This window comes from Cetorhinus maximus, chromosome 29, assembly GCF_964194155.1.
Source record: "Cetorhinus maximus chromosome 29, sCetMax3.hap1.1, whole genome shotgun sequence".
In the NCBI taxonomy this organism is placed as follows: domain Eukaryota; kingdom Metazoa; phylum Chordata; class Chondrichthyes; order Lamniformes; family Cetorhinidae; genus Cetorhinus; species Cetorhinus maximus.
The window spans coordinates 17,099,580-17,243,758 of NC_135907.1; the positions used below are offsets into that span (position 1 = coordinate 17,099,580).

A 144,179-nucleotide genomic window follows, 5' to 3' on the forward strand; every position below is an offset into this window, starting at 1 on the left:
GGAGCCGGAAAATCCCATCCACCGCCTTTTGGATGAGATGTTAAACCAAGTTCCCAATTGCCCCTTCTGGTGGATTTGACGATCCCATGACGCTATTTCGAAAAGTGGGGGAGTTCTCCCCACTGTTCTGGCCAATACTTAACCTTCAATCACCATTATGCAGCTTATCTGGCCATTATCGCTTTGCTACTTGTGGGATCTTGCTCTGCGCAACTTAGCTGCCGTGTTATCTACATTGCAACAGTGGTTACACTTCAAAAGTACCTCACTGAAGCTGAGGAATGTCCTGAGGTCATGAAAGATGCTGTAAAAATGCAAGAGAGAGAGACGGAGAGAGAGAGAGAGAGAGACGGAGAGGGCTAGAGAGGGTACAGAGGAGATTTACCAGAATGGGTCGGGTGAGGGGTTTTAGCTACGAGGCTAGGTTGGAGAAGCTGGGGTTGTTCTCCTTGGAGCAAAGGAAGACGAGAAGGGAGTCTGGAACTCACTGCCTGAAAGGGTGGTTGAGTCAGAAACTCTCATAACATTTAAGAAGTATTTAGATATTCACTTGCATTGCCACAGTCTCCGGGGCTATGGGCCAAGCGCTGGAAAATGAGATTAGTGTAGTCAGATCTTTGTTGCACAGACATGATGGGCCGAATGGCCTCCTTCTCTGCTGTAAACGTCTATGAGCCTATGAGATTTGATAAAGCTGTACAAGGTTATGATCAGTCTAGATAAGGTAGACAAATATGTTCCCATTAGCTCCGGATACAAGGGCCATGAGATTCCAATTTAAGGTTTTGGGTAAGAGATACAGGGGAAATGTGATGAAGAACTTTTTTTAAACAGCGAGTGCTAATGACCTGGAACTCGCTGCCCAAGAAGGTGGTGAAAGTGGAGGTGATCAATGATTTCAAAAAGAGATTGAATTTGAGGGGAATAAACACAGGCTATAGGAGTAGAGCCATAGAGTCATAGGGGTCTACAGCACAGAAAAAGGCCCTTCGGCCCATCGAGTCTGCGCCAGTCAAACAAGTACCTAACTATTCGAATCCCATTTTCCAGCACTAGGCCCATAGTCTTGTATGCCATGGCATCGCAAGTGCACATCCAAATACTTCTTAAATGTTATGAGGGTTTCTGCCTCTACCACCCTTTCAGGCAGTGAGTTCCAGATTCCTACCACTCTCTGGGTGAAAAATTTCTTCCTCACATCCCCTCTAAACCCCCTGCTCCTTACCTTAAATCTATGCCCCCTGGTTATTGATCCCTCCACCAAGGGGAAAAGTTCCTTCCTGTCTACCCTATCTATGCTGCTCATAATTTAATACACCTCAATCATGTCCCCCTCAATCTCCTCTGCTCCAGGGATAATAACCCCAGTCTATCCAATCTCTCCTCATAACTAAAACTCTCCAGCCCAGGCAACATCCTGGTAAATCTCCTCTGCACTCTCTCTAGTGCAATCACATCCTTCCTATAATGCGGATTCCAGAACTGCACTCAATACTCTAGTTGTGGCCTAACCAGCATTTTATACAGTTCCAGCATAACCTCCCTGCTCTTATTTTCTATGCCTCGGCTAATAAAGGCAAGTATCCCATATGCCTTCTTAACCACCTTATCTACCTGTCCCACTACCTTAAGGGACTGGTGGACATGTACACCAAGGTCCCTCTGATCCTTGGTACTTCCCAGGGTCCTACCATTCATCGTGTATTCCTGTGCCTTGTTTGTTCTGCCCAAGTGCATCACCTCACACTTATCCGGATTAAATTCCATTTGCCACTGATCAGCCCATCTGACCAGCCTGTCTATATCCTCCTGTAATCCAAGGCTATCCTCCTCACTATTTACCACCCCACCAATTTTCGTGTCATCTGCGAACTTACTGATCAACCCTCCTACATTCAAATCTAAATTGTTTATATATACCACAAACAGCAAGGGACCCAACACCGATCCCTGTGGAACCCCACTGGACACAGGCATCCAGTCACAAAAACACCCCTCGACCATGATCCTCTGCTTCCTGCCACTCAGCCAATTCTGGATCCAATTTACCAAATTGCCTTGGATCCCATGGGCTCTTACCTCCATTCTCAGCCTCCCATGCGGGACCTTATCTGGATTGCTCTAAGAGAGCCAGCAAGGACTCGACGGGCCGAGAGGTTTCCTTCTGTTCCATGATTTTGTGGGCCAGATTTTTGCTACCGAGGTAGGTAGTTCGAGTCGGGACTTGGCGGACCTATCTCAATTTAAAGGGCCCCATTAGACCCAATCTTCGCTACAGGGAAGTGGGGGTTGGATAGAGTCTGGCCCACTGACCCCAGAAGCAGTTTGTACGTGGGTGAATGCCAAGATGGGCTGGTTTGAAAGCCTGCATCGGATCTCTTGGACTTTGGCACTGTTGTAAAAAAGGTTGGTTGGCCCTCTAGTACTCACCACCGTCCCCCCACACCCACCACCATGACTCCCCCCATACCCCTATGCCACCTCATACCCGTATGCTGCCTCCATGGCCATTCACCCAGTATCTACAATGGGCAGACCACAGGAGCAGATGTGGAGATGAAAAGACAATTAAGCTTCTAACAATCTACTGCAGCTCTCACTCATACACACTTGACACTGAAAAAAGCTCCCATTCATGAAACCCATTCAAAGCTTTTAAATCCCTTAAAATGCTCAATCTGTTACATAAACAAAGCTATATTCATTAACCACATCAAAGACAACTAATCCTTAATAGCCTCTTAAACTGTCAATAAAAATATGACTCAGCAACCCCTGCAGAGGTGTGTTTTTTTAGCTTTTGAAATTCAGCCAAGTATTCATAATGACTCCACCAGCAGAGCTAACATGATAAATGTCAACAAAGAACTCTACTGAAGCTGCAGGAACAGATGGCAATATTTGTTTCTAACCTACACCAGTTGGCCTGTCAACCAAAGCAGTCCAGTAGAGGGCATTTTCTAACTCAAACTGACAGCTTCAGCCTGTTTGTTTTGTCATGTTTAAAGGGCTCAGGATTTTAAAAAGTTCAGATCACGACACTTAAAGGCCTTTGGTACAGCGAAAATTAGGTCTGTTTGAACTCAACACTAATTTCAAATGGCTCTATCGAGTTCAAGTTCCCTGCCTTGGTGATTCATGCCCTGCCCCCTTCCCTCTGTTGGCAAAAATGGGATCTATTGGAAATGGGAGCTGGAAATCGGATACTCCAGGATGGCTTTGATATCCCGCTTCCATGTCCCAGCTGCCATTTTAAAGTTCTCTGTAGTCAGGTTAACTCTGCAAAAATTCAGCCCTATGACTCCAGAGCTTAAGGTCTAGGCAGCTGAAGGCACAACTCTCAATGTTAGAGCAAACAAAATCAGGGATGCACAAGAGCCCAGAATAGAAGGAGCACAGAGACCTTGGAGGATGGTAATTGGCCTCAGTACCCTGCTTTAAGGAGGGGGGATATCAGCCAGTGTTCCAGCTGCTGATCACAATCCAGTCACCACTGCCATAAAGAGTGCATTTGCAAATATTGGACTTGGATCTGGTTGCGATGCCCCATAACCATTCACCTACGAGCTTCTCCTGTGAAGAATGGTTATTTGGTCAGTCAACAGACGACTGATGACATATTGTAGAGGAGCTGAGGAAGGAAAGGAATTTGAAAGTATAGGAACATAGATTGGGCCGCTTGTCCTGTTGTGTTTTTGCACCAGAAAAGAATATATAACTGTTGCAATGTATACATTCGTTCCTTAAATATTAGCTATTACCTATCCACTGTCATGCTTTTTAATGAAGTTCCCCAGTCTATCTTAGCCAACTCATGCCTCGTACCTTCGTAGTTTCCTTTGTTTAGATTTAGGATCCTAGTTTTAGATCGGACAATTTCATTTTCCATCCTACTGAGGAATTCTACCATGTTATGGTCACTGTTCCCTAAAGGACCCCACACAACAAGATTATTAACCCCTTCTCATTGAACAATACCAAATCTAGGATAGCCCATTCCCTAGTTGGACATACTGGTCTAAAAAAAACCATCTCGTACACTCCAGGAATTCATCCGCCACAGTATTATTGCCAATTTGGTTTGTTCGGTCTATATGTAGATTATCTTTCTTTTCCCACACTGTAGGCGAGGTAACCTCAGCCAAAGCTGATGATACCTTTTCACCAGGTATCCGGAGAATTGCTAAATACCCGAGGTGGGCCAGGCAAATAAACATCCACTTCCTGCGTCGCCCCCCTAGCCCCACCCCACCCCCCACCCCACCCCCACCCCACCCCCACGCCATCGGATACTCCAGGGTGGCTTTCAGTCGCTACCAAGGGGTAGAATTAGCAGAATGGGTAGAGCTGACGGGAGCGGCCTTTTCTCAGGCCTGGAATGAGGCCTATGGCCTACAAACCAAAATAAACTCACCACATGAAAAGAAAACAAATAAGAGGGGGAGAAAATAAAATCAAGTGCCCTCAAAATGTGGGATTTTTTTTTTACAATTATCAGGGATAAGGATTGAAGGGCATTTGACGGATCACAGCCAGGCTTGTCAGAGCCACTCAGGGCCCACTCAGAAAGAGAGCTGTAAATAGGTGACAGCAGACACTATTCCTCCAACCACGTTATCATCTGAAATCCATAACCTGCGGCATCACCCACAGGTCCAGCAATTAGTGCTCGCTCCCTCCGCTCCGATGGTTTGATTTGATCCGACGGATCCTGGCTTCTGACTGATGATCAGATGTGGAGAGGGGGAGGGGTGGGGGCAGGAAAGAGAATATTAGGAAACACAAACTGTATGTTAGTGGATGTCAGGCTATCTCTGGCGCATTTGTGCATATTTCTGAACATCTGTTGTTGCTTCTGAAGCAGCATCTGGGGTCCTGGGTTAGGACTGAGCCTTGAATGAGCCCTGGGTTAGACTCTCCAGTGCAGAGTTGGGCTCTGGTACATTGAGTTAGCCTCTGGGATACTGGGTGAGGTTCTGGGATATTGAGTGAGGTTCTGGGATATTGAGTGAGGTTCTGGATACTGAGTTAGGCTCTGGGATAGTGAGTGAGGTTCTGGATACTGAGTGAGGTTCTGGGATATTGAGTGAAGTTCTGGGATATTGAGTGAAGTTCTAGATATTGAGTGAGGCTCTGGGATATTGAGTGAGGCTCTGGGATATTGAGTGAAGTTCTAGGTATTGAGTGAGGCTCTGGGATATTGAGTGAGGCTCTGGGATATTGAGTGAGGTTCTGGGATATTGAGTGAGGTTCTGGATACTGAGTTAGGCTCTGGGATAGTGAGTGAGGTTCTGGATACTGAGTGAGGTTCTGGGATATTGAGTGAAGTTCTGGGATATTGAGTGAGGTTCTGGATATTGAGTGAGGCTCTGGGATATTGAGTGAGGTTCTGGATATTGAGTGAGGTTCTGGATATTGAGTGAGGTTCTGGGATATTGAGTGAGGTTCTGGAAACTGAGCGAAGTTCTAGAAATTGAGTGAGGCTCTGGGATATTGAGTGAGGTTCTGGATATTGAGTGAGGCTCCATGTTGAGGTGCCCTCAAGAGGACACTAAGAGATTTGGAGATGCCAAGGCCGGGCAGATGGGCGCCAGCAATCCGAAGGAAGAAACCCTTCAGCATCCATGATGGAACAGTGAGGGCAGCCATTGCTGCCAAAGAGGTTCCCTCTATGGGCCATGCAGCCTCTGGAAATGGATATCACCACCAACCCCGCCTCCAGGAAGCCATTGGGAGCTAGGTCACTTCGATGTAGTTGGGCCTCCCTCTTGACAACTTCAACAATTGTTATCTTACCATCCTTACCGCTTCCCATCCCATCTCCAAGGTACTGGTAAAACCCAGCTTATGGTTCTTTTATTTGATTTAATTAATTTGTGTCTATTACCTATTTCAAAGGCGAGAGCGATGGCAGCCAATTAATGCCACATCAGGGTGGTATCGGGATTGAGCGGGCAGACACTGCCAAAGGCAGGTCGTCTGAAAGCCTCTACAACTCATCTGGGTGAGCAGGAAACTAGGGACAAGGGCTCAGGCTATAATGAAGCATCAGCTAGGTACTAACCTGGCATTGAATGGAGATACAGGCTTGAGAATGGCAGGAAGCCTGATTTAGCCCAGGAGGAGGTTTGGGCCTTGATTTAGAGATGGCCGAAACAGGCATTGCTGCACAGGGGTAAGAACCATTCTAAAAAGTAAAAACTCCCCTCAAGGGAGTGCTGCATTGTCAGAGATGCTGCCTTTAGGAAGAAGACAACAATTGGAACTTATATTTATATAGCGCCTGTAACATAATGAAATGCTCCAAAGCGCTTGACTGTCATAAAACAAAGTGTGATATTGAGCCACTTCCAGAGATATTAGGTCAGATGCCCAAAAGCTTTGTCAAATAGGTAGGTTTTAAGGAGTGTCTTAAAGGAGGAAAGCGAGATGAGGAGGTGTAAGGAGGGCATTCCAGAGCTTGGGACCTAGGCCTTAAACCAAGGCTCTTACTGTAATCAAAGATTCCATGGCACTACTTCGAAGGACAGCAAGGGGGTTCACCTCAGTGTCCTGGCCAATATTTAACTTCCAACCAAAGTCAATAAAACAGATTATCCAGTCGTTATCATGTTACAATAAAAGAAAAATACTGCAGATGCTGGAGAGAAAGTGCTGGAAAAACTCAGCAGTTCTGGCAGCACCTGTGGAGGGAGAAACAATGTTAATGCTTCGAGTCCAATATGACTCTTCTTCATTTATCATATTACTTGTGGGAGCTTGCTGTGTGCAAATTGACTGCCACCTTTCCCACATTATAGCAAAGGCTGCATTACTTCTGTAAAACGTCTTGCAACTTGCTGAGGTCATGAAAGGCGCTATATAAATGCAAGTCTTTCTTTCTTACCCCGGCCCTGCCCAGTTTCGGGCCTGGGGAAGAGGCAACTTCAGTTTGCCTACGTGTGTGAGAGAGGGGGATGAAAGTGGCCATCTCTGCATCTCAGCGTTTGTGTGTGTGTGTGTGACCCGACGTGGTGTGGTAAACTATCTGCTGCTGCCTCTCGCAGTCTCTTCTGCCTCTCCCCTCCCCCAGCTGCTCCCACCACCACCCCCCCCGCCCCACAACTCACCTCATGGCAGAATGCTTTGAATCGATGTGTTTGAGTCTAACAGCTTGTGACAGCTCAGCTCCCTCTACACTGCCCGTGGTGCATGTTTCAATTCTCCTCGCCTCAACCCAGGTTCCGACTACTGCTGATTCTCTCCCCACACCCCCCCCACCCCCACCCGCCCAGAACCGAGCGATTTTTTTTTTTTATTATTTTTTATTTTTAACAAACGACCTTTTCTGTGACTCTGAAAGGCAGGCCTACGAGCGGTGACACAAAATATACTCCTCATCGCTCAACCATCCACTCTGTTGTTGTTCCAAGTCTTTTAACTCTTTGGGGACAGTGGCTGGGTCACGGGTTTCCACAGCCAAACAGCAGGTGGTGGTGAGGCGCGCAGTCTTTGGCGCATGAAAATCTTCCTCTCCGATCCCTCCAGGTTCCTCAGGTGCCCTTGGGGTACCGGCTGCCAATCCTTCACCCGTGAACCTAGACGGTTAATATCGGCAGGCTATTTGACCCAGTGCAGCACCACGTTCGAGTTTTATCTGTGAAGAATAGGAAAGTTTGTGGATGCTGTCTGGCCTTTCAGAAGGCATTTGATACGGTTCCACACAAGAGGTCAGCAAAACTGAAACTGCCGTAGGGGTGACCTTGTAGCAAGTTTTGGTAATATGGTGGGAGGGGGGTTGGGGGTAGGGGAAACAGGGTTGGGATAAAGGGAACATTCTTTGACTGTTGTGGAATGTGACATGCAGTGTCCCCCAGCGCTCTGTACTGGGACCCTTAGCTACTCACTATATATATTGTCTTGGATGAAGGAATGCATGCAAGAAAGAGGAGGCCGTGGTGTCGCGGTATTGTCACTGGACTGGTAATCCAAGAGACCCCAGGGTAATGCTCTGGGGAGTTGGGTTTGAATCCCATCATGGCAGACGGTCACCAAATACCATTGTTATAAAAACCAACCTGGCCCCTTAGGGAAGGAAATCTGCTGTCCTTACCTGGTCTGGCCTACGTGTGACTTCAGATCTATAGCAAAGTCCCGCTGAACAAGGGCAATTAGGGATGGGCTATAAATGCTGGCCTAGCCAGTGATGCCCACATCCCATGAGTGAATAAAATAAAAGTTTGTAGAGGCACCATTAAAGGCACAGTAAGCAGTGTAAATGGCAGCAGGGACAGACAGATTAACTAGGCTGAACTTAACCTGGGGGCAGGGCCCCCCTCATGAAGTAAAAGCCTATCCGTGCTTGACTGGCTCGTCACGCGGGCGTTCAGCAGCTGCTGTGTCTTTAGTTAGCTTGAGGCAGGAGTTCCACCCCCTTCCATGAGGAATCCTGCCTCTGGGAATGGTGGCCACTGCAAGGACTACCACACACCCTGTGGAAGGCCTTCGGTCATGGGGCTTGAACTGTGAGATGAGTCCTGGATCTTGCCAGGTCTAGGCTGGCAGGTCCCTGCGAAGGTCAGGGGAGGGGGTGTGTGGGGAGTGAGGGTGGGGGGGGGGTTAGGGTGAGGGACAGATGAAATGCAGAGGGGATCTTCGGGGGAGTCACACCTTCTGGGGGCGGGGAGGGGGTGATGGTGGTGGTATCTCTAATGGGCATTGGGTACTCCCTAGGGAGGTAACATCCATCCTGTCTACCTAGCCAACCGTTCCAGCTGGTGTGGACCTCTCCTGCCCTGGTGAAAATCCCAGCAATGGTGGGAAAAGGCTCTTAAGTGGCCATGAATTGACCAGCTAAGGGCCTCAATTGTCCCTCAGGCAGGCAGGCTGCCCGGATCAGGAATCCATGTGCTAAAAGCTGTTGACACTGGTATAGAAAGCAACTAAAAAGGCTAATGAGTGCTGAGCTTTATTTCAAAGGGGCTAGAATACAAAGGGGAGGAAGCTAGATGGAGAGAGGCTGGTTTCTCTGGCTGGACAGTCTAGAACGAGCAGCATATAGTCTCAGGATAAAGCAACAGCCCTTTAGGACTGAGATGAGGAGGAATTTCTTCACTCAGAGGGTTGTGAATCTTTGGAATTCTCGAGCCCAGGGAGCAGTGGATGCTCAGTTGTTGAAAAGATTCAAAATTGACATCAATAGATTTTGGGAACTTCTAAGTGAATGAAGGGAAATGGATTGGGCAGGAAAGTGGAATTGAGATCAAAGATCAGCCATGATCTTATTAAACGTTTGGGCAGGCTCGAGGGGCCATGTAATCTACTCCTGCTCCTATTTCTCATTATCTTACGCTTCAGAAGTATAGCGCCTCAGTCAGACTCCACCAGGAGTACTCAGGAGCATTCCGTTTTGAACACCATACCTCAGGAAACATAAACTATCCTTGGAGAGGCAGGGAACAGATTCACAAGAATGACATTGGGCATTAAGGGGGCAAATTATGATGATAGTTTGCATAAACTTGGTTTGAATTTCCACGAATTTAGAAAGTGGCAAGGTAATTCAATCAAAGATAAGAGGATTCACTGGGGTAGATTCAGAGGAACTATCTCCTCTGGGTGGGGGAAATGTGGGTGTACACACACCACATGGACTGCAGCGGTTCAAGAAGGCAGCTCACCACCGCCTTCTCAAGGGCAACTAGGGATGGGCAATAAATGCTGGCCCGGCCAGTGAAGCCTCACATCCCGTGAATGAATAAATAATTTTTTTTTTTAATTCAGGGCACGGGGTCAAAATCTTAAAATTGGAGCCAAGCTAAGAATGCTGGGATAATTGGAGCATGGCTAGGTAAAAATATCAAGGGGTTTGGGTCAAATGCAGGAAAGTAGAGTTGAGATGCAGATTGACCATGGTCTAACAATAGAATGGAACCAGTTCAAGGGGCTGAATGGCCTACTGAGAACCATTGCCTTTAGTTAACAAGCAATAATGGAATCATACCCAAAGCAAGTACCACCTCCTCCAGGAGAGAGAGAGAGAGAAAGAGAGAGGAAAATGAAAAACAAATCCAATAACATTACAAGAAAATAAAATGAATGTAACAAAGTCTTTCGTGTCAGGCCTTTGCCAAAGGCATGAAAGGACTAATTCAGGTCATTTACTTAACAATGTTCTTTATTACTTTGTGAAGTAAAATGCTGCCATTCCCTAATTTCCACATATCATATATTCACAGACATATATTGGTATCAAACACAAAATTGGTCAATTTATTGATTCAGAAGAGACAACACATTGATGTGTATTTGCTGTAAATATGTTTTCATGCATTACAACTAGAGGAAAAGAAATCTGTCCGGAACGTTCCATTTGTTTCGCTACGTGGGCCATATTGTTGGAAACTCTAGGTTGGTCTCCGCACGCTTGACAATCGCTGAACAGAATCGTCACAACTTAGTTGAGGTCACAGCATATGAACCCCTCACCTTCAACCCTTTTTACCTGAACCATTACTGACCATTTTATCATATCTGCTCTGGGGGCCTTCCCATCTCCATACTGCGGGGGTTTCTGTGACTGGGTCAATAGTTGATGCTCTATCTTCACTCCATTCCATTCCTGGTAAAAATTCAAGTTAGTCACCGAGCTCAGATCTGGGAAATCTCCCCCCTTCCATGTAGAGCAAATTGAATGTGACCAGCAACTGAAACTAGGATTCAGATTCCAAGCAGATGCTGTACTGCACCTTCCCCCGCCGAAGGAATCCCAGTCCGCTGCTGCCAAAGCTCCCTCACCCTATCAATGGTGGGGTCCAGTAATTGTATTGCCATGTCGTAGGCCCATCCAAAGTAATCCTGTACCTGAAACAAAAGCAGAAAATCTGGAAAGACTCAGTAGGTCTGACAGCATCTGTGGAGAGAGAAACAGGGTTGACGTTTCGAGTCCGTATGGCCCTTCTTCAGTGCGAAAGCTCTGACCCTTCTTGGGTCATACGGACTCGGAACATCAACTCCGTTTCTCCCTCCACAGATGCTGTCGGACCTGCTGAGTTTTTCCGGCATTTTCTGTTTTTGTTTCAGGCTTCCAGCATCTGCAGTATTTTGCTTTTATCTTGTAATCCAGTACCTCGCTGAGAGAGGTACCCAACCCTCCCAAAGGGAGTCCAGTAACTGTGTTACTAGAGCTAACAAACCCTCTGAGCAGATTAAGTCTACCGCTCACCCATTTTAGTTGTCAAGTCAGTATCTTACCTTTCAATGTACAGAATTATTTCCTATCCTCCTATCTTGTATATCCGATAAGTGATTATTTCCACCCAGTGAACAAATTTCAACAAACAAAAAGGACTTCCTATCTACACAAACTGTATTTGATCCTGAATGGCTGTGGCTGGTAATTCCTGTTAAGCGAATATATTTCGGTTGAAACTTTTCTTGTTAAACCACATAATTGTATGGACACAGTACTAAGGGTGTTGTGGCGTGATGGAATGAGAATATACCTGATAAACTATATTCTGATAATCAAATCATCAGCTTTCTCATATCCCCTCCAACCAGCATTCTGTATATACAGGGAAAAGTTGAATGGATTTCACTGCATCTGGGATCTGATTGTAAGGGATGAATTTTATTCCCCCCCCCACCCCACCCCACCCCACCCCACCACCCCGCTGGCGTAATTGAAGGCGGGGGCATGTAAAATAAAGCGGTGACCTGCCCGCCATCTTCTGCCACCCCCACCCTGCCCCCAATATTATGGGGGGGGGCGGGGGGAGGTGGGGTGGGGGGTGAGGCAGCTTGTCAATATCTTATCAATTACATTGTTAAAGTTGTTAATGTCAATGACATTTTTATGGTTTAGAGAAACGGGTGATGGTTATTAATTGACTTTGAGCACATATAAATGGGGATGGCTGGGACACTGGGTTGAGTGGGAGGAGAGCTGTGAGACTGAACACGTCGATAAACTCGCTGAATAGAAAAAGCTGTGCCTTGGTTTCTGCTTCACCAACTGGCTTGGATCCTTTTAACACAGGCAAGGCGTCAGACAAGCCTGCCTGACCTTAGGCTCATTGAGGCCCTTATGTGGCCAATTTATTGCCACTTAAGGGCATCAATCTGCCTCTGCTGCAATTTTTCAGTCAGTGGGAGGAAGACGAGGAAGGCAGGGGCATGGTGACCATCCCGGTAGCTTTCACTGCATGGGCTGCTGGTGGGGGTGAGGGTACCTCCTTTGGGGAGGGGACTGCCCAGTGTCCAACACCCCACACCCCTCGCTAGGGTCTGCCTGAAATCCCCAGACCTACATGAGCACCAGGATCCATGCCACTTCATCTTCAGGAGCTGCTTGTAGTCCCAGCAATGGCCATTACTCTATCCTGGCACTGCTGGGACTACATTGGCCGGCAGCTTTTTAGGGCAGGGTTTCCTGACCCTGAGGGGCGAAAGTCCCACTCCTAATAAATTAACGCTGCCCAGTTCACTATGGGGTAGCTGGATTTCTGGTTGGGGGCTAATCCGTATCCCCGTAAAATTTACCCCTAAGACTTGGTAAGGAAACAGAAAAAGGTCCCCTCTCCGGTCCAGGGGGTTCATCAAGCTTCACTTTGCAGTTGAAATCTGGTCCAGTGCACCTGCACATTCCAGTGAAGCCTCTGGTCCACTCCAGTGGATATCCCCCAGCCCCTACTGCACCCATTGTGGAACCTCTGACTCAATTCAGTCAATGAGCCTATATCAATGGTGTATTGTGCAGGGCAGCCGCACTCTCCTGTGGAACCCCCAGCCCGATTATCATAAGAAATAGGAGCAGGAGTAGGCCATTCGGCCCCTCAAGCCTGCTCCCCCATTCTATAACAACGTGGGTAATCTAATTGTGGCCTTAACTGCATTTTTTTGCCTGCCTGTTCCCTTATAACCCTTATCTTGCCTTTAGATTAAAAATCTGTCCAACTCAGCCTTGAATATATTCAATGACCCAGCCACCACTACTCTCTAGGGTAGAGAATTCCAAAAATTAATTACCCTGAGAGAAGAAATTCCTCCTCATTGTTGTCATAAGTGAGAGACCCCTTATTCTCCAATTGCGCCCACTAGTTCTAGATTACCCCACAAAGGGAAACATTCTCTCAGCATCTACCCTGTCAAGTTCCTTCAGAACCTTATGGTATAATCTCTCATTCTTCACCTCTCACTCTTCTAAACGCCAATGAGTACAGGCCGAACCTGCTCAATCTTTCCTCATAATACAACCCCTTCATCCCTGGAAGCAGCCTAGTGAACCTTCTCTGAACTGCTTCCAATGCAAGTATAACCCTCCTCAAATAAGGAGACCAAAACTGTAGGCAGTCTCTAGACCCAGTCTCACCAAAGCCCTGTACAGTTGTGGCAAGACTTCCTACTTTCATACTTTGCCCTCTTGCCTACTTATTATTTTTGTTATTTTTGATGAAGCAATGGTCATCCAACCTGAGGAAAGTGGGAAGGTGCATAAGATGACAATCTGCTTCAGGTCCTAGAGACATTGGGTTGTCCCAAACCATTCAATTCCAGATTATTCAAACATGAGGATGTGCTGGGAGCTCTGCCAGGGTTGCCAACCCTCCAGGATTAGCCCAGAGTCTCCAGGAATTGAAAATCAATCTCCAAGACACTGCTGCATGTGCAACCCTGGAGAAAAAAATCATCGGGACATTAAAAAGGATTTTTTTTTTGTCATTTTCTTTGATCATTTCTCTTTACCAGGTATAAAAATATTGAAAATGGAAATAAAAAGCTGACAGTCAAGCATCATCCAATCGGGCAAGGAGTGTTTTTGCTTTCCAACCAGCGTAGGAAGGCCGTACGTCACAAGGATGGATGTGTTGGCCGACTAATGGCTGCAACGTGGGGGCAAGTCATGTGATGAAAATCTCCAGGAGTACCTTTAATCACAGTTGGCAACCCTAAGCACTGCAGAAGTCTGGTTTGGGATATGCTACAATGTTTTCTGAAATCACCTTTCAACAGTCAATGTATCACCCCATGGCACCCTAATCCTAACACATGAAATTCCCATGGGAAATTTCAATGCAATGATCTAAAAGCGTCTGACACTTGATAATCAAAACGTGACAGCAACTTTTCAAATAGTGGATATCCACCATTGAAAACCAGCACACCAAAGCTCAAGCATTCATAACCATCAGCTGAGAGCGGAGATTAGATTAGTGTCTGAAAGTCACTGTCTGGTATCTGTTAAGGTGTTCTGTTTTGTGTTTTGGGTTGGGTTGATCTCATTAATCAAGGTTCTGTGGACTCCGAAGATGTCAACTCAAACCTAGGTGGAGGGTTAAGCCCCCAAGTGCAAACTGCAGTAGGAAGCCAGATGAGAAATCAGTGATTAAATAGGCCCGACCCCAGCTGGAATTTTACACTAAAGTGGTGGCTTTACCTGCCAGCTGAAAAGTCGGGGGAGAGCCTGACTCTGCTTGGCCAAGTCACCCCCACAGCCGCTTTTACAGCCGTCGAGTCTTTAATCGACTGAAGGCGGGGCTTACACCCTCATCCGCCTCTTGAGAGCTGCCGGCCAATCAAATGGCCGAGAGATCTCTATTTCCAGCATTGCCACTGGGAGCGGTGGCCACTGCTGGGACTACAGGCAGTCCCTGAGGGAGAGACACCATGGACCAGGACTTAAAGGCAAGCCCAGGGATTTTCTGGGCCGGGTTGACAGGCTCTGGTGAGAGAGCGGGGGGGAGCCGGATTTGTCAGGGGAGGGGTGGGGGAATTCGGAGCGGGGGGCTACCTTGGTGGGAGTGGGTGAGCCTCAGTTGAGCACAGGGTTACCCCACCCACCTCAACCCACAAAAAGGTTTCCGGGTTTCACCTAGCAGCCTGGCAATGTGGCATGGGAAAATCCCAGCAGCAACAGGACCAGGCTCTCAAGTGGCCATTAATTGGGCCCATTGGTGACTAGGCCGCCCCCACCATGGGTATAATCCCAGCGGAGGCCAGTAGACGACAGACACGGCACCACCATCATGGTGCCCCATTTTACACTCCTTCCTGCATGCCAACCCAGGTTCACTGATTGGTTGGCGGGGGGTGGGGGTGCGATTGGGGTTGGAATCCAGTTTATGTCCTAACTTGAGTAGGTTATGGGAGACTTGAGGGTGGTATGGAACTCTGTAGTGTTGAGTTATGCATTGAAGACAACTCAATGAGCCTCAGTGAATTGTAGGGTCTGCAGGAACTTAGAAGAAAGAAGAAATGTAATTTGAGAGGAGCTCAGATATGTCCTTGACTTGTATGATGGTGATCTTATTCAAATATTATAAATCACCAGCATTGTGTCCAATACTGGGCACCACACTTCGGAAGGATATCAAGGTCTTGGACAGGGTGCAGAGAAGATTCACTCAGATGGTACCAACATGATGGACTTCGGTTATGTAGGAAAACTAGAGAAGCTGGGATTATTCTCTTTGAAGCAGGACGGGTTAAGGTGTTCAAAATGATGAATAGTTTTGGTAAGAGCATACAGAGAGAAATTGTTTCTACTGGCAGGAGGATGGGTAAGCAGAGCACGCAGGTGGAAGGTGATTGGCAAAAGAACCAGAGGGGGAATTGCAGACAATATTTTTTACGCAAATGTGTTGTTACAAGCTGGAGTGCACTGCCTGATGGAGTGGTGTAATATTCAAAAAGGAACTGCATAAATACTTGGGGAAAAAGTTGCAGGCGTCAAGCAGAGGGTCCGGGACTAATTGAATAACTGTTTCAAAGAGCTGGCACAGCCAAGAGGGGCCAAACGGCTACATGATTCCATTAATTATAACATTTCCACACATAAGGGTGGGACCTTCCGGTCCTGGCTGCCAGCGAGATTTACCGGTGCCACCGACGTTGACGAGCTTTTGGCTGGCTCGCCACATCCACCGCGTTGGGACCGGAACATCCCGGCCATAGTCAGTTACTGGGAGGGCGTAGATTCAGTATACGTTGTCAGTAGGAAGTTACTTGAGGTTGGGGTCAAATATTATTTAATACCTTCCAGCACAGCGAGCCAGTAAAACTCTGAGGTGCCTCTCTTTTTAAAAGTTAAGTTGTTTGTGATAGCAGCCTCGTTCCCGGTTCCACCAAAATCTCTATTAGAATGTATGGGATTCAACCTTGGTTAATTCTACAAAGGAAATCTAACCGCACCCCACCACCCCTCCCACAACCCGCCGAAGCAAACATGGCGAGGTTTGCAGAGAGAGGAATATTCCAGGAACTCAGCCTCCCCATTAATATTGGTTTAGTCATTTATGAATCGGTGTGATTAGTGGGACATCAAGTTTTCAGGTGACTGACAACGTCACCAGTGGCCCCGGTGGTTAAAATGGAAACCGAGCTTTCTTTACTGCCCTCCGCCTTATGGTGTGGAGTTGGTTTTTAAGGGTTTCAATGAATCTTCAGCGGCATTAATGAAAACAACAGACTCAAACCATTGTCCCCTCCCTCCACCTATTCCTGTTTTCCCCAGTATGGTTTTCAGCCTGGTATAATATGAGAACCCTCTATATTTACATAACTACAAATCTGGCATCTTTACATTGGAGATTTTCTATCTGCATAGCAATGGGCTCCAATTAAATTCTTTTTTCTTTAAAAAAAAAGCAAAGCAAAAATAGTGGAATTGTTAGCACGAGTTAAATTTAACTGGCTGTCAGTCATTGCTGTTATACTCATTGAGTCCTACTTAATTCGATAGGTTGGGTTCATATTACACTGGCACCTCTGAGACACCGTAGGCAGAATCTGGCTTCATCTCAAATGCAGTGGTCACCTTCCCCTGTTCTGTTTCCCTCCCTCCCCTCCTTACTGCAGCCTGGGCCAGTACTGAGCCATGTCCTGATCACCTCCAGGAACCTGAACCGGGACCGACACTCCAGGAGAGATAAGTCCTGTGGGAAAAAAAAATACGGAAAATAAAATTAAGTAAGCTGGCAGATCTCCAGTGACATTGATGCGTGTGAGAAAAATGTATTCTAATTTCTCCCTTCCCTTTTTTCAGTGACAATCCTGAATTAACACTACCCCACCCCTTCTTTATTGACCTGTGAATACAATCCTTTACTATTCCCCTTCTCAAAGGCTTGATTTTGAAATTAGTTCTCCCCACCTAAACATTCTCCGTTCCAATGAAATCAACCTCAGTTTTTTGAGCCTCCCTTTTGTCTATGTTATTCTGAATCTTCACTGATCCCCTTACATGGCTTCACCTTTCTTATAACAATGCCCAGGATTGCTAACCAAACACCAACTGGTTCCTGAACAACATCTTCTATGCTGCCAGCCACCAGGAGATGAGTAAGAGTATCTTGTATCATGTAACTATCCTCCACTCACTGCATTTTGCTGGAGAAAGCATCCTGCTTTAGTCAGGGGATTCTTCTATAATTTCGGTCACGGGTTCTCTTTGCTGTAGATCGTGGAGACTCTTTTTAAATAGACTCTGTAGACTGCTGCAGCGTACTGTTTAAACAGACATTTAAATGTTGTATAAACAGGCTCTGTAAACCACTGTAGCATAATGTTGAAATAGACACTATAGACTGTAGTGGTATGTTGTTTAAATAGACTCTGTAGACATTTTACTATAGCGTGTCATTTAAACAGACTGTGTTTGCTGAGTAAATAGACTATTTGCTGTAAAATAGACTGTTTGCTGTGAGTTTTGCCCTACCTCTTCTTTTTTGTTTACCTTTTCCACTCCTTTATAGAAATTTATGACCTCCCTATTTCAGCATGTACAGAACCACAAAACAAAGGCTAGAATTACCAATGATGTGTTCCATAAAGACATTTATTGAGGCTTTTGCCACAGCTGAATAAGTAAACATATATCCATTCAAATCCAAGTTCGGTGCTTGACTGCATAGAAAGAAATATTTGCATTTATATAGTGCCTCTCACAACCTCAGGGTATCCCAAAGTTCTTGATACCCAATGAAGTATTTCTGAAATGTAGCCGTTGTAATGAAGGAAATGCAGTAGCCAATTTGTGTACAGCATGGTCCCACAAACAGTAACAGATAATCTGTTTTAGTGATGTTTATTAAGGGGTAAATATTGGCCAGGGCGCTGGAGAGAACATTCTTGCTCTTCTTCAGAACTGTGTCATGTGGTCATTTGAAAGGGGATGCTTGGTTTAACATCTCATTCTGCAAGTTCCTCTCTAAGCCAAATGCTATCCTGGCTTGGAACTATATAAGAACACAAGACCAAAGTGAATAATCTCACATTTCTCCACATAATACCAGTTTGTTGCCCACTCACTTAACCTGTCTATATCTCTTTGCCGCCTCTTTGTGTCCTCCTCACAGCTTGCATTCCTACCTAACTTTGTACCATCAGCAAACTTAGAAACATTACTCTCTGTCTCTTCATTTAAGTCATTAATATAGATTGTAAAAAGTTGAGGCCCCAGCACTGATCCTTCTGGCACTCCACTAGGCACAGCCTGCCAACTTGAAAGTACCCTTTTATCCCTACTCTCTGCTTCCTGTCCATTAGCCAACCCTTTATCTATGCTAATATATCACACCCAACTCCATGAGCCCTTATCTTGTATATTAACTATTTGTGTGGCACCTTTTGGAAATACAAAAATACAATATCTACTGGTTCCCCTTTATCTATCCTACTAGTTACATCCTCAAAATATTGATATATTTGTCAAATGTCCCTTTCATAAAACCATGTTGAATTGTTCTAATATTACATTATTTTTCTAAGTGCTTTGTTAAGATTTCCTTAATAATAGATTCCAACACTTTCCCAATGACTAATGTCAGGCTAACTGGCCTGTAGTTCCCTGATTTCTCTCTCCCTCCTTTCTTGAATAACAGTGTTACATTTGCTAACTTCCAATCTGCTGGAACCATTCCAGAATCTAGGGAATTTTGGAATATCACCACTCCTTCGCTGTCACTGAGTCAAAAACCTTGTTATGAAAATATAATAATTTTCATAATATTATCCTGGTTTATTGTAAAGTAGGTTTATGGGTGTGAGTGTAGATGGTGCTGTCTGTGTGATTTAATTACATTGGAGTCAGGTAGACTGTAAGCTTGAAATTATCAAAAGAAGTTAAGTGTAGAAGTGCACTTGAAATGCTAATGAGTAAACATGGATGAGGTCTTAGTATATAAGATGTGAAGGAATTTGCATTTTTAGATAAGTGAAAAAGTTGTTTGATTTTCAAAAGGAATTTAGGATGTTTACAGCTAGCCAGATAAGCAAGGCCAAGCAGTGTGTTTATTTTTCCCAAGGATTACTGACAATACTGGCAAAATGAAAGTTTTATACTATGGGAAAAGTACATTTCCAAAGACATATGGAACAATGGAATTTACAGATTAAAGAGTGAGAAACATATATAAAGGAGAATGAAAGGCTATGTTGGAGGGCCATGTAAGATCTATCAGGAGTGTATGAAACAGCCTTTGGGAAGCCTCCAGCCATTTCTGCATATGTCTGCTGTATCCAGTAACTAAATTTGGAGAAAAGCCTTTGGGAATTCCACTGTCAGGTGGATACTATGGTAACTTGCTGGCTTGCTTTTTAAATTTAAAATCTATGTTGGACTGTTGCCTTAAAGGGGACATGTAATTGGGAGTCAGGTTAATTAGGAATTTTAGGATTTGTTATTGTATTAAGTCATTGTAGTCTTATGCACTTACTTGAAATCTTTTTTTTTGTTAATAAATATTTTAAATTCATTTCTAAAATCTCTAGATGTCTTAGTGGACTCATTACTTCTGAACTCAGTGCACACATCTCATAATAAAGACAAATTTCAAAACCGCTGCGACAGCGTGGCCACGTTTCCCTTGTGGATTTGGTCCACCTGACACACATCATCTGCCACATCATAACAACCTGCAACTCCTTCCTAACAGCACTGTGGGTGGACCTACATCAGATGGCCCATTCAATAATTATGCTTCTCAAGGGCAATTAGGGATGGGCAATAAATGCTAGCCTTGCCAGCAAGGCTCACATCTCTTGAAAAAAATAAAAAATGTCTTTCCCTCAGTATTGCAGTGCAGTGTTGGATCAGACCATGTACTCAAGTATGGGGGCAAGAGCAGCCCATGTCCAAATGCAGCAAGAGCTGGACAATATCCAGGCTTGGGCTGACAACTGGCATTCGCCATGTCACCATTCACGCCACACAAGTGCCAGGCAATGACCATCTTCAACAAGAGAGAATCTAACCATCGTCCCTTGACATTCAATGGCATTGCAAGCACTGAATCCCCCACTATCAACATCCAGGGGGTTACCATGACCAGAAACTGAACTGGACTAGCCATATAAATACTGTGGCTACAAGAGCAGGTCAGAGGCTAGGAATCCTGTGGTGTGTAACTCACCTCCTGACTCTCCAAAGCCTGTCCACTATCTACAAGGCTCAAGCCTAGATGAGTGCAGCTCCAACAACTCTCAAGAAGCTGTACACCATCCAGGACAAAGCAGCCTGCTTGATTGGCACCCCATCCACAAACATTCGTTCCCTCCACCACTGACAAACAGTGGCAGTAGTGTGTACCATTTACAAGATGCACTGCAGGAATTCACCAAGACTTCAGCAACACCTTCCAAACCCATGACCACTACCATCTAGAAGGACATGGGCAGCAGACACATGAGAACACCACCACCTGGAAGTTCCCCTCCAAGCCACTCACCATCCTGACTTGGAAATATATTGCCGTTCTTTCAATGTCACTGGGTCAAAATCCAGGGGCTGAATTTTGATTCCCATCAGGGGAGTTGTACGGGGGCAGGTAGGAGCGAGTGCGAACCCGATCAGTGCCCCCAATCGAGTGCACGCCGCCATTTTACGTGGGCGGGCCTTAATTGCGCGGTGACGTCGGGATGCCTGCCCGCCGACCGGAGAATTTAGCCCCTGGAACTCCCTGCCTAACAGCACTGTAAGTGTACCTACACCACAGGGGCTTCAGCGGTTCAAGAAGGCAGCTCGCCACCACCTTCTCAAAGGGCAATTAAAGATGGGCAATAAATGCCGGCCTGGCCTGCAACGCCCACATCCGGTAAATGAATAAGAAAAAAAGACTTGAACCCACAACTTTTGAGTCAGAGATGCTGCCTACTGAGCCATGGTTGAAGCCTAATTGATCACGCTGGGCAGGGATAGTATCGCTACATGCGGCTTAATGGTCTTGGGTTCTCTTCCTAATGCTATTTATTTGCTGTATGTGAGGACAGTGATGACCAGCTCAGGGCCATATGCAAGGTCGAACAGCCCACCGACAGTTGCCATCTTGATTCACACATGAGAAAACACCATTTTGGTTAGGGACCTGCGACCATGCTGGGTAGCACAGTACTGAGCCTTGGCAAGAGACAGCGTACGCTTAACAGCTGTGTCAAATGCGAACCACTCACGTTCTGCATATGACCTATGGGTCTCACCTGTAGAAGAGCCTCCTGTTGAAGCCAAGGACTGTGAATTCATGTGCGGCTGCATGTGCGGAGGAGTGTATGTGTCATAGCTCCGCACACTGACAGCTGGGCTGGCTGGAATCATGCAGGAATACGAGGAGGTTTGGCCTGGAACTGGCTGGACAGATTGCTGAAAAGACAGAAGATAGTGAAAATTCTTTATTGAAAACCATCAACAAAAACTCATATTTATAGAATTGTTACAGCACAGAAGGAGACCATTCTGCCCATCGTGTCTGCACTGGCTCTCTGAATGAATAATGCACCGAGTGCCATTCCCCTGCCTTCTCCCTGTAACCCTACATTCTTTCTTTTCAGATAATAATCCAATTTCCTCTTTATGCCTAGATTAAACCTGCCTCCACCACGGTCTCAGACGGCGCATTCCAGATCCTAACCAGTTGCTGTGTGAAAAAATTATTCCTCGTGTCTCCATTGCTTCTTTTTCCAACTACCGTAAATCTGTGCCCTTCCATTCTTGATCCTTCCACCAGTGGGACCAGTTTCTCCCTATCTACCCTGACCAGACCTTTCATGATTTTGAATACCTCGATCAAATCTCCTCTCAACCTTCTCTTCTCTTGAAGGAAAACAGTCCCAACTTTTCCAATCTGTCGACGTAACTGAAGTTCCTCGTCCTTGGAATCATTCTTTTGAATCTTTTCTGCATGCTCTCTAATGCCTTTACATCTTTCCTAAAGTGTGGCGCCCAGAACTGGACACTATGACCGGGATTTTCTGGCCCCGTTGTGGGTGAGGAGGTGCCCCAGCCAGAAGTCCATTGACTTGCGGTGGGATTGGAAGATCCTGGCGGTGGGCAGGTGGGGAAAATCCTGCCCTATACTCCAGCTGAGGCCGAATTAGTCTGAAGGATTTTCCCCTCAGCGATTTGGGGGCGGGGTCCACTCGCCGAGGGGAAAATGACGCGGGATGACATCGGGACGAATCCCCGACATCATCCCAGTCCATTTTAATCTTCAGGAAGGCGGGTGGACAGCGAAATCAGCTGTCCGCCCGCCGACCTGTCAATGGCCAATTAAGGCCATTGACAGGCTAATTAACCTTGTTAAAGACCTGCCCGTCCAAGCTTAAGGCTGGCGGACAGGCCAGGAGCCCCAGCGGGCTCCAGATTATTCATGAAACTTCATCCGCTGGCGGGATGAAGTTTCATGTCTGTTTTTTAAAAATTTAATAAACTTTATGTGTTTCTTATTAACATGTCCCATCTCGTGTGACATTGTCACATGAGGGGGACATGTTAATAATTTTAATGTTTCTCTATTTTTTGACTTTTCTTACCTAGGGTAGGCTAGGACATTAAAGGTCACTTTAACCAAGTTTAAAAAGCTTCCTTGTAAAGATAAAGCTCAAGAGAGTGGTTATAGAAAGAAAGAATGAAAGTGAGAAAGAGAGAAAGAGAAATAAATACTTTTTGAAGTGCATTCACTGACGTAAGAATGTGACAAAAGGACTGGATGAGGGTGAGAGAGTAAAATTGGGTATTGGCCCCATCTCAAAACTGTGGAACCTCTTTGAAGGATTTAGCCTTCCTTCTGAAAAATGGTCCATTTTGGTTCATGGCCACCACCACCACCCAGGGATCTCCCAACCTTCTGCCATAACTTTGGCGGAAGATCATCAGATCCCCAGGAAGAAGCAAGGTAATTTTCTCTCATCTACATCGTTTCTCCAGGGGTTGTGGTGGTGTGTTACAGTTCATTCAAGGAGTCCAAGTTGCTGTGGCAACATGCTCTTTTTACAAGTATGTTGTCGTCTGGAGTTATGGATAGTGATGGTAACGCCCCTAACATTCTTTCCGTCACATGGGGGGTGGTGGCATAGTGGTGTTGTCACTGGTCTGGAGTTCCAGAGACCCAGGTTCAAAGCCCACCACAGCAGATGGTGAAATTTAAATTTAAATTCAATAAAAGTCTGGAATTAAGTCTGATGATGACCATGAAACCATTGCCAATTGGCGTAAAAACCCATCTGGTTCACTAATGTCCTTTATGGAAGGAAATCTGCCGTCCTTACCTGGTCTGGCCTACATTTGACTCCAGACCCACAGCAATGTGGTTGGCTCTTAAACGCCCTCTGAACAAGGGAAATTCAGAATGGGCAATAAATGCTGGCCTAGCCAGCGACGCCCACATCTCATGAATGAATAAATAAAAACATGGCTGACCGAGAATTTCTCCCACTCGCCTGCCATTGACGTGTGTTGGAAGGATTTGCAGGTTGATGCTCATGCTGTTTGGCCGCATTATGAACGCACCTTCCTTGGCCATCAGGTCCTTAGAGTGGGACTCGGCTTCTGGCTCTAGAGGCAGGGATACTGCCCACTGCGCCATGAGACCTCCAGGAGTTATGCCGACCTACAAAATTGTAACAGGAGATGGAAGGAATCCTGTGGGAACTCCAAGGAAACGCACTTGCCTTGATATAATGGTCATATCCTGATCAATAGATGGGGCATATGTCTTAATCATTGTAGAAAGCCTGGTTATGTTCTCAAGATGTTCCAAAGCACTTCACAAATAATGAGTTACTATTCAAGAGTAGTGACTAGAATATAGACAAACACATCAACCAATTTGCAGAAAAGTCTCACAAATAGCAAGATAGATGACCAAATATTCTACTTTCGATGGTGTTGTTTGAGGCAGGACATCCAGGAGAACTCCCTATTCCTCCTAAAATAGTGTTAACTGATTTTTTTATGGCCTACTTGAAGCACAGTCGGGTAAAGGGCAGAGTTTCTGACAATGAAGCATTCTCAGCAATGCACTGAGATGTCAGCCTAGATTTTTGCGCTAAATCTTGGTGTGGGTCACCTCGTTCTCACTTAAGAGTCAGCATTGCCAACAACCGAGCAAAACTGGCATTGCGCGCAATTTGGTGCAAGTGATGGCTTCGACCGTTACCATCCCATTCGGACAGATATTACCTGCAATGGAAGATTATTTGCCATGGCAAAAGCTGGCATGGGTGGAAGCCCACTGTAACTGTTTGCGAGAGAGGTCTCGTTTCTGCCCAGCATTGGTCCTAAAGAGAGAAAAAAAATAATGTCAATAATACCTCATGTTTTAACTGATTGAGCCCATTTCAGCACAGACAGGAGTTGGGGGTGGCACAAATGGCATCACCAGTGCTGAACTAGGGAGGGAAGGAGTCACTTGGGATTCCCGTGACCAACTGCTAGAAAGTGTCCATGTAAGGATGTTGGGCATGGACAAGGTAGGACTTCACTGGGATGCCCCCCCAAGGCCAAACAGCCTGACGAACTGCACGGTTCATGCTCTCATATTTGGCCATAGTTACCAGGGTCACCCAGTTCCTGTAAAGCCTGTGGCTTAAGAAGGCCTGGCAGTTTCTTTCCAATTCATTCTAGCTTGACCTAGAGGTTTAGAGGACCATTTTGTGAAACCATTTTTTCATAATTTTGCCCAAAGACACATGTTGGTGCCAGGGCCTAAACCCAGGGGCACATCATCATGTCGTCAGCGGAGGGTTAATGGCTACGGGAGTGGGGGGGGGATAAAGAAACAATCACCCAGAAGAAACAGTGATCCTAGGGTCAACAATTCATTGAGTGTGGGGCTGGGTGTGGGTGGGAACAGATTACAAACTCGCAGCTACACCATCGTGTAAAACTGATTCCCAGCAACAGTCAGTATCTTGGGCGAGAGCGATAGAAAGAAAGCCTTGAATTTATACCCTGCTTTCCGCAACCTCAAAACACCCCAAAGCTTTACAGCCAATGAAGTACTTTTGAAGTGTAGTCACTGCTGTAATGTAGGAAACAAAGCAGCCAATTTTGTGCACAGTAAGATCCCACAAACAGCAATACGATAATGGCCAGGTCAACTGCTTTTAGCGACGCTGGTTGAGGGATAAATATTGGCCAGCACACCGGGGAGAACTCTCCTGCTCTTCTCCATAATAGCGCCTTGGGATCTTTTACAGCCACCTGACAGGGCAGGCGAGGGGGTCTCGGTTTGACATCTCACTTAAAAGATGGGCCAGGGTTTTACGGCCCCTCCCGATGGCGGGATATTACGGTCCTGCCGAACTGATTGGAAAGTTAAATGGCTCGCCACATCCACCGGCGGGGAGACAGGCCGGGGCGGGGTGATAAAATCCTGGCCACGGTGAAAGTTAGTGGAGGGAACAAAAAAAAGGAGGGGCAATTAAAAAGCTGACTTTCAGGGTCATTAAGAGTGAGTTCAGTATAGACTAGGAGGGCAACCAGTACTTTATAATGACCTGAGGTGGCGGGCTGCGGAATCGATTGATAAAGTGTTGGCGAGAAGCTGCTGTTGATAGGAACGTGGCTTGGGCCGCTACATGCCTGCCTCCTTTGGTTACGGAGTTTCTCTTCCCTCCTCCACTTGGCACGTCGATTTGAAAACCAAACCTTGAGGCGAGAAAGAGAAAAAGAAATGCAATTGCCCAGAGAGGTAGAAAGGTATCAAGGGTTTTAAGAATGATGATATTGCAAAATGCTACAGAATCCAAATGCAAAGGTCGTTTGAGAAACTACACATTTCGAACGGCAGAGGAGTGGTTAGAATAGTCCCGTTACCAAGGGAGGACTGCCAGGAAAAGTCTAGTAAATCAGTCAATACAAAAACAAGAAACGCTTGCATTAATACTGAGGACATTACAAAGCACTTTAAAGTAAGTGAAATACTTTTGAAGTGTAGTCACTGTTGCAATTTACAATATGCAGTAGCTAACTTGCGCACACAAGTTCCCACAAACAGTAATGAGTTAATGATCAGATCATCTGGACTAATAATCCAGAGGCCCAGGCGAATGCACTAGGGGCCTTGGGTTCAAATCACACCACGGCAGCTGGTGGAATTTAAATTTGATTCATAAATCTGGAATTTAAAGCTAGTCTCAGTGATGGTGACCATGAAAGCATTGTCGATTGTCATAAAAACCCATCTGGTTCACTAATGCCCTTTAGGGAAGGAAATCTGCCGTCCTTACCTGGCATGGCCTACCTATGACTCCAGACCCACAGCAATGTGGTTGTCTGAAATGGCCAAGCAAACCACTCAGTTCAAGGGCAATGAGGGATGAGCATCAAATGCCGGCTTTGTCAGCAACGTCCAAATCCCATGAAAGAATTATTTTTTTTTAAATCTGTTTTTAACCATATTGGTCAAGGGATAGATTTTGGCCAGGACACTGGGTATTACTCCCCTGCTCTTCTGTGAGTTGTACCATGGAATCTTTTACATCCACCCGAAAGGGCAGATGGGGCCTTGGTTTAACATCTTATTAAAAGGGAAGCAGGCCCTCCCTGAGTGCTGCCATAGGACCATGAGACCATAAAATGTAGGATTTGGTTGACTGCTTTACTAACTTTAAATAACTTCAAATAATTACTGTTTGTGCCAGTGAATGACTTCATTTGTCAGTGTAGACATTACATATGGGCAACAAATGCTGGCTTTGCCATTGACACCCATCTGTTCTGAATTGCCACCATGTTCTGAGATTGGGATTATCTGTCTTGGACACTAGGCGTGGAACTTGGTTCTTTGACAGGCTGTAGACATACTTTAGTATCTGCTTAACACCACCTGATTTAGGACTAAGTCTGGAGTGTCATGGAAGTCTAATCATTTTTGTAATAGTTTTTCTTGTTTATTGTGAATAAATATGATTGGGTCTGTCTGTGTGTGATTTAATTATTTTTTGTAGTCAATTAGGCTGCAAGCTTTAAATCATCAAAAGAAGCTAGGTGCTTGACATGCTACTGAGTAAACATGGATGCTGGTTTAGCATGTAAGGTGTGAAGGGCATTTTCATTTTTATATAAATGAAGGGAGATTTGGATTTCAAAGCGATCTTAGTCTGGTTACAACTAGCCAGATAAACAAGACTAAGGAATGTGTTTATTTTTCCCAAAGGTTACATATATTTTGCTAATAGATAAGGGGACCAAAATTGTTCACAGTATTCTAGGTGTGGTCTAACTAGTGCCTTGTATAGTTTTAGCAAGACTTCCCTATTTTTATACTCCATTCCCTTTGAAATAAAGGCCAACATTCCACTTGCCTTCCCTATTACCTGTTGAACTTGTATGTTAGCTTTTTGGGATTCATGCACAAGGATTCCCAAATCCCTTTGTACTGCAGCTTCTGCCTCTTTCTCCAATTAAATAATATTCAGCTCTACTATTCTTCCTGCCAAAGTGCATAACCTCACATTTTCCCACATTATATTCCAGCTGCCAAGTTTTTGCCCACTCACTTAACCTGTCTATAATCCTTCTGTAGGCTCCTTGTATCATCCTCACCACTTGCCTTCCCACCTATTTTTGTGTCAGCCGCAAACTTGGCAATAGTACATTCACTTCCCTCATCTAAGTCATTAATATATATTGTAAATAATTGTGGCCCTAGCACTGATCCCTGTGGCACTCCACTAGTTACAGGTTGCCATCTCAAAAATGCCCACCTTATCCCAATTCTCTGTCTTCTATTAGTTGGCCAATCCTCTATCCATGCTAAGTAGCCTTATGTGGGGTACCTTATCGAATGCCTTTCGGAAATCCAAATATATTACATCGACTGGTTCCCTGTTATCTATCCTGCTTGTTACCTTCTCAAAGAATTCTAATAAATTTGTTAGGCATGATTTCTCCTTCATGAAGCCATGCTGACTCTGCTTGATCAGACTATGTATTTCTAAATGCTCTGCTATTACGTCCTTTATAATAGACTCCAACATTTTCCCAAAGACAAATGTTAAGCTAACTGGCCTTTGGTTACCTGTTTTTTGTCTCCCTCCCTTTCTGAATAAAGGTATTACATTGGCCATTCTCCAAACCTCTGGGACTTTTCCAGAAGCTAAGGATTCTTGGAAGATTACTACCAGTGCGTCCACTGTCTCTGTAGTTACTTCTTTTAAAATCCTAGGATGCAACCCATCAGGTCCAGGGGACTTATCAGCCTTTAGCTCCATTAGTTTCCCTCGTACTTTTTCTCTAGTGATAGTTATTGTATTTATTTCCTCCCCCCCACCTCCCCACCCCGGCTTTTGCACCTTGATTACTTAGCATTTTTGGAATGCTATTAGTATCTTCTACCGTAAAGACTGAAGCAAAGTATTTATTCATCTCCTTTGCCATTTCCTGGTTCCCCATTATTATTTCCCCAGCCTCATCCTCTAAGGGGCCTATGTTCACTTTGGCCTCTCTCTTCCTTTTTATATATTTAAAGAAACTCTTACTGTCTGTTTTTATATTACTTGCTAGTTTACCCTCAAAGTTTATTTTCTCCCTCATTATTTTTTTGGTCATCTTTTGTTGGTTTTTAAAACTTTCCCAATCCTCTGGCTTACCACTAATCTTTGTCACATTGTATGTTTTTTCTTTCAATTTGATACTGTCCTTAACTTCCTTGGTTAACCATGCTTAGTTTATCCCCTTCCTTGAATCCTTCTTCCTCACTGGGATATATCTTTGTTGAGAGTCATGAACCATTTTCTTAAAAGCCTGCCATTGTTCATCAGCTGTCTTTTCTGCTAAACTCCTTTCCCAGTCCACTCCAGCCAACTCTGCCCTCATTCCATTGTAATTACCCCTATTTCAGTTTAGCACAGTTGTTTCCAACCCAAGTTTCTCACTCTCAAACGGAATGCTAAATTCTACCATATAATGGTCACTGTTTCATATGGGATCCTTTACTCTGAGATCATTTATTAAACCTGCCTCATTACACATTACCAGATCCAAAATAGCCTGATCGCTGGTTGGATTCACAACACATTGTTCTAAGAAACTGTCCCGAATACACTCTATGAATTCTTGCTCGTGTCTACCTCTGCCAATTTGATTTTCCCAATCTACATGAAGATTATAGTCACCCATGCACTGCCTTTTTTACATGCCCTCATTATCTCCTAATTTATTCTCTGTCCTACAGTATAGCTACTGTCAGGGGGCCTATAGGCTACTCCCACCAGTGTCTTCTTCCCTTTGTTATTTCCTACCTCCACCCATATGGATTCTACATCTTCCGATCCGAGATCCTTTCTTCCATGTTGTACTAACAAAGCTACCCCACCACCCTTTCCTTCCTGCCTGTCCTTTTGATAAGTCACATACCCCTGAATATTTAGTTCCTAGCTTTGATCTCCTTGTAACCACATCTCCGTAATGGCTATAAGATCATGCCATTAACCTCTATTCGTGCCACTAATTCATTTATTTTGTTCTAAATACCACGTGCATTTAAGTAAAGGGCCATTAATTTTGCCTTTTTGCCAATTTTTCCCCCTTTGACCCTATTTGCTGCTGTTTTTTTATGTTTGTACACTCTGTCACTTCCTGTCACACTCTGGGTATCATTACCTAAATAGCTGCCCTGCAAGGCTGCCATATCCTTCTGCTTTGTAAGTCTATGTATCCCCTTTCCAGAACCCTCCTCCTGCACAGAAGTATCAGCCTAGTTTGTATGCTCAAGTCTCTAGTGTGGAGTTTGAACCTTCTAACCAAGGCAAGAGTATTTCAATAATCAAGGCTGGCAGACACAAGGCACAAGGAAATAAGGAGCCAACTCCAGGCTGATTAGTGTCGGCTCTGTGAAAAAATAAGAAAAGCTGGTGACCTTGTTATAAGCTGACCCTGGGGAGAAATGCTCAAATGGAAGGACACATGGACCTCACTTTCCTAATGACCCTCATTGTTGCCATAGCTTAAACAGAGGCCACTGGAAATCAGGGAAACACAGGTCCAGAAATTGTAACGTGGACTATTTTGGCCGATTCCAGCTGTTTGTTCCAATGTTACCAAAATGACTGTAGCCTCAGCCCCCTAAAACCGAATTTCCCACTTCCAGGCCATCCATAACGGCCTGGTGTACAATTGGTGCAGACAAACCCAGAGCAGTATTTTAGGGAGGCAATGGAGGGTCTTGCCCACTGGTTGGAGAGCTGGCGCGTGACCTGCATCACCTCTTTTCAGGAAGGCCCATCAAATTAAGTGCCACTCAGGCGCTTCAGGACCCCGGGAGCAAAGTCCTGCCCGTTAAGAGCTACTCAGAGGCCAGCATGTGTATTGAACAGCAGTGCCACCAGGGAGGTGGTGGATCCTGCAGGTATGACACCTGCCCAATGCCTAGTACAGTCGCTGGATCCCAGGCCACAGGGATGTGATGGCAGGAGGGAGGGGGTTTCAGAGTGGAGTGGTCATGGGAAGTTCTGGGGAGGAGGGAAGTTTCGACAGCAAAGGCAGAGGGGTGGTTCTCAGCGGGCCCTCCCCCCGACCCTCCCCAACCTTATGGAGGCGGGAAGGTGCAGTGACAGCCACTCAACACCAAACCTGCCATGAGGGAGGGCGTTAAATAATGCCCCCAGTTTCCAGAGACATGCCTGCTGGCCCTGGCAAGAGTGAGGACCATCCGGAGGGTCAATGCAGAAGTCAGGCCAAAGGTAAAGCAGCCGCAAAAATATAGATGTTGGGGCAGGTTAGTGCTTGGAGGATTGAAGAAACCCTTTTTGCTTGAGACACTTTGATTCCTCCTCCCACAGAGGGGCCTAGCAGCCTCTTGCCCCAGGCCCAGCCAGCCATGGTCTTCAGCAAGTTGCACCACAAATGTGCACCCGAACCACCAAAGACTTCCTCATGGAGGCCCTGTAAAATTGAGGTTCCCTTTAGGACAGTGGCAGTCAGGCAATCCCAGAATAACAGCCCCAGACTTTCCAAGTGACTTTACCTCAGCATTCAAAACGGAATTGGACTGTTATTTGAAAAGAGAGAATGTGCAGGGTTATGGGGAGAAGGTGGGAGAATGGAACTAGGTGAGTTGCTCATTCAGAGAGCCACTACAGACACCATGGGGCAAATCACCTCCTTCTGCACCGTACCAAATCTGTGATTCTGAAATGGGAGTCAACCTATATCCTTGCTTTTAAACATCCATGTTTTAAGCTTAGACCTAACAGCATCTCTTTATACTCATGAAAATGTGGCTCTCCAATCCAACAATTTCCATTAACCAAAGGCATTTACAGATACGGGGCAAAGTGGAGTATATGGAGTTAGGTTGCAAATCAGCCATGATCTCACTGGTCGGTGAATCAGGTTTGAGGGGCTAAATGGCCTCCTCCTGATCTTATGTTCCTGGCAGTCTCCAGAGGTCAAGTCACTTGTATTAATGTTAATCAGGGTTGTGATGAGGAGGTCTTGTGCAGCAGAGACCCTGCCTCTGAACCAGAAGCTCCGGGTTCAAGCCCCACCCCTGCACTTGATGGCCAAGGAAGATGTATTCATAGTATGGCCAAACATGTTGAGTATCAACCTGCAAATCCTTCCAACACATGCCAAAGGCAGAGGGTAAGAGCTGGGGAGATTCCCAGTCAGTCATGTGATGGAAAATCACTATTCATAGCTCATCACTATTCACAGCGCTATACTGCAGCGGGCATGTAGAAGTGCATGATGCCATGGCAACTTGGACTCCTTGAGGGGCCAGTTGGCTGGACAGCCGGTGTGGATCAGATTGGTACTAACAGCACAGGGTTCAATCCCCAGTCCAGTTGTTAATGTCTTGTCAATTACATTGTTGAGGTTTGTTAATGTCATGTCAATTACATTGTTAAGGTTGAGAGAAACAGGTGGCGGGTAATAATTGCCTTTGAGCACATATAAATAGGGGATGGGTGGGACACTGGGTTGAGTGGGAGGACAGCTATGAGACTGAACAAGTCAATAAACTCTCTCAGTAAAGAAAAGCTCTGTGTCCTGGTTTCGACTTCAACCGGTTTGGATCCTATTAACACTGGTTGGGATGGATTGAGGTTCTGCCGCCTTGCCCTACCCATGGTAAAGGGCACAGCTTTGGGTTGGACCTGCCATTGGGCAGAGAACTGAAAGACAACATCCTTTAACAGCTAAACATTGATCTGTACAACATTGGTCAAATGTAGAGATAATCGGCTCTCTCCACTCTAATGTTTATTAAGCCCAACCACCAGAACATACTTAGTTCCTCCTAATCAGGACCTATAGAGAGCCTCCTTTCGTTGGGCCCTAGAGTGTAGTAGAAAGCTTGAGTTACTCACGGTGTCTCATACCAACACAGATTCAACATTTTTCCAGTTACCTGTATTCTGGCTTCAGGGAGGTCGATTTTAGCTGCTAGCCTTTCTCTGGCAAAGACATCTGGATAGTGAGTGCGTTCAAATTCTTTCAAAGAAAAATATGAAAAGTAGATTTTAAAATATGCATGGCTGGAATGTTGAAACTCTTTATTATATTAAGGAAAGTGAAAAATGAGAAAAGGTCAATCAACCTAGGGAAACTCATTCCTTTACTGCCCAAGCTCTCTCATCATACCATCCCGATATGTTCTAGGAACATAGACATTGACAGGTGAAAGAAGACCAAGGTCTATTTACAAAAGCAAAGTGCTGCCAAGGCTACAAAATCGGAAATAAAAACAGAAAATGTTGGAAATTCTGGTCAGGTCCAGCAGTATCTGTGGAGAAAAAAACAGAGTTAATATTTCAGGTCAATGACCTTTCGTTAGAGCTCCAAGGGGGAGATAGTGGTGTCGAGATAATGTCACTGGACTGATAATCTGGAGGCCCAGGCAAATGCTCTGGGTGCATGGGTTCATGGGTTCATATCCCACCACGGCAGCTAATGAAACTTCAATTCAGTTAATAAATCTGTGATCTAAAATAACCATGACAGTTATCACTGATTATTATAAAAGCCCATCTGGTTCACTATTGCCCTTAGGAAAGGATCTGCCATCCTTAACCATGTGACTCCAGATGTCATTGACTCTTAACTCATTTCTGCAATGGCCTAGCGAGCCATTCAATTCAAGGGGCAGTTATAGACAGGTAACAAATGCTGGCCTTGCCAGTGATGCATCGATAAGATGCATTGCAGAAACTCACTAAGGCTCCTTAGGCAGCACCTTCCAAACCCACAACTGCTACCATCTAGAAGGGCAAGGGCAGCAGACATATGGGAACACCACCACCTGGAAGTTCCCCTCTAAGACACTCACCATCCTGACTTGGAAATATATCACCCTTCCATAAGACCATAAGACATAGGAGCAGAAATTAGGCCATTTGGCCCATCGAGTCTGCTCCGCCATTCAATCATGGCTGATAAGTTTCTCAACCCCATTCTCCCGCCTTCTCCCCGTAACCTTTGACCCCCTTACCAATCAAGAACCTATCTATCTCGGTCTTAAATACACTCAATGACCTGGCCTCCACAGCCTTCTGTGGCAATGAATTCCATAGATTCACCACTCTCTGGCTAAAGAAGTTTCTCATCATCTCTGTTCTAAAAGATCTTCCCTTTACTCTGAGGCTGAGCCCTCGGGTCCTAGTCTCTCCTACTAATCCACTCTATCCAGGCCTTTCAGTATTCTGTAAGTTTCAATCAGATCCCCCCTCATCCTTCTAAACTCTATCAAGTCTATACCCAGAGTCCTCAAACATTCCTCCTATGTTAAGCCTTTCATTCCTGGGATCGTTCTCGTGAACCTTCTCTGGACCCTCTCCAGAGCCAGCCTTCCTGAGATACGGGGCCCAAAATTGCTCACAATATTCTAAATGTGGTCTGACCAGAGCCTTATAAAGCCTCAGCAGCACATCCCTGCTTTTATATTCTAGTCCTCTCGAAATAAATGCCAACATTGCATTTGCCTTCCTAACTACTGACTCAACCTGCAAGTTAACCTTGAGAATCCTGGACTAGGACTCCCAAGTCCCTTTGCACTCCAGATTTCTGAATTCTCTTCCCATTTAGAAAATAGTCTATGCCTCTATTCTTCCTACCAAAGTGCATGACCTCACACTTCTCCACGTTGTATTCCATCTGCCACTTCTTTGCCCATTCTCCTAACCTGTCCAAATCCTTCTGCAGCCTCCCCGCCTCCTCAATACTACTTGTCCCTCCACCTATCTTTGTATCATCTGCAAACTTAGCCAGGATGCCCTCAGTTCCTTCATCTAGATCATTAATGTATAAAGTGAAAAGTTGTGGGCCCAACACTGACCCCTGCGGAACTCTACTAGTTACCGGCCGCCATCCTGAGAAGGACCCCCTTATCCCCACTCACTGCCTCCTGCCAGACAGCCAATCTTCTATCCATGCTAGTATCTTGCCTCTAACACCATGGGCTCTTATCTTACTGAGCAGCCTCCTGTGTGGCACCTTATCAAAGGCCTTCTGGAAGTCCAAGCAGATAACATCCATTGGCTCTCCTTTGTCTAACCTACCCGTTACTTCCTCAAAGAATTCTAACAGATTTGTCAGGCATGACCTCCCCTTGATGAAACCATGCTGACTTTGCCTGATTTTACCATGCACTTCCAAGTATTCTGAAATCTCATCCTTAATAATGGACTCTAAAATCTTACCATCAACCGACGTCAGGCTAATCGGCCTGTAATTTCCCATCTTTTCCCTCACTCCCTTCTTAAACAGGGGGGTTACATTAGCGATTTTCCAGTCCTCTGGGACCTTCCCTGACTCCAGTGATTCCTGAAAGATCACCACTAACGCCTCCACTATCTCTTCAGCTATCTCCTTCAGAACTCTGGGGTGTAATCCGTCTGGTCCAGGTGATTTATCCACCATCAGACCTTTCAGTTTTCCTAGCACCTTCTCCTTGGTAATGGCCACCATACTCACCTCTGCCTCCCGGTTCCCTTGAACTCGTGTCTTCCGTGAAGACTGACGCAAAGTACCTATTCAGTTCCTCCGCCATTTCTTTGTTCCCCACTACTACTTCTCCAGCGTCATTTTCCAGCGGCCCAATGTCCACTTTTGCCTCTCTCTTACCCTTTATATATCTAAAAAAACTCTTGCAATCTTCTTTTATATTACTGGCTAGTTTACCCTCATATTTAATCTTCTCCTTCCTTATTTCTTTTTTAGTTGTCCTCTGTTGGTCTCTGTAGGCTTCCCAATCCCCTGATTTACCACTGCTCTTCGCCGCATTGTATGCTTTCTCTTTAGCTTTTATGCTGTCCCTGACTTCCCTTGTCAGCCATGGTTGCCTCGTCCTCCCTTTAGTATGCTTCTTCTTCCTAGGGATGAATTTTTGCTCTGTCTCCCAAATTACTCCCAGAAACTCCTGCCATTGCTGTTCCACTGTCTTTCCTGCTAGGCTCATCTCCCAATCAATTCTGGCCAGCTCCTCCCTCATGCCTCTGTAGTTGCCGTTATTCAACTGTAATACCGTTACATCTGATTCCAGCTTTTTCCTCTCAAATTGCAGGGTAAATTCTATCATATTATGGTCACTTCCTCCTAAGGGTTCCTTCACCTTAAGCTCCCTTATCAAATCTGCCTCATTACACATCACTAAATTGCCTGTTCCCTAGTGGGCTCCACCACAGGCTGCTCCAAAAAGCCATCTCGTAGACATTCCACAAATTCCTTTTCTTGGAATCCATTACCAACCTGATTTTCCCAGTCTACCTGCATATTGAAATCCCCCATGATCACTGTAACCTTGCCTTTCTTACACGCCTTTTCTATCTCCTGGTGTATCTTGTGCCCCACATCCTGACTACTGTTCGGAGGCCTGTACATAACTCTCATTATGGTTTTTTAACCTTTGCGGTTCCTCAACTCTACCCACACAGATTCGATATCATCTGACCCTACGTCATTTCTTGCTATCGATTTAATTTCATTTCTTACTAACAAAGCAACCCCACCCCCTCTGCCAACCTTTCTATCTTTTCAATAGGATGTATATCCTTGGATATTTAGCTCCCAGTCCTGATCCCCTTGCAGCCATGTCTCCGTGATGCCCACCACATCACACCTGCCAATTCCAATCTGCGCCACAAGCTCATTTACCTTATTTCGTATACTGCGTGCATTCAGATACAATACCTTCAGTCCTGTATTTCCCATCCCCTTTCTCATTGTCGTCCCTTTATCTGATGTGCTTGAAGTTAGATTCCTAGCCCTTTCCAGCCACTCTGTCCTATTTTGTGTTCTGGAGACTTTAATAGCCTCTCCTGGGCTCTCCTTTCTTTTCAGTTTTTTCATAATTTTCCATGAAGTTGAATCCACCCCCCCACACGCTAACCTGCTGCTTTGTTTCCCATTAGTCATACTTCTTGGAGTTTTACCCTTCCCTTCCCCCCCACTTTCTAGTTTAAAGTCCTGTTGACCACCCTATTTACCCTTTTCGCTAGAACATTGGTCCCAGATCGGTTCAGGTGGAGACCCTCCCAACAGTACAGATCCCTCCTGTTCCAATACTGATGCCAGTGCCCCACGAAATGGAACCCCTCTTTCCCGCACCACTCCTTTAGCCACGTGTTTACTTCCCTTATTCTCGCGTCCCTATGCCAATTTGCACGTGGCTCGGGTAGTAATCCGGAGATTATAACCCTTGAGGGCCTGTTCTTTAATTTAGTTCCTAGTTCCTGATAAACCCCAAACAGGTCCTCTTTCCTAGTCTTACCTATGTTATTTGTCCCGACATGGACCACAACAACTGGATCCTCCCCCTCCCTCTCCAATATCGTTTCAAGCCGGTCAGAGATGTCCCTCACCCTGGCACTGGGCAGGCAACATACCATGTGGGACTCTCGATCCTGCTCACAAAGGATGCTATCAATTCCCCTAATTATAGAGTCCCCTACAACTATCACTTGTCTTTTTGCTCCCCCCTCTTGAATGGCCTCCTGTACCACAGTGCAGTGGTCATCCACACACCTCATACCTGTTGGACAAGGTTAAGAGCTGAGGCTCCTCTGTTCCTGAACACAGGATCCCTCTACCTGCCTCACTTGCAGTCACACCCTGCTGACCCTGACCACTGACCGAACTTGAGGTACTTAATCTACCGGGTATGACCGCCTCCTGAAACAAAGCGTCCAGGTAACTCTCCCCCTCCCGGATGTGCTGCAGCGTCCGGAGCTCAGACTCCAGCTCATCAATTCTGAGCCAGAGTTCCTCCAGCAACCAATATTTGCTGCAGATGTGGTCACTGCAGCTCGCAATGGGATCTGCCAGCTCCCACATCATACAGCTACAGCACATCAGCTGCCCAGCCATCTCGACTTAGATAATTAATTTATTAATTAGCTTTGCAAGTGTTTTTTTTTCAAATTTGGTGCAGATTTCCTACCAACCAATCAGGTCACAGCTTTCCTGTGATGTCACTTTTTCAGTTTTGGCTTCAGTTACTCTGTGCCCCGAGGTCACCGCTCCAGTGCTCCTCCCTCCGAGTCTGCTCCCAGGATTTACTCACCAATCAGCTGCTTTTTCTTTAAAATCAACTTTCAGAAGAGTGTCCCTCGCAGGTCTGGTGCACTCCTGAAGGCACTGCCTCTTCCTCTCGCTCTTTTTTTTCAGGTTTGAGGAGGATGGAGGGATGGAAACACTACAGCAATGTAGTGTTTGGGGCTATTCCGTTCTTTGACAGTGGGTCCTCCTCAATTGCCTCCTGAGTCATAGTGTCTGCGGTGACTTCTCCCAGAATGCTTCGGTCACTTCTCACCAGCGCCCTCTGTTGGATGCTCTTCCTCCTGTTGAGTGCATGAGTTTTTCTCCTCGATTCCCTCCTGAGTCGCGGTGGCTGCGGTGACTTCTCCCATAATGCTTCGGTCACTTCTCACCAGCGCCCTCTGTTGGATGCTCTTCCTCCTGTTGAGTGCAAGAGCCCTTCTCCTCAATTCCCTCCTGAGTCGCGGTGGCTGCGGTGACTTCTCCCAGAATGCTTCGGTCACTTCTCACCAGCGCCCTCTGTTGGATGCTCTTCCTCCTGTTGAGTGCAAGAGCCCTTCTCCTCGATTCCCTCCTGAGTCGCGGTGGCTGCGGTGACTTCTACCAGAATGCTTCAGTCACTTCTCACCAGCGCCCTCTGTTGGATCAACCTTCACTGTCGCTGGGTCAAAATCCTGGAGCTCCCTCTCTAACAGCACGGTGGGTGTACCTGCGCCACATGGACTGCAACGGTTCAAGAAGGCAGCTCACCGCCACCTTCTCAATGGCAATTAGAGATGGGCAATAAATGCCGGCCCAGCCAGCAATACCCACATCCTGTAAATGAATAAAAAATATTGCCCACATCTCGAGACAATAATGCCCCATCCCATAGAATTTGAAAAAGTTAGTTTACCTTCTGCCATTCTGCTGGTTACATGATGCAATGATAATGGAGTCATGATTAATCACATTGATCAATCTCTATCAATGAGTCCATAACAGAACCAGACATGAGGTGAGGAAAACCCCCAGTGGTGGGGAATGATAGCTCCAGAGTCACCCCTCCCCATCACGCTGCACTGACCATATGTCATGCCTCAAACTACTCAAAAACTATAATATGTGAGTTTTAAATTTTTGTGCATTTATTAGTGAAATGGTGAGATGTAAAGCAGATTGAGAGAGTGCTTCATTGATTATTGTGGCTGCAACACTACCCCTTAGTTACTGGTGGGCAATAGATGTTTGTTCAGCAGATAAACATGTGAAAAATGCTTATCTCATTGTGTGTTAGGTGCTTTCTATTAAAACTAATCCATGTGGCTAAAATAGTGATGCCATAGGCACACTCTGACCAGTCAGCGATTTCTATGAGTTAACGCTGTGCTTAAAAGCATTAGATTATACAATCCAATATTGGTTTGTTGGCGTAGGGTGAACTAGATTAGCACTAAGTGCGGAAGCGGGCAGGTAAAACGATGTTTTACGCACTGGCTGCAATGGCGGCTTTTCACGCCGTATCGTCCCAAACCCGCCGCATTAATTATGCATTGCTGGGAAATACGCCGTTTCCATGGCGGGTGGGCTCTCATTCGCCCACCTCGCCATCACCTCGCTGCTTCATCACGCCAGGTGCCATATTTAAAGTCCAGCCACACGCACACCTCTCAGCACTTCCAACCCACAACTACTGCAAAGAAGACAGGATGGCTCCGAAAGGCAAAAAGACTGCAGCCCCCAGGCTCAATGGCATGTCCCTCCAGCACCTTTTGGATGTAGTGGGGACTCGCCGTGTCGTTCTCTACCCCCACTCTGGCCACAGGATGGGCAGCAACCTCACTAATCCGGCTTGGGAGGCGGTGGTCAGCACCAATACCCTGCAAAAGAAGACAGCCATCCTGTGCTGCTACAGGATGAATGGTCTCATCTGATCCACCAGGGTAATTCAACTCTTCTCATCACTCTCAACTCACGCACTCACATACCCATCACACATCCACAGGGATCTCACACCTCAAGGGACAACACCACTATCTGACACACCTTCACATCTCCATCAGGCTCATACCCTCTCAAGCTCACATCCTCATCCTGTCCATGGCTCCATTCACCACATAAACATTCCACTCAGTGCCCTGTGTCTTGCTTGGACTCTCTCCATCTGTTTTCATGTAGGAGAAGCCTGCTCACATCAGCAGGAAGAGGTCCCAGACTGGGGGTGGAGTGGCCCACATTAGGCCCCTCACTCACTGTGAGGAGTGTGCCATCGCACTGACTGGTGAAGATGTGCCTGCGGTGACAGTGAAGTCAGTGGTGAACATCCTCGTAAGGATCCTGCACCATATCATCCCTCTCTCAATTCAAATGTGAGTGCTCTCTCTCCTGCTTTTGACTCTGCTATGCCCTACTTATCTCTTGTTTGGTTCACAGGGAGCCAAGTGACTGACACCCTCAGAATCCTCACCTCCAGCCAAGAGAACACCCCCTCCATTGAAGAGCTGGAAATAAGCAGCCTGGAAGACCCGTCACAGTGCTTACCCACACCCTGCACCGGTGACATACATCTCAGTGGAGCTCAGATCTAGAGCTCAGGTTCACAACCTGGTGGTCACAGCACAGACACATATCCACGGCAGCAGCAGGAGGCAGGTTTGTGCGAGCTCCCCAGTACCTGGAGGACTGCCGGGGATCAGGCATCTGTGAGGGCCGAGTCAGGTGACAAGCCTCTGGATTCAGCCTTCCAACTTATCCTGGAGAGTGAGCAGAAGACGTGGGAACATCACGCAGAGTTGCTGGAAGCCCTCAGCAGAATGGCACACGAGTTGAAGGGGTGTGTCTGTCTGACCTCTGATGAAATGGTGCCCACCTGTGTGTGTATGAAGGTCTCCATGGGGAGGACGGTGGGCGCAATGAAGACCCCGGTCCAGCAGAACGTGGAGATGCGTGCACTTCATCGCAGGAGCCATGGGTGAGTTCCTGCAGTGACAATGAGAGGGGGAAACGAGGCAGTGATGTCCCTTCAGGTGCTCCTTCCCCTCAAGGGGTCAGGCCGGGGCACCCGAAGGGAGGAGAAGCAGCAGCTGGACACCCCCGGGTCATCCACTCAGGAATCTGAGGCTGTCCTCTCCCTTCGAGCCCCCTTTGCCTGTGACCCCCTCAACCTCATCCTCTGTCACTACAGAGGCCAACGAGTGATTCTGGAGGGAGAAGTGTGTGTGTGTGCCAGGACCTTCCGAAGCCTTGTGCAAACACTCTCCCACACATGCGGACCCTTCACGTATCATACTCACCTCAGTGTCCGGAGCATTTTGAATGATGCCTGCTGGGGTTCGCTTCAGTTGTCCATCTGAGCTGACCTGCATCTCCACCCACCCACTGATCACACTCCCAGACAGCGCCTGATCTCGCCCACCATGACTGTCGTTTCACTTTCGATTTGGACAGCATGGTCTGAATTCGTTTTTTCATGTGCTCCCCATCTTTTCCCCTCCCCCAGTCACCCTTTTCTTTTCCCCCATCACAGTTGATCCCCTCCGACATCACCTTCCACCTCCGTGACCTACCAGCCACAACACTTTTCCTTCGGAGATGTCCAGGTGAACGTGCACATTCCCTTCCTTCCTGAAAATCCCACCTCCATATTCATAACCCCGACCTCCTCCTCGACACCCCCAAGGGTCAGTGTCTGCCTCTGAGTCCCCACCACCACCCCTGCCGTCCCTTCTACCGCTACCGTCAAAACTTTGTCCTCCCACCCTATCGCCTCGCTCTGCCCTTGGTCATTCTCACCATTCCCTCATACCATGTCCACCCTCAGTTCACTCCCCAAGAGGCAGTCATGGACCCATCAGGCCCCTCCCTCGCACGTTCACCTGGACATCTCCCCATCCAGACCCCTTCCCCCCACCCCACCCCGCAACCCCTTCCCCTCCTGGAAGCCCTTCCCCCTCTTAGCCCTCCCAATCCCCCCCAGACACCCCCACTCCAGCTTGGTCCCTCCCCCTTCCTGACTTCCTCAGGCGCACTTCGTCCTCCAACTTAACTACTTCCCAGTTCCCGACTCCTACCTCCATCCTTACTTCTTCCTCCACCCTCACTCCCTCCCCGTCTGCACTTCTTCCTCCCCTCCGGACTCCCTCCCTTCTCCACACTCCTTCCTCCTCCTGGATTCCTTCCCCTCTCAGCACTCTTTCCCCCCTCCAAACTCCTTCCCTTACACCTTCCACCAGTCCCCTGTACACCTAGTTCCCCAGTTGCCATCTTCTCCCCGGTTACTCCCTCTTCTTCACCATACTGCCTCACCCGTCCCAACCTCACCCCCCCACCCCCGCCGGACACCTTCATTCCCTCCTCCCAACCTCACCTCCCCAACACCTTCGATCCCCCTCCCAACCTCACCCCCCAACACCTTCATTCCCCCCACAACCTCACCCCCCCCCCCATGCCTTCATTTCTCCCCCTCCCAACCTCACCCACCCCATCGAAACCTTCATTCCCCCCTCCCAACCGAGCTCCCCCATCAACACCTCTTCCTCGCCAGGTCAATCCTGGACCTTCCTCTCCCACTCCCTCAACCATCATCCATTGTGAGCATCACCGGTGACTTTCCAACTTCCGTCAGCAGAGCCATGCCCATGAGAATCCACCCAGCATGCCGTGGACGTTCCTCCAAGATCCCATTGCTGTCGGGCTCCAGCATCTTCTGCTCCTCGGATGTCCGCGATGTGAGCAAGGCCCTGGTGGTAAGTCCTGACTTTTGCACATCACGGTTGTTAAGGCCTGTTCTGCACCATCGTACTTTCCTGCCAACGTGGGCGGACGATCCAGCGGGGGTGGGTGGGTGGGGAAGAGTCTGGCCGGCTGGCCTTATAATGATATGCGGATGTATTACAATGAGGTTCCTAATGTCCGATGGCGGGGAACATGGCCCACCACTGGAGGGCGTAGCTGACGATTGCAAACTGGTTTCACGACGTCGTGAAATCGATTTTTGGCCTTCTTGCCATATTGTCTGTACACGCCACCAAACATGCCCAATGCCAGCGGGCCACAGAAAATCCCCGCCAGAGTGATCTCCGGTTAATCACCTCACTCCAGTATTATGCAAATGTACATGTTGCATTCCCAACATTCCCACCTCAAGACAGTATGGTCACTCTTCAAACTCAAGAGAGTGATTCATTTTCTCCAATGGATCGCCACCCCCTTCCCCTCCTCTCCTGAAGATACAGCCCTCTGCTCTCTGGGGTCTACTCCATGTTAAAAGCCAGCAAGGGCTGATGGAAATGTCTCCATGACAGGATGATCAAATAAAAGAAGAAAAGAAAGACTTGCATTTATATAGTGCTTTTCACAACCATCTCAAAGTGCTTTACAGCCAGTGAAGTACTTTTTGAAGTAGTCGTTTGGTAGTTCAGAATTTGAGCATTGCTGAATAAAGACGTCTTGTTGAAGCTTTTCGTGTTACACTCATCAGGACAATTGCAAGAATATCAAAATCAGGGGAAGCAACAACTTTATACTGATTCCCCTGACACTGATATTCTTGTGATTGTCCTGATGAGTGCAAGACAAAAAGCTTTGATAAAACGTCTCTTTTTTCAGTAATACTTTTTGAAGTGTAGTCACTGTAGCAATTCAGCAAACGCACAGCCAATTTTGAACTCAGCAAACTCCCCCAAAACAACAATATGATAATGACCAGTCAATCTGATGATTCAGGCATAAATATTGGCCGGGACATCAGGAACAACTCCCCTGCTCCCCTGCTCTTCTACAAAACAGTGCCACAGGATCTCTTACACCCAGCAGAGCATGCAGGTCAGGCCTCATTCTCATGTCTCATCCAAAAGGTGGCACTCCTTCCTTCCCCGGACTCCCTCCCTTCTGCACACTCCTTCCTCCCCCTGGAGTCCTCCCTTCTCCGCACTCCTTCCTCCCCCGGACTCCCTCCCTTCTCCACACTCCTTCCTCGTCCTGGAGTCCTCCACTCTCTGCACTCCTTCTTCTCCCTGGACTCCTTCCCCCCTCCGAACTCCTTCCCTTACACCTTCCCCCCACCCCCCATACACCTATCTCCCCAGTTGCCATCTTCTCCCCCATTAACCCCTCCTCCCCACCATACTCCCTCTCCCCTCCCAACCTCACCCCCCCGACACCTTCATTTCCCCCACACAACCTCATCCCCCCCACTGCCTTCATTCCCCCCCTCCCAACCTCACCCCACCCCCACCCCCGCCAACACCTCTTCTTCGCCCAGTCAATTCTGGACCTTCCTCTCATGTCACATCCAAAAGGTAGCAATTCAAACAGTGCAGCACACCCTCAGTACTGCACTGGTGCATCAGTCATGGTTTTTATGCTCAAGTCCTGGAATGGGAACTTCAACCCAGAATTTTATGACTCAGGGATAGCACTACTAATTGAGCATCAGGTCAAGATGAATGAACGTGTAACCTGCTGAGTGGTTGGGGAGGGGGGAAGGGGGGAGGGGGGAGGGGGAGGAGGGGGGGCGGTGGGGGCGGGGGGTCGTAGCCAATTGCCTGCAGCCCAAATCCAAACATGCAGTGCTGGTCAGCCAATAGGAGGCTTTACTCTGGCATTATAAATCTGAGTCTGATTCAATGAGTGCTGCCAACTCCAGTGTGAAGTATTTCTGATGGTTTCATCACCATGGCCTCCTACCTCCAACCCTCCCAACTAGTCAAACAGCCTTTATTCCCCCAATATTTTTTATAACCAATAAACAAAGGTGTTCAAAGACTTTTTAAATGACCTTTGTTTATTGCCCCAATAATCTTCTTCCTGGATTTGCTCGCATCAATGTCCAGGAAATTCATCTTTAATTCCCAAAGACTGCAGGGCAATCCTGGCAGGTTGGTAACTCACAGGCTGGAGCGATAAGCTAACACTGGGCAAAACAAGCACAGTAATTTCAGTAATAACCAATGGGTTGGGGTCTCTGGAGTTCCTGGTTGTCTTTGAAGGGCCGGAGAAGAATGTTTGACTGCAGTTCCTAAATTGGTTACAGGTCACTGTGTTATTCTGTCTCAATTTCAGGTTGGAGAAGTTGGGACTGTTTTCCTAACAGAAGAGAAGGCTGAGTGGAGATTTGATCAAGATACTCGAGATCATGAGGGTCTGGACAGGCTAAAGAGGGAGAAACTGTTCCCACTGGTGGAAGGATCGAGGACGAGAGGGCACAGGTTTAAAATTATTTGGCAAAAGAAGCAATGGAGACATGAGGGGAAATCGTTTTCACACAGAGTGGTTGCGATCTGGAATGCACTGCCGGAGAGTGTGGTGGAGGCAGGTTCAATCGAGGCATTCAAGAGGGAATTGGATTATTATCTGAAAAGGAAGACTGTGCAGGGAGAAGTCGGGGGAATGGCACTGGGTTCATTCGGAGAGCCGGTGCAGGCAGAAAAATCATAGGGACATTAAAAAAGATTTTTTTTCCTGTCATTTTCTTTGAACATTTTTCTCTGCCAGATACAAAAATATTGAAACCGGGGGGGGGGAAAAAAAGCTGTCTGGCTGATAGTCAAGCATCATCCAATCAGGTAATGAGTCTTTTTGCTTTCCAATTGACATAGGAAGTCACAAGGATGAACGTGTTGGCCGATTAATGGCTGGAGTGTGGGGGCAAGTCATGTGATGAAACCTCCAGGTGTACACTTAATCATGGTTGGCAACCCTAAAGCACTGACTCTTTACAAGGGCAAGGTAGATGTGAGACAGGGAACGAGAGAGAGACAGATCGAGGAATGCGGTTACAGATTAGACAGCAGGAACACAGATAGGAGAAAAACAGTAAGCAGGAAGGAGAAAGAAGAGGAAATACAAGAGAAAGAGTTTAAAGAAGGGAGAAAGCAAACATCTATCATTATGACTTCGAAAGTTTGGGGGGAATTTTGCGCAGGGTCTCCAGCCCCATCTGTTGTGCTTCCGATAAAGTTCTGGTGAAGTTAAGAGTGCCAGGGCAGCTACAAGGAGTTTCCCAGCCTTCATTCACACTTGGGTTGGCAATACCTTTTTCCAACGCCTCGATCTGATCCTGTGTGAAGGATGTGCGGTTCCGCTGGAGCTTCCTCTTCAGCTGCAGGCGGATCTGGGACTCGTCAGAATCATCTCCGTTTACATTAACCCCACTGCCATTTTCACCTCTGACCTCCAGCTGCTGGCAGCTGTCTGTTTGGGGAGTTAAAGAAAAAAAAGGACAAAAAAGCAGTCTCGTTACAACACAAAGCTCACGCAGCCCTCAGGATCAGCAAAATGGCTCATTTTAAAACATATTGACCTTGAGACCAAGACGGGGGCAGAGCCCGGGGAATGCAGAGCCAATAACTGAACATCGAATGCATTTCTCTGACACCCGAAAAGCGGAGCATGGTCCAATAGCAAACAAATTTGGGTATTTCCACCATTTTCTGCTCAACTGCTCCTTTCTTCCCCCGAACAATTCCGAGATCATAGTGAGCTGAAATCAATGGCTGTGTGACCATCACCGACAAAGTAACACTCGTGAGCAAAGAATAATTCAGTAGGGGCTGCTTAGCTCTGTTGGCTAGAATGTGGTCCCGAATAACACCCACAGCACAGGTTTAATTCCTGTTATAGCTGAGGTAGACTTGGGACCTGTTTCATCACCTGCCCCATGCTCAATGAGGAGTGGTGCCCCTCAAGCTATGTAACCAATTCTTCTTCAGTTCTCTGCCTGAGGGCAGGTACAACCCACAGCACTGCAACCTCCACCGCACGCAGGGCAAGGGAGCAGGTCCTGAATCCACCCCAGCCACGACACCAATCTTGGTTCAGCCAACCAGCCTCCCAACCACCCCAAGAGCTATGGATGGTGATGGGACAGGCTCCAATGTGCTTTCCATCACATGGCTGACCAGGAATCTCTCCTGCTTTTACCACCTGCTATTTCCATATATTGGAAAGATTTACAAGTTGATACTCAACATGTCTGGCCATGTTCTGGTCACACCTTTCTTGCCCATCAAGTCCTGGAGCTCTTGGCTCAGAGGCAGGGACATCATAGCTGCAGGTTATGTATATTGACACTATTAGTGAGGAGATACAACTGCACCAAAAGACCTCCTAGCTAACCAATTTTATCTTCTAATAAAGGGAGATGCATAGGGTCCCTCATGGACTATAGCTAATTACCCATCTATATTCTATTGGCTAGCAAGCCTCCTGTGGCCTTGTTCACTGTGAGTCAAGGAAAATAATCAGATCTAAAAGAAAGCCTTGCATTTACACAGCACCTTTCACAGGGCCTCGGTTTAAGATCTTCTCCAAAAGACAGCACCTCCCTCTGCATTGTGCTGGAGTATCAGCCTAGGTTTTTGCGCTTAAGTATCTGGAGTAGGACTTACACCAACAACCTTTCAGACCAGAGGCATATGTGCTACCCACCGAGCCATTGGAGGCAGGGAAGTATCAGCATCTACGTAAAATGCACTCTTGTCTATAAAACAGATGCTCTCAAACAATGTGCCACTTGGGTTACCTGTACTCCCTTGCCCTGGCACCGAGCTTCCCTGGTACCAGCCTGGCCTCCCCCCCCAGCTCCCTGTCTGGACGTTCAGCATCCGTAGCTTGTCGTACATCCCATCAGCTCCCATTGGATGCTCCTCGGTGGCCAGGGTGCGCAAGGCTCCGCTTGCAGACAGAACCTGAAAGAAAACAGGAAACAAGGCAATCTAGCACCAGTCTCATCAGTGCGTTCTGAACACAACATAATCAACAGGTTTGGATGGTTTATATATAGAATAACGGATATCCAGGCATAAGTTAGAAGCTGGTATCTAATCAAAGATTTCAGGTGGTTTATTGTATATGTGCGAGTGCGCTACTGGCTGGAATCAAATCTAATGGAGGTAGTTAATGATTCTTATATAGAACAGTCAATACCCAGAGTGAATTACAGGCTGGAATGTGACTGAAGGGTTCAGTTGCCAAGACTGCAGTCTCATGGAAGATTTTGTAAATTTTAAAACCGAAGCTCGTGTGACTTTAGCCTTATCTTGATCCCAAAAAGCAACAACAGCTTTCAAGTGATTTCGCTGTGAGGAAATTGGTAATCTAAGGAAATTGGAAAAAAGAACCAGAAGGGACGGAAAACGTTTCCACAGCGAGCTGTTATAATCTGGAATGCGCTGCCTGAAAGAGCGGTGGAAGCAGATTCAATGGTAACTTTCAAAAAGGCAATTGGTAGTGAAGGGAGAAAATTTGCCAAGCTACAGGGAAAGAGCCAGGGAGTGGAACCAATTGGACAACTCCTTTAAAGAGCCAGCAGAGGCATGATGTACCAAATGGCCTCCTTCAACGCTTTAAGATTTTATGATTCTAACTATTTTTATGATGCAGGTCACCGGGTGGGGGGAGCCATTATGTTTGATGGAGGTTGTCAGAGATGGTACTGGTACATGAGAGCATCAGTCCTCTCACATTTAGCCTCTCCATCACAACATTTTTTGTCTCTATTTTAATTTCCTCTTACTCCTTCTGGCATCTTAATGAGCCATTCCATACTTCCTATGGCCATACTGTGTCAAAATTAAGACCCATCAGACCATTTCTTAGAAGCTCAAATGTATGCAGCTCCCAACCCATAGTTTCCCTTTCTTTGTACAGTTTAAGCTTGTCGCCATCCAATCACTCCTCCTTAATTTCCCTATCTTCCCTCTCACCCTTTTCAGCCCTGGTTAAGTCCTGTGCTACAGGACTTAATTAACCCTTCAAAGGAGTATCAGTGACTGTGCAAGATTTATAACTTTTGGCCCTGGAACTGGCTGATTAGCCACAACTTATCAAAGCTGCCCCTCCCATGGGTGTACACGTCCTTTGACAATCCAACCCTGCAAGTTTAACCAGTAACAATCAGCACTTAAGTACTTTTCTCTTTCATGGGATGCAGACATCACTGGCAAGGCCAACATTTGTTGCCCATCTCTAATGGCCCTTGAACTGAGTGGTTTCCCAGGCCATTTCAGAGTCAACCCACTTTGCTGTGGGTCTGGAGGCATATGTAGGCCAGACCAAGTAAGGATGGCAGATTTCCTTCCCTAAAGGGCATTAGTGAACCAGGTGTGTTTTTATGACAATGGTTTCATGGTCATCATTAGACTTTTAATTCCAGATTTTTTATTGAACTCAAATTTTACCATCTGCTGTGGTAGGATTCAAACCCAGGTCCCCAGAGCATTACCCTGGGTGTCTGGAGTACTGGGTTAGTGACAATACCACTATGCCACCATCTCCTCATATATAGATAGTAGGAAGAGCTTATGATTAAATAACACTTTTCCCAAAGTGCTTTACAGCTAATGAAGTACTTTTTAAGTGTAGTCACTGTTGTAATGTAGGAAAGGTGGTGGCCAATTGTATGCACAGCAAGCTCCCAAAATCAGCAATGTGATAATGACTAGATAATTTTTTTTAGTGCTGTTGAGTGAAAAATAAATAGTGGCCAGGGCACTGGGGATAATTCCTCTGCTCTTCTTCGAAGTAGTGCCATGGGTTCTTAGCTCCACCCTAGAGGGCATATAGGGCCTTGGTTAAAGGTCTTAGGGGACTGCTCCCAGGTAGAGAGAGATGAGAAGAAATTGAACAAAACATTGATAATGCAGAACAGAAGTAGGTTTATTTACCTCAGTCATGAGATCAGTGAGAATATTTGCAAGCAGGAGATTAGATGATGTAACAGCCTATGTGATGTAACCTTCAGCAGAAAGACAACCATAAGGAAAGACAATAAGCTTCCTGCCAACTTCTGACTCTCTCTGCAGGTCACATGAATAAATGGATGCTGGGGCCTTTAAAGCTGGAGACAGGTAAACAATTAAGGTTAGATTAGTTGATTATTCCTTCAGATTATCTTATTTTAAGTCAACAAGCAAAAATCCTTTTTTTAACCTATTGTAATCTTCCCTTCTTCCTTTTCTTAGATGATGTACGGGTATTTGCAGCTTTACTTAAGAAGCTAATTTTCATGATGTGTGAGCCCAGAGACACTGAACCTTAATAGAATATTTGACTGGAACATCAACTTCCCTTGGGTCCCCAATGTAAATCATTAAACAAAAATCTTTCTCACTGACAACAACCTGTAGTTCTCCTCTCACCCCCACATCCACCCTCCTTCACACCTCAGCATGAGTCATTGTCTTCATCACTGGGGAGGAACAAAAATTGGTGGTGGGTAGGGGTAGAGGGAAAGCTTATACCCAGGGGCAATGTATAATGTGGTAATTATGGTAATCAAAATGCACTAAGATGTAACTTGGCTGGTGTTGAGAAAGACTCTCCCCATCAGATCCTTCCTACACGCCCGGAGTCTCACTCCCTCCGCACATTACCCTCAAGGTGGATGCGGTGGGGAAGAGACTGTTGTCCACCTCCTTCTGGAATGTGCCTTTGCAAAGAAGATCCGGAAAGAGACGCAGTGGTTTTTGTCAAGGTTCATCCTGACCAGTTCTGTGACGTGGAACCATGTGCTATATGGGCTGTTCCCAGGGACACACACTGAGATAAACATCTCATCGATGAGGACCATCAACTCAGTGAAAGACGCTAATTTGGTGTGGCCAAAACTTGCCGGTCTTCCTGTGCAGAGAGATGTCCTCAACCAAGTGTTGTAGACTGGCACATTCCAAGGTCCAGGACCATGTGCTGAGGGGTGCGCTAAAGCTTGGGGCAGCCAGCACAGAGGTGCAATGGATAAAGGCCACCATCTTAGGCCTTTCAGCCATTGTGTAGAACCACTCAGGCTGTAGGCCTGACATGGCATATATATTGTAAATAGCGAAAGTATTGAAATTGTATTGAGGCACCTCAGAGTGGAACTTGCTGCACAGAGGAAAGTTGAATTCTATTGCACTTCCTGTAACTTTTAATTTGAAATGTTTGGTATGTACTTTTACAAATTCCATGAATAAAGTATATTTTTGGCAAAAACAATTCTTGTCATCGAAATAAATCATCCACAATTCCCTACTGAGGGTCCCTTTGCCATTGAGTGAAGCAAAGTCAGGCTTGTTCTCTCTCTGCTACTAAATTAGCATCAAGGAAAGATAATTAAAATGAACATTAAACTAAGGTTAATGGAATGTTAACCTCCAAGGGGGAATGGGATATAAAAGGGAGGCAGTAATGCTTCAGTTATGCGGAGCCTTTGTCAGATCCCATCTAGAGTCTTGCATTCAGTTTTGGACACCATACCCCAGGCAGGATTTGCTGACATTAGCGAGGTTGCAAAATTTGCCTGCATGATACCCCATGTTTGGAGGATTCAGCGCATGTTTCATGAAACTGACTTGCATTTGAGATTGAGAGGCGATCCAATCAAATGTCCAACATGGTAAAAGGATTCGATACAATGGATACAGAGAAACTATTTCCTCTGGTGGGGAAGATTTAATTTTAGAAAAGGTCTGTTTGCTCAAAACCCTGACCAAAATACCTCCCACACCTTATATTATTCTCTGACTGAGAGGGAGAGCTGTTAAATCCTAGGTGCCAAGGAGACTCGTCACTGTAGACATGGCAGTCATAGTTGCATTATGCCAGGGATTTGCCCATCCTCTGCCCTCAGAGCACCAGCCTGTATTACAAATTGTGTCTTAATGACTATTTCATGTCCCTTCGTGAAATTGGCTTGCAATTGTCTGCAGGATACATCAGACATGTTGTCGTAATAGATGCAGGCGTGCACAGAAAAACAAAAACATGAACACATACACAGAAACACACCGATAAACATAGACACAGAGCCACAAAGGTGTACACAGGCCCACAGAGAAACATACAGATAAATACAGACTGACACACACAGATCCACAGGGACACAGACCCACAAAGACACACACAGAGATAAACACAGAGACAAACACAGACCCACAGAGACACACACAGACCCACAGAGAAACATACAGATAAACACAGACCGACACACACACAGACCCACAGAGAAACATACAGGTAAACACAAACAGTAAAAGATACGCAGACAGACCCACAGAGGCACATACAGACCCACACATACACACACAGATAAATAGACACAGACCCTCAGACACACACAGGCCCACACAGAGAAAGACCTACAGATACACACACAGACCTACAGAGACAAACACTACCCACAGAGGCACAGACCCACGCACACACAGACCCACACACACACAGACCCACACATATACAGACCCACACACACACAGACCCACACATACACAGACCCACACACAGACCCACAGAGACACAGACCCACACAGACATACAAGTTGTTGTCTTTCCTCTTGCGAGCAGCATTCACACCAGCTGTCTTTAAAGGGACCCAGTGCTTACCTCAATTAAGGGGCCAGAAGGTGCGAGATTGCCTCCCCTTGGCTCCACACTAAAACTTCAAGTCACTGGCGGCCCAAACTCGCCACTGACCAATTGCCTCCCAGCCCAGCTACCTCCAGGATTTAATTAACTCCACACAACTGGGGTTTCAGCCGGCTGATTTCACATCTCCCTTAATTGTGACTAGCATGTCGGCTCTGAGGCCACAGCTCACTGGTACAATATATAATCTGTTATATATACTATATCCTTGTACATGAAACACAAAAAAGTTAGCATTCAGGTACAGCAAGAAATTCGAAAGGTGTAGGATAAACTCAAATAAATGATTCCTCGGTGATTCAGGCTCAAATATGTTGTCCAAATACAAGTTCATTACTCAGACATCAATAACTAATAATGGTAACTATTACGGTTAAACAATAGGTTCGTACAACCTGGTTTCCTAGGTGATCAAACTTGGCCTCTGCAGATGTTGGACTTCCAACCATCCTGTGAGTTCTGAGCTCAAAGAGGCTGCCCCCTGATCTTTTGTACCCTTTCTTTGTGAGCTTTATCACGTCATGCCCAGAGTGTATATTGAAAAGCTACTTTCTTGGCCAACCTCCAGTCCTAACAATGGTCATCTTGATGTTATGCAGTTACCAACACAGAAGGAACAGGACAAACCAGATAATTAAGTGATACTAAAACAAAAACAGAATTACCTGGAAAAGCTCAGCAGGTCTGGCAGCATCGGCGGAGAAGAAAAGAGTTGGCGTTTTGAGTCCTCATGACCTTACGTGATACTGCTTGGGTGCTCCTATTGTTCTGCTGAATACCCCCAATTCTCACACCTGATATGGGATGTAACCCAAGTTACAAGTTGCTCCTCGCATTTCCTGACTAATCTCTGATGTTAACACAAATGCTGGGAATTCTGTGGACAGTAACTCACCTTCTGACTCCACAAAGCCTGTCCACCACCTATAATGAAGGCACAAGTCAGGAGTGTGATGGAATACTCTCCACTTGCCCGGATGAGCGCAAATCCAACAATACTCAAGAAGCGCGACACCATCCAGGGCAAAGCAGCCCCGCTTGATTGGCACCCCTTCCACAAACTTTTACTCCCTCCACCACCGATGAACAGTGGCAGCAGAATGTACCATCTGCAAAATGCAGCGCAGCAACTCATCAAGGCTCCTTCGACAGCACCTTCCAAACCAGCGATCTCACAGAGTCATAGAGTCATTGAGGTCTACAGCACAGAAAAAAGCCATTCGGCCCATCAAGTCTTCGCCAGTCAAACAAGTACCTAACTATTCTAATCCCATTTTCCAGCACTAGGCCCATAGCCTTGTATGCCATGGCATCGCAAGTGCACATCCAAATACTTCTTAAATGTTATGAGGGTTTCTGCCTCTACCACCCTTTCAGGCAGTGAGTTCCAGATTCCTACCACTCTCTGGGTGAAAAATTTCTTCCTCACATCCCCTCTAAACCTCCTGCTCCTTACCTTAAATCTATGCCCCCTGGTTATTGATCCCTCCACCAAGGGGAAAAGTTCCTTCCTGTTTACCCTATCTATGGCCCTCATAATTTTATACACCTCAGTCATGTCCCCCCTCAATCTCCTCTGCTCCAGGGAAAATAACCCCAGTCTATCCAATCTCTCCTCATAACTAAAACTCTCCAGCCTAGGCAACATCCTGGTAAATCTCCTCTGCACTCTCTCTAGTGCAATCACATCCTTCCTATAAAGCAGATTCCAGAACTGCATGCAATACTCTAGCTGTGGCCTAACCAGCATTTTATACAGTTCCAGCTTTACCTCCCTGCTCTTATTTTCTATGCCTCGGCTAATAAAGGCAAGTATCCCATATGCCTTCTTAACCACCTTATCTACCTGTCCCACTACCTTAAGGGACTGGTGGACATGCACACCAAGATCCCTCTGATCCTCGGTACTTCCCAGGGTCCTACCATTCATTGTGTATTCCCGTGCCTTGTTTGTCCTGCCCAAGTGTATCACCTCACACTTCTCCAGATTAAATTCCACTTGCCACTGATCAACCCATCTGACCAGTCCGTCTATAATCCTCTTGTAATCTAAAGCTATCCTTCTCACTATTTACCACCCGGCCAATTTTCATGTCATCCGTGAATTTACTGATCAACCCTCCTACATTCAAGTCTAAATCTCTACCACCTAGAAGGACAAGGGCAGCAGATGCATGGGAACACCACCACCTGCAAATTCCCCTCCACGCCACACACCATCCTGACTTGGAACCATATTACCGTTCCTTCACTGTCGCTGGGTCAAAATCCTGGAACTCCCTCCCTAACAGCACTGTGGGCATACCTACACCAGATGGGCTGCAGCGGTTCAAGAAGGTGGCTCACCACCACCTTCTCAAGGGGCACAAGGGATGGACAATAAAAATGCTGTCCTAGCCAGCGATGCCCACATCCCATGGAAGAATTTTACAAATCAAATTCTGATAATCACATTGAAATGTGATTAACTCTGATGGGACTCAGGCTCTCACTGAAGGCAAATGGTCTTTATTGCAAGGGGGATGGAGTGTGAGGTAGGGAAGTATTGCTACAACTATAAAAGGCAATGATGAGACCACACATAGAGTACTATCTATATGAGCCATGATCATATTGAGAGGAGTAGCAGGTTTAAGGGGTCACATGGTCTACTCCTGCTCCTATTTCTTATCTTCTCATTAATTTGCCACACGTTTGGATCAAGGTGACCAACCGTCCTGCATTTTACAGGACCTGGCCTTTCGTCCTGTGTCCCAGGTCAGACCTTCCCGGGATGTATTTTGTCCCCGGTTTCTTCTTTTGCAGGATACTTTGCTTGTGTGTGTGCATTGGGCCCAGCATGTACGCAGTTTTGATTCCTGGGGTCTCCTGTGGTTTTTTTTATATTTGTTCATGGGATGTGAGTGTCACTGGCAAGGCCAGTATTTATTGCCCATTCCTAATTGCCCTTGAGAACAGAATGACTTGCTCGGCCATTTCAGAGGACATTTCAGAGTTAACTGCGTTGCTGTGGTTCTGGGGGCACGTGTAGGTCAGACCAGGTAAGGACGGCAGATTTCTTTCCCTAAAGGGCATTAGTGAACCAGATGGGTTTTTACAACAATCGACAACGGTTTCATGGTCACCATTAGGCTTTTAATTCCAGATTTTGTTTTTTGAATTCAAATTTCACCATGGTGGGATTTGAACTCAGGTCCCCAGAGCATTACCCTGGGTCTCTGGATTACTAGTCTAGTGACAATACCAGTACGCCACTGCTTCCCCCAAACTACTCTTACAGGTCAGGTAGCAACCCCCCACCACCCACTCCGCTCTAGCGCCCCACCCCACTGCACCTGTGCATCCGCCCCCCCACAGCTGTTACAGGTTCAAACCCCCATGCCAACGTGCCCCTTATATTTTTCGCCGTGAGTTGGTCACCCTGGCCTGGATGGCTGCTCTGCACCCAGATCACACCCAGATTCATGGATGTGATCCAATTTCTAAGCCAGGCTGTTTCCAGTGGTTGAACGGTGTGGTTTGAGGGGACACAGGTATAAATTAAATGAGGAAAAGCTTTGGTATAAATTAAATGAGGAACGGCTTTTTTACGCAGTGAGTGGTTAGGATCTGGAATGCACTGCCAGAGTGTGTGGTGGAGTCAGGTTCAATCGAGGCGTTCAAAAGGGAATTAGACTGTTGAGGGGAGGAGGCAGGGGAACGGCACCAAGTGAATTCACAGGCATGATGGGCTGAATAGCCTCCTTCTGCACTGTAATAATTCTGTGATTCTGTAAGAAATTTAGATCAGGGAGCAGGAGAGTCCTTTTTACATTGAGGGTTGTGAGGCTGTGGAATGCCTAAGAGTTAGTGATTGAATCAAAGGCCATTTAAGAATACCTAATGAGTAATGACGGACTGGCAAAAGATGCTCTGGTCCATCCAGCCTCTCCCACACAAATGTTAAAAGTTGTGTATCACAATATATACACTCCATGTTAATGTTTTGTCAATTACATTGTTAAGGTTTGTTAACGTCAATTACGTTGTTAAGGTTAAGAGAAACAGGCGATGGGTATTAATTGTCTTTGAGTGCATATAAATAAGGGATATCTGGGACACTGGGTTGGCTGGGAGGAGAGCTGTGAGACTGAACAAGTCAATAAGCTCTCTCAACAAAGAAAAGCTCTGTGTCTTGGTTTCAGCTTCACCAACCAGTTTGGATCCTTTTAACACTCCTCACCCCACATCCAAGCAATCTCCTGGGAAAGGGGAAGAAACAGGTAAAATCCCAGTTCAATGTGGGGTCAAAGAAATCTGGAAAATTCCTCTCTGACCCCCTTGACATGATCAAAACTTGTCCAAGAGACCACTCTGGCCCTGAAAATTCCACACAATACTTACCTTTAGTATGAAGTGATCTCCGCCCCAGCCAGAAACAGATTATTATAGATGGCTGTAGGATAGGGAGTTAAAGGAATACAGGAACAGATTAACATATGGTATTAGAGCAACTACTTGTGTGGAGAATACACCAACACAAACTGGTGGGCCTCTTTCTGTGTTTCAATTTCTCAGTAAATCAATTACAGATTAGTAATAAGGAACTAGAGGCTCAGCATTTGAACATGGAGTTAGAAAACAGATAGCAACCAGGAAATTCTAGAAGAGGCCAAGTGGTGGCATTGAAATAATCGCTGTCTACCAACCCAGTGACTGCTCAAGGCGCCATAGCAGTTGAAATAATTTGTGTAAAAACAATTTTTTGAAAAGCTTTGTTCCAGTGCCAACATTCTTCTCCCCCCGACCTCTGTCCGGTTTCAGATTGCACAATGGGTAGTGATGCTATGTGCCTATGGGTGTCTGTGTGTGTGTTTGCGTATGCATCTGCATGTGTCTATTTGCATCTGTGCACGTGTCTGCATTGTCTATGTGGGTAAGGGTCTGTGCGTCTGTGTTCATGTTTGTGGCTATGTACCTGAGGATATGCAACTATGTGCATCTGTGAGCATGCATCTGTGTGTATATGTGTCTGTGTTTGGTGGGGGGTTGTGTATCTATGCTTGTGTGTTTGTGTATGTGTGTCTATGTGCCTGTATTTGTGTCTGTGTCTGTGTGTGTCTGTGTCTATGTTTGGGTATATGTGTCTGTGTTTGTGTTTGCGTCTGTATGTGTGTGTTTGTGTATGTGAGTGTGTTTTTCTACCTGTGTGTATGTGTATATGTGTGTCTGTGTGTGCATTTGAATTTGCATCTGTATGTGTGTGTTTGTGTATGTGTGTGTGTTTTTCTACCTGTGTGTCTGTGTGTATGTGTGTGTGTGTGTGTGTGCGCTTCTGGCTGTGTGTGTGTGTGTGTGTCTGTCTGTCTGTGTCTGTGTGTTTGTGCCTGTGTGTGTTTATGTCTCTGTGTCTGTGCGTGTGTCTGTGTGAGTGCCTACATGTGTGTGCGTATGTGTGTTGTATCTGTATGTCTGTGTGTGTATGTGTTTGTATTTGTGTGTGTGTCTGTCTGTGCCTGTGTGTGTTTGTGTGTCTCTCTGTGCCTGTGTGTGTGTGTTTGTATATGTGTGTGTTTTTGTACCTGTGTGTATGTGCGTATATATGTGTGTGTGTGTGTGTGTGTGTGTGAGAGGAGGAAAGGGAATGAACATGAGAGGAAATAAAAGAGCAGTTACATCTATGGGAGCAATTTTATCCTAACCCTCGCACCAGGAGACTAGCAGGAATTGAACCAGACTCCTGTTTTATAGCTGGCTCGGTTTTATTCTCCATCAAAGTCAATGAGAAGTAAAATCAGATCCCTACGGTTTCTCACCGGGTGTGAGTGGATTAGGGGTCCACTCCTCCATCACCCCCTACTCCTCAACCCCCACCTATGGCACCTCCCCATGCCCACGCAGAAGATGCAACACCTGCCCCTTCACTTCCTCTCTCCTCACCGTCCAAGGGCCCAAACACTCCTTTCAAGTGAAGCAGCATTTCACTTGCATTTCCCCTAACTTAGTCTACTGCATTCGTTGCTCCCAAAGCGGTTTCCTCTACATTGGAGAGACCAAACGCAAACTGGGCAACCGCTTTGCAGAACACCTGCGGTCTGTCCGCAAGAAAGACCCAAACCTCCCTGTCGCTTGCCATTTTAACACTCCACCCTGCTCTCTTGCCCACATGTCTGTCCTTGGCTTGCTGCATTGTTCCAGTGAAGCCCAGCGCAAACTGGAGGAACAGCACCTCATCTTCCGACTAGGCACTTTACAGCCTTCTGGACTGAATATTGAATTCAACAACTTTAGATCTTAAACTCCCTCCCCCATCCCCACCCCGTTTCTTCCCCCTCCCTTTTGTTTTTTTCAATAATTTATACAGATTTTTCTTTTCCCACCTATTTCCATTATTTTTAAATCTACAACTGTAATACCTTGTCAGTCTTTCCACCCCACTCCCACTAGAGCTGTACCTTGAGTGTCCTGCCATCCATTCTTTATTAGCACATTTTCTTAGATAATATCACCACCTTCAACACCCCTTTGTTCCTTTTGTCTGTGACATCTTTTGATTATCTGCTCCTATCACTGCTTGCTTGTCCCCACAACCACACCCCCCCCAACTTCTCTCCCCCCCACCCCACCCACCCACCTTAAACCAGCTTATATTTCACCCCTGTCCTAACTATACTCAGTTCTGCTGAAGGGTCATGAGGACTCGAAACGTCAACTCTTTTCTTCTCCGCCGATGCTGCCGGACCTCCTGAGTTTTTCCAGGTAATTCTGTTTTTGTTTTGGATTTCCAGCATCCGCAGTAGTTTTTTGTTTTTATCTCTAGTTTAAAATTATCCTCGTGTATCACTTACTATAGAGAAAGCCATCAGGCCACTGACATTTCAACATTCCAGGGCTTCCGATGCTCCTGAAAAGCTGGCAGTTAAAATAACAGTGGGAATGAATGTGTAAGGAACACAACTGCTAGCACTCAGCGGCCAATTTAAGCACCCTGAGCCCACACCCGTTGTTGCCAAATGCGCAGGGTTAGAATCGCGGGTTGAGTATCTGACAAAGGAATGTTCCGTTCTCAGCACCTTGATGAGCACTAAAGGCACTTCCCCCCACCTCAAGCTTTTGGAGTTCTGATCCCTCTATGTTCACAAAATCGCAAATTAATCAGAAAGAGGAGAACATTCAATCCTCAAAAAAATAGATTTACATTTATATGAAATCTCCACAGGCAGAAGATGTCTTTACAGCCAATGAAGTACTTTTGAAGTGGGAGATCTTGTGGCGCGGTGGGCAGTGTCCCTAACTCCAAGCCAGAAGCTCTGGGTCCGAGTACCACCCCAGGACTCGATGCCTGTGGAAGGTGTGTTTGTGACGTGGCCAAACGGGTTGATTGTCAACCTGTAAATCCTCCCAATGCACTTATCGCAGGTAGTGAGAGTGGGAGAGTTTCCTGGTCAACCAGAACCATGCGGCTGCTGCAGCGCAACAGTATTCCCACATGCTGGAGAGAGAAGGGGGGCTTTTAAAGTGTAGTCTTTGTAATTAACATCTACAAACCAAGGTGTGACAAGATTCAACTGTGCAAAGTCTACGGCAGAGCACATGGCACTTGCAGATAGCTGAAAAAGTGCAAATGTGGGTAATAAAGATGATCAGAGACGAATTCAGAAAATAAATAACGAACAATTTCTATAGCGCCTTTCATGATCCCAGAACGTCCCAAACGCTTCACAGCCAATGAAGTGTTTTTGAAATGTAGTCACTGTTACAGTGTTCGAAAAGTAGTAGCCAATGGTGCACAGCAAGCTGCCACAAACAATAATGAGGCAATGAACAGATAATCTGGTTTTTAAGATGGATAAATGTTGGCCCAGGACACAAAAGGCATGTCACCTCCTGAGCATCCTGGATACATCTGTAGAATTTTTATTTAAAGGTTCCCTGTGGCATTCGTTCAAATGTTAAACACACGGATCTCACTTCCCTTAGGTTTCAAAAGTCAAAATATTTAGTCCTGAGATTCTGAGGGCATCAATTCTGCTCTCCCAGCCTAACTCTAGCGGGAAAACAACAACTTGCATTTCCACGGCATCTCGTGCATTGCGAAACATCCCGAAGCACCTCACTGGAGTGTTATCAGACAATAGTTGACACCGAGCCACATAGAGAGACATCATAAAGAGAGAGAACGGGTGATCAAAAGCTTGGTCAGAGATTGTAGATTTTAAGGACCTTACTGGAGCAAAATGTGGTGGCGAGATGGAGAGGTTTACGGAGCAAATTTCATAATTTTGGGCCTAACATAATGAACAGCTGTATATGGCCTGGGAATACTGCTGGTCTCAAGGGCAAGTTATAATGGGATAACAGGAAAACATCTATGGAATTTACATACAAACATAAGAATTAGGAGCAGGAGTAGGCCATTCGGCCCCTTGAGCCTGCTACACCATTCAATAAGATCCTGACTGATTTGATTGTGGCCTCAACTCCACTTTCCTTCCTACCCCCTATAAACTTTGACTCCCTTGTCAATCAAGAATCAGTCTGACTCAGCCTTAAAAATATTCAATGGCCCTGCCACCACCACCACGCCCTGTTTTTTTAAAATTTCATTTATGTAATTAATTCACTTAACGGAATTGAGCAAAACTGCTGTCATAACGTGAGGTGCCTCATGAGTAAACACGTTGGCCCATAAAACCAGAAGGTTTAATCCTGGCTCCGTGTGGAGTGAGCTGACCTCACGCTGCTCTTGGGCTTGCCGGAAGTGGCCCGTGTGCCTCAGGGCTGGGAACCAGCCGGCACTTTTCTCCCTCAGGAACCATGTCCACGTTTCGGCCCGATTGAAAGAGGGCTCAGCTGCAATGCCCTAACTACAGTGCAACAGAGGGGCAGAATTTTACGTCTGGCGGGCAGACCCGACCGGGCGTAAAATCGTGCGAGAATACAGCGGGTGAGCATCCCGACGTCGCCGCGCACTCGTGTGATATTTGGCTCGGCGGGCACATGCAGAAGTCGGAAGCGCTCCCTCCGCCAACTAAGAGGGCAATTAAGCCTATTAACGGCGCAATTGTCGCCGATTTTTTGTGGCCCCGTCCAACCTCACGGTTGGTGGATGGGGCGAATCGGCCAGGCGGCCTTTGCATTTTTCATCAAACCTCATCCGCAGGGGGGATGAGATTCCCGTGATGCAATAAAATAAAAATCAATATCCGCGGGCAGCATTTTCATCAGCTACGTTTTCAGGTGATTGATTGTGACCCGTGGACATTTTTTTTCCCCGCTTTTTAATACCTTTATTTTAGCTGATTCTGGTCCCAACTGTCTGCCCTCAGGGAGCTTTCTCGCAGCGCTCGCCCGCTCCCACAGAAATGTCATCGCCCGCCCTCTTCCCTGGGCCCCCACCGTGGCAGCGCTGAGCTTTTCAGCGCACGTTTCACGCTGGCCGGCTGTTAACTGGCCAGCCGGCGTGAAATTGCAGTCGGCTGCCGATCGCAGTCGGGGGCCCGTTTCCCGATCACTCCCGGGCCTGACGATCGGTGAAATTCAGGCCATGATTTCTGCTTCTGGTAGAATGCCAACTCTGGAGAATGGGACATTCTCTGACCGTTTTCAGCATCGTGAAAATGGACTCGGGTCAGTCAGTGTGGGTTAGGTGGATTTAGGCTCTACGCTACCCCTTCAAGCACTGCAGGGTTGGGTTCAGAATGAGGCAAATATCAAGTAAAGCTCCTGCATTTCAAATACAGCCCCTTGGAGGGAGAATTTGATCGATTAATCTACTCTTCAAAGTTTTTAAAAACACAATGGATAATTTACCATGTATATTCCTTAAGCATACAATGGGGGAGTACTTTGAATGCCATGTATAACACCAAGACTTTTCCTTCCCCTTTAAATATGCAATAAACTTCAGATTAGATTAGGCCTTGCAGACAATTGGAAGCTCACCAAAACTAGAAAGCTGCATGACTTTAGTTGGTATTGTCCATACACCATCCTTTGTTCTCTCCTGTACCTGTTAGCACATGAGGCAGACAAAGCACATGCTTATGTCTGTTCCTTCCCTGGAACAACTATAGCTTGAGGGGCACCACTCCACATCAGGCATGGCTGAGCAAGAGACAGTGCCCACTCTTGCCACCGGCCATGGGCATCATCAACCTGCTTGGCCACATTATGAACATGGCCATGGCCATCAAGTCCTGGAATGGGACTAGAACCCAGAGCTTCTGGCTCAAAGGCAGCAATGCTATCCACTGTGTCACAAGATCTCACGTGCAAAAAATCAAGAGTGCCCTGAATTCTGTGCATGCGTTACCCAGGCAAAGGAAAGCAGGAAGAAGCCTCACAGGGAGACATTGCAGTCCGTATCAAGCAAATAGAATCATACAGGAGGCCATTCAGCCCATCTTGCTTGTGTCAGCTTAAAGAACTATCAATTAGTTCCATTCCCCCTTCTCTTCCCCCCCGCCCGAAGTAACCACCAGTCTGTACGGCTCAATACATTTGCCCTCCAGACCATCAGGGGAGCCTGAAGACAGTTTCCTCACGTTCAACATTACCCAGAATCATCTGTAATCAAGGACAGTGCCCTTCACATTAACAGCCATACAGTCATTTACAGCACAGAAAAGGACCATTCAGGCCCATTGAATCCATGCCGACTCTCTGTAGAGCTATCCAGTCAGTCCCATCTCTCCACATGGTCCTGCAAATTTATTTCCTTTAAGTGCCCAGCTAATTTCCTTTTAGAAATCATTGGTCGTCTCCGCTTCCACCGTCCACGTAGGCTGCGAGCTCCAAGTCAATACCACCATGGTTAATAAAGCGTGCATCATCTACATTCACAAGTGAAGTGCGGAGGGTGTGCAATTTTTCTCGCAGGTATAGGGGCATTGGGCAGAGAGAGGAAGACATCTGCGCCATGGCTCCAGCGAAAGACCCAAGCCATTTTCATGGTCATGTGTCTCATCTGAATCTCGCGGACATGCACTCGATGTTCAGTGAGCGCATAGAGACAGATGTGGGAGCAGGGATATGGGGTGGCATGGGGAATCCAGCAACTCTATCGTGCAGCAGAGCCAGAAATTGGGCCCCAACGTGGAAAGGGAGGAGAAGATAATCTGGGGGAAAATTGGGGTGGTCAGTGAGTGGTCAGCGGTGAGCCTGAAGACTTTTGCAGGGCCAAGAGGAGCACTCCCAGTTAAGTCACTCAACACGCGGTACCAGTGGGATCAGAGGGTTAAATTATGAGGTTGCCTTAAACTTGGCTTCCCTGGAGTATAGAAGATTGAGGGAGTGATCTAATCAAGGTGCTTAAAATATTCAAAGGATTCAAGAGGATTGATACAGGAAAATTATTTCCTCTGGTGGGGGGGTGGTAATTAAGAACAAGGGGTCATAATTTTATTAAAATTAGAGCCAAGCATTCAGGAGCAACATCAGGAAGCACTCTCTCACACTGAAGGTGGTAGAAGTTTGGAGCTCTCTTCTCCAGAAGGCTGTGGAAGTTGGAAAATAACTGGAGCTTTAATGACTGAGATTGATAGAGTTTTGTTAGGTCACAGTATCAAGAGATGTGGAGCAAATGGAATTAAGGTGCAGACAGCCATGAACTGACTGAATGTCAGAACAGGCTCGAGGGGCTGAATGGCCTCTTCCTGTTCCTAATGTTCTTATGCCCCACTGGCACAATCAGTGCAGGGCAGCTAATTAAATATGTTAATAAGGTCTCTGCCTAATTCAGTCGGGTCAATTGGCAGGATCTTTCCTTCAAAAGAATTCACCTGCCTACCACCCCAATTTCTAGCACAAATGAACCAGGCGGCACATTGAAAATTGTTCCCTCCCCACCCGTGCCCCCCAACCCAAACCCCAGCAACTTTCCATAATCAGCAAGAGGACTCTAAGCTTTTGATGACAATTCGGGCTCATTGGGTTTTCTCGTGGTCCCTCTCTGAAAAGTCCTTCCGATTTGAAATCCTGTGCATCCACGGCAACGGTCTGAAATTCACGGTTTCAATGAAGTTCCACCAAGTCAACCAGCCAAAAAGCTAAACAATCAAAAGCCACTATACCCGGGCTTGCTGTCAACTGTGGCTCAGTGGCAGCACTCCTGCCTGATTCAGTAGGATCGTTGGATCAAGTCCCGCTCAACAATTGCCTATGTTTACATAGCACCTTTTAACATAATAAAACATTCCAAGGTGCTTCACAGGAGCATTAACAAACAAAATCAGACACTGGATCACCAAAAACTTGGTCAAAGAGATAGGTTTTAACAGGTGCCTTAAAGGTGGAAAGAGAGGAGGAGAGATTTAAGGAGGGAATTCCAGAGCTTGGGACCAGGCAACTGAAGACACTATCACCAATGGTGGAGCGATTAGAATCAGGGATGCTCAAGAGGCCAAAATTGAGGGGTGCAGAAATCTCAAGGATTGTGGGGTTGGAGAGGATTACAAAGATATGGAGTGGAAGGTGAGGAATTTGAGAACAAGGACAAGAATTTTAAAATCAAAACATTGCTTGACTGGCAGCCAATGTAGGCCTGAAAATGCAGGGGTGATAGGGGAACAGGACTTTCACTCCAGAGATTTGCGTTCAAAATCTAGGCTAGCATTCTCAGTAGAGCACTGAGGAAATACTACAGCGATGGGGGGGTGGGGCTGCCATTGTTTGGATAAGGTTTAAATCCTCGCATATGGACATAAAAGATCCCATGGCACGACTTAGAAGGTGAGCAAGAGAGTTACCCCGAGGTCCTGGCCGATATTTATCCCTCAACCAAGATTTTAAAACATATTCTGTGGTCATTATCACATTGCTGTTATGGGATCTTGCTCTGCAAACGTATGAATTAGGAGCAGGGTTAGGCCACTCGAATCTGCTCCACCGTTCGACAAGATCATGGCTGATCTGATTGTGGCCTCAACTCCACATTCCCATCTTTTTAAAATTCGTTCAAGGGATGTGGGCATCACTGGCCAGGCCAGCATTTATTACCCATCCCTAGTTCAGAGGGCATTTAAGAGTCAACCACATTGCTCTGGAGTCACATGTAGGCCAGACCAGCAGATAGACATTAGTGAACCAGATGGGTTTTTACAACAATTTCATGGTAATTATAAGACTTGTAATCCCAGACTTTTAGTAAATTCAAATTCTGCTACCTGCTGTGGCAGGCTTCAAACCTGGGCCCCCAGAGCATTACCCTGGGTCTCGGAGTTACTAATCCAACTACAATACCACTACGCCATCAACTCCCCCTACCCTGACTACCCCGATTACCTTTCACCCCTTGCTTATCAAGAATTTATCTAGCTCTGCCTTAAAAATATTCAAAGACTCTGCCTCCACTGCCTTTTGAGGAAAGACTCAAAAGGCTCACTACCCTCTGAGAGAAAAAAATTCTCCTCATCTCTATTATTTTTAAATAGTGACCTTGGTTCTAGATTCTCCCACAAGAGGAAACATCCTCTCCACATCCACCCTTGTCAAGACCCCTCAGGGTCTCATATGTTTCAATCAAATCGTCTCTTACTTTTCTAAACTCCAGTGGATACAAGCCTAGCGTGTCCAACCTTTCCTCATAAGACAACCCAATCAATCCAGATGTTAGTTTAGTAAACCTTCTCTGAGCTGCTTCCAATACATTTACATCCTTCCTTAAATAAGGTGACCAATACTGTAAACAGTACTCCAGATGTGGTCTCACCAATGTCCTGAGTAACTGAAGCATAACCTCTCTACTTTTGTATTCAATTCCCCTCACAATAAACGATAACATTCTCTTTGCATTCCTAATTACCAACTGTACCTGTATACTAACCTTTTGCGATTCATACATTAGGACACCCAGATCCCTCTGCATCTCAGAGCTCTGCAATCTCTCACCATTAAGATGATAATAAATGGCTGCCGCATTTCCTACATTACAACAGTGACTACACTTCAATAGTAGTTAATTGGCTGTAAAACCTTATGGAAGGTCCTGAGGTTGTGAAAGACACCGATATAAATGCAAAATAGTATAAAAATAACAGTTTTTTTCTTATTTAATCTTTTTTTGAACTCCATTTTTTGAACTCATTCTTGACGAATGTACACGGAACTATAGCCTGCTTACACACTCTGCGTCATTAAGATCAATTGAGCTATCCAATAGTTGAAGCAACACAGTTGGCCTCAGGCTTTGAAGAAATAAGTCAGTTAAGATTCCCAGTCCTTGCAACTATCGGGTGACCCATGCTAGTAAGAGTGGGCATGCATGGATGAGGAATGAAAACGGAGCAGAATTGGATACAATACCCTCTGGCGTTAAAAGCCTGTTGACACACTCAGTCTAGGCTCATATTTGAATGACCAAAGATTGGGCAGGGTTGTTGTTTGGAAGCCCCATCTTTTCTCTCAGACGGACATAAAAGATTCCATGGCGTTACTTCGAAGAAGAACAGGGGAGTTCTCCCCAGCGTCCCGGCCAATATTCATCCCTTAACCAACATTGGAAAAAACAGATGCTCTGGTGAATATAACATTGCTGTTCGTGGGAGCTTCCTGTGCACCAATTGGCTGACACATTTCCTACAGTACAACCGTGATCATTCCTCAATGGTGCTTTATTGGCCATACAGAACTTTGGGATGTCTTGAGGTTGAGAAAGGCACTATATAAATGCTTGATTGTTTATTTCTCCATTGGTCAGGCCGAAGTATAGAATATTGTATCCACTTTTGGGTACCTTACTTTAGAAGGAGATTAAGGCTATCAATGGGGTGCGGAAGAGATTCTTGAAAATAATCCCAAAATGAGAATATTTAGTTACAAGTACTGGCTAGAAAAATAGGTCTCCTTTCAGTAGATCTAAGAAGCCTAAGAGGAATTTTATGAAGTGTCCAAAGTTATTAAGTTCTAATGAGGTAAATCAGGAAAAACTACTTACATTGGTCAGTGAGTTAATAACCAGGGGGTATAAAATTTAGATCATCAGGAAAACAACGAAGAGAGAAGTTAGGATTTATTTACATAGGGGTCTGTAAGGGCATGGACTTCCCTGCCCAGAAACATTGGTTAAAGCAGACACAAGAATAGATTTTAAAAGGCAAGTGATAAATATTTGAAAATGAAAGGAGTTGAGAGAGAATAGGTAAAGTGCAGGGAAATGAAACTAACTGGTGGCTCTATGAGAGAGCCGGCAGAGGGACAGTAAGCCAAATAGCCTCTTCTGGCTTGGTTAGTAACATGCTTGCCTTTAAATTCACAAGGTTCTGGGCTCAATTCTCACTCGAGAACTTAAGCACAAAAATTAAGGCTGACACTCCAGTGAAGCCTTTTGGATGCCTGCTCTGCTGGATGTAAAAGATCCCATGGCACTATTTCAAAGAAGAGCAAGAGAGTTCTCCCCAGTGCCCTGGCCAATATTTATCACTCATAAGCAACATCACAAAAACAGATTATCAAACCATTACCTCACTGCTGCTTGTGGGAGTTTGCTGTGTGCAAATTGGCTGCTGCGTTTCCTACATTACAATAGCGACTATACTTCAAAAGTACTTCATTGGCTGTGAAGCGCTTTGAGACATCTAGTGGTCATGAAAGATATTACATAAATGGTTTTTTTTTGCTGAAATTATATCATCCTATCCTCAATCCCTCCCTCCAACAACAACAAATAAAGTTTCACAGGACAGGGGCCCTTGTTTAATGTCACATTTGAAAGAGGGTACCCCGGCACTGAAACGTCAGCCTCTACTGTGTACACAAGTCTTCACAGCAAAGTCTGAAGACATAAGCTTTTCACTCAGTATTGAGAGGTCTACTACACTGAGCCAAGCCTGATACCCAGAAGGATCCGGCATGAAATTACTGCTTTCCCTTTCCAAATTGATTTTGTATCTGTAATAAACTGCAACACTTTAAAGTATGACAGATGCAAGAATTAAAACATAGAAGCAAATCTAGCTTTAGTAATGCCTAGTCAGCTAGAACACATACAGGGATAGAGATTCCACTTGCGTACACACAAGTCTACGATCCCATCTCCACTAAAGTTACTCTTCGGCCAAAGCGCAGATGCATGAACTCCTTAAGCCTATAAGTTCTAATTGTCGTTAAGTAAATACTGGTGAGTTCATGCAGAGGTCACCTAAGAAGCTGCAGACATTATGGATTTGGTAGTCTCTGTTTCTAAGGAGATTCCCCCTACCTTGTGTTTGTGTTTCTTATACACTTTCTTCTTCCAGTCTGACACTAGTCAGTGGGGAAAGATTTCATCAGTGTCGCACTAAACCATACCCGCTAGAAAGCTCAGACTCAAGGTATAGAAGCATTTAAGGAGAAGCTAAATAAATGCATAAGGGAGAAAGCAATAGAAGATTATGCTAATGGAAGGAGGCTTGTGTGGGGCAAAAATACTGGCATAGACATATAGGGCCAATGAACCTGTTTCTGTGCTGTAAATCTACATATTTGCATGGGAATTTCTTTCAGAGGCAATAGGCTGGGAATTAAAATCAGCTTTTTATACACTATAAACCTTTCATAGTACCTTGCCTTGGCAGCATTCTTTATGTGCATAAGTTGACAGCAAGTAACAGCAGGATATTGCACCATTGGAAGCATCATTGCCAAGTCTGATTCTGTCCTGAATCAATTCTCAAATGAACGTTTTTTAACACAGAGCACTGATAGTGATCAGGCCCATTAGTTAAAATGATGAAATGCGAAACAATAATTGTGTGCCTTTTAGTTTCGTCTTCATGCGGTATAATACTGTGACATGGTCCCTATCTTCTTGAAATTGTGGCCAACCCCCTTCTTCACAAAATGTCACCCCCAAGTCTTTAATTCTCACCAATTACCAGCCCCATTTCCAAACTGCCCTGGTTTTCTAAAGTTCTACTCCATGTCGTTGCCCTGCAACTATACTCCCACCTCTCCTGGTTTTAAACCTGAGGATCCTTCTTCTACTCCATCCAAAGCCACTGAGGCCAAAGTCACAAGCAGTGTCCTGTAAAATTATGGCCATGCAAACATTCATGTGCATTAGGAGCAGGAGTAGGTCATTCGGCCCCTCAAGCCTGCTCTGCCATTTGATAAGATCATGACCGATCATGGGTTGTAGCCTCAACTGTACTTTCCCGTCTACCCGCTATGCCCTTTGACTCCCTTGTCTTTCGAGAATCTATCTAACTCAGCCGAATATGAACATATGAATTAGGAGGAGGAGTAGGCCATTCAGCCCCTCGAGCATGCTCCACCATAAGAGAGTCTCCTCATAAAATTATTGCTTTAGATACCGTCACCACCCCATCTTGTATCAGTGCCTCTTGTCTGAACTTACTCTCTGTGGCACTGCTCCTTCCTGGTGGTGATCCCAATGAAAATAGTTTGGGAGTCACTTTGTGAAACTCCACCCTAAGTGCACCAGCCCATTAGCAGTGAGTGGAGTGGTGAAGAGAGAGCCAAACATTATTGGCTTTCTTCCATTACTGAGTGGAACCTCACAAAATTACTCCTTCTTCTCCTCTATTGATTTCTCCTCTCATGTCTACACAGTCCTAGGCCCAATCAGCTTCAGCTGTTTCATCAATGACCTTCCTTCCATCATAAGGTCAGAAGTGGGGATGTTCGCTGATGATTGCACAATGTTCAGCACCATTCGTGACTCCTCAGATACTGAAGCCGTGCATGTCCAAATGCAGCAAGATCTGGACAATATCCAGGCCTGGGCTGATAAGTGGCAAGAAACATTCGCGCCACACAAGTGCCAGGCAATGACCATCTCCAACAAGGGAAAATCTAAGCATCATCCCTTGACATTCAATGGCATTACCATCGCTGAATCCTGAGGATATCAATATCCTGGGGATTACCATTGACCTGAAACTGAACTGGACTAGCCATATAAATAATGTGGCTACAAGAACATGTCAGAGGCTCGGAATCTTGTGGTGAGTAACTCACCTCCTGCCTTCCCAAAGCCTTCCCATCATCTACAAGGTACAAGTCAGGAGTGTGATGGAATACTCTCCACTTGTCTGGTTGAGTGCAGCTCCAACAACACTCAAGAAACTTAGCATTATCTAGGACAAAGCAGCCGCTTGATTGGCACCCCATTCACCACCTTCAACATTCACTCCTTCCACCACCGACACACAGTGGCAGCAGTGTGTACCATCTACAAGACGCACTGCAGGAACTCACCAAGGCTCCTTACGCAGCACCTTCCAAATCTATGACCTCTTCCACCTAGAAGGATAAGGGCAGCAGACACATGGGAACACCACCACCTGGAAGTTCCCCTCCAAGCCACACACCATCCTGACTTGGAAATATATCACCGTTCCTTCACTGTCGCTGGATCAAAATCCTGGAACTCTCTCCCTAACAGCACTGTGGGTGTACCTACACCACATGGACTGCAGCAGTTTAAGGAGACAGCTCAGCACTTCTTTCTCAAGGGCAATTAGGGATGGGCAATAAATGCTGGCCTAGTCAACGATGCCCACATCCTGTAAATGAATTTTAAAAAGTTAGCTCGGGGGAAATCAGGGACCTATTCTTGAAATTCCAGCTTTACTATTTAAATGCTCCCCTGAGCAATACCATCTAGAGGTACAGAGTCAGCACCTCTGGTCCTGATTCTGTCAACATCTCTATTCGACATTTGAGGATAAGAAGATTAGAACTTTATTAAACTGTCCAGCCACAAGCTGGACTTCCCTCCTCACATCCATTACCATTTTATTCCACCTCTGTAACACCGCCTCTGGCCCCACCTATCTCAAAATCCTAATCCCTGTCTGACACCTCCACCCTCCATGAATTCTCAGCAAGCGACATTCATCCATCATCCCTGTGCCCACTGAACTTGGCTTCTGGTCCGGCCACGCTTCAAATTTAATTTCTTTCTATTCTTTATTGGAATGTCAGTGGTGCTGGCCAGGCCAGCATTTATTGCTCATCCCTATTGCCCTTGAGAAGGTGGTGGGGAGCTGCCTTCTTGAACCACTGCAGTCCTCCTGGTGCTGCTAATTCTCATCCTTCTGTTCAAATTACTGCATGGTCTCGCCCCATCCTATCGCTGTAACTTTCTCCAGATCTACAGCCTTTCGGGACCTCTATGCTCTTCCCATTCTGGTCTTTTGTGCATCTCAATTTCTACCACTTAACCACTGGACATTGTGCCTTCAGCGAGCAAGGCTCTAAGCTCTGGAATTTCCTCCCTAAACCTCTATTCGCCTCTCTCTTCCCTTAAGACACTCCTTAAAACCTACCTTTTTGACCAAGGCATCTGACCTAATATATATTGATGTGGGTCAGTGTCAAAGTTTTGTCTGATTCATGCTTCTTTGGAGTGTCTTGGGCCATTTCACTTTATCAAAGTCACAGTAAAAATGCAAGTTGCTGTTGATCTCTTTACCTTCTTATCTATATCAGCCATTTTTGTCAGTAAGATCACAGAAACACACAACACATCCATAGCTTCTCACCTGGGCTTGTCCATGCTCCACTTGTTGTCAGCTTTGCCTGTTAGTCCCTAACCTGACAAAGTTCATATCCTAAACAGCCACTTGCCCCATCCTCCATGGGTGCCTCCCACTCTCCAATGGACCTTAACCCTTGGCCCACTCATGACTTTTGGGGGAGATGATGGTATCGTGATAATGCCACTGGACTAGTAATTGATCCAGAGGCCCAGGCTAATGGTCCGGGGGCTCAGGCAGCCGGTGGAATTTAAATTCAATTAACAAGATATGGAATTAAAAGCTAGCCTTAGTAATGGTGACCATGACAACTATCATCCATTGTTGCAAAAACTCATCTGGTTTACTTAGGCCCTTTGTCATCCTTACCTGGTCTGAATCCAGACTCACAGCAATGTCTTAATTGCCCTCAGCTCAAGGGCAATCAGGATGGGCAACAAATGCTGACCTAACCAGTGACACCCACATCCCATGAAAGAAAAAAAAACTTCCTGCCCTGCCCCTTTACTGCTGTGTCAAGCAATAGAGCAGGAGGTATACACCACGAGGACCTGTACGTTGGTGCATGTTCCCCAAATATAATCCTGTTATTTGGTCTTGGCAAGAGTCATCTATACATTATAGCGTAACATACATATTGCTGGATTATAAAGCTCCCTAGTATATTGTCTAATAACACCATTTAATGGGTATCTTATACATCTTTTCCGTGACAGATGGTTGAGATTCCAAGCTCTACTCCAAGGCTTGGGCAAGTAACCTAGGCTGGTGTTCAAGGAAAGTACTGCATGAGAAGTGCTGAAGGTCTTTACCTTCCAATGAGACAAAACAAAGGCTGCAGTGTTCGGCAAATTTTAAAGATCGTACTATTTGAATACTAATATACAAATATAGTCCCAAACACACAATCTCTACCAGCCAGGAGAAGGGCAGCAGGCTTATAGGAACATCATCCAGCACCCAAGCTCACCTCCAGATCACACACCATCCTGACTTGGGACATATAATCACCATCTCTTCATTGTCACTGAGTCAAAAAAACTAGTAGCTCTCTATGTAACAGCACTGTGGGGGCACCTTCACCATCAGACTGCAAGAGTTCAAGAAGAAGGCCCACTATCACCATCTTCTCAAGGACAACTAGGGATGAGCAATAAATGCTGGGGTTGCTCACGATGCTCATGTCCCAAGAATGAATATCTATTAAAGGAAAGAGCCTGTTGATCAGAGTTTAATTGTTAGAAAATCCTTGCTACATGACTGCCTAATGCTGCACTTGCTGTCTGCTTCACTTGAGCTATGCTTGTTCTCTGACCTTTCCAAGGTATTGTGCCTGCCTTCCCCTTCCTCACAGCTAGACCAGGCTGAAGACCCTGCGTTGTGTGCACTTGTTCCAATTTTTTTTTAAGATCTGTGATGAAACGAGAAATCTTGAGCAGACAACATGGGCTCTACGCGTATCTCTTTTTGTAGAGTAAAAAATAATATACCGTGTGTAACAATTCACTATATGTTGCATTAATAATAAAGAGAATTTTTGTAGGTAAAGACAGCACCCAATGTTCGCAAAGTGCCACAAACAATAATCGTCGTTTGGTACTACAGAACTTGAGTATTGCTGAAAAAAGAGACATGTCGAAGCTTTTTGTCTTGCACTCATCAGGACATTTTGCAAGAATACCAATATAAGGGGAAAACAACAATTTATAATGTATGGGAAGAAAGTGCTGATTGGTTGGCAAGTGGACTCTGATTGGTAGAGGCGTCGCCATGGTATTCTTGCGAAGTGTCCTAATGAGTGCAAGACAAAAGCTTCAACATATTTCAGCAATACCATCAATAATGTGATAAATGATCAGATAATTTGTTTTTTGGGGCTGTTGGTTAAGAGATGAATGTTATCCAGGACACTTGAAGAATTACCCTTTGAATCATGCTGTAGGGTCTTTTACATCTACCTAACCAGGTTAAACATTTCAGCAGGAAGAAGATATGTCCAACAATGGAGGATTCCCTCAGTCTGGGTTATGCTGGCGTTGGTTTTGAACCTATAACCTTCTGACTCAGATAGCAGAGTATAACTGCTACCAGACAGCCAAGCAGACACTGCTTATAATGCATTTTGCATTACTGGGGTATGGCACTCCTGCATTTATTTAATACATACATTATCATCCTTTAATTCATTCCTGGATGTGGACGTCACTGGCAAAGCCTGAACTTATTGTTCATTCCTAAGCAATCTGATGCAACTTCAGAGGGGTGTTAAAGAGTTTTCCCCGTTGAGGTTCAAGCTCCTCTCCAAAACTTAAGCAAATATCCCAGGCTGGCATTGCAGCGCAATACCGAGAGAGTGCTGAATTGTTTAAGGTTTACTTACTCCATCTAACAGACAGAAAATAAAGTCTGCAGTGTTCACCATGGTGTGAGACTGGACTCACACACAGGTCAACGAGTCCAGGGAAGGGCAGCAGATACCCGTCCCTAAAGAATGTTGGTGAACTAGTTATTTTTTTTTAAGACATTTCCGTGGCTACTTCTGTTGTAAAATGCCAGCTTTTCCGCATGTTGGAATTCCCAAGCTGTCAAGAGGGGCCTGATCGGACTCACATCCCCTGGAATATTAGTCCAGGCCTTTGGATTACTAGCCCAGTAACCCAACCACGGCAATACAGTATCTTTGCTAAGGCGCATTGTTACCAACATGACTTAGACACACAAAAAAATTGGTGGACGGGAAGAGACCAGCTGGTCTGCCGAACCTACTCTATGGTGTCAGGGTATAAAAACCTACAACAATCACCTTCCCCCCCAACTCCAACTATCCACCAACCATGCAATCTGCCAGGAGAGGTGAAAACTACAGAAGGAAAGAAAACATTGGGTCGGTTTAGGGAAAGAAAACAAAATGTAAAACTGCAGTTAGCCTATTTCAGAAAAAAAATCAACGTGTGAAACAGTTTAAGACAATTGGATGATTTCAGATTTTCTACAAGTGCAAGAATTATTATTTTGACAAATGTTGGAAAGCTCATACAGGTCGATATTGGGTAAGTGCAGGGTTGGGCTCAGCTGTGATGCCACCGCTACCCACACCATCCCCCCGCCCCTCACCCCCACAAGCATGTAGCCCATTGGCATTGCTTGTTAAGTTTCCCACAGAATGGGGTCCTGGAAAGCCAAAGGCACATCTGGGACTGTACTCTGGCATAGAGTCAACACCTTAGGGGAAGAGGATGAGAAACAAAATATTCCATTAAAATATGTTAAATAACAAACAGATGAAAACAATTAATTAAACATTACATGGAATTTTACAGAACAGAAACAGGTCATTCAGCCCAATGCTGCTGTCTATGTGTTACAGGAGCCTCCTCCCACCTTAGTTCATCTTACCCCATCGACATGTCCTTCCATTTCTTGCTCTCTCATGCATTTATCCAGCTTCCCCTTAAATACTCTATTTCTTTCCCTAAGATATTGACTCTAATGCCAAAACAAAACATACTGAACTTGAGTATTGCTGAAAGAAGAGACAGGCTGTTGAAGCTTTTTGTCTTGCACTCATCAGGACAGAAGCAAGAATGCCAAATTTCAAAGTCAATTTATACTGCATTAGAAGGGTGCTAGTTGGTTGGCAAGTCGACTCTAATTGGTCAAGGCATTGTCATGGAGAATGTACCAGCGAACAATTGTCCCCCGTGCTTTTGTTTAATTCAAAAAGGCACAATACCTGGACATGTTCCTTTTGCGTGCAGGGAACAGGTCTCTGCGTTAGAATATACGAGGCTTCCAGCAAACATAAGTGAGGCACATTGTGAACCCAACTAATAATCTTAAACTGGTTGTTAGTGTAATTCTTAACACTCTCAGGATTGTTCAGCAAGTGCTGTCCAATTGCGGAATCACATCTGGCGAAAGGCATTATGCTATGAGTTTTGCAAGCACTGGCCGAGTATGGTCAGCACTCTGCCTAGTCCGAACAGCCAAAAAGATGTGCTGTATGAAACAATCCGCCAGTCGTTGAGCCATATGGCCTAAGTACCTAGTATCGTTCCGGCACTGAAATTCATATACCACATTACTCACTTGTGTGGTAGGAAGAATGTCTTTTTAGCTTGATGGTAGTATCCTGTTAGTGGAAAATACCACTGTGTTGCTACCACATAGTAGCAGCTTGAAACAGCTAGCTTCGCCTGCTGCTCAAAATTTGAGATACCTTACCCTTCCAGCATAATTTGAGGTAGACTAGGCACTTTTCACATCCAAAAGTGGCAGTCTTAGGCTTAAATTACCCTGTAAGGGTAAGGTACCTCAAAAATTTGAGCAACAGGTGAAGCTAGCCATTTTATGCTGCTACTATGAAGTAGCAACAAGAGCAGTATTTTTCACGACAGGATGCTGCAATCAAGCCAAAACAATGTTCTGCCTACGATACAAATGAGTAGGGTTAGGAATTTCAACACTGCTGCCATGCCAGGTATGTAGGCCCATACGTCCCAATGACTGGCAGATCATATCAAGCAGCACGTCCATTCGGCTGTTTGCAATAGGCAGAGTACTGACCATACTCACCCAGCCTGTGCTTGCAAAACTAAGAGCATAATGTCCAATGTTAGATGTGATTCCGTGATTGGGCAGCACTTCCTGAACAATCCCAAGTGTGCTAAGAATTACACTAACAACCAACTTAAGATGATCAGTTGGGCTCACACCTCTGGAAGCCTCATCTATTCATACACAGAGCCTGTCCTCTGCAATGCAAAAGGAACATGTCCAGGCATTGCGCTTTTTTTGAATTAAACAAAAGCATGAGGGACAATAGTCCCCTGGTACATTCTCCACGGCAAAGCCTCAGCCAATTAGAATTGATTTTCCAACAAATCAGCACCCCTTTTCTCATGCAGCATAAATTATTGCTCCCTTTAAATTTGGGGCAGGATTTTCTGCACCCGCCTGCGCTGGGATCTTCCGGTCCCGCCGCAAGTCAATGGATTTCTGGCTGGGGCACCGCCCACGACAGGGCCAGAAAATCCCAGCCCTGGCATTCTTGCATCTGTCCTGATGAATCCAAGATGAAAAGCTTCAACAGCATGTCTCTTTTTTCACCAATACTCAAGTTCTGTGCTGTCAAACGACTATACTGAACTTAAACAAGGAAACATGAGTGTAAAACAGATCGGAAAGACATGCATGTAATATTGATCAATGGTTGCCTAGGAATTTGTGCTACAGGATCAATGTGCAACTCAGTAAGTTTATCTCCCTTTGTGTATTAAACTGATCCAATTTACTGCTGTCTCGCACTATTCTGCCAACCAACTATTAACTCTACATGCAATGTGTAGTGTGTTATTACATAAAATGTATTCAGAAGCATTGTTATGTAATAAATAACTCAATGAGCCATCGAGGAAATAGGTTGTGCATTGATGCTGCACCTTTCACAACCACAAGACACCCCGAAGTGCTTTACAGTCAATGAAGTCATTTCAAAGTGTCATCACTATTGTAATGTAGGAAATGGAGGCAACCAAAAATGCAAACTACAAAGTCCCACAAGCTACAATGCACTAATGACCAGATAATCTGTTTTGTGATGTTGGTTGGGGGTAAATATTGGCCAGATTCCCTGGGACAACTCCCCTGCTCATCTTCAAATAACTGGCATAGGATCTTTTATCTGCCTCTGAGGGGGACTCAGAGTTTAATGTCTCATCTGAAATTCAGTACCTCCAACTGTGCAGCACTCCTCACAGCTGCAGTGGAGTGTCAGGCTGGACTGAGGGGCCTATTCCACTTTTCAAAATGCATGGCCCTGATTTTCCAGAGGTTTGCATGTTGTAGCTTCGACAGGAGGTTGACGGAAACAACAAACCCCGTGTATAAAGCACGTTTAGTGCAGTGAAATATCTCAAGGCGCTTTCCAGGCACATAATCAGACACAAATTGACACCAAACACAAGAGGGAGATATTAGAATCGATTACCACAAGCCCCATAGAAACAGAGTAGAGACTTTTAGCCATTCACACAATTTTTCCAGATGTCCTACCAACCTCCCACTGGAGAGTCTTGGCAGCAATTCCAGGTTATAGTTTTGCTTCAGTTGAGGACCCTCGTCTGCATTATTAACCCGGTGCTTGGCCAAGAAGGCAGGCATTCATCCTGTTCTGAGGCTGATGACAATGCTGCTCTGTAACCACCCAGTCACTCTTGATTTTTTTCTCTCCCTCACTCCCTCTGAGAATTTATCTGGTCTCCGCTCAGACCCCCTCAGACTAAAACCAGAAACTCAAGTGTATAATGGAAACAAACCCTTATCTTACCAATCGTGTAAGGACACACCAAAACACTGCTTCAGTTTTCTTGGTGTTCTTCAAAGTCAGAGACGTTAATGCTGGGGAAGGGAAAATATACTACATTTTCATTCCACGTCCATCTCAAGCACACTCGCGTCAAGCTACAGGACTATTAGATGCAGGTTATAACTCCCTCTACTCCACCCCAACAATGTGCCTTGCCCCCAATCTCAGAAAGACGCCCCCGGTGTACCAGTGCACCATATTTTTTCTGTTTTCCATAACCAGCCATCCTTTGACCTATCACAGTGAGATTACCAAATACAATGCCACCTTAGGGGCAGTTGCACACTGTCTATACTGTTTCAATTTTAAAATACTACCGCTACTGCATAGCTGTCCTGACAGAATGAGAACAGGAGACATAATGCAACAACAACATGTACTTACATAGCACCTTTAATGTAATAAAATGCCCCAGATGCTTCACAAGGGCATTGTAATACAAAATATAACACCACACTATGGAAGACGATATTACGACCGACAGATGACCAAACGCTTGGTCAAAGAGTTAAAGGTGCAGTAGAGAGGTAGAAAGGAGGTAGGTTTCAAGTTGTGTTTTAAACAAGGAAAGCCAGATAGAAAGGCAGACAGGTTTAGCGAGGGGATTCAAGAGTGCAGATAAGTTAGGAGAGTCCTCCTGACTATGTAATAAAATAAACCTAAATTACATAGAATTACAGGGTCTCCAGCAGAGAAATAGACCATTGGACCCAACTGGTGCACACGAGTGTTTATGCTCCACACGAGCCTCCTCACGCTATTTAATCCAACACGATCAGCTTATTCTTCTAGAATGTTGGTAACTGAGCTGGAACTAAAACTGAGAAACGGAAAAGATGAAGAATAGGCTGTAGCATATGTGAGATTAAAGCACAATGCAGGTATAAGTCAAATAAGCTGCTTACAAGGGGTTTTGATAAACTGGCAGGAGGGTGGGCAGCAGAGGACGCAGATTTAAAATAAATGGCAAAAGAACTCGGAGGAGATGAGGAGGCTTTTTTTAACAACTGCAAGTTGTTATGACCTGGAACACACTGCCTGAAAGGGTGGTGGAAACAGATTCAATAGCAAATTTCAATATGCAATTAGATCTACGCCTGAAAAGGGAAAATTTGCAGGGCGATGCAGAAAGAGCAAGGGGAGTGAGACAAACTGGAAAGCATTTCGAACAGCCGGCACAGGGATGATGGACAGAATGGCCTCTTTCTGCATTGTAAGATTGTGTGATTCCATCAGTAAGGGATACAGCACCACAGGGCTATGCAGGGAAAGTGAGACAGACTGTTTACTGTGTCTGACCAACATGGTCACTGTCTATTATAATGTTACATCAAATTGTTGGTTATATTAAAACTGTTACAACACCTTTCCATTTTACACATATATATATGTGTGTGTATGTATATATATATATATATACATGCAAATAGAAAAATGTTAACTGAACATCATACCACACTTGCCACATGCTACTCCTCAAAGAGAAATAACACTCTTTAAAGGGCACTGCATATTAAATATCCTAGGATATAATCATTCACGCGAAACTTGGAGATGCTTCAGAGACCAGGAGCCACACCAAAAAGCAAATTATTTACAATTGTTTCTGGCAATCGCGCAACGATTATCAAAGCGTCCACTCTCTCCCCTGAATCGACCTCAGAATAATAATTACATTAACTTGCAGAATAACTTTAAGCCCTGTTTCATCCATACGTCAAAAATAACCTTTCCATGGATTCCCCCAAAATAATTTTAATCCAACCTTAACATTCCAAACCACTTTTCCTATTCGCTCCCTGAACAAACTTTGACGTGGAATTAGCAAAAACAATAAGTAAATCTGCAACGTAATTTTTTTTTAAAAAAAGTACACCCAGCTACACATTGGTCTGATCCGTTCATAACATTCCGACAAAAACTGTTCGTTGCCTGGGTTGTAAAATCCGGATCCAGCCGTTATACAAGGTATCATTAACATTTGGGATTTAACTTGAAGCGAGTCTTCAGAACTACCTGAATCTAGCACCTTTGGATCACCCCACACACCTTTTCATTGGAAAACTAGCAATTACCCGATCCAAAAAAAAAACAAGTGCCCGTGATCATTTTAACATAATAATAATTTAAACCATTTTTCCTTACTGTGGTTATTTCCCCCACCCACCCCCATCAGTAAAATATTTGCATGTCAGAGACCAACCAAAAGGCCACAATTAAACAGCGTTTGGAGAGCCAAATAAAAACACAAGTATCAAACGCTTTAATTTCAAATAGGGGTGAAAAAAAATACTAAACACTTGTGTCCCCTCTTGGTGTCACCCAGCCAACACACGTATAGTCAAAGATGTTACAGACCTTTACGATGTGGAGCAAACTCCCACTTCGCACTCGGAGTTACAAAATCAAGGGTAACATTTTCAGACCATTTGTTACAATGTGCAACTAAGACCCACACAAAATAAAGACTCAGTTTTGCTTTTGATGCTGCGCCCCGCAGTTACATTTTCTGGCAAACGCCATGCCTAATTTGTGCTTCCTTTAAATAAAAAACATTGGGGGGGAAAAAAAAACACACAAATTTAAAATATTGTCATACTCAGCCTAAAGCTGGATGGGTAACTCCTGTTGTAGGCAGTCCTGTGTCTATAATGCTGTTAGTCAGTCTGCTTCTAAATATGAACTCCGTATGAATAAATAAGTTCTGGGAAATGCAAAAATGGGGCGATGAGTCTTTGTGACATTTGTTCGTAACATTAACGTCAACTTTGAACTTAATTCCCCAGAATGGGCTGTAGGAGTCTGGAGGTATCATGTACGCTAGGTTGCCTGGAAAGATCATTTAGAACATTCGTGGCAGGCTTGTCACTTCGAGTCAACGCCTTGTGTTTTAAAAAAAAGTTGCCTGTTTGCGACAAAAGAGTGGCATGATCGGAGGGGTCAGGCTGTCCAAGTGTGTACGTCAAGGAGTGGAGGGAAGAGGGAGAAAGAAAAAAACTGCACCAAGTGTTCCTGAAACCATTCTCTGGGCTATAGAGAGGGGGGAGGGAGAATGGTGCGAAAAAGCAAGGAAACAGACTGGAAGAGAAGGAAGGAAGGGAGCACAAGATATAGTGGAAAGCCCATCAAACAAGGAGGCACCAACTCGGATTTTAAGAGCAGGATAAAGTAAAGCAAAATATGAAGGCAATAAGAAAGACTTGCATTTTTATATATTTATATGGATCTTTTCCAATCTCAGTGCTTTGCAGCCAATGGAGTACTTTTGAAGGGTAGTCACTGCTGTAGGAAAGGCAGCAGCCAATTTGCACACTGGAAGCGCCCCCAAACAGTCATGTGATCACGATCAGATCACCTGTTTCACCGATGTTGGTGGAGGTACATATTGAGCGGGATAGCAGAGTGAACTCCCCTGCACTTCTTTGAAATAGTGCCTTGGGATCTTTTACCTCCACCTGAGAGGGCAGATAGGAACTCAATTGAAACATGTCAGTACTGCCTCAGAGTGTCGGCCCAGATTTTGTGCTGAAGTCTCTGGAGTGAGATAAGATATGTTTAAAAGATATATCTGTATCTGCCCTTTATGGGTAAAAATTAGACTTTAAACTGTTAAATCAAGGGCCTGCCTGCCTTCTCAAGTGGGTATTAAAGATCCCCTGAGACTAGTTGAGCAAGAGTAAGGGAATTTCCCCCCCAGTGTCCTGGCCAGCATTTATCCCCGACCATCATTACAAACGTATCATGTGATCATTACCATACAGCTGTTTGTGGGATCTCCCTGTGCCTAAATTGACTTCTGCTTTTCCTACATGACAAAAGTGACTAGGCTTTTCATTGGCTGGAAAGCAGTTTGGGGTGTCCTAAGGTTCTTGCAAGGTGGTAGATGAATGCAAGTCTTTCTTCTTTAAAAAAAACAAAGATAGACATGGAGAGTAGAATAATGAAAGCAAAAATCTGGACGTTGGAGTCAAAGGTAACAGGTTGAGAAACGTTCTGGGTCTGTTTCCTCCAGAAAAGAGAAATCTAATAGTGGTCTTTAAAATTATGAAGGGCTTGATAGAGTAGAAGTGGAGAAGATGCTTCTACTTGTAGGAGGCTCCAAAACTAGAGGTCATAAATATCAGATAGTCATTAATAAATGCATAAGGAATTCAGGAAAAACGTCTTTACTTGGATAGTGGTGAGAATATGGAACTTGTTATTTCATGTCGTAGTTGAGGTGATTAGCATTGATACATTTAAGGGGAAGCTGGATAACCACATGAGGGAGAAAGGAACGGAATGATATGCTGATAGGATTAGAAGAAGTAGAATGGAAGGAAGGAGGCTCGAATGGATCAGTTAGGCATGTGGTCTCTTTCTGCACTGCAAATCCTATATAATGCATTTCTACATAAAAAATGGAATTAGATGGACGATAGAAAGGACACATGACCAAAAGGTTGGATAGGAGGGAGAGTTATGGAAAATAAGGATCTTAAATACTGCAATGGAAGCAGGGGAGAAACGTGCATCTGGTAACTTAGGTTGAATAAAACAAACATGAGAAAATGAGGAAGAGAGAACAGGCATAGGGTGAAAGAGACATGAGACAATGAAGAGAAGGAAGAGGGGGAGGCTGAGTATATGGAGGGGTATGACATACAAATAAGAAGGAATACAGCATGAAAATTTGCGAAGGAAGAAAATAAATGAAAAGGGGCAGGGAAAAAAAAGAAAGAAATGAGGAGAGACAGAAATAAAGAAAGAAAGCAAGCAGGAGAAAGAATGGAAAAGAGGAAAGTAGAAAGAAGGAACAAAACAAAAACACAGGACATTCCCCTTTAGTAGGCCAGGTACATTTTCAGACAAGTAACTGTATAATTTATGCCTGGTTGACACATACAGATTCATTTCAGACAACACACACTAGATTCTATCTGACAATCTCCCCATTTTCTCTGCATCTCTCCCTCACTGGCACAGACATCTCAAACCCTGCTCTAGGCCAGAGGCAGCGACACGCGCCCAAGCAAGCTTGCAAAAGGGTTTTCGGCTGTGCGCAGCCAAGAAAAATCAAAAATTAAAACAATATAACTGCAGGCTGAGTCCGGGAGGCACAGATATTTTAATGAGCTCAACCACAATGTGACAAAAGAGCACAGAATCTTTAAAGCGGTGACAGTGATTCTGGTTGGATTTCATGCTCCACCATTGCAAAGTAATCGTATTAGTGAGGGAACCTTCATTTTCTTTCTCGAAAGGGTAGATAACACAGTGCACAAGTGCAAGACTTTGTGATTTCTAAAAGGTATATTGAAGCAGAGAGTGGTGAATCTATATTCAGGACTAATACACTAGCACGCTTTAAGGCTGATTAAACAATATTACATAGTTAACTTTTAAAAGAAAGAAAGACTTGCATTTATATTGTGTCTTTCACAACCTCAACATGTCCCAAAGCGCTTTACAGATCTTTTAACCACGCCTGCTATCATGTCCCATATGTCAAGGGAGTGTTGCAAGGAAGGATCCTGGGCTTCCTTGAAGAATTCCAATGACCTTCTACTGGGAGCAGGTGTAGGTTGGGCTATGAGCCTACTAAATGCCCCAGAATGCTGGAAGGAGCAGATAACAAAAATCAATGCCATGCAGGTTGATTTTTAATTTGCAGGATGTGGGCATCACTGGTAAGGGTGGCATTTATTGCCCAACTCTAGTTAACCTATTTAGATACAACTCAGTGGCTTGTTGGACCACTTCAGAGGGAAGTTAAAATTCAACTGCATAAAGGCATTAAACTGAGGCCACGTCTGCCCCTCAGGTTGACATAACAGGCCCCACAGCACAGGAGGATAAGGGAGTTCTCTCCAGAGTCCTGGTTAATATTTATCCTGTAAATAACATCATTAAATCAGATTATCTGGTTGTTAACTCATCTATGTTTGTGAATCCTTGCTGTGTGCAAATTGGCTGCCCAGGTTCTTACATTGACTACATTTTGAAAAGTACATGACTGGCTGTAAAGTGCTTTGGGATGTCCTAAAGTCATGAAAGGTTTGTATAAAAGCAAGACTTTCTTTCCTATAACCTTGCTAAGTACAAGCATTTGCACTCCAAAAACCTTACCACTTGATCTCCTAGGTCTCCAATCTTCTGCCTCTTCGCACCCTTCAGAGTATGGGCTGCCCACCCTAGATATTTAAATGAACCCATGCCTATAATTTGGGACCAGGCTCTGTGTTGCTCCACAGGGACACTGCTCTGCCAGTAATGCAGGATTTCCAGAATTTTAAGGCCTCATTGTCTAAACAATTTCCCCTTATTTGAAGAAAATGGTGGGCAGGAGGTGGCAACTTGATGCAAAAGGGGTAGGGGGAGGAAAAAGAATGGCGGACCACAAAGAATTATGCTAATATGAGAAATAGGCAATATGCAAGCTAGTATCAGAGAGAGGATAAGGCAATTGCTCAGATTGCTAATACTGTACAAACATTGGCTCTGAACACCAGGGTACACGAGGGTACATGCGTCCAATAGATGCAGGACTGATGGGCACCCCATCGTAAAGAATAGGTGGGGCTATTTGGCCCAGGTTGCAGCCTACCTATGAGAGGTTGTACAAAGATTAAAACTGCGAGGAAGGCAATAGAATTCCGCCTCAGCTAATCTTCCCTAATTAGTTGTTCATGTAAGCCCATTTGGACCCTTGCACACAACCTCAGGCAATGCAATTTCAACCCCGAAGAAGCTTAGCAAAATGAATGGTCCTCATAAGAAGTCACGAACAAACACCTCGTGAAAGGTCCGACACAGAAGGTCCCCGGTTTGACCTCCCACGAAGCTCATGGACATCCCTAAACCCATCTGTACAAAGCATGGCAGATGCAGATACCTGACGCACAAATGTAAAATTAAAAACTCTCCTCTGTGCGAGTGTGGTCACCCAGAACAGACCATGAAACACATAATGACTCAAAGCCTGATTCAAAATATGAAGGAGGTATTATAGTGATACACACTGCCACTCCTGACATAATATCCTGGCTTGACCACCTTGATGTAAAATTATAGTTGTCGCTCTATACCCAGCCATACAAAAAGAGAAGTGGCTCAAGAATATCATGTGCAAGACCTGGGCCGGGATTTTCCGTGCCTACTGGTGTCAGGACTTCAAGGTTTGTTTGCCTACTTTGCTTCGGTCAGCACTCGCAGTCATCAGCCCTAAGCTTTACAGATGGCACCACATCACTTTTAGAAGGGGACTCACGGGCAGGTCTCTACCTACCAGATCAGCCATATGTGGGTGGCTTTTAAATGGCAGTAGGGCTAGGGCTTGCTTGGCAAAGGGGGAGAAATGGCCTCAGGCAAGGGAAGAGGCTGCAGGGCGAGGACTGTACTGGGGAAGGAGGATAACCCAGGGTGTGTGTGTGTGGGCACATGTTGATCTGTGCAAGTGGCCTCAAGATGGTGAGGGATGAGGAGGCAGTCTCCAGAGGAGATGAGGCCACATGGACATGTGACGGTGTGTGAGAGAGAATGGGTGGTGATGTCCCTTGAGCTGGCAGTGAGTGAAATGCCAGTGAATGTGTGATGGGCTTGAGTGTGTGAGTTTAGAGTGATGAGATGGTTGCCTTACCCTGGCTGCACGGATGAGATCATTCATCCTCTATCTGCATTGGATGGCCAATCTCTTCTGTGCAGCATTGGCACTGATCGCCATTGCCACCGCCTTCCAAGCATGGTTGGTCACGTTGCTGCCCATCCTGTGGCCAGAGGGGGGGTAGGGGACATCGCAGCAAGCCTGCACAGTGTCCAAAAGGCTTTCCAGAGAAGTGTCACTAAACCTGGGGGCTGCAGGCTTTTTGCCTTTCGTGGACATCTTCCCTGCAGTACTCGTAGGCTAGAAGCACTGAGATGTGTGCACGCTGGACTATAAATGTGACTCCTGGCGTGATGAAGCGGCGAGGTTATGGCGTGGCGGGCGAATGAGAGCCTGCCCACCATGGAAACAGCGTGTTACCCGGGAATGCATAACTAATGCGGTAGGTTTGGGATAATACAGCATGAAAACACGCCATTGCAGCCTGTGGGTAAAACGTCATTTTACCCCCACACCCGCGCGCGCGCTACTGCATTTAGTGCAAACCTGGGGCGATTCTGCTCTAGATCTGGGCCTTCCCCAGGAGCAGAAGATTCTGCAGAAGGCAGAACAGACAGACACTTCGCCACAAGAACTGTGGCTAAAAGAGCAGGTCAGGGACAAGTCACTCCCCTCCTGATTCCACAAAGCCTGCCCACCATTTACAAGGCACAAGTCAGTAGTGCGATGGAACCCTCTCCACTTGCCTGGATGAGTGCAGCTCCAACAACACTCAAGAAGCTTGACAAAGCAGCCCACTTGATTGGCACCTTATTCACAAACATTCACTCCATCCACCACTGACGCACAGTAGCAGCAGTGTGTACCATCTACAAGATGCACTGCAGGAACTCACCAAGCCTCCTTAGACAGCACTTTCCAAATCCACGACCACTACCATCTGGAAGGACAAGGGCAGCAGATACATGGGAACACCACCACCTGGAAGTTCCCCTCCAAGCCACTCACCATCCTGACTTGGAAATATATCGCCGTTCCTTCACTGTCGCTGGGTCAAAATCCTGGAACTCCCTCTCTAACAGCACCCTGGGTGTACCTACACCACATGGGCTGCAGCGGCTCATGAAGGCAGCTCACCCACCACCTTCTCAAGGACAATTAGGGAAGGGCAATAAATGTTGGCCTAGCCACCGACGCCTACATCCCGTGAATGAATATAAAAAAACATAAGAGCCTAAAGGCACTATATAAATGCAAGTTGTTAATGTTGTTGTGGTTGACTTTCAAAAAGTGACTTAATGAAGAAGGGGTTTTAAACTTGAATGAGACATCCATAAAAAGGATCTTGTTTTTAACATATTTACTGAATACGCAGATAAGTGAAATCTACTGTACATCAGGTTAGATCTATTAAAAAAGCTACACAGAATGACTCATGTGTGAACGGAGCCTCAGGCTACACTTCGTTACTGTCACAGTCAATACATCGGAGTTGAACTATACAGCAAAGCCTACAGTTTCCAAACCAATACTTATGTTGTGGTTGGGAATGGAAACCAAAAGTCTTCATTCACTTTATGAAATCCAGTTAATAGAACTGCTGCAGCCAACATTAATAGCTGTTTCTGTGGGGTGGGAGGAGGGAAATTGAAAGTGGTGTTACTGTACTTTGCAATACTGTTGAAAATCCTGCTTGAAGGAGACACAACAAAGTGCTCTGCACGTTATATTTTGAACATATCTGTTCACAGTACAGTAGTTCTTATGGAAAATTACTGTCATCAACCTGAAAATATTGAACATGCATGTTGTCTTTTTAGTGCGATTTCTTCAAATTCATACAGGCCAAAAGTTTTGCTGACATTTCTTTGACAGTAGTAGTTTTCAAGTAAGTGACCATTACTTGTCCACAGATACACTACAAGCATACTCGGTGAGCTCTGCTGATGGCCTACTAAGAGAAAAAAAGACAGTGAAAGAACAGAAGTTAAAGAGAAAGAATTAATCTGTGTTTATTACATGGAATTATATAGAATATGCAGCATAGAAACAGGCCATTCGATCCAGCCAGTCCATCCCAGCAATTGTGCTCCACTCTCAGCCTCCTCCCAGCTTTCCACGTTTAACTCTATCTGCGTAACCTTCTCCCTCATGCGCTTATCTAACTTTCCTTTAAATGCATCTGCACCATTCGCCTGTGGCAACGAATTCCATATTCTCACCATTCTCTGGGTAAAGAACTTTCTTCTGAAGTCCCTTTTTGATTTCTTGGTGACTATGTTATATCGATGGCCTCTATGATGCTCTTCACCACAAGTAGAAACACTCTATCTGCTCTATCACAAAGCCTTTCATTATTTTAAAGGCTTCAATTAGGCCACCCCTCAGCCTTCACTTGTCAAGAGAAAAGAGATCCTGGGCGGGGGGTTTTCCGCACCGGCCCGCCGCTGGGATCTTCCGGTCCCGCCGGAAGTCAATGGACTTCTGGCTGGGGCACCGCCTCACCCACGACAGGGCCGGAAAATCCCAGCTCCTGTCTGTTCATCCTTTCCTGATAGGTATATTTCTTTTGGAAAACGTTGCTGGAGAAAAGTAGAAGAAAAGGTGAAATATTCAAAGTCTATTGTTTGATTTGTAATCCAGGGGAGAGCGCGAACGCAGTCCCCCCACTACCACAAATTTTTGCAGCCGAATGTACCGCATTTGGGGACATCGTGGGCGTCAGCACAGCCGAAGTGCAATGGGCTAGCCTCGTCCTGGGAGAACCACCTTCATGGTCATGGTCTCTCCCCTGCCAGGTAAGTATCTCCTGATAGGTATACCCTCACATTTCTGGTATCATCCTTTAAATGGTGTAGAGGAGCAAAGGGACCTGGGAGTATAAGAGAAGGCTAGCAACACAGGTTAATAAGGCTATTAAAAAAAAGCAAGCCAGACATTTCTTTCTTTCGAGTGGGATAGAATTGCAAAATAGAGAAGCTATGATAAGCTTGTATTAAGCCTTCATCAGGGCAGATTTGGAGTACTGTGTGTAGTTCTGGTTGCAAAGAGTGTAGAGACACCGGAGAGGGTGCAAAGGTTTACAATTCTTATTTTCCAATATATGACCTCCCTAGCCTTCTTACCAAAATGCAATATCTGCCCCTTACCTCTGCTGAAATTTGTTTGGCAATTACACATTTTGAAAGCCTATCAGCCCTCCTTTGTAGCACTCACCGGCATTGGCCACCCCCCTTAACATAATAACATAAGAAACAGGACCAGGAGCAGGCATCTTGAGCCTGCTCCACCATTCCACAAGATCGTGGTTGATCTGCTCTTGACCTCAACTCCACTTTCCTACCTGCTCCCCATAACCTGTTCCCCCATAACCTGTTCCCCCATAACCCTCAACTTGGTGTCATCCACAAATCCAGAAATTGTGGGCGGAATCTTCTGGTCTCGCCAGTAGCGGGAAACTTGGTGGGTGGGGGAACTTAATTTGGCGGGAGGCCAAAAATCAGTTTCCCAACGGCGGGGTGAACTTTAGCAATTGTCTTCTCGGGACTGTAAAGGCAGGTTAAATGTGGGTCAAGCTTCCCATTGGACAATGCCGGGAAGCCTGACTGCATGCACTAGCATGCCATGCATGCTCATTAAAAGGCCAGCTCACCAAAATTAAGGTCCCCCTGCAAATTAACTTCCCCGCCAGCGATAAATTAGAATGTTCACTTTTACGACCGCACTCGAGTGTCATGCACTTGGTAAGGTGGACTTCTTCCATGATTAACAATGAGTTGACGCTGCATTGTCCTCTTCGGGGAGTGTCTGTAAACGCCAGCCCATGCTTGAGGCCGTGTGGGGGCAGGACAGGTGGCGTGGAGGATGACCAAGGAAGCGTTAGCGGGGAAGGGTGGAGCAGTGGCCGGGCAAAGGTGAAGGGGATAGTGCAGGCCGTCCGGGTGCCCTTTAAATATGACCTGCGACTCTATGAGGTAATGGCGGGGATGACGACTTCCTGTCTGTCCCCCGCCGCGAGAATCTACGAGCTCCTCGCAGATGAACAGTGCAAAATCGTGCGTGGTCAGCTGTCCCAGCAGAAATCACTCCCAATTCTACACCCACCACCAAACCTAGTCCCAGAACAAAAGATTCTGGCCCGCGTTTCTGATTCCAAACTCTAAATCATTAACATAAATTGCTAATAGCAGTGGTTCCAGCATTGATCCTTGTGAGACGCCACTCTCCACCTTCTGCCACTCTCAATAGGCACCCTGCACTTCTACTCTCTGCTTTCTGTCCTACAGCTTAGCTGGCTATTCATCTTGCTGCTTATTCCTTGGCTTTGCATGCTCTGACCTCATTCATCAGTCTATTTGCATGGCACCTTATCGAATATTTTTTTGAAAATACAGACAAGACACATGTACTGCATTACCCCTGTCCACTCGCTCCTCCATCTTCTCAAAAAATTTAGTGAGGTTGGTCCAGCAGGAATTCCCCTTTTTAAATCCAAGCTAACTCTTCATATGGCACTTTTCATGGCTTCAGGATGTCCGAAAGTGCTTTAGAGCCAAATAAGTACCTTTTTTAAAGTGCAGTCACTGTTGTAATGTAAGAAGCGCGGTAACCAACTTGCGCAAAGCAAGCTCCCACAAACAGCAATGTGATAATGACTAATAGTCTGTTTTAGTGATGTTGGTTGAGGAACAAATATTGGCCAGGACACAAGTGCTGTTGTGCTTCAACCTAATTTACATAATTAGTTCAAAGGATCCCGCTGCAGAAGCCACTCGATCTTCATCCTAATGTTTTCAATGGGATGGAAATTGGGCAAATGTGACAACATGGGGATATCTGCTCTGCAAGATTAGTGCCCAAATGGTGAAGGCAAAAATTTCCCTCAGTAGTCACGTTGGTGTTAAAAGAGCCACCCATTGGAACACTAAAGCTTCACTATCTGGGTTCACACAGCTTATCTAAGGCCCCAGAGGGTAGTCATCACCCCCCACCCACCCCCAACCTGTCAATCATTTTGGTAATAATAAAAAAAATACTGCGGATGCTGGAGATCTGAAATAAAAACAAGAAGGGCTGGAAAAACGAAGCAGGTTCTGGCAGCATCTGTAGAGCGAGAAGCAGAGTTAACGCTTTGAGTCCAATATGACTCTTCTCCGAAACTGATTTTGGATCCAATCGTTTTGGTTAAACAGGTGAGAAAACTAGAGATGGGGCGAACAGTATAAGTTACTGCTATTGGGAACTGTGGGATTTTTCTCAAAGTCACATCACAACTCATCAGCTTTCTGATCTTCGTACGAGAGTAAATATTTCTCTTTATATAAGAGGTCAGTGGTTATCAGTTAAGTGTCAACTCCCTTTAAAGCACATTACGCACTTATACCCCTACACAATATAATAGGAATTCACATTCATAAACGCTTCTGAGCATTTATATCGACAAAAGGAGACAATATTTCACAAGTGATCAGGGCTTTCTTTGGGTGGAATGGGAAGGCTGTCATTTCCAATCTACTTGTTTTAAACTGGAGATGGATGTGTCGAAGCAGAACGTAAAATGGTTAGACTGCAAAAATGTTTATGCAAGCTTTCTTCCCCCTGCCCTTCTATTCCCACCACCCTGTTCCATCCTCTCCACTTTCATAGGGGTTATACAGAACAAGCATTGCACTCATTAATGTGAAGTGGCAACAGTGCTCAAATATGGAATGGCCTCTCCCTCCAGGTTTCTAGCACCTACCCCCATCCTCTCCCAACTTCCGCCACCACCCCACCCCCCCCTACTCCCCCCGCCCCACCTGCCTTTTCCTGAAGGCATAAACTCTTGCCTTGAAACAGTTCAATGGATATGCTGGACACCCTTTGATACCAAATGGCTGTTCTTCATGTGCACGCAGAGTAGCGAGTATTGGTGGGATGCCCAACTGCAAGAGCAGTCACAATTGAAACCGATCCTACCCTCATTCAAAGTCCAACGCCCACCACACTCCATTCACTGTTAGGCTCAAAGATCAAGAATGCCTACTTGGCAGCATCGAAGGCTTTTGTTGTCCACGGAATTGCAGCCCAGAATGAGTTACCGCCTTCGGGAAATAAAAGTGGAGGAAATTGCACTGGAGAGAAAAAAAAAGATTTCCCAATCCACAATGCCATTAATTACTGATCTTGGTTGGCCTATACCTTGCAACATACACCCAACAACAAGTTCTGTTCTGTTTATCACTGTCCAGCATTGGGAGAGCAACAAAACTCATTTTGGGTTGGAAGGTCCAGAGGATTAAACAGTACAAAGTATTATTGTTCTGTTGGGCAATAGGTGCCATGCACCATCTGAATCCAAAGCCCAGTATTACTGAAACCCAATTCTCTACGGCTGAGTTGCTTTGTTAGGTGAAGCCAATGCTGGAGCTCCATTTTCTACACTCGAGTGAACATCAATTTAATTTTCTGTGGCATCTTTCACAATGAATGTCTGGCCTCCATATAAACATTGTCAGTTGCGACTCAGTGGGTAACAAGCTTGTCTCTAACTCAGATGGCTGCAGGTTCAGGTTCCATTCCAGAGGCTTGAGCACAGAAGTTTTATTTGACACTTCAGTGCTGTACTGCCAGGGCGCTGCACTGATGCAGTTGTTGCCTTTCAGATGAGATGTTAAACCGAGGCATTGTCTACCCTATCAGGTGGACATAAATTATCCTGTAGCATCCTCAGAGAAGAGCAAGGGGGCTATTCTTGGTATCCTGGCAAATATCTATCACTCAATCAACATCACTAAAACAGATTAGTATAGTTGTAGTAGGGATCCATCAGTCTCGGGAGATGATGGACTGTTTCTGGGTCGCATGTCACTTCTGGATTGAACATCATCTGTTGTGACTGTAGAGGCCGATTCATGTGTTGGAATCCCTTCCACAGTTGGCACAGGTGAATAGCGTCGGTCCAAGGTCCACCGATGTTTTTTCCTGTCGCCGGGCTCTCTTTACCGCCGTCTAATGACTTCTTTTGTCCTCTGCTTTTTCCATGCCCTTCCTGATTCCTTGTCTCCAGGCACTCCGCAGCAAGGACTTCCCGTGCATCAACTCCAATGCCAGACACCTGGAGGAATCGCTGCAGGTATCACAGATGTGGGTGACCTATTGGTCTTGTGCCAGTAGCAAACTCCCATTGGAGCATATCTTTGGAAATGCGGTTGCCATCCATTCAGCGCACATGACACAACCAACAGACTGACTCAAGAGGGCAAACATGCTGGGGACCCCTGCACGCTGGTGTACTTTCATACTTGGCACACTGTCCTGCCAGGAGATGCCCAATATTTGTCTGAGGGAATCTGAAAACAGATTATCTCTGATCACTATCACGTTGCTGTTTTTGGGAGCTTGCTGTGCACAAATTAGCTGCTGTGTTTCCTACATTACAACATCGACTACACTTCAAGAAGTATTTCACTGGGCCCTGAACAAGAGTCATACGGACTTGAAACATTAACTCTGTTTCTCTTTCCACAGATGCTGCCAGACCTGATGAGCTTTTCCAGCATTTCCTGTTTTTATTTCATTGGGCTATCCTGAGGTCATGAAAGGTGCTATATAAACACAAGTCATTCTTTTATTTTAAACTTTGACTCTTGCCTGCAGCCTCCACCTGACCATTGTCCCATGAAACTATGGTGTCTACTCCCCTGTCTCGTGTGTGTCACTCAAAATCTTGCTCCCTGGTCTCAGGGAGTTTCAGGATCCATTTCTCTGTCTCCTCTCTCTGGTCATTGCAGGTTCTGCTCTCCAGGCCCCCAGCTCATAGTCTGCTCACATCAGCAGGGAGAGGTCTCAGAGCAGGGGAGGAGTGGCCCACATAAGGCCCCTCATTCACTTTGAGGAGTGTGCCATCACACTGATTGGTGAGGACATGGACTGTGTCTGGGATAACAGTGAGGTCAGCGACCCTCGTAAGGATCCTGCACCACATCATTCCTGTCTCAACGCAAATGTGAGTGCTCTCTCTCTCCTGCTTTTGATTCTGCTGCCATGCACTACTTACCTCTACTACAGTTCATAGGGAACTCAGCCAAGTGACCGAAACCTTCAGTCAGCCATTCCCTCAGCTCCGTTCACGTCCTCATCTCCAGGCAAGAGTGTCCTCCTCAATTGAAGAGCTGGAAATAATCAGCCTGGAAGACCCATCACAGCGCTTACCCACACCCTGCACCAGCACAGAGACAGAGAACCTAGATCTAGAGCAGGCTTGGGTTCACAATCTGGTGGTCACTGCATGGACACATGTCCGCAGAACCAGGAGGCAGGTTCGTGCGAGCTCCCTGGCACTCGGAGGACTGCTGGGTATCAGGCATCTGTGAGGTCCCGAGATGAAAATCCTCTAGATTTGTGCTTCCAACTCATCCTGGAGAGTCAGCAGAAAGCGTGGGAACATCACGCAGAGCTGTTGGAAGCTCTCAACAGGGTGGCATGCAAGTCGGAGGAATGTGTCCGCCTGCTCTCTGATGAAGTGGTGCCCACATGTGCGTGCATGGAGGTCTCCATGGGAAAGATGGCGGATGCCATGGAGACCCTGGTCCAGCAGGACGTGGAGATGTGTGCAAACCTGCACTCCATCGTGGGAGCCATGGGTGAGTTCCTGCAATTCAAGAGGGAAACGGGGCACCTCAACGTCCCCCCGGGTGCTCCTTCCCCTCAAGGAGTCAGGCTGGGGCCTCCAGGCACCCGAAGGGAGGAGGAGCGGCAGCTGGACATCCCTGGGTCATTCACTCAGGAATTTCAGAGGCTGTCCTCTCCCTCAAAGTCCCCTTTGCCAGTGAGCCCCTCAACCTCATCCTCTTTCACCACAGAGAGTGCAGCTGGCCAATGACTGATTCTGGAGGGAGAAGTATGTGTGTGCGTGTGTGTGTGTGTGTGGAGCAGGGCCTATCGGAGCCTCGGGCAAGCACTCTCCATGCATGCGGATCCTTCACGTATCATACTCACCTCAGTGTCCGCAGCATTTTGAATGATGCCTGCTGGGGTTCGCTTTCAGTTGTCCATCTGAGCTGACCTGCATCTCCACCCAACCAATGATCACACTCCCATACAGCACCTGATCTCGCCCACCATGACTGTCGTTCCACTGTTGATTTGAACATCATGGTCAAGATTCGCATTTTCGTGCGGTCCCCCATCTTTTCCCCTCCCCCAGTTACCCATTTCCTTTCCCCCATTACTGTTGACCGCCCCAGCATCACTTACCACCTCCCCTCCGTGACCTACCAGCCACAACCCTTTTTCTTCAAGGTTGTCTGGGTGAACATGCACATTCCCTTCCTTACTGAAAATCCCACCCCCATCCCCATTCACATCCCTAACCTCCTTCCCACCCCAGCAGACCGTCTGCTTCCAAGTCTCAACCAACCACCCTCACCCTCCGTTCTATCTCTACTGTCGAACCCTCACCCTCCCACCCTACTGTCTCACTCAGCCCTCGGTCATTCTCACCTTTCCCTCATACCACACTCATCCACATTCACCTGGACCCTTTCCCCAACTGGAAGTTCTTCCCCTCTCCAGACCCCTTCCCCCTCTGGAACCCCTTACCCCCCGCCGCCCCCACGCCCCAGAACTCCCTCCCCCCTTAGTCTTCCCACACCCACAACTCCCAGACACCTCCTGCTTAGTCCCTCCCCTTTCTTGACTCTCTCAGACACCCTTACTTCTTCCGCCACCCTTAGTCCTTCCACTCTCCCAACTCCTTCCTCCAGCCTTACCTCTTCCTCCAGCCTCACTTCTTCCCCCAGCCTTACTCTTTCCCCCTTCCTTACTCTCTGACGCCTTCACTTCTTCCTTCCACTTTGCTCCTTCCCCCTTCTTGACTCCTTCCTCCACCCTTACTTTTTCATCCACCCTTACTCTCTCCCCACTCCGCAATCCTTCCTCCCTCCTGGACTCCCTCCCCATTCCACGCTCCTTCTTTCCCCGGACTCCTTCCCATCTCCGCACTCCTTCCCCCTCCGAACTCCTTCCCTTACACCTTCCACCTACCTCCTCAGTTGCCATCTTCTCCCGTTATCCCCTCTTCCCTTGTACTCCCTCCCTACTCCCAACCTCGCCCCTGGCATCTTCATTCCCTACTCCCAACCTCACCCCCGACATCTTCATTCCACCCCCCTCCCAACCTCACCCGACACCTTCATTCCCCCCCTCCCAACCTCATCCCCGACACCTTCATTCCCCCCTCCCAGCCTCACCCCAACCCCTTCATTCCCTCCTCCCAACCTGACCCCCCCCCACCTTCATTCTCCCTCCCAGCTTCCCCCACCCCAACACCTTTTTTCCCTCTCTCAATGTCACACCCCCCGGCACCTTCATTCCCCCTGCCCAACCTCCCCCCATAAACACCTTCATTCCCCCCATCCCAACCTTACCCCACCCAACAGCTCCTCCTCTCCCAGATGATCCTAGACCTTCCTCTCCCACCCCCTCGACCATCGTTCATTGTGAGCATCAATGGTGGCTTTCCAACTTCCATGAGCTGCTTCGCAGCAGAGGCATGTCCATGAGAATCCACCCAGCATGCCATGGACGTAACTCCAGGATCCCATTGCGTCGAGCTCCAACATCTTCTGCTCCTCAGATATCTGCGATGAGAAATGCCCTGGCGATAAGTCCCAACTTCTGCACATCATAGTTGTCAAGACATGTTCTGCAACAGCGTGTTATTCCGCCAATGTGGGCGGATGATCCAGCAGGGGTTGGGGGGGGGGGGAATGAGTCCGACGCGCTAGCCTTATAATGATATGCTGGCGTATTACGAGGTTCCCAATGTCCAATGGCAGGGAACGCGTCCCGCCATCAGCAGGCTGAGCGGACAATCGCAAACTGGTTTCACAACGTCATGAAAGCGATTTTTGGCCTTCTCGCCATATTGGTCGTTCGCGCCACCGAACACACCCGACACCAGTAGGTACGGAAACTCCCGGCCTAAGACTCTTCTGCTAACAATCCTGGAGAAAAGTCACAGGAGTATTAAATAAATTGTATTTTTTAAAATTTGCTTTGAACACGTTCTTTTGTTAGTGCAAAGGAAATATCATTTTTGTCCCCTAATAATACTGTGGGATACTGAAGCAGGTTTATGGGGACTGTGTGTATGTTTGTGTGTGTGTGTGCGTGTGTGTGTCTAGTTTAATTAAACTGCAGATAGTCAGACTGCAGGGTTTGAATCATCAAAAGGGATTAGGTGTAAAATAGGCATTTGAAATGGAGATGGGTAAGCGAGGAGGTAGTCTCAGCAGATACAGTTGAATGGAATTTGCATTTTTAGATAAGTTGAGAGGTTGTTTGATTTTCAAAGGGACATGATAAGATGTTTACAACTGGCAAGATAAATAAGGCAAAGTTATTAAATTTATCTTTCCCGGAAGTACTGGCCATAATGACAACATGAAAGATTTTTATATTCTGGGAAAAGTAACTTCCAAAGAAAGCTTGAAACAATGGGATTTACAGATCAAAAGGGAGAACACATATTTAAAGGAAGATGGAAAGCTGTGTGGGGGTGGCTGTGTGAGATCTTGAAAGGTGTGTTGTGTGAAACAGACCTATGGAAAAGCCTCTACCTGCCCTGGAGGAGTTTGCTGTTCCAGTAACCAAGGTTATGTTAAAAGCCTTTGGAGTTCCATTGTCGAGTGAGAAGGAGAAAGAAGCTGTGAAATGCCTCCCTTACAGCAACAGTTGGTGCGAGTGGTAATATTGCTGGATGTTTTATGAATTAAGAAATATTTTAGACTGTCGCCTGAAAAGGGCGTGTAGTCGGAAGTCTAGTTAAGTGCAAATATGTTGGGAAATGTTATAAGACTAAGTTTAACTGTATAACTGTAATCTTGTGTGTAACTTTTCTTTTGTTAATAAATGATTTAATTTCATCTTTAAAATCTCTAAAGGTGGTAGTGGACTCTTTACTTCTGACTTCAGTGCACAAATCTTCTGGTAATAAATACAAACTGCAAAATCGTTGTGATAGCCTGGCCAAGTTTCCCTCTGGGATTTGGTCAGCCTGGCAAATACCACCTGCCATATCATAACATTAATTATAAAATAACTCCAGCTAGAACAAAACTCAAGAAACTCAACACCATCCAGGACAAAGCAGCTCACTTGATTGGCATCCACCACCTGCAACATTCACTCTCTCCACCACTGACGCACAGTGGCAGCAGTGTGTACCATCTATAAGATGCATTTCAGCAACTCACCAAGGCTCCTTTGACAGCACCTTCCAAACCCATGACGTCTACCACCTAGAATGACAAGGGCAGCAGGTGCATGGGAACACCATTACTTGCAAGTTCCCCTCCAAGCCACACACCATCCTGACTTGGAACTATATCACTGTTCCTTCACTGTCATTGGGTCAAATCCTGGAATAGCACATGGGCTACAGCAGTTCAAGAAGGCAGCTCACCACCACCTTCTCAACAGCAATTAGAAATGAGCAATAAATGCTGGCCTAGCCAGCAATGTTCGCAACCTGTGAATGAATAAATGAAACAATGCTTAGTGCAGACGGAGTGCAAAGCTGTGATTGACGATCAGGAATTATCCAATAGGTTAACAAATAGTAACATTTTCCAATTGTTGTGGGAAGAGCCGGGGAGGGAGTGCAAGAATGGATACACACCCCGCCACCCTCCCTCCAACCTCCACACAAAGGTAGGGACAAGATGGCTGGATATCTTGTGATGAAACCACCCAGAACACGTCCAACTGTAGATGGCAACCTTAATCAGGCTGCTACATATTTAGTTATAAAAATGACAGAAACAATCCACTCGGCTGTCAGAAACCATCTTGTATGGCTTCAGGACCCAAGTCAAGGAAGTTTTTTCTAACCCAATGTGGAAGGTGGTTTTGGAGTAAAGGGTGGACAAGTGTACTGTCTCATCAAATTGAGTACTGAGACAAATGATTGAAGGATGTGTGGAAAGATGATTCTACAAACCTACTCAAATTTCAATGTGGCAAGATAGTGCATACAAAGCCCATCATTCTAAGTCAATATCGTGCAATAATTTCTTAAAAATAATTATGTACATTCTCTGTACTTTTGGCCATCTAACTCTGTAAGTTCCACCTCAAATCTCTTTGCCGCTCCTCCTTGCCTCCCCACCTGTCTCTCCTCCTTTAAGTCACAGATTAAAACCAACCTCTTTGACTAAGCATCTTTCCTAGCATCTCCTTCTTCAGCCCAGTGTCAAATTTTGTCTGATTATGGTCCTATAAAGCACTTTGGGATGTTTTACTATGTTGAAGATGCTATGCAAATGCAAGTTGTTGTCAAGTATTTTTCTCCATCCTCAAACTGTCTTACAGCAGGAGTATTCAAGGTAATGGGACACATATTATACATCAAGGAACCTCAGACCTAATGTATAAGTTAAAATCACTGCTCCCATTTTTGTTTGCATATGTGTCAAACCGCTGACACAAGTAGATCTTGATGTTCTGATTTAGGATTTATCCACCTCTCTAAACCTCTAGGCTCACAACATTCTAACAGGGCAATCTAGGTGAGGCAGTGGCGTAGTGGTATTGTCACTGGACTGGTAATCCAGAGACCCATGGTAATGCTCTGGGGGCCCATCACAGCAGATGGTGGAATTTGAATTAATGATGGTGGAATTAAAAGTCTAATGATGACCATGAAACCATTGTTGATTGTTGTGAAAACCCATCTGGTTCACTAATGCTCTTTAGGGAAGGAAATCTGCCATCCTTACCTAGTCTGGCCTACATGTGTCTCCAAACCCACAGCCAATGGCCAATTAGGGATGGATAATAAATGCTGGCCTAGCCAGCGATGCTCTTATACCATGAATGAATTTTTTTAAAAAGCAAGTAAGAAATAGGTCTAGATATGATTGGGTTCCCTGGCCACCATAGATTAGGTTACCAGCGTTTAGGGATGCTGTGTGGCCCCCAGGATAGTCTGGACTCTAAATGCTTTTAAAGCTAGGGTGTTACAAGCTGTGCAGGTCACTTAAATGGCAATCTACTGCCTCTGAAACTTCTTTCCACCGTGATCCCATTCTAAAGCTTAAAAATTGCCGTCACCCAAGCCAGAGAAGGGGTGGGGAAGGGGCAGTCAGAGCGGTGGGTTGGGAGCAGGAAGAAGACTAGAGAGCGATGGCTTTTTCAACAATTGTTTATCGGCACTGAAATTGTTGGAGCCTTGGAGAAAATCACGGATAGATATAAAAACCTGTGTGCACATGCCAACGGGCCCTGGGGTCAGTCCAGTACTGTCCGTAGAACCATAGAAAAGTTATAGCACAGGAAGAGGCCATTCAGCCCATCATGTCTGCACTGGCCAAAAAAGAGGGGAAAAAAAGAAACTAGCCACTCATTTTAATCCCACTTTCCAACACCTGATCCATAGCCTTGCAGGGTATAGCACTTCAGTTGCAGATCCAGGTACCTTTTAAATAAGTTGAGCGTTTCAGCCTCAATTCAGGCACTGAATTCCAGATGCCCACCGCCCTCTGAGTGAAAAAGCTTTTCCTCATGTCCCCTCTAACCCTTCCACCAATCGCTTTAAATCCATGCCTTCTGGTAATTGACCCCTCAGCTAGGGGAAACAGGTCTTTCCTGTTTACCCTATCTAGGCCCCTCATAATTTTGTACACCTCGATTAGGTCACTCCTCAGCCTCCTCTGTTCAAGGAAAACAACCCTAGCCTATCCAACCTTTCCTCATCACTACAATTTTCAAGCGCTGGCAACATTCTTGTAAATCTCCTTTGTAGTCTCTCCAAAGCAATCATGTCCTTCCTGTAATGTGGCGACCAGAACTGTACACAAAATTCCGGCTGTGGCCTAACCAGTGTTTTATACAGTTCCAGCATTACATCCCTGCTTTTGTATTCGATACCAATAAAAGGAAAGTATTCCATATGCTTTCTTTACCAACTTATCCACCTGTCTTGCCACCTTCAGGGACCTGTGGACATGCACTCCAAAGTCTCTCATTTCATCTACCCCTCTCAATGTCCTCCCATTTATTAAGTATTCCCTTGCTTTGTTTTCCCTCCCCAAATATAGTACCTCACACTGCTCTGGATTGAATTTCCATCTGCTACTTTTCTGCCCACTCAACCGAGCCATTGATATCATTCTGGAGACAACAGCTATCCTTTTCACTATCGACTACACAGCCAATTCTTGTGTCATCTGTAAATTTCCCAATTATGTCTCCCACATTTAAGTCCAAATCATATATACAACAAACAGCAAGGGCCCCAACACTGAGCCCTGTGGAATGCCACTGGAAACTATTTTCCATTCACAAAACATCCATCGACCATTACCCTTTGTTTCCTGTCATTAAACTAATTTTGGATCCAACACGCCACGTTCCCCTGTATCCCATGGGATTTCATTTTTTTGACCAGTCTGCCATGTGGGACCTTGTTAATTGCCATACTGAAATCCATGCAGACAACATCCAATGCACTATCCTCATCAATTCTCGTTACTTTCTCCAAAAATATGATTAAGTTAGTAAGACACGATCTTCTTTTAAAAAGCCCTGCTGACTATCCTTGATCAATCTGGGCCTTTCTAAGCGATAGTTTATCCTGTCTCTCAGAATTGATTCCAATAATTTGCCTACTACCAAAGTCAGACTTACCAGCCTATAATTATCTGGCCTATCCCTCACACACTTTTTAAATAATGGTACAAAGTTCGCCGTCCTCCAATCCTCTGGGACCTCACTTGCATCTAGTGAGGATTGGAAAATGATCCTCAGAGCATCCGCTATTCCCTACCTGGCTTCCTTTAACAGCCTGGGATACAATCCATCCAGCCCTGGTGGATTATCCACCTTCAAGGATGTCAGTCCCTCCAGTACTTCCTCTCTCATTATGCTTATTGTATCTAAAATTTCACACTCCTCCTCTTTAACTACAATGTCTGCATCATCCCTCTCCTTAGTGAAGACAGAGACAAAGTACCTGCCCACATATTCTGTATCAATGCATAAGTTACCATGTAGTTATTCTCTTGCTCTTAATGTACTCATCCCGTGACTGCAGGGGGGATCACAACCCACAGTTTGGGAACACCTGCGGTAACACTAAACGGGGAAGAGAAGCCATTATTGAGGTCAGCTCAACCAATCGGAATAGCTAATCCACACCGACAGAAAGCAAGTCCAGTAACAAGCAGTTGCAACTGGGCACATCATGGTAATGGGCATGGAGCATCCAACAGCATTATAAACAGAGAATGGGGATGGGACTGGAGGGAGGGTGGGCAGAGCTGGAGGCGGGAGAGCAGGGGCTAGGTCTAGCACTTTCAACTTTCCCAGAAATCATTTTGAAGAGGAACTCGCAACTGCTAGACAGAAACTAGAAACTACATTCCAACGCGCCATGTCTGATAAAGTTATGTCAGAATTCCAGACTTTGGTAAAGATTAAGGGTTTAAGATTAAGGTGGTAGGTGTTTGTTGAGTAACTGCATGTAAAATACTTTTACCTGTATTGCATGTAAGGCATTTTATACTGCAATGAGTGTATTTGGGTAAAACAGTATCGTTGTTGATGCGTTACCATATATGGGGAGATATAATGGGCTGAATGGCCTCTTTCTGTGCCGTAACTTATCTATGGCTCTTACAATCAACGCCTAGGCTGACACATGAAAAACGGGTCATTGGGCGAGGCACTGGAGTGACACCTTCAAGGGGTGGGGGGGAAGAGACAATTAAATCTGAACACATTACAGCATCATCACAGTTGAATCAAAACACTAAATTCCACTCAAATGCTTTAAGCTTTAATATCCATCAGCAACAAACATGAAAAATACAATCTTAAATCTATTTACAAATAAATAATTTAAATTATTTGGCATGTTACTTGCTAAGATATTAAAATAATCTAAATTAACTTGCACATAAATTACCGTATGCAAATACTCTAACAAATAAATAATGTAGTTATATATCTATTTTTAGATTAAAGCTAATTTCTAGCTGATATATTTTGCATTTGACCTTTGTATGCATTTAAGGAGGTAGCCTCATCACTCCTATTTCTTCAAAAATAAGAGTTACAAAGAATTATGATTAATTTTAACATTATTATTTTATTTGTTTCTGTTTCTTTGTGGCTTAGTACTACACAAGTGCTCACAACAACAGAGCTGGAACCCATATCTTTACACATTTTATGGGAATGGTAAAGCTGAACAAAAAAGCCATACCCCCACCACATCTTAGCCACATCTACACCTTAACTAACAGACAAAAAAAATGTAGTTCCCTGTGCCATTTCAACTGTGTGCACCATGTTGGTCTCAGCAACTCCTCAGAAAAAAAGGATAATGGGACAAGTGCAATCAACACTGAATTTTTGAATAAAAATATACATTGTCTTAAACCAACAGAAATAAATAAAAGGGCATTAAAGTTCATTACAATTCTTTGCAACTCTATATGTGTTAAGGAAGGGAGGAAATCTCCATTCCTCCTATGCGATAGAGCATTAGCTGGTTGTTGTGTTCAGGTTACTCATGATGATGCAGCGATTTCTTGCCCAGGCTAAAAACGTGTATGAAGATCTACAAATTGTAGGCGAGGCTTTCTACTTTCATGGAATGAGCCAACACCTTCAGTGGAGCAGAAAATAAACCCTGCACCAGACCCCAGCCAATCTTTCCAACCTCGGGTTTAGTAACATATGTTTGGCAGGTGCACAAGTGTCAGAGAGTCTGGCTAGGATGGGAATGGTACTTTGATGTAGAGGGCCTCCAAGCTGTTGGCAAACAACAAATTTCCTTTTTCTATTTTTGGCCCATGATCAATTGCATGGACTTTCTGGTTTTAAAGCTTTGAAAAAGCTCTTGTAGCCACTAAGTAATTCTGAATGCCAGCGGTGAAGAGTAATCCTTGGTGTCCAGGGTTTTTATCACACAAATAGAGTGAAACACATTGTATTGATACATTTCTCTCAATTGTGTGGTATTCAAAAATCCCCATGCATCAAAGCAGGTGAACTGAAGGCAACTGGCAGAAAACTAACTGGCGGGCGTGCACAGGAATTTTTCGTTCCCATCACTCAGCCCAAAAATTGACAAGGGACGATGACAGATCCCAGGCTGTGTTTGGCTTTTCTTCTTTCACTAAGTGGAGTGCAAAATGGCAATTAACACACAGGAATTTACTCTTCCACACAACCGAACCACAATTGTCCCGATACGCCCCAATGTTGAGAAGTCCTCTAATACTGACATCTTCCAATTTCCCCATGTATTTTAGCTAGCAGTAGACAACAGTTACTGGGTGGACAAAAGATTGCTAACAAGGTTATAAGCAACTGCTCCCAGTAAGTGGATGATTAATTTTTAAACCTGTCATTACTGTGTAATGGAGGTGGGTAACATATTAATTACTATGGCAGTGAAGCAGTGCTTTTTTGCTCTAAAGGCTTTCTAATATTGTTGCTGTGCTGTCAGAAATAAGCTGGTAGCACACCATCAGCATAAAGGAAACAATTTCTGCACCTCCGACAGCAACAAAACTCAACTGTTCCTGGGGTCCCAACAGGAACCATCAGAGTTGTAACAAAAAAAATACGAGTCTCCTTTCCACAAGCCCTCACCAGGTGCAAAAGGGATTGGTGACATGCAGGGTGAAAAGAAACAGCAGTGTTCAGAGGGTATGGATCTATGCTTAAGCCAGTGTATTAATACAACTATGTCTTAAGGTACTGGTTCCTTGCTCACAATGTCGCGTGGGTCAAAATTCTAACCTCGGTTGTGTTGCTGAAGGGAAAAACACTCAGCAGAGTTCTGAGAATTCACCCCAGGAAGAAATAATGGGAAGATGAAAAAAAAAAAGGGTTCTCTCTAGTACATTAGCTAGTGGCTAGCTTGAGCTGATGCACAGCCAGGAGCTCAGGAGCAGCTCACATGCATGACCTTTCGGCAAGAAAGTGCAGTGCAGTATTGGAGGAACCTGAAGAGAAGGGGAAAATCTGTAATTTATAAAATTTGGCAATTATATCAAACAAACCTTATTTGGGCTTCACCATTCTGTGACACATACATGTGCCTGCAATGTACACGGCTGGTTAAGCTGCAGATCCCCACACCAAACACACAGCATCACCCTGAGGGCAATTCACTGTGCACTGAGTTACGCGGGTTTTGCCAGGAGAAATCTACCAGTAATTAATGGGCTCAAAAAAAAAGGAACACTAGTGCTAAGAATCAGATACTGGAATAGTGTTCTGAGCATATTTTATAAATTCCTTTCATTTCTCTTTAAAGAGATACGTCAAATTTGTGTGGCCTAAATTCCACTGGGCACTATTTTCAGCACACTAGTTAACAGATTTGTGTAAAGTTCCTTTGTATGTGTTTGAACAAAATCTTTAACCTACTTATTTTAAATGTGTTACTGATTCAGTTAAAATAATGCATGGGGATCTTACATGAAAACATTAACCAGTGCTTTAAATACAGCAGAATTTTAACCTTCTGCACTAAGCCATCAGCTTTATCTACCTACTTTTCTTGACCAAGCACTAGAATTATTAAATAGTAAAGAACGGAAGTGGCGTGAATGCAATGAAGATATTAGGACATTAGAGTTAAGTCCACCACAAGACAAAGCCGATTTCTAAAGTAACCCTAACTAACCTAATTTTCAGGTGTCCTGGCAGCAGCAACAGCGAACAGCAGCTTTGAAACAGAACAAGAAAAGTTCTGAGGGCCAGAAAATCCAAGGGGATGTAATTGGAACATGGGTGGGGAGGCAGCAGAACAGTATTGCATTGGTTGCCTGTTATATACTCTGCCCGATTTCCAATCCCATCAACTTCAATAGGCAGAAGATGCAATTCTGCCTATTTTGCGTCCCTATCCATGTCCAACATCTGCAAGCGTTTCACAATATCCTCGGCTCACTGGAGCACTCCTCTCAGCATGCCAAAATCTACTATGTGCTCGTCACTGCAGCACTTTAGCCCAGCTCTACTTTGGACACACGGATATATAATGTAACATTTTATCTAACACAACCATGTGTCATATGCCTCAGAGTTCTGAGTGCTGTGTGACTTTCTTTTTGCCATGAACTCTTGTTTCACAGGAGCGCAGTTTGGAAAATCGGGTGCAGCGATCAGAGTGGCTAATTCTTGAACCACTGATTTTAACTGCAGTAAGTTTTACCCTCAGAAAGTTTTAAGTTAGAGGCGTTGGAGAGCTCACCAGAAGTGGTGATTCGGGCCTTGTTTGAGTACAGCGGCATTAAGAACAGAGAAACAATCGACTCCTTGAGGAATCTTAAAGTGCTCCAGGAGATCGAGGAATCCCTCAAGCAGAAGCATAGTGAAAGAGGGACTCATGAAGGAAATAACCAAGAGGAAAGCATGAATATGGGATGGGTGGACATTACCTAAACGTCCAGACCAAAATCAGTTAACAGGTATGCGGAGCTCTCCAACGCCTCTAACTTAAAACTTTCTGAGGGTAAAACTTATTACAGTTAAAATCGGTGGTTCAAGAATTAGCCACACTGATCTCTGGAGTAAGTTTTACCCTTACAGCTCAAAATGAGTGCTGCCCGAGTCAAAGGAAAACTATCCTGTTTTCTCAATTGGCCAGGGAAATATAAGCAAAAAAGAAATGCAGAAGGTTGTTTGGTCTGGCAATAGGTTAGGTTATATAAAGTATTACTTTTGATTTCAAGAATGCCTTTCACGTTAGGATGTTGCTGAAAGCACAAAGCATGACTTCTTTATGAAACTCTGCTTGAGCATTCACCATATTGTACATGTTGTATGTTACGCTTTCGTCTTCATCAAGGCCGCCTGCAACACAAACAGTGCAGCGGCAAATTAGCCATTATCGGATTAGCAAATTTAATTACACTTCATCTCATTTAAAGAATTACTTTCAGTATCAGAAACCCATATAAAAACAAAAGCTATAACACAGCTGCAAAGTCCATTTGTTAGTTTCTATAGAAGTAAAATTCGACTTGGGCAGGAACGCAAAACTGGTGATATCGCATCTGCCTGTTTATACCCCCTCCCAATATTTAGACCCAGGAGAGCAAATGGAACTGAATAACACAATCTGGAACAAGAACAATGATTTATTTTGTCTCCAAGACTTTTTGCCTACTTATGGGAGGAATTTCTTGATTTTGTTACTTAGCTTGACAGTGTGAGGAAATTAGATTAACATGGGCACAAGTACAGTCATTAACTTGGGTTTATTTCAGTGTTCATGTCATCTCAAATGTATACAGTGGAATTGCAATGAGTCAAACTCAGGTGACATGAAATTCCAGTTATGTCAAAGTTGTCAACCAATCCTGCTGGCAGAACAGCAAATCCCATAGAATGATGCCCCTGATAAACCGAAATCCCACATCGGAAGCTCCAGATTGGCCAATCTTGCATAAGCTTGTCATAACACCATGTCAACCAATCAGAGCGGAGTTAGACCACACAAGAGCACAAAATCATGGAGCGTTGAGCAAGCTATCATTTGACATCCATATTTCCCTGTGAAAGAATGTGCAAAGCCTGCGAGTATCGCTAATGTTGTTTTTGATGTAGGCCGCATTCGTAGGCATGTCAGGTTACATAGAGATCCATTCATGTGGGAATGAGGCCTCCTCAGCTATCACGGAGCTCCGCTTAACACAAATTTGTGGGCATGTCCCTCGACTCATCGACTGTATATGTATAAAACCAGACATGTTATCAGGTTTAGCACTGTTCTCTATTGGTTATTCCAATGATGTCATGAGAGTTTTCTGTCTGCATGTCTGCACAGAAATAATCAACAAAATCAATATGAAAAATGGCAACAGCCCAGTACTTGAAAAACACAAACAGGTTGAGTATCAACCTGCAAATCCTTCTTTCCAACATATGCCAATGACAGGCAATAAGAGTGGGGGAGATTCCTGGTCAGCCATGTGATGGAAAGAACATTGGAGCCTCTATCATCACTATCCATAGCTCCAGACTACTATAATAAAAGCAAAATACTGCGGATGCTAGAAATCTGAAACAAAAACAAAAATTGCTGGAAAAACTCAGCAGGTCTGACAACATCTGTGGAGAGGAAGACAGTTAACGTTTCGAGTCCACATGACTCTTCATCAGAACTAAAGAGAAATAGAAATGTGGTGAAATATAAGCTGTTTAAGGGGGGTTGAACAGGTGAAGTTGGATAGAGGGCCAGTGATAGGCGGAGGCAAAGGAGAGATTGCCAAAGGCGTCATAAACAAAAGGTGAAAGGGGTGTTGTCGGTGGTGATATTAGCTAAAGGATGTTCTAATGGTGACATAAAGGGTAGAAAGCAGGATGCTCCAGACTACAACATGTGTAGAAAAAGTGCATGGGCAGAATCTTCAGCTCGGCGAACAGGGGCGGGGCTCGCTCGCCGAGGCGTGAAATAACGCGGGGTGACGTTGGGCGCGCGTCCCAACGTCACCGCGCGTCATTTAGATTTTCAGTTCGGCGGGTGCGCAGCCAAGTCAGCTGCGCGCCCGCCGAACTGTCCAAAGCCTATTGAGGGCTGTTAAAAAGCAATTAAGGCAATCAGCTGAGCAGCCCGTCCAACCTTAAGGTCGGCGGGGGGGCAGGCGAAGAGCCCAGGCAGCCTTCGCATTTTTCATGGAACCTCATTCACAGGCGGACTGAGGTTTCATGAATGATTTAAAATTTTCAGAAAAATTTTTATTAAAATCGATGCACATGTCCCAGCTCATGTGACAGTTTCACATGAGGGGGGTACATCACAAAAACTTTTACAACACTTTATTAGGCTGTTTAAACTTAAAACTAATCTCCTTGAGGCCTCTGTGCCTCAGGAAGATTTCTGCGCTCTTTTGCGCACATACGCGAAAGAGCACACTCCCGACTCAGGCCAACCCCCCCCCCCCGCCCAGAGAACACTCAGCGCTTCCAGGCGTGCGTCTTGCTGGGCGGGCCTTAATTGGCGCACCCACGTAAAATGGCGGCTCCACGCCCGCCTGCGCCCGCCCCCGCACAACTCCCCACCGATGTGAAGAACATTCTCCCTGAGTGAATTGTAACACACCACCACCAGAAAAACAACTGAAAGCTGTTGGATTGGCATAAGTTTCACTGGTTCACCACCGCCCTTTGGGGAAGGGAGCCTGTCACCTCTGGTCCGGCCTATACATCAGCCCAGTTCCAGCTGAATCTTAATGCCCCCTGAAATGGCCATGCAAGCCTCCTGATAAATAATTCTAATAAAGTTAGAAAGAAGATCACGGTTGATCTTCTACCTCAATTCCCCCTTCCCTTTATCGCTTTATTCCCAAAGTATCCAAAAATCAACTGATATCTGTTTTGAATAGACTCAACAACTGAAGGTCCATAGATCTGGGGGGTAGAGAATTCCAAAGATTCACAAACCTTTTTATCTGGACAAGAAGTCAGCCTACACCATGCTGCAATTTAGACCCCACTAACATCTGGGGGCTGCAAGTCAAATTGGACATCCGTACTACAATGCTAGCTAAGCAGCAGCCTAACATTGTCAACCTCGGGGCACCAAATCCTTCAGCCAAAATTACTGTTGATCGCGGCATGTAAGTCGACCTGGTGTAGAAGACGACCCCATTTTTTCGGTGCCAAGAATCATGTTTAGGACTATACTCTGCTTATAAGTCAACCTCCCTTTTTTCTGCTAAGGAATGCTATACCCGCTTCAGGAGTCGGCCTCAATTTTTCACGTCAGAATTGCATGTTTTACTCATCTTATAAGTTGGTGCATGGGATCAAGCAGGCGATACGGGCCATGTTCCCAAGAAGATGCAAGTTTAAAACACACGCAGACAGAGCAGACTCGCAAATGGCGAACAACAAACAGAAATGGATCTTCTGGCCAAAAGAAAAAAGTACAAAGCTGGTTTCAAGTTAAAAGTCACAACATCTGCTAACTCGTGAAATAACTGCGCTGCGACGCTGGGAACTCAGTGTTCGCGAAAAACTGATGTGGGAACGGAAGAAGAAGGAATCCGCCCTGAAGTAGATGCCTAAGATGAAATGCGCCATGAGAACAGGGGCCAGCCATTGGTCTGACCTTGAGAAGCATGTATTGGAATGGGTCTTCAAAAATCGTCAAATGATTACATCATCACTAGAAACGCAATGCACATTGTCACGACTCACTGGGGATAGTGCGCTGCAATATCAAGCCCCACTGCTCCATCAGCCGCGACAAATGTAAAAAAGTTTGATCAAACCACCTAATTGTTTAATTTAGGTTAACAGAATTGTGCACCAGGTTTGCAAACTTAATAAATAAATAACTGTTTATTGAACAAATTGTCTTTAACCAGTGGCAAAAGAAAGAAATACGACCTGCTAATTTCTAACTCTATAACCTAAACACTACCCCTTCTTAAATCCCTATACACACATGTACAAGACACACATATAAGACACACAAAAACATGGATTTTAAGGGTGAGAGAAAACAGTTCAATAGCACCAATTCCAGAGTACAGGAGTCGATGGGCTGATTTTCATCAGTCTTCCAAATTCCTTTCAATTTTTTGTTGATGACACGAGGTGGTCTTCCCAGCACTTTCAGTCTTTAGTTCACTGGTTGAGCATTTGCCTTTTAATGTCTCTAACAGTGATTTTCCCTTTTGCCTCTTGACAGGAGTTTTCAGAGAGACAGCAGGTTATAGAGATATGAGGAGAAAAAGCCAGCTAGCTATTCTTGTAGGATTACTGGAATCTGACACACACAGAAGCAAGAGGTATTAGGTCTTTTTCTTTTCAGGCTAGGAGCTATTTTGCTGCACTACTCTCACACAAACCCTGGTCAGGAGCCAATTAAACGTTGTTGCCAGGCAGTTCCCCACTAGACCAGACTCCTTCTCAATACCATCCTGTCTTTCATGGCACACTCTGTTCCAGGACAGCAACATTGTATATATCCCTCGCACTGTTCCAGTAGACATGTCTTTCAACTGCAGCCATTGTCATTTTAGTCCCCAGTCCAACAGAAACAAAAAGATATGTTCTTTACAACATATACATACTTAAGTGGGTCAAATCAAACCCAGCATCCAGCAAATATTTCAGAGCAACAGTTAGTTGATGTAGCTGCTTTACGGATCCAAAATGTCTAGTGTTGCGGCAGAATAACCAAGGTTGGTCACAGACTACCAAAAGACCTCAGTGCCAAAATTACCAGCTTCCAGGAATTCATCACCAGACAGCGGCAAAAACATGAATACCCATTAAGTCACATCAGCAACATGGATGAAATGCCCATGAATTTCGATATGCCCAACAACCAAATTGTGGAGTAGAAGGGTTTGAAAACAGTTCTAGTAAAAACCACAGGCTATGAGAAGACAAGATTCACAGTGGTACTAGTCTGCATGGCTGATGGAATGCAATTACAGCCTATGCTAATTTTCAAACTTAAAACCATGCCAAAAATCAAGTTCCTTGAAGGAGTTTTTGTGCATGTTCATGACGATGGTTGAAGGGATTAGGATGGAGTGAAGTTGTGGATCAGTAATGTGTAGAATAGACATCCCGGTGATGTATGGAAAGAATGCAGCTTATTAGTGTGACACATTTTCAGATCCCATATAACAGATGAGATCAGAAGGCGCTTGCGAAGAAATAACATCCCAATTACAGATATTGGGGGTCCAACATCCGTAGTTCAACCTTTGGATGTATGCCTCAACAAGCCATTCAAGGTTCATGTTTGTGCCGAATGGAATAGGTAGATGGTTGATGGAGAAAAATCTTCACAAAGAGTGGAAACATGCGTGCTGCCCTACTTGTTGCTTTTGTGGTTTCGTTATCAAATCGTTGGATGCTATTGTCATCAGATCATTCAAAAAATGTGGACTATCCAATTTAATGGATGGAGGGGAAGGTGATTTGTTGTTGAGGGGTGAACCTGAAACCGAAAATGCCAAATCTGATCCAGAGTGGGTTCCAATGAAATCTTTGCCTCAGATGCAAAAGACAATGAATTCGCCAGTTTTTAAAACATTTTGATTTTGGTTAAAGCTATCCTTGTAGAATTAATTCATTCACATTGATTTAATTTGAATTACCGGTGTTACATTGCTTTTTTTCACATTTCAAAATGGTGATCTCCCCTACACCAACATCAGCATGTTAGTCGACCCTGGTTTTTGGAAGGATTTTTCAAGGCTTCAAAGGTTGATTTATATGCCGTGATCTCCAGTACCAGACTCCATCATCATAACTAGCTGTACGTTGAACCAACAGATGTGGATACACAATAGGAGTGCCTTGGAAGTTCTCAACATTGATGCCAGACCCCTTGAAATACTTCAAAACACGCAAGATCAAGGAAACGTCCTGCCTGTCATTGGTTACTGTGTTCCCTCCCCCTCATTCCATCATCATTTGAAGAGGAAGGACTTGCATGTAGATTAACAGCATTCCTATTCACCCTGGCCCCACTTAAGCAAGTTTGTATTCTTTCATGGGATGTGGGAGTCACTGGCAAGGCCAGCATTTGTTGCCCATCCCTAATTGCCTTTGAACTGAGTGGCTTGCCAGGCCATTTCAGGGGGCAGTTAAGAGTCAACCATATTGCCGTGGATCAGGAGTCACATATAGGCCAGACTGGGTAAGGATGACAGATTTCCTTCCCTAAAGGGCATTAATGAATCAGATAGTTTTTATGACAATTGATGCTAGTTTCATGGTCACCATAACTGAAACTAGCTTTCAATTCCAGATTTTCTTATCAATTGAGTTTAAATTCCACCAGCTGCCATTGTGGGATTTGAACTCATGCCCCCAGAGCCTTGGCCTAGGCCTCTGGATTACTAGTCCAGTGACATTATCAGTACACCACCATCTATCACTAATTTACTGCAGAAGAATGTTTTCTCTTCTTTCCCATTAAACTGGGCAAAAGGCATTGGAGTACTATAGACATTAGCATATATTAATAAGGCTCCCGTCCGAGTCTCTGGTGGTCTGTCTGGGCCTGCTAGTGCCTGTAAGAGAGAGAGAAGATAAATTTAGTTCATAAGCAGGCAGAATACAACATTGCATGTCACTCACTGAAATTATCAGGATGTGATCAACTCATGGATGGTTCATCCGGGCTGGCTTGCTGGGAGAGGCCGATCTCGCCTTCCCCCCAGGAGCAATCCCTGTCGTCGCCCACCAACTTGGCAGCATCCTCCTCAAAGTGGATCAGCTCATGGGTGTCTGCCGTCCATCCTCTCGTTTGGGATATGACCCTGCGGTTGTGGGCGAGCTTAGCCTGCACGAAGATAAATGGAATGGAACGTGATGAGAAGAGATGGAGGAGAGGTTGGGAAGCACGCATGCCTGCTCTGTGTGCTGAGCCCTCCCCAGTAAGAGCTGAAGATTGAGTTTGTGCAGCATGATAGATGAGATGCTGGTGATGTTAAAGTGTCCGTGAGACAATCAGTGCTGATGTGTCCCCGCTAATATTGTGTGAGATCCCCGAGCAGTGTAACCCTTTGAGTGCATGATGCCATTATGAATGTGAGAGATTGGAGCGAGCTGGAGGTTGACTTACTCTGGCGGAGCGGAAGAGATCATTCATCCTCTTCCTGCACTGGATTGCGTTTCTTGGGCAGGTGCCTAACGAGCTGACCTTCCTTGCAAGGTGAGGCTGGTGGGCTTCCTGGAGCCATTCCTTGGATAGAGGACATCCTGATGCTGGCGGACTGCACAGATGAGGGACTCAAGGGAGTGACTGCTGAACCTCAGTGCAGCTTTCTTCCTTGGTGCAGACATTGCAAGGCTTTTCCTGACAACCAGCTGATCTGCTGAGAGTAGTGTGTGTTCGGGTGGCGTTTAAATATGGCACCCAGAGCTTCAACTCTATTAGGTAATGGTAGAGTGGATAAATCATTGCCCACCCCCCCCCTCCATGTGATTCAACAAGCTACTCGCTGATGCATAATTAACGAGCTTCCGAGCATGAAATCAGGTGCGAGTTCCTACCCCACCACCCAGTGAGAAACGCACCGCGAAACCCACCGGCCACCACACAGTCTTCGGAAGGGAAAATTCTGCCCCTCATTATAGTCTTGGCCCTAACATGGACAAAAGAGCAGAATTCCAGAGCTGAGAGTGATTGCTCACAACATCAAAGCAGCATTTGACTGAGTGCGATATCAAAGAGCCCTGGCAGAATTGAAGTCAATGGGTATCAGGGAAGACTCTGACCTGGTGAAGACATACCTAGCATAAAAGAAGATGGTTGTAGTTGTTGGAAACCAATCATCTCTGTCCCTTGGAGATCGCTGCAAGAGTTCCTCAGGGCAGTGTCCTAGGCCAAACCACCTTCAACTACTTACTCAAAGACCTTCCATGTATCATAAGGTCAGAAATGGGGTTTTCATTAATGTCTGCACATTGTATAGTTCCATTCACAACCCCTCAGGTAGTGAAGCTTTCCGTGCACAGATGCAGCAAGACCTGGACAGGCTGGGCTTATTTCCACTAGAGTTTAGAAGAATGAGGGGTGACTTGGTTGAAGTATAAAAGATCCTGAATGGTCATGGAAAGGATGTTCCCTCTTGTGGGTGAGTCCAGAACTAGGGGGCACTGTTTTAAAGTTAGGGGTCGCCCTTATAGGACAGAAATAAGGAGAATTTTTTTCTCTCAGAGGGTTGTGCAATGTTGGAACTCTTTACTTCAAAAGGAGGTGGAAGCGGGGTCACTGAATATTTTTAAGGCAGAGGTAGATAAATTCTTGTTAGGTAAGGGAATGAAAGGCTATCGGGGGTAGACAGGAATGTGGAACTCGAAACACAAACAGATCAGCCATGATCTTATTGAATGGTGGAGCAGGCTCGAGGGGCCGAATGGCCTATTCCTGCTCCTATTACGTATGTTCATATGTATGTAGGTGTCTACCTCTAACACCTAACAAAGAGGCCTAGTTAAGGTAATAGCGGGCAGGAATCAAGCAGGAAAGGTCCAGTAGGTCTTTTTACAGCTATTTTAACTGCACACCGACCCCAATAGGCGGGGTGGGTTGAAATTCTCCCTAATAAGGATAAGTGGTAAATAACAGAAGTATGATGGGGTGGGATGGGATTATAAAAAGTATTTAGATGAATTCCTGTACAAACATATTCTATTTGCGTGCAGTCATTCAAGGAATCGTGCCATTTCTCGCCGCATGTAGTTTATTAAGCCGATTGTCATAATTGCTATCATATTTTTCTGTCGTTTGTTTAAGGTAAGGGAAAGCTGCAAGGCTGCATTGGAGGAAGCAGGAGCTGTCAGGATAAATTACTGTAATGGACAGAACTGTTTTTTTTTTATTCTGCATTTGTTAGAGGGTGTAGGATGACATGGACTCAAGAATGGAATAAGCTTTCTGAAACTACACATAAGGGAGCAGGATTTATTTCAACGCAAGATTAATAGTCAGTTTACCAATAGTTTCACTCAATTTCTCACCTAATGCTTCAACTTCTGGAAGAAACATTGGAGGTAAAATTGATCCTGGGGTGGGTGGATTTGTACAAAATGGGTAATAGCAAATCGACAGCTCGCTTTATACTCCACTGGGTTTACTTTGCCATTGATGTTGAAAAGAAAATCATGCGCAAATGTAAAATATGCTGATTTGTTTACGCCATTTTGCACAAGTGCCCAAGATGAATTTCAGCTCCACTAAGTTTGGGGGATATGGGCTAAATTATTTGAGTGGAAGAAACAACAAGGGGAACAAAAACAAATATGTACTCAAATTATAAACAGGCTGAATGAACACAATAAAACTAATCCATATTACGAAATTACAATATGAATTTTACCGATTGGGTGGACGGCCAATCAGAAGGCAGCATCAGCAGCACCGCTTAAGAGCCCTACAGCCTACAGAAGGTAGGCAAAAAATATCTTTTAAAAAAATACAGGGCTGAGGCAAGAGGGGAAACTGCTTCTCGGGAAATCGTTGGGGCTGTGGTGCTCTCTTCCCTGCCTGTGGCCCCCTCTTTTGTCTATAAAACCTGGCCCCAGGGCTGCCACTGGGAGGCTGCCTCCATTTAACTGGCGGCCTCCTTACACGGCAGGGGGATCGATCCGCTAATGACAAAATGCCAACGGCACCATTAAATGGCCCCTAATTGGGCATTAATTTGTAGAAGTTGGCTGCCTGCCTCCTTGGTGCGGGTAGCCTCTTCAGTTCCAGTCATGTCATTGGTAAAATTCTCTGACTGCGGGACATGGTCAGGGAGCCTCAATTTTAGCCTCCAACCCTCTCCTTGCCTTCTGGGGGCCGGTAAAATTCAGCCCCATGAATCAAATCTACTACCATTTTTCATCAGTTAACTTTTCCAATTCAATTGGCATCACTCCCCAAACACTGATTGCCAATATGAAGGAGTTTTGAATTAGAAAGCTCTTCACGGGGAGACGGTGGTGTAGTGGTAATGTCACTGGGCTAGTAATCCAGCAGTCTGGGCTAATGCTTTTGGGGGACATGAGTTCAAATCCCACCACAGCGGCTGGTGGAATTTAAATGCAATTAATAAAATCTGGAACTGACAACTAAGCTCAGTAATGGTGACCATGAAACTATCATCAATTGCCATAAAAATCCATCTAGTTCACTCATGCCATTTTAGGGAAGGAAATCTGCCATTCTTACCCGGTCTGGCCTACCTGTGACTCCAGGCCCACAGCAAATGTGGTTGACTCTTAACTACCACCTGAAATGGCCTAGCAAGCCACTCCGTTCGAGGGAAATTAGGGATGGGCAACAAATGCTGGTCACACCCGTGACACCCACATCCCATGAAAGAATAAAAAAACCTGTTTGCATGCTGTGAAATCCAGGACTAAAATTAAATATTGGGGAGATCAAAGCCATTGTTTTCAGTCCCCACTCCAAACTTCATTCCTTGGCCACCGGCTCCATACCTCTCCCTGGCAAGTCAGACTGCTGGTAATCTTGGTATCTCATTTGACCCCAAGATGAGCTTTTGACTATATATTCATGCCACCACTAAGACCGTCTTTTTCCACCTCCATAACATTGCCCGACTTCACCCCTGCCTCAGCTCATCTGCTGCTGAAACCCTCATCCATTTCTTTGTTATCTTTAGACTCAACTATCACCCATGTGCTCACTGACCTACACTGGCTTCTAGTCAAGAAGCGTCTTGATTTTAAAATTCTCTCCTTTCTTTCAAATCCATCCATGGCCTCACCCCTCCTTTTCTCTTCAATCTCCTGCAGCCCCACAACCTTCAAGATACCCTGTGCTCATATTAATCTCTTCACTACTGGTGGCAGTGCCTTCAGCTGCCTAGTCCCAGCAAAGCTCTGGAATTCCCTCCCTACACCTCTCCAACTCTCCTTCCTCCTTTAAGACATTCCTTAAAGCCTAGCTCTTTCACCAAGCTTTTGGTCATCTGGCCTAATATGTGGCCTGGTGTCATATTTTGTTTTACAATGTTCCAATAAACGCTTTGGGAGGTTTTATTATCCTAAAGGCACTAAATAAATGTAAGTTGTTATTGTCGCTGATTTACTTTCTTTCTCCTTTCCAGTTTCCCCCACCCTGCCACCCTCCCCCACCTACCATGATCATTAACTTCAAATTGTTCGGATCACAGATAACCAAGTGGTCCTTAAAAGAATATTTGATTTGATTGACTTGTGATTTTTGTTTGTTAGCATGTGCCTGAAATCACCAGCCAATGCCTATGGCTAAGCTTATGATATCATAAAGACCATTCACTGCAATCTGACTAATGATGTCATAAATAGATTACAGAGAATTTACAGGAGCAGGCCATTTGGTGCAACAGGGTATGTCTGTTTTTATGCTCCACACAAGCTTCTATCCCCTTCTTCACCTAATTATATCATGACATTCTTCTATTCCTTTCCTCACTCTTGCTCATCAGAGGCTTTCCTGTATCTAATAGCACATGCTTACATCTGTTTCCAAGGCCAGTTTTTCCCTGGAACAGGTTACCAGCCTGTCACCAGAGGCCATAGCTTGAGGGGTGCCACTCCACATCAAGCATGACACTAACAAGGAGGTTCTCCCACTCTTACTGACTGCCATAGGCATATTGGATGGATTGGCCACAGTGGATTAGTCAGTTTGGCCACATTATTCACACTCCTTCCATGGCCATCAAGTCCTGGAGTGGGACTTGAACCCAGAACTTCTGGTTCAGAGGCAAGGTCACTGCCCACTGCACGACAAGCTCTCCCATATCTAGCTAGCTTCCCCTTAAATGTATTTATTTGCCTCAACTACTTCCTGTGGTAACAAGTTCCACATTCTAACCACCCTGAAAAAAGAAGTTTCTCCTGAATTCCCTATGGGTTTTAAATTCGCTGAATTAAAAGCCCAATGTCAGTACTGGTTTCAAAAAATCAGTTTACATATTCTTTAATCTTGAATATTATATATTAGTTAAAAATTTGTTGCAAGTCCCCAGGAGCAGTCTCATTTGCCAACATAACCACATAACCATTCTTTGAATGTGGTTTTCTCGCAAGCACTTTGGCCATTAGTAAGCACACTACCTAGCCAATTGGCTGAACTCTTGTCTGTAAATCCACAGTCCTTAAGTGTTTCTGAACTTTATACTTTAATTCTGGATCTTTGAAGCTGATTTTTGTTTTGAATCATTTCAAAAAAAGGATGTCAAGGCTTTGGAGAGAGAGCAGAGGAGATTTACTAAAATGGTACTGGAGGTGAGGAGTTTCAGTTCTGTGGAGAGACTAAAAGAACTGGGATTCTTCTCCCTAGAGCAGAGAAGGCAAAGGGGAGATTTAATGGAGGTGTTCAAAATCTTGAAGGGTTTTGAGAGATAGGGAGAAACTGTCAATTGGCAGAAGGGTCGGTAAGCAGAGAACACAGGTCTAAGATAATTGGCAAAAGAACCAGGGGAAATGAGGAGAAACATTTTTACATACCAAGTTGTTCTGACCTGAAATGTGTTGCCTGAAAGGCTGATGGAAGTTGATTCCACAATTAGCTGGACCAATGAGAGTAAAGACAAATCAGATGGAGATGGGGTAATTCAGTAGATTCTAAGTTATACAACCCCAGCTATCACCTCAGCAATTTAGAAAGGTTACTATAGAATGAACATCCCCTTGACTTGTACAGGAGTTAAACTTTGAAAGTCAGATTGTTGAAACAATAGAACACTTGAGCAAGATAAACCAGTGAGTAGTTGTTGAGTGGAATAGATGGGTGAGTGAATGAATCTAGAGTGATGCACGGTTATATTATAATACACACACATATATATATATATATATATATATATATGAGTTTACATTTCACAGAGTTAGATTTTCACTTAATTGGTTAAAATATGAATGAGGGGAAGAGTTCTATGTTCATGTTCAGAAGATTGCTGAGAACCTTACCTCAGTTATTTGTGAATTCACCCACTTTTTACTTGATAAGCCCCTGTGAAGTACTTTAGGATGTTTTATTTTGTTAAATGCATTATATAAATACAAATTGTTGCTTTTCTCATAGCCAATGTTGGCAAAGCAGTGTCTTTGCCCAGAAACAATTGCTGAACATTAGCACAGAAATTAAGATCCCCCTCCCCAACCAACAGTGAACACCTGTACCAAAAACGATTCTTTATTTCCTGACTTATTAAAAAATATATAAATTAAATGTACTCACTAAACATTAAGGATTCGATCATATCCATGGTAACCCGTGCAAAGACCTTCTCAATAGCCTGTAGAAAGTTCCACCTGCTTTCACTGCTGGTTATCACCTTGCAGATTCTATGAACCATTTTCACAGTCCAGTCCATGCAGTACCCATCCTTTTCACATACCTATACACAAAGTTCAAAGTGTTGGTATCTACTACAAGCACAAATACTATGCTATGGATTATTATTAAATAAAAAGTAAAACTGCTTGTAATTTGAAAACAGAAAATCCTGGAAATGCACTCCAGGCCACACAGCATCTGAAAGAGAAAGAAAGGGTTAACATCTCAAATGTGCCCTTTCACCAGAATCAGATCAGAGCTCAGGTGCAAAGTAAAGCTGACCCCACTCTGCCCCAACAATATGCCATAAACCCAGCCTCTGAAGAATACCACCTGAAGCAAAAGTTAACATTTCAACTCCCCACCCCCAACCAGCCAATCTTACATTCTCTCTCAGTAGGATTGCCAACTTAATGCCAATTTTACTGATTCAGGGACATTTTGTCCTGTGCCCTCAATAGGACTTGTTCAAAGTCATCCCATATTGGGGCCTTACAATTGACAGTGAAAGACAATTTTGGTCATGTCCAAACTCAAATTTCGGTAGTGAAAGAAAAGAATTGTTCTTAACACCCTGGGCTTTACAATTCTGATTTTTTAAAATCCTGCAGGCATCCAAGCCATGGTTTGGAATGTGGGGCTCTGAGACTACTTTTCAGCCCACTTTTAATTTTCATAATCTTTCTTAATAACTATTTCCGTTCCCCCTCTCCAAACTGCACTTAGCCAGCCTTTATCCTCTTAATAAAAGCACTTTACAAAGACAGATGAGTTGAAAAATATTAGCTTAGTTACATCCACGACTGCAATAGCCTGAGGATACCTGAACATAACAAATATTTTCTCCCATGTCTAATAGAACTTGATTCAGTTATTTTCATTCTACTCACCAAGGACAGGAACACAATAAGTGTGGCAAGTTCATTGAGCCTCCCATTTACAGCTTTATTGGCCAGGAACGTAAAGCACATGTTATTCCCACAACAAATCAGAAGACGAGCACTGTTCTCCAGGAGCCACTCTTGAGGGAAACCTGGAATAGATGCAGACTCCGTCATCACTCTCTTTTAAAATTTTTCAAATATCTCCTCTTTTCAGGCCTCTTTTCCTCAAGGCATAAGCTCCTGTTGGGTACATGTTCAGCAGCATCAGCCTACTACCTTGCCCCAGTGGTCATTTCTCCTGCCTGAGTCTAGATACTGAATGTGAGAAGACTATTGAACTCTTGAGGCATCACATTCAAGCTTCATCCTATCTTTGTCTGAAGTATACCGGTGTGCTTTTTAGCAGCAATAACTCAGGACCTGAAACCCAGGCTTTTTCCGTCTCTTTTTAATCCAAGCCTGCCGAGGTCAACTGTGAGTAACATCCTCATTACTGACCCAAACAACAACTTAGCACATACAATGAATCAAACCTGGGAGCTATCAGTACCATTACATATGGGCTGAACCCCCATGGGGCTGAATGTTACGCTGATCAGGCGGGCACGCGTCTGATCAAATCGGGCGTCAAATCACATGCGATGACGTCAGGCAGGCATCCTGAAGTCACTCCATGGTCGCGCATCCAGTGAGCAAGTGCAAAAGTCGGAAGTGTGCCTGCCGACAATTAAGAGGGCAATTTAGCCCATTAACGGCGCAATTGTGTGTCATTTTATGTCGACCGTCCAACCTCATGGTTGGCGGACGGGTGAATCGGCCAGGCAGCCTTTAAATTTTTCAGCAAACCTCATCCAAGGACAGGATAAAATCCGTGGACAGTATTTTTATAATCTATATGTTCAGGTGCCTGATTGCGATGCTTGGACATTTTTTTCCTGATTTTAAAAAACTTTATTTCCTGTGTTTCAGGTCTTCAGCTCCCTGAGGCAGCTCTCTGCCTTCAGGGAACTTTCTGTCAGTGTTTGCCCGCACCCACGGTGACATCATCACCTGCCCTCCTCCCGCCCCCACCCCGGTAGCGCTGGGCTTTTCAGCGCGTGCTTCACGCTGGCTGACCGTTAACTGGCCGGCCAGCATGAAATCGCGGTCGGGGTCCAATCGTGGTCGGCGGTCCATTTCCCAACAGCTCCCGGGCCCACTGATCGCGCTCGCCCGTCAAGCTGAAAGTTCAGGCCATTGTGTTTATGCATTAAAATAAGGATGGTACACAGACAATTCCTCTAACCAGCAGAGAGTACACAGTGCAAAGTTAGCCTCCCAAGTTGAACTAGACAACTAGAGACAATGTAGTGGGTGCATTGCCTAAGCTTCCATCAACAACATTCCATGTTTGATTGATCAATACATTGGAAAAAATAGCTGCTGGTTATCAACAAGGACTGAAGATTAGAAAGAGACTTATAGATATGGATGATCAAGTCCTCTACAGGATATTATGGTCCCTGTGCTTCTTGGATTATAGAAATGTCAACCATAAACTTTATCTCTAGGATACCTTCAAGCTTAGTTTCTTCAGTCCGTCTTTCAATTTGTTTTCCCCTCAGTAACTCTTAACTCTCCATCACAACATTTTGTACCACTATCTCAATTTTACTTATTAAACTAGTCAGTGTGTTTCTGAATGAACTTATCTTGCTTCTTCCAAGCCTGGAATTATCCATCTGTTTCTATATTTCCCCTCACTGAATGCTGTGTTGAGCCTTGTTTTTTTTTAAATGAAACTGAGAGTCACCACATCATCCACTAGTCTTACTCAATCTACCCCAGGGCTTCAAAACTGTGGAACTCATCATATCTCACAGTCTCTCCTTTCTCTTACATTTTTCAGGCTTTCTATAAAAAGCAGTTACCTGCTAATTCTTCTAACAAGGTGAAAATGTCATCAGCTGTCCATTCCTTGGCATTTTCATGTAACAATCTAACCGCTGCTGCAATACCCTTAATACTGTCCTCGCTCGCAGGTAACTGGGTCATATGATGCCAGTGGATCTGACCTGAGAATGAAAGATACACAAACAACAACATCTTGCATTCATAAAGCACCTTTAAAATAGTTGACGTCATAAGACTCATCATTCAGGAAAAAGAATGCTGAGTGTACTAGAGGATCACAATGTATGTGACACTGTAGCCCAACATGAATATGAACCTTCACGAGGGAAAAAAAGAAAACTCAAAAAGCATCATGGAATAGTACAGCATGTAGGAGGGCATGTGGTACATGAATTTGATTCCAACTCTTTCGAAGGCCAATCCAGTTAGTCCCACTCCTCTGCTCATTCCCCATATCCCTACAATTTTTTCTTCTCTCATTTATCCATTTCCCTTTTGAAAACTATTATTGAATCTGTCTCCACCACCCTCAAAGGCAGTACATTCTAAATTCACACCACTCGTGTAAAAAAAAGGTTTTCCCTCAAGCTACTTCTGGTTCTTCTACTAACACGTTAATTTACCCTATAAACCCTTCACAATTTTAAGCTCCTCCTTCAAATATCCTCTCAGCCCTCCCTGATCCAAGAAGAACAACCCCTGCTCCTCCAATCTCACGTAAGAAATAGGAGCAGGAGTAGGCCATTCAGCCCCTCAAGCCTGCCCCGCTATTCAATAAGATCATGGCTGATCTGCCCCAGGCCTCAACTTCTCTTTCATGCCAGCTCCTTATAGCCCTCAACTCCCCGATATTTCAAAAATCTATCTACCTCCTCTTTAAATACTTCAGTGATCTAGCTTCCACAACTCTCTGGGGTAGAGAATTCCAGGCATTCACTACCCTGACAGAAGAAATTCCTTTGCATCTCAGTTTTAAATGAGTGTCCCCTTATTCTGTAACTATGTCTCCCAGTTCGAGATTCCCCCACTAGTGGAAACATCTTCTCAACATCTACCCTGTCAAGCCCCCTCAGAATCTTGTACGTTTCAATAAGATCACCCCTCATTCTTCTAAACTCTAATGAATAAAGGCCTAACCTGTTTAGCCATTCTTCATAAGTCAACCCCTCCATCCCAGGAATCAGCCTAGCCTCCAATGCCAATATATCCTTTCTTAAATACGGAGACCAAAACTGTACACAGTACTCCAGTTGCGGCCTCACCAACACCTTGTACAGTTGTAACAAGACTCCCTATTTTTAAACGCCAACCCCATAGCAATACAGGCCAAAATTCCATTTGCCTTCTTAATTACTTGCTGCACCTGCATGCTAACTTTATGGGCAGAATTTTGCCCTTGATGGGCGGGCAGGCCCCACCGGCTCGGCGGCGGGCGGGCAGCCGATGGCCGCCACCGAAACGGGCCCCGCCGCCATTTTAAGTGGGTGGGCCAATTAAGGCCCACCCAGTGGGCCACTCATGGGTAGCGCTATGCGCTTCCTGTGTGGGGGGGGGGGGGAGAGAGAGGGGGTGGATTCCCCAACTGCCAGAGTGCGCTCTTTCCCGCATACGCACGAAAGAGCGCACATTTCTCTGAGACTAAATACTGCCTCAGGGAGAGCGCTGAAAGTTTTTGAAAGTTTAAAAGTAGAAAAATTAAAAAATTATTAACATGTCCCCCACATGTGACAATGTCAGACGAGATGGGATATGTTAATAAATATCACAGAAACTTTATTAAAGTATTTTAAAACCGACATGAAACCTCATCCCGCCGGTGGATGAGGTTTCATGTTTTCTCTATTTGCCGCTGGGACTCCTGGCCTGCCCGCCAGCCTTAAGGTTGGACGGGCAGGTCTTTAATTGATTTAACTACCCTGTCAACGGCCTCAATTGGCCATTGACAGGTTGGCGGGCGGACAGCTGATTTCGCTGTCACCCCGCCTTCCTGAATATATAAATGGGGCAAGATGACGTCGGGGGTTCCCCCTGCCGCCATCCCGTGTCATTTTTGTGTCGGCGAGTGGGCCCTGCCCCCAGCTCGCTGACGGAAAAATTCTGCCCTTATGTGTTTCATGCACAAGAACACCCAGATCTCCCTTTGGGCTGCACTTATTTGGAGTCTCTCTCCACTTAAATAATAGTCTGCCTTTTGCTTCTTCCTATCAAAGTGCATGACCTCACACTTTCCTACATTAAACTCCATCTGCCAAGTTTTTGCCCACTCAATCAACCTATCTATATCCACTTGCAGATTCCTTATGTCCAACATGCCCTCCCACCTATTTCTGTATCGTCAGCAAATTTGGATACATTACACTCTGCCCCTTCCTCCAAGTCATTAATATAGATAGTAAATAATTGAGGCCCTAGGACTGATCCTTGTTACACTCCACTAGTTACGTCTTTCCAACCTGAAAAAGACCCATTAATCCCGACTGTTTTCTTTAACCAATCCTCAATCCATGCTAAGACGTTACCCCCAAGACCATGAGCTCCTATCTTGTACAAAAGTCTTTTATGTGGCACCTTATCGAATGCCTTCTGGAAAACCAAATACACTACATCTACCAGTTCCTCTTTATCAACTCTGCTTGTTATACCCTCAAAGAACTCCAGCAAATTTGTCAAATGTGAATTCCCTTTCACAAAACCATGTTGACTCTGTTTGATTGCATTAAGTTTTCTAAATGTCCTGCTATTTCTTCCTTAATAATGGATTCTAGCACTTTCCCAACTACAGATGTTAGGCTGACTGGCCTATAGTTTCATGTTTTTTGTCTCCCTCCCTTCTTGAACATGGCGTCACATTAGCGGTTTTCCAATCCACTGGGACCCTCCCAGAATCCAATGAGTTCTGGAATATTTCAACAATGCCTCCACTATCTCTGCAGCCACTTCCTTTAAAACCCTTGGATGCAGGCCATCAGGTCCTGGTGACTTGTCTGCCTTTAGTCCCATCAGTTTGTCAAATATTTTGTCCCTTGTGATACAGACTGTTACAAGATCTTTCCTCCCATTAGCTCCCTGCTTATCTGATATCTTTGGGATGTTTATAGTGACTTCCACTGTAAAGACCGATGCAAAATATTGGTTTAAATTATCTGCCATTTCCCTGTTCCCCGTTATCAATTCTCCAGTCGCATCCTCCAAGGGTCCCACGTTCACTTTAGCCACTCTCTTTTTATATACACCATGTAATCCTAATCCCTGGAATCATTCTAGTAAATCTCTCTGCACCCTCTCTCCAAATCCTTCACATCTGTAACAATGCATGGTGCCCAGGACTGAATATAACACTCCAACTGGGGCCAAACCATTTGTTTACAGGCAAAAGTGCTGATTCTCACTGAGATAGTACTGTGGGGTACTCACACAATATACTCACACTTATATCTCACACAATAGGCTATGAAATAGAGGGGGGGGGGAATGCCCTATGATGCTCATCATAATTGATTAATGACACACTTACTGACGGGGTTCACACATGAAGAATGATCATTTGAGTGAAGTATTGGAAACTTGCCTGCACCCACAAAACTGCTTCAAAAAATGAAAGAAAACTAATTTTTCAAAAGTATATTAAATTGCATAAATGTTTTATGCCAATCCTTACCATCACTGAGGGACATAGGCCCATAGAGTAAGTACAGCAGTCTTGCTTGATTCACCATCGGCCATGGCTTCAGGATGCGAGTCAACCAGAAAGCTATATCGAACTGGTGCTCCCAGTGATCTAAGAGAACGCGCCGGTAGAACAGGCGGATCTGTAGCTCCAGCTTTCTAGTCGCACCTATTTCAAGCACAGCACAAAAAAGTTGTCGAAATTCTACAAATCCCAACACGAAGATGCGTTATTTATGGGATTCAGATCGCCAGAATAAATATTTATGTCAGGCTGAATATCAGGCTGCGTGGATTTGTTGGGCTGGGGATGTGGACGGAAAGACACAGGAACAAGAAAATGGGCAGGGGGCTTGTATATCCTCTAAGTATAACTGATACAACTAGGAGTCTACAATATGTGTTATTGAATAGCAAATTCTTACAATTTGCTCTGTGAAGCAGCATCTAATCCCTCCTGCTCTCCTGATCCATCCCTCTTCTCCCCAACTCCTCATGATAAAGAAGGAAAACAGATAGTGAGGCTAATAAATGTGGTGAAAATAATAACTGTGAATAGTAATGTTATCTGGTAGTCTGGGCTGATTTTCAAAGTGGGGTTGGGAGCCCAATACCCAGGTGAATTCCAGATTCCAACCCTGTTACGATTTCGTACAGACCGATAGCTTTTAAAAAGAAATTCGAACTTCCAGTTAATAACTGAAAGGATGACAAAACAAGACTTCACATTTAAGACTTCTACTGAAACAAAAGTCTAAAGTCAATATTGACTAAACATTATCTTTGTAGGCAACTAATGCGGTACTTTAAACCACAAAACAGATCATTCCCCTTTATCTTTTAGCACAACAGAAAACACACTTCACAGATACACTTTACATTGGCCTTTAAGTCAACATTCAATTCTCATGGAACCAGCACAAGGTGATTCTTGGCTCCCAAGGGTTTACTTTTGTTCTTTTCCCTTCTCAGCCTGGAAACTTTTAATCTCAGAACTGTCTTTCACAGTGAGGTTCCCCCCGCCAGAGATTCTCCCTCTAGCGCAAGCGAGGCAAGTCTTCCAGCCTTGTTTTAACTCCTCATGAATTCGGTCTTTACAATCTGAGTGCGAGCTCCGACCTGGTGAACCACAGCTGCTCTCCCAAATCATGGCAAACTAACCTTGTCTTTACGTTTTCAGGGATACCTTAGGCCATTCCCCTCTCAAAGCCAAAGTGAATCACTTGGGCCTTGTATCCAAGTAGAAATACTGATTAACTATCCTTGAGATCCCAACTTGGAAGTAAATATACCATTTACAGCACACTGTTTACAACATGATATTCTCAACACTTTTCTGGGGCATTGTAGACTCACAATCACTCACTGTTAGCACACAGGTTGCTGCCATTGTTTCCAAGTGTAAGCACCTTGTATCTTCTTCCCAGTAAAACAATCTGGGCCTTCCATTAATCTTTAATAGCCCCTCACCCAGGTCTGTTGTCAGGCAGACTACGGAACAGGTCACACGACTCCCTTCATTTTGCCCTAAATCAAAGGCACAGTCCCAAAACATTACATTCTTATAAACTTCATAATTGCAACAACCCCATTTCTCAGCAGCATAACTTTTGTGATGCTATTTTTAAATTTGAATGGCCTAATTGGCCAGGAGGCGAGCCCAGCGCCCAAGCAGTGGCGTCAAGCACCCCCTGAAGGCTGGAGCTGCCAACCTGGGATCAGTGGCAATCATTCTGGGGGCTACCAAAGAGAGCAGGCAGCTCCTTGGCGAGCCAGCAGAGTGGACAGCTCTGAAAGGAGCCATGAAAGGATCTAGCATTCACAATGGCATAAGTGGGTCTTGGGAAAAACTGGTAAAAAAATTAAGCCATGAAAACTTTAATTGGGCCCATGGTGAACCTGATAGCTGTGTACTAACATGGACCAGGCTGTTCAGGTTCGTCAAAATAAACTTTGAAAACTTCAATTCTGCACCAAACAGGCCCCTTTTCAAGCTCCTTATGGAGTTTAAGGGGCCCTTAATTTGCAACGTCGGTTTCCTGTTCCCTGCCCACACCAGCCCTTTTAAATTGCATTAGGATCCCAAGAAGACGTCAGGGAAAGTGATTTTCAGGTCCCGCCCAAACCAGGTCCCCCTTTGAAAATCTGGCCCCATGTATGCATTATTGAGTAACTGCAATAGTTTTTATAAAGCAGATCTTACTTTCCATACAACACAGAATAATGTTTAAAGTGACACAGAAGCAGTGTTACAAGTATAAAAGGGGGTCTTTGTTATTTTAGACCGTCCCAATTTAGCTGTGCACTGCCTAATACTGGAACCCAAATTGCTCTTTTAAACGGTTTGAATTCGACAGAGATATAACCATCAGGCAAAGACTCAGACACCACATTAGTAAATAGTATCGAAGTTTATTGATTATAAGCAAATTTTAGTTGAATTTTTATCAACCAACAGGGGCAGAATATAAGTAAAGTACACCTATCAATGAAACTCTACCAACTCCACACTTTTAAATGGGTGATCAATCCAAGAGAAATGGACAACAACTTGAACTCCTCACGCCAACAGAGAAACAGTCACTGCCTCCGAGAAGCACTAACCTTCCTGGGATTTTTACTGGCAGGCAATCCGTTGCTGAACCAGCCCCAGTACTAACTACTCATCTGCCCTGAAGTTTATTGGAAACGACCTTCGCGCTGATAGGATACTCAACTATACCCAAAGATCTAAACTAGTTCTTCCACACTTGATGTACACAAAGATGGTTCCCGCAGCCCCTTTCATTATACTCAAAAGATGTTGTAGGCCCACCTTAGCCCAGTTGTTGAAAATAACTAGTTGGTCTATAATTTGTCAATAATGTGTCAAGAGTTAACTCCATTGGTTCTAGCTAATTACGAACATTGTCTTAAACTAAAGACAATGTTTTCCTTTAAACTATGTCTCTTATCTTGATGTTTTCACAGGAGTCCCATTCATTAAGACAGATTCAACGATCAAGAACAATGTGCAGTCCTAATAAGCAGGGAGTCCAAGGCTTATCCCATTTCTTTCCCAGTTGTTACAGCACTTTAATTTTCTCAGAAGAAACGCTAATGGAGAAATACAGAAATAACAGAAAGTGACTTCTAATTAACCACTGATTATTAATTACTTATCCTTCAAATGTAATTTAATTGAGGTACACTATTTGGTCAATCATCTGTTGCTAGTCAGTGGCTGCTTCATAATATTGTTGTAAAAGGTTAACAATATCAAAATGGCTCCTTATCTCAGTGTTAGCACAAAATGGCGTTTTGACCTTGTTAGCTTGTTACAATGAATGTAACTTAAATTAACCTGAAAATGGTTAGGTTACACTAAACTCTAGTACCCAGACTTACTCACAGCAGGCCAGAACATGATTCTAAAATGCCAAGCAAGAGCTGGGGGCCCTTGTTCCAGAGAAATCACTGGTAGACTTGTTTTAAATTGAAAATGGTGAGCAAAAGAATTTTAAAAAGTCATATCCAAATGCCTATCAGCGTACAAAATAATGCTATAAAATATAGGCACAAATTCTTTAGCCTTTTTGAGCTAATAGGTGATCACCTTTCCTAGAGCTTAACTAACTAAGCAAGTTTATGCTCTCTAATACTGCAAAATTTTGCTGCTGCTTAAAACCTCATCAACAAAAGCACAATAGCAGTGTTAGATTGCTCTAATGTGATCTGAGACAGAGGTAGGTTGAAGGTAAGCAATTGTGTTTCCTTACATAGTCAGATGCTATAGCAGGGATATGCTAGTGGCAAAGATGCAGAGCAAACACGAGGCACTTCCGCCAGAGGAAGGAAATTGGGTGAGCTCCTGGCTGCTTCGCCCTCGTCTTTTAACAATCAGCTCAAGAGCAGCATCAGCAAAAGCCTGGAAGCAGGCTACCTGGCCATTTAAATGCCCTTAAATGGCAAGGAACAGTATGATGCACAGGAGGTTCCAAAAATAGGGCGAACATTTTAAAACACATTTAAACTGCTATTTGTGTATGGGACATATAAAACACATGAGAGTTACTGTGTGGATAGAGAGCTTTGTTGTGTGCCAGAAATAAACTCCCTTCCCCTCTCCAGGCCAGATCAGTTCTTTTCTGACGGATACAATGATTTCACTCGCGAAAAATGGACTGTGCACGGTCCAGAAGATGGTATGAAGAAAAAAAAGGCTTGCATTTTATATTACACCTTTCACAACCTCAAGACATCCCAAATGCTTAACAGCCAATGAAGTATCATTCAATCATAGAATGGTCACAGCACAGAAAAAGGTCATTCGGCCCATCGTGTCCGCACTGGCTTTCCGCAAGAGCAACTCAGCTAGTTGCACTGTCCACCTTTTCCCCATTGCCCTGCAAGTTTTCTCTATTCAGATAATTATTCAATTCCCTTTTGAAAGCCACAATTGAATCTGCGTCCATCACACTCTCATGCAGTGCATTCCAGATTCTAACCGCTTGTTGCATAAATTTTATGAAGCATAGCCGCTATTGTAATTTAGGAAACATTGCAGCCAATTTGCACACAGCAAGCTCCCACTAACAATAATACAATAACAACCAGATAGTCTGTTTTTAGGCGTTGGTTGAGGGATAAATATTGACCAGAATACCAGGGAGAACTCCCCTTTTCTTTTGAAACAGTGCCATCAGATCTTTTATGTCCACCCGGTTGATGTTTGGAGAAAAACCTGACCTCCACTTTCAATGACATCCTACTGGTGTCCCATCAGCAGTGGAATGGAGATCAGAACTCACCATGTGAGAAATCACAGGAATGCAAACGTTAGTCCTATCGGTCCATTGCACAGCACATCAATGCTCTAAGGAACCCCACAGCTTAGGCTCTTCCATGCAGTTATATGATCAGGCTGATATGTTATTCCCTCGAAAAGGAGACAGCACAGAGACTTTAAACTTTTATGTCACTTGACAAACTAAATAACTTTACATAATATCGCAGCAGTCTCTGGTGGCAAAACTAAAGCACTGCAACTGACAAACTTATTTAAGAGATAAAAACAAAAAACTACTGCGGATGCTGGAAATCCAAAACAAAAACAGAATTACCTGGAAAAACTCAGCAGGTCTGGCAGCATTGGCGGAGAAGAAAAGAGTTGACGTTTCGAGTCCTCATGACCCTTCAACAGAACTGAGTAATATTAGGAGAGGGGTGAAATATAAGCTGGTTTAAGGTGGGGGGGGAGGGGGGAGAGAAGTTGGTGGGGGGGGTGGTTGTAGGTACAAGCAAGCAGTGATAGGAGCAGATAATCAAAAGATGTCACAGACAAAGGAACAAAGAGGTGTTAAAGGTGGTGATATTATCTAAACGAATGTGCTAATTAAGAATGGATGGCAGGACACTAAAGGTACAGCTCTAATGGGGTGGGGTGGAAAGACTGACAGGGCATTAAAGATATAGATTTAGAAATAATGGAAATAGGTGGGAAAAGAAAAATCTATATAAATTATTGGAAAAAACAAAAGGGAGGGGGAAGAAACGGAAAGGGGCTGGGGATGGAGGAGGGAGTTCAAGATCTAAAGTTGTTGAATTCAATATTCAGTCCGGAAGGCTGTAAAGTGCCTAGTCGGAAGATGAGGTGCTGTTCCTCCAGTTTGCGTTGGGCTTCACTGGAACAATGCAGCAAGCCAAGGACAGACATGTGGGCAATAGAACAGGGTGGAGTGTTAAAATGGCAAGCGACAGGGAGGTTTGGGTCTTTCTTGCGGACAGACCGCAGGTGTTCTGCAAAGCGGTCGCCCAGTTTACGTTTGGTCTCTCCAATGTAGAGGAGACCGCATTGGGAGCAACGAATGCAGTAGACTAAGTTAGGGGAAATGCAAGTGAAATGCTGCTTCACTTGAAAGGAGTGTTTGGGCCCTTGGACGGTGAGGAGAGAGGAAGTGAAGGGGCAGGTGTTGCATCTTCTGCGTGGGCATGGGGAGGTGCCATAGGTGGGGGTTGAGGAGTAGGGGGTGATGGAGGAGTGGACCAGGGTGTCCCGGAGGGAACGATCCCTACGGAATGCCGCCGGGGGGGATGAAGGGAAGATGTGTTTGGTGGTGGCATCATGCTGGAGTTGGCGGAAATGGCGGAGGATGATCCTTTGAATGCGGAGGCTGGTGGGGAGATAAGTGAGGACAAGGGGGACCCTATCATGTTTCTGGGAGGGAGGAGTAGGCGTGAGGGCGGATGCACGGGAGATGGGCCGGACACGGTTGAGGGCCCTGTCAACTACCGTGGGTGGAAAACCTCGGTTAAGGAAGAAGGAGGACATGTCAGAGGAACTGTTTTTGAAGGTAGCATCATCAGAACAGATGCGACGGAGGCGAAGGAACTGAGAGAATGGGATGGAGTCCTTACAGGAAGCGGGGTGTGAGGAACTGTAGTCGAGGTAGCTGTGGGAGTCGGTAGGCTTGTAATGGATATTGGTGGACAGTCTATCATCAGAAATTGAGACAGAGAGGTCAAGGAAGGGAAGAGAAGTGTCAGAGATGGACCATGTGAAAATGATGGAGGGGTGGAGATTGGAAGCAAAATTAATAAATTTTTCCAGGTCCCGACGAGAGCATGAAGCAGCACCGAAGTAATCATCGATGTACCGGAGAAAGAGTTGTGGGAGGGGGCCGGAGGAACAAGGAATGTTCCAATACCCCATAAAGAGACAGGCATAGCTGGGGCCCATGCGGGTACCCATAGCCACACCTTTTATTTGGAGGAAGTGAGAGGAGTTAAAGGAGAAATTGTTCAGTGTGAGAACAAGTTCAGCCAGACGGAGGAGAGTAGTGGTGGATGGGGATTGTTCGGGCCTCTGTTCTTAAGTCTAGGCTTTCCAATCATTTATTTTACTGCTGATAACAACCTATTTATTTTCAAACCTTATGGAGCCATTTACTTTAATTCAGTTATCACGATCATTAAGCAATTGGAAAATCAACAGCTAACTATTATCATAAAAACAAAAAGCTAAAAGCTACTGCAGATGCTGGAAATCCAAAACAAAAACAGAATTACCTGGAAAAACTCAGCAGGTCTGGCAGCATCGGCGGAGAAGAAATCAGTCAATGTTTCGAGCCTTCATGGCCCTGGCCATGAAGGCTCGAAACGTTGACTGATTTCTTCTCCGCCGATGCTGCCAGACCTGCTGAGTTTTTCCAGGTAATTCAGCTAACTATTATCAGTGTTTTACTACTGAAACTAGACCATGAATCCCATTTGACTGTACATCCCTCTTAAAAAGGAGTTAATCGTCAGGCTCCTTATTAAAAATCAAATAGTTACAAAAAGTTATGCATTGAACTTATCCTATTATTTTTGTATACACACATATATTCTTTTCTTGAAGTGCATGCCTCTTGTTGGTGTCCAAGTGTCAATTTTGCCCAAGTGTCAATTCTTCACGTGTGAGCCTTATATGTAAGTGTTGACAAGCTATTTTATCATATAGAAAAGCTCATGTCACTGGAAAGCGATCAGGAGCAGGAACAATGGCAGATTTTCTTCCTCCGCAACCCAGGGCTGATAAGGTCAACTGCTGGCCCAGCTAGAGGCCAGCTCTTCAACTAAACAGTAGCGATCAAACCTGGGACTTTTTTGGTTTGTATGACTTAGAACCACACCAAGAGTGCATTTATCCACTGACTCATCAATGTCTGTACATATTATTTTTTGTTTAAACAGTGATTGGTTTTGATGACTTCACTAGGGCTTCTGGCTGCAAAGAATTGCTGAGCCCTGCATTGCATGGGTGCTGAATTAACAGACAGAGCTGGAATGACATGTTCACTGAAGCAAATTGCTGTTAATGGTTGAATCTCTAATATTTTCTCTCAACTCTATAGCACTGTCAGGCTTAGCAGTTTTTCTCAGGCATTTCCCTCGAACATAAATTGACCTAGCTTAGTTAAAATTACGCTTCTATCAATTTACATGTACACCATGTTTTGCAATATGTTTTTACTGATTGGCCTTGTTTGCTGTATTGTAATTTTGACCAATTTACCTGGTCTACTGCATACCACACTTTGCATTTTCCGTGGCAGATTTGCACTTTCGTTCAGAAAATTAAACACACGGTGGCACTCCAGCTCATCCCAGCCTGCTATAAGAGTCTGCAGGAAGGCAAAAGAAAATATGTATTACAAAGCAAAGCAAAATGTAAAGTTCTCTTTACTTTTCTCCATTAATTTACTTGATTGCTTTCTTCCCTTCAGAAGTTCTCCCAATTTCACAATAGAGATGGAGGATTACTTCTCCAAAGAAAGCCCCTCTACAAACATTCAGGAGGATGAACAGGAGCTGGTAAATTAACTCTCCCTCCAATTTTCTCTTCTGCTCAAGTCATGCCTCACATATGACTCCTATGGGTAAGAAGCAAAACAAAAACTGCCCCAATTCAACACTAAAGGGTAGCATAAAAGTTACGAAGGACGTAAAATGTTTGCAGGCAGGAAATGGAAAATAATGGCTCAGGTCTTCTGGTCTCCAGATGGTTATAACCCGGAGGTACCCTGGAAGATGCACTGGGGGAAATCGCTCGAAAGTCTCAATGCAAGAAATCTGCGGGAATTACCGGGGAAGTTTCAACTTCCATTAGGCAATTCCCCTTCATCCGGAACCCTCTAAAGCTCTGATTTAAAGTCGGTGACTTCGGATAGTTCCAACTCACTTCCCCTACATCCCCAACTGGTTTCCCCCAACCCTCCCCGACAACCCACCATCCCCCAAGTACCTCTCACACTCCAGACCAATCCCCACGCTCGCTGACTATCCCCCCACCCTCTCAACCCCGCCACACCCCCAACCCCTCCTGACCCACCCTACCCCCCCTCACCCACTTACTTTACACACTTACCTCCTCTCTGTAGTTTGTCAAAGTGGTTTTGTGACATTTAAACCTACAGGTATACGCCAGATCGTGGCATAAAAGTGGGTGTACACTCCTGCACTACAAAGGAAGGACTCCAGGAGCAGGTACCCTCCACATTTCTCAGGACGCCCAGTTCGGAAGTCCGGGTGAGAAATTTAGGGCTCCAGTGCAGGGTAAGTAAATAGGAGCAGAGTGGCAAACTCAGTGAATGCCACTCCTCGGAAGATTCGACCCTATAAACTGGCACAGGGGGGAGCTCAAGGCACATCACATGAGCATAGACTGTCTGTTGGAATGTGTTCCATTCATTAGCAGCATGTCCTGATAGGCATAAAAATCAAATAAAAATAAGGTCATGAACAAATAGTATCTTTGTCATTTTCGAAGGACAATGGGCTATCTCTTGGTGCATAATTTTAAAATGTTTCGGTGTGGATAAACCTGGGGCCTCATTATTATATCAGTTTGTTATGCTTCCAAAAATAAATAACTATACCATGACAAAGCACAGTGCCCCATGAATACACAGCCATTCCAGCAGAATTCCCTGTAGCTAGTCCAACAGAATATTCAGAATCTAGAGCTGGACTTGGTTATGCTGCACTTTATCTGAGCATTCGGAGTTTCCAGGATGACCTTTAGAGCCTTTCTTGGTGAGGGCAGAGTCCCCCCCCCGCCTAAGTATGACCCCAGCTCACTGAAACATCGTGACTGCGCAAACTTTGACAAAGATCCAAGGTGGGTACCTTTCAGCACTCTCATGGTGGTGCCCTGCTCTTCAGATTTTTTTGGGCTGGGGCCAAGGGGAGTCAAGTGACACAGTATGTTGGTGCTCCAGTTCCAACTCACTGTCACCAAGAGGCTTTGATCTTTTGCTCAGGGAATACCCAAGCTTACCTGAGTAAAAGCAACACAGACAGGTCAAATGAAAAAGCAAGTTGCCTCCAGCCTACTGCGCAGCTAGAATGGTAGGCATACTAGACTAGTAATTCAGAAACCTGGGCTAATAATTCAGAGATGCAAGTTCAAATCCCACCAGGGCAATTTGAGAATCTAAATTCAGTCTTAAAAAGCTGGTAAAGGTAAAAGTGACTATGAAGTGTCAGACTGTCAAAAAATGCAACTGGTTCATTAATGCCCTAAAGGAAAGGAAACCTGCCTATCTAGCCTATATATAACTCCGGTTCCACACCAACATGCTTAACTTTTAACTGGCTCTGAAAGTGGCCTACCAACTCATTCGGTTGTATCAACCTCCTTATATCAGGGGTACAAGGAGACAGCTCATCACCATCCTCTCAGGGCACTAGGGCTGGCAATAATTGCCAATCTTTCCAATGCCATCCACATTCCAAGGATGAATGAGCTGTGTTGTGAGCTGCCACGAAGCATAGTCATCCCCCCAAAGTTATCCAAGGGTATGGCAAAAACATAGGCCAGAATTTTCTCGTCGGCGTGCGGGTCCGCCCCGCACGCCGACACGTAAAATGACGCGCAGTAACATCGGGCAAGCGTCCCAACGTCACCGCGCGCCATCACGATATTTCGGGTGGCGGGCGTGCGATGATCTCCGATGAGCACCTGCCATTAATTAACCAGTCACTTAAGGCCCTTGAGGCAGCAATTGTCGGAGACTTTTCGGAGGACCATGCGATCTTCAGGTCGTCGTATGGGTGCAACAGGCAGGCCACGTTTGTATAAACCTCATCCACGGGCAGGATAAGAGGGGTGAGTGGGGTGGTGAGTGTTATCTTTCAGGCATTTAATGCTTAAAGTTACTGATACTTGCCTGTGTGAGCAGGAATACTGCAAAATTCTTCACAGCTGCTTGGACAGGAGTAACAGCCTTCAGGTCAGGACTCTGAGTCAACCTCATTTCTGGGGCCTTGCTGGTTTCAGGGAGCCTTCCCTTAGCCTGGGAATGGAAGTTGTGCTATCCAGTGGAGGCATCTCCTCTGAGGAGGAACGGAGGGCCAGAAGCGGGAGGAGGCCAGGAATCCACAGTCAGCCTCCAGGGGAGCCACCTTTGGGAGGTGAGGCGCAGGAACAAGGGGTGCAGGGCCAACAGGAAGTCCAAGGCGGAAGGGGCTATAGAAGACGCCACTATCCTGCTGGCAGGGTATACAGGCGGTAAAGCAGCAACCTCACTATGTCTGAGGTGCAGTGCCAAAGGAGGCTCCGTCTCTCAAGTGAGACAGTCATCTCCATCTGTCAGGTGATAGGCCCGGAGATCTGCACCAACTGTGTGGGTGGGCACCCCATACCAGTGGCGCTGAAGGTCACGGCTGCCCTCAACTTCTATGCCTCCGGCTCTTTCCAGGGGTCGCTGAGTGATCTTTGCAGAGTCTCCCAATCAGCTGTCCACACTTGTGTCAAGCAGGTGACAGACGCTCTGTTCAGGCATGCATTTACTTTCATCCACTACCACTCGGACGAGGCCAGCCAGACAGAGAGAGCCAGAGGCTTTGCAGCAATTGCTGGCTACCCCCGCGTCCAAGGTGCAATCGACTGCACACATGTGGCCATCAAGGCACCAGCGGGTGAGCCCGGTGCCTTCGTCAACAGGAAGGGATTCCACTCCGTGAACGTGCATAGTGTGTGACCATAGGATGCAGATTCTACAAGTCTGTGCAAGGTACCCTGGCAGCTCCCATGAAGCTTACATCCTCAGACACTCCCAGGTGCCGAGGCTGTTCAGTGCTCCAGCCCGGCTGAATGGATGGTTGCTCGGTGACAAGGGCTATCCCCTCAAAAGGTGGCTCATGACGCCCCTCCGCCATCCAAGAACAGAGGCTGAGCAGCGGTACAATAGGAGCCATGCCTCTGCAAGGGCTGTGGTAGAGAGAACCATCGGTCTTCTCAAGATGCACTTCTGATGCCTGGGCCGTTCAGGCATCTCCAATATCCCTCAGATTGTGTGTCGCTGATAGTGGTTGCATGCTGCGCTCTCCACAATCTGGCACTGGAAAGGGGCGACACAGTGGAGGAAGAAGATATAGACGCAGTTGCTCCAGCTGCACACAATGAGTCCAATACTGAGTCCAAGGTTAAGCACGCACAGGAGAACACTGAGGGGGTAGACGCTAACCCAGGCATCTTCCAGGGAAGGAGAAACACCCGGGAGGCTTTAATCCAGCGAGCCTTCAGCTAGCCCATCACAGATGGGCCTCCAACACAAGCCAGGGCTCCAGGCTCCATACTCGATACCTGAGTGCAAAATCTGCCTGAGTAGGAATATTAACTAAGGGCCTTGTCAATAAAACTCAATGTCAAACAAGTCACTCATAACATCATGGGTTCCCGTCCACCTGCAGAAGTAAGGAATCACCCTGAGCCATGCTCACATATCAAAATTTAATGATTTAACAAAATGAAGCACAAAAAAAAATTACAAGGGTGTTACACATCACACCGAGTGGTCATGAACTAATAGCAGGGCAACATAATACCACCAGTGAGAAACCCATGGTATGCCTAAGGCGCCATAAGTTTACGTTTCCGGGCGCTACATCTAGGTGCTCCCCATTCGCTATCACTGGCATCTGAGACAACCTGCTCACTGTGCTGTCCGTTGGCCTCGATGACCTTCGCGGGCATCCTCTGGCCCGTGGAGCCTTTGATGGCCCCGCTTGGGAGGAAGCGGCCAGTTCCACAGCTGGCATCTCCCCAGTCACCGCAGCCTCATTGGATCCCACAGTCACTGGCAGAGGGGCGGAGGAGCTGCTGCCCTCATCCGGAGCGCCTTGAGAGGAGTCCACAGAGACGACAGGCAGTTCCTGCGCTGATGTGAGGTCGCATCGGATCTCCATGCTCACCGTTGATGGATGGGCACTGAGCTGGGATACTTGGTGCCCAAACCATCTCCCACACTGGCACTGACCAGCTGAGGTCAATGCTGCTGTGAGGGCTTGCAGGTCCGAGCGCAACCCCAGGAGGCCCTGATTGGTCTCCTGGAGGAGCCTCTCCACGAGAGTTGCTACTCTCTCCACGAGAGTCGCCACTCTCTCCATGGAGGAAGCTTGACGCTCGGCCATGAGGCTCATTGCATCGGTGATCCTCCAGCACGGGTACCATGCCACGCATTGCCTCATGTATCTCTGCCAGATCCTCCCGCATTCCCTGCTGCACTTCCAGCGTCTGTTGCCTCACAGACGACTCCAGATGCACACCATCAGCCACCAACCAAGCAGTCCTCCGACAGCCAGGGCCATGGGCACTCTGTTTCCGCCCGCACCTCAAGTGAGTGATAAGTGCCCTAATCGCTGTGCACCGAGACACCAGCCGACGATCTAATTCCCACCGAGGTGCTAGTATCTGCGCTGGTGCCTGCCTGGCAGAGATAGTGTGACGCTGGGCCCTCAGGTGTGAGAGGTGGCCCCTCTGCCTCCTCCTCCCGGCCCTGCTCCGGTGATGCTGAAAGGAAGAACAAGGACATTTGTTTAGTTAAAGTAGAGACATTGTCAATGTGCATGCCTGGCTCCCGGCTCATCCTTCCATAATCAATGGTCAACCCATGTTGCAAGTTTCAATCGCTGAGCATTCAGCAGTGCCATGTGCCAGTGCTGGGACACACATGATGACCTCAGTGCTCGGCAATCTTACCTCCCCGCGGCACTCCAGCCTCTCTGCCACCGGTGGACCTGGGCGTATGGCGCCTCTCCAGATCCATCGCCTCTTGCTCATATCTGGTGACGATGGCCAATTGGGCCTGGGCTCCACCAGTCCGCATCCTCTGCCAACTTGGTACTCACCCTTCCCAAGCGCAAGAAGTCGTTGAATCGCATGCAGCACTAGACCCATGTGCGTCACACCACATCATGGGAGCTGACTATCTCTGCCACCTCCTCCCGGGCACATTTGGTCAGGTGGGGGGGGGGCCTCTGCCTCCCGGCATTGTGTGCAGTCTTCTCCTGAAAAGGAGAGAAGAGCATTGATTAGTCCACCCTGTACCTGGATTCCCATCGCATCCTTGCCACCCCAACTAGAGTGGGACATTGCAGGACTCCAGTGCTTCATCACCCCGAAGCTGCAGCACACTCACACCAAGAAGCCAGGGCTGACCCCACCTTGCCCACATGCTGTCTCCATCACATTTGGCACCACACGGTCTAACATTGCAAAGCAAAGAGGCACAAGCACGTGGAACGCCAAGGGCACCAGATGGATTGGTGCCCCGCCACCTGGAAGCTCCCCTTCCAGCATGTCAGCACCCTGACTTCGACATGTTTCGCAGTTCCACCACTGTGCTCAGGTGCAGTGCCTTGAGGTTACCCCCAAAACTGGTACTCTGGGTGTCAGTGTCACATGTGCTGTGGGTGCAGAACCCATTCTCAGCACTACCCTCTCAGGGTGAACTAGGCATGGGCAATATCTGCTGGCCCACCCAGCGAGGGAAACATGCTGTGAATGATTCAATGCTGTAACTGCGCTCAGAGTTGCGGGGTTGCGGGGGGAGCCTGGGGGGAAAGCCTACCTGCTGTATTAAGTGACCTCTGCCAACATGGTACTCACCCTTCCCGAGCGCAAGAAGTCGTTGAATCACTTGCAGCACTGGACCCACATGCGTTGCACCACGTCATGGGAGCTGACTATCTCTGCCACCTCCTCCCAGAACGTTTTGTCAGGTGGGGGGGCCTCCGCCTCCCATCCCTTGGAACGAGGACCTCCCGCCGTGCTGCCACCTCCTCCAAGAGGGCTGCTAGGCACTCGTCAGAAAACCGAGGGGGAAACTGCCCCGCCTCCCTACCTTCCAGCCTGGCCTGCTCTCCAGCAGCACTCTGGGGAGCTCTTCTACTGGCCATGATGAACAGCCTTTGCAAGGCTGCCAGCGCAGTATTTGAAAAGGCCGCCAGGTCGCCATTGGACCCGGCAGTCATTACACTCCTGCTACCGCCCGCCCATTCCCGCTATCCTCAGGAGCCGCGCTTCACAGGCCTTAATTGGCCGGCCACGTAAAATGGCGATGGGGAGCCGATCGTGGGCAGCGATCGGCTCCGCACCCGAATCCCAAACGGCCCGCCCGACGGGGAGAAAATTCTCCCCATAAAGACCATTCAGCCCACTATGCCTGCTCCTTCCACAGTCTACACGACTGTCTAACCATAGCCTCCCCAATCAAATTTCATACCCCCATATACTTACATGGATCTAACAAATTTATTATTATTTCTATGACCTATAACACCATTTTAAAACAGGTATTGATCAAAAAAGAGGTGAATAAACAATTGCCAATCATTTGGCGCAGAATTTCACCCTTGTCAAGCGGGCTCGGCAGGAAACTGACCGCTGCCCGTGATCGGGGCTGGAAGGCGATTTCACGCTGGCGAGGCCCACCCAGCGTGAAACATGAGCGGCAGTGCTCAGCGCTGCCTGTGTGGGCGAGGGGGAGGAGTGCGAGCGGGGCAAGAGTGAACTTTGCGCATGCGTGCAAATGCACGCTTCACAATCCCTCTGAGGCACAGAGCTGCCTCAGGGTGATGAAGGCATAAAAAAGAGTAATAAAGAAAATAAAAATGTCACGAAACATATCCCTCCATGTGGCTCTGTCACATGAGCAGGGACATGTTAAAAATGAGTTCTAAAAATTTTTGTTGTTTTTCTATTTACTGCCCGAAACCTCATCCCACCCGTGGATGGGGTTTCATTAAAAATGCAAACGCCGCCTTGGCCTATTCACCCACCCGCCAACCGAACGGTTGGACGGGCAGCGGAAAATTCAATTTAATTTATTGATTAAGGGCCTTAATAGGCCTCTTAATTGTCGGCGGGCCCGCTGCCGCCTCTCGCGCATGCCCACTGAGCGAAATGTCGCGATAGTGCGCAATGACGTCAGGATGCTCGCCCGACGTCATCGCGCACTATTTCACTCCCATTCGGGTCGGGCGCGTGCCCACCCATGGGATGAAAATTTCTGCCCACGGAATCTGTTACCGCACAGAAGGAGGCCATTCGGCCCATTGTGTCTGCACCAGCTCTCTAAATGAGCGATGCACCTAATGTCATTTCCCCTGTAACCCTGCACATTCTTCCTTTTCAGATAATAATCCAATTCCTTCTTCAATGCCTTAAAATCCTTAATGTAACTTAATGTAATCACTACTTATAATATGATTGCCTGAGCCTTACCTGCAATAACATCCCGAAACAAGTAAATCCTGAACACTGTACAAGCATAGTACAGCCACCCATCCTAAAGCATGGATTCTGACAAAAGGAAAGAATAAAATGGCACCTTCAAGAGCAGTATTAACAAAGGAGCAGAAGATATTGGAACAAAAAATCTAGGATAACCTTTTGTGAGGGCCAATTCAGGGTTGCCCATTTCTGATAATGAATCACATTGAAACATCAACCTTTCGCTTCTCTTTCAGATGCTGAACAACCTGCGATGAATTTCCAGAATTTCCTTTTTTATTTCAGAATTTAAGATTCGTAATTTTTTTCTTTGGATCTTAACAAACATGTTGGAATTGAACTACATAACCAAAACTGTAGAATAGAAGGCAGAGGAATTAATGGGCAATCTGTAGTGCTCTGGCCATGCAAATTGCACCTTGAGTCTAACATCCAGGTCTTGATGCAAAAACACATCCAATTGTTGGAGGTATTGTAGAGAAGGGCGACGAGGCTGATCCTTATAGTCAAAATTCTGAAAAATGGCAGAAATTTTGGCTTTTCAGCCAGGAAAGGAAGCAACTCAGAGGGGATCTTACACAGAATTTACGGCACAGAAACATGCCATTTAGCCCAACAGATCCACACCTGTGTTTATTCTCCACACCAGCCTCCTATCATCCCATTTCATCCAACCCTATTGACATATTCTTTTATTCTTTTCTCTCTCAAATATTTATTTTAGCTTCTCCTTCAATGCATTTGTGCTACTCTCTGCAACTACTCCATGTGGTAGCAAGTTCCACATTCTCACCACTCTCTAGGTAAGGAAGTTTCACCTGAATTCCTTGTTGGATTACAAGAGTACAGAATAAGTTGAAATAATTGAAAATATAAATCTGGAATATCATTCTAACTTGCAAGAGTAGGACAAAGAGACATAAGTTCAAACTAGCAAAAGGGCTAAAAGCAGGATATTCTTCTTTACATAAGGACTAATTAATGTATAAGATATACATCCAGTTAGAGTAGTAACAGACAAACCCTTGAATCTTTTAAAAATGAGGTGTTAGGATCTTAGGAAAGAGGGAGCGCTGGTCAGGAAATCACAGTCTCACAGACCTTGATTTTCTGTCCATGTAAAGTAATGGGCAAAAACATATTGACTTCTCAACCATGAGGCTGGTAATGGCAGTAAGGTAAGGCAAATAGGCTGGATTCTGGAAAGGGTCAGCTCAGACTGCCAAGGAGGTGTACAAAAGATGAAAGGAGTCGGGAAAGTGTGAAAAGGGCCTGGAGTGTCAAGGGAAGAGAAAAGCCTGGGCCAAGCGTGAAGCAGGACTAACAGCATAAATAAAGATTAAATAGCCTGTAAGGTTCAAGGGAGCAAGTAGGAAAATGACAGAACAGAAGTAGGTCAGAAAGGAGCATGGCCAGGGTTTGAGGATAAATCTGACCATGGCAGTGTGTAAGCATTTAGGGCTGGATGAGTTGACGATTATGACCATAGAAACAGGGCTAGGGCCAGAAAAAGAACTTGCACTTATACAATCTTTTATGGACTTGGATGTATCAAAGCGCTTTACAATGAAGTATTTTTAAAGTGAAGCCACTGTTGTAATGTAAGAAACATAGCAACCAATTTGCACACAGCAAGATTCCACAAACAGCAATGAAATAATAGACAGATAATCCATTTTAGCAATGCCAGTTGAGGGATAAATACTGGCCAAGACAAAGGGGCAGCTCTTCTTTGGAAAGTGCTTTGAGGTCTGTAACATCTACCTAAGAGGGCACACAGGGCTTAAGTTTAACATTTCATCAGAAAAATGAATATAAAACATGGGTGAGGCTAAACAGAGGCACAGAAGCTATTTTTAGGACCTCCATAGGTTGGGAAGGGAGCTGCAAATTGCTCTGATCGCCTGCTATCATGTCCGACCCATTTTGGAAATAAGCAGTCAGAGTGCCTGCCTGTTTCAATCGTGAGCTTACTTCTACCACACAAATCAGAGTCCAAAACTGTTCATAGGACCTGATATAATTTTCAGGGTCCAATGGGTGAAAGAGTGCACTAGTTTTTCTGTTTTCTTCATTGTTAAGAGTTACAAAATATTTATTTTCAAAAGTTTTCTGAGATACTTATCAATGGCAGACTGGAGACGGTGGCCTAGTGATAATGTTGCTGGACTAGTAATTGAGAGATCCAGGCTGATGGTCTGGGGACATCAGTTCAAATCCCACCACAGCAACTGATGGGATTCAAATTCAATTAATAAATCTGGAACATTAAGCTAATCTCAGTAATAGTGACCATTAAACTATCATTGATTGTCGTTAAAAACCCATCAGATTCACTAATGTCC

General features: G+C 45.4%; 2 protein-coding genes and 1 non-coding gene across 3 annotated transcripts in view; all 3 read right to left on the bottom strand.

Annotated features, from left to right (window-relative positions):
* Nucleotides 1–16,201: 16,201 nt before the first annotated feature.
* Nucleotides 16,202–80,636, bottom strand: LOC144669308 (paired box protein Pax-6-like). The gene is made up of 9 exons (XM_078531668.1): nt 80,520–80,636; nt 49,378–49,550; nt 47,235–47,400; nt 45,746–45,904; nt 32,610–32,692; nt 25,750–25,900; nt 24,431–24,528; nt 21,454–21,613; nt 16,202–16,913 (listed from the first exon to the last, which is right to left on the bottom strand). Exons 2-9 carry the CDS (start codon nt 49,384–49,386, stop codon nt 16,828–16,830), a joined length of 912 nt encoding a protein of 303 aa, XP_078387794.1. The 5' UTR covers nt 49,387–49,550; nt 80,520–80,636; the 3' UTR covers nt 16,202–16,827.
* Nucleotides 80,637–88,163: 7,527 nt separating this feature from the next.
* Nucleotides 88,164–88,329, bottom strand: LOC144669887 (U1 spliceosomal RNA). Its single transcript, XR_013573787.1, has one exon. It is a non-coding gene; the product is annotated as a U1 spliceosomal RNA (small nuclear RNA).
* A 17,943-nt stretch (nt 88,330–106,272) lies between these two features.
* LOC144669334 (F-box only protein 47-like) overlaps nt 106,273–144,179 on the bottom strand; it is a 44,158-nt gene continuing 6,251 nt past the window's right edge. The window contains exons 4-11 of the mRNA XM_078531697.1: nt 141,826–141,903; nt 133,831–133,939; nt 125,788–125,964; nt 122,999–123,001; nt 122,147–122,290; nt 120,243–120,385; nt 119,254–119,413; nt 106,273–106,385 (exon numbers count right to left, since the gene is read on the bottom strand). Of these exons, the coding sequence (XP_078387823.1) occupies nt 106,273–106,385; nt 119,254–119,413; nt 120,243–120,385; nt 122,147–122,290; nt 122,999–123,001; nt 125,788–125,964; nt 133,831–133,939; nt 141,826–141,903 (927 nt within the window). The remainder of the gene's footprint in view (nt 106,386–119,253; nt 119,414–120,242; nt 120,386–122,146; nt 122,291–122,998; nt 123,002–125,787; nt 125,965–133,830; nt 133,940–141,825; nt 141,904–144,179) is intronic.

Bases quoted from the DNA above. Each gene is read 5' to 3' on its own strand.
- LOC144669308 (XM_078531668.1), bottom strand. The intron at 25,901-32,609 runs GTAACTGGAAAA...TCTCGCCTCAAG, and splicing joins TCCCTGAAGCCAGAATACAG to GTTTGGTTTTCAAATCGACG. The intron at 24,529-25,749 runs GTCATTATAAAG...TTCTCTCTTTAG, and splicing joins TCCGCAGCCCGCCACCTCAG to GACCAATGCTGGGCAGAAAC.